The sequence below is a fragment of the Cupressus sempervirens genome, chromosome 7 (assembly GCF_028749045.1).
Source record: "Cupressus sempervirens isolate cs-2001-9-10 chromosome 7, ASM2874904v1, whole genome shotgun sequence".
Lineage (NCBI taxonomy): Eukaryota > Viridiplantae > Streptophyta > Pinopsida > Cupressales > Cupressaceae > Cupressus > Cupressus sempervirens.
The window spans coordinates 919916577-920060755 of record NC_143124.1 but is presented as its reverse complement, the minus strand read 5'-3'; the positions used below and the strand labels follow the sequence as shown (position 1 = coordinate 920060755).

The 144179-nt window shown below is 35.5% G+C and overlaps 2 protein-coding genes across 3 annotated transcripts; one reads left to right on the top strand and one right to left on the bottom strand.

The window, feature by feature from the left end:
- The first annotated feature begins 34563 nt into the window (after positions 1-34563).
- Positions 34564-129847, top strand: LOC149550537 (SCY1-like protein 2 A). 2 transcript variants are annotated; one of them, XR_016354217.1, is made up of 15 exons: positions 34564-35189; positions 59695-59799; positions 60374-60484; positions 60720-60902; positions 61341-61467; positions 78267-78328; positions 78508-78594; positions 81318-81404; positions 111817-111930; positions 112216-112344; positions 125911-125973; positions 126386-126547; positions 126765-126883; positions 126997-128275; positions 129528-129847. XR_016354217.1 is itself a non-coding variant. In XM_089793540.1 (14 exons), the coding sequence occupies exons 1-14, from the start codon at positions 34695-34697 to the stop codon at positions 127952-127954; spliced, it is 2802 nt and encodes a 933-aa protein (XP_089649666.1). In that variant the 5' UTR covers positions 34564-34694; the 3' UTR covers positions 127955-128421. The 2 variants fall into 2 exon arrangements, 1 of the variants encoding a protein (XP_089649666.1); XM_089793540.1 differs by lacking the exon at positions 129528-129847 and having other exon boundaries at positions 126997-128421.
- A 10979-nt stretch (positions 129848-140826) lies between these two features.
- LOC149550536 (pentatricopeptide repeat-containing protein At4g18520, chloroplastic-like) lies at positions 140827-141769 on the bottom strand. Its single transcript, XM_089794483.1, has 3 exons — positions 141667-141769; positions 141140-141392; positions 140827-141025 (listed from the first exon to the last, which is right to left on the bottom strand). The coding sequence occupies exons 1-3, from the start codon at positions 141767-141769 to the stop codon at positions 140827-140829; spliced, it is 555 nt and encodes a 184-aa protein (XP_089650609.1).
- Between the last annotated feature and the right edge of the window lie 2410 nt (positions 141770-144179).

Sequence of the window (144179 nt, the reverse complement as noted above, 5' to 3'; positions counted from 1 at the left end):
AGCCCAGAAGCAATGGCAGTAATCAGTCAGTTTGGTTTCTTTTTTATACAATTCTCATCCTTCTCCTATTTGCGTCTTGCAACATTTGATGGTTTTCCCTTGAAGATGCCCAGATACCCGGATGACATGATCGTGTTGATGGAGATCGTGAGACAGGCTCTCCAGGTGAACGCGTTAAGTGCCAGAATACGAAAGAAGGGATATGAATTCCCTATGAAGGTTGGAGCTTACAGTTGCGAATCCAGGTTGAATGCTAAGAACATGGTGAAAATGTTTGAAGGAAGGTTCAAATTACAAGAGTATGAAGTTTTGAGACCCATGTTTGACCCGAATGGGTATGCTCGAGATGTGCTTCAGATTGGAGGCACGATCAAACATATCACCACCATAGAAGACTACTGGGCAAATTGTAAAGATGAGCTGGAGAGTAGAGATCGCGCCTTTGCTAGATTCACGGTGGATCAAGTAAGAACTTATGGTATCAATTTGGATGTAGAAGGGCTAGAGGATGATGGCCAGAATATGTATAGCAATACATATTTAACAAGGTTGAGAAATGTCCCAGTCAGTTCAGAGCCCTACACTAATATAGATGAAGATCTCGATGTTATGGTGGCTAGGATCATCAAAAGAATAGGAAAATGGGTAGAGTGGACAGCCAAGAAGGGCCAAAGTAAGGGAAAAGCTTCTCAGCAATCTCCAGTCGCTGTCACTCCCACTTCTTCTCATAGTGCCACACCCAATGTATCAATATCAGCCACTCGAGGACCAGCTATACCCGCAGGAGGAGGAGATCAACCACCTGAGAAGAACATTCCCATATCTCCGACATGTCAAGGTGGCTCTCTGCCAGTTATTGGGACCCAGTCTACTGCTGAAGAAAAAGAGACTGATGAGGAAAAAGATAGTGGTGCTCCTCCAATCTTCATTCCTCATGTTTCCCCATCGCCATCTCCACAGAATACACCTGTCCCTTCTCCTCACACTACTCCACTTCCATCTCCTCGTCATAGTCCTATTCTATCTAAGAAGACTCCCATTTTGTAGCCATCTGGTTCTCCAATTTAGGTAGTAGAGGTTGGAGATGAAGACTCTAGTAGCAGTGAATCCATTGAATTGGACAAGGCTGAAGGAGGAACACAAGGGGAGGAAAAAGCTCCAAGCTCATCTAGACTTCTTTCAAAAGATTCAAAGAATCCTTTCTCCGCGAAAATAATGGTGAAGACTCCAATGAAGAAGAAGATGTTTAGCATCGAATCATTAGGAGCCGCTTCTAAGGTAATTGGAATAGAGTCCTGGCTTGAAGACTCACTGGAAAGAAAAAGGAAAAGGAAAGATGAACATGTTCCTGCAAAGGACATTGTATCGCAGACAGTTCGCTCTAGTTCTGCCATGGTGAAGGTCAAGAAGTAGAAAACTTTGTCAATTCTGGGGCAGGATCCAGAAATAGGACATCTAACCATGGAGATTGCCAAACCCAGTAAGGCAGGGCGAATTGAAGACCTGACTCCTGGAGATTTTACTCTGCATTCTATTGATCTTGGAGAAGCCAGGCACGATACAAAAGTGGGCCTATGGAGATCGGGTAATGAGATCATAGAAAATCAATTGGAGGATCTCAAGTTGTCAAAGATCAGAATGAAATCTGAGATAGAAGAGCTTAAGAGGTTCATCAGGCAGTTAGTTGTCCCATTGGCAACTATTACTGGTGTACCTACTACTGAAAATCCCACGGCAGAGGAAGTATAAGCCTTCATCTCCTAGCTACAAAAAGACAGACATTTTGGTCAGATCGAAAAGGAATGGATTGACAAGCTCAATTTAGATGGAGTTATGTTGATTGATCAAATTGGAAATGTTATCATTCAACTAGAGACTGAGAAAGATAACCTCATAACTAATCAACATACTCTGGCCACAGAGAGAGGAAGATGTGAAGAGTGTGTTTCCCTTCTGAAGATGATTATTCAGATGAAGGCGAAAGAAGCAGTTGAAGTGAAGATTCTGAAGAAAGGTAATGAACCCCTATTTGAATGGCTTCAAGGTATGCAATTCAAACAGGAGATGATTCAAGAAGCAGAAAAGGGGCTAAAGGAAACGAAAGATAAAGTAAAGAAGACTCAGGACAGAGCTTTCGAGTTGATGAAAGGACTGCATTCTGAACCGCAGACTAGTGGTCAAGGAAAGGCTTTGATTGGAATAGAAGTGACGAAAAATAACTTCTCTGTATATTTGAGTAACCTGTCAGGCATCGCTCCTAATAATCAAAACAGAATAACAGATTTACAGACATTGAGCGGATGCATACATGTGGCAGCTAAAGAATTAAAAAGTCAGATGAATTCTGTAAAAGAATTAGCTCGAGAGCATTCAAAATGGCTCTTAAGATTCACCAATGTACACGTATCTAGCAATGATGAGCTAATTCCTATTATAGTTGCTGCCAGGGCATATAGAGCGAAAATGGAAAAGGGGAAGAGGTCAAAATAATGTCTCTTTTGATTTTGTAAATGACAAATTAACTTCTTGTCATTTGTCTTCTGAGGAGATGAATCGATTGGTTTTCCTATTGTAACGGTCATCTCTCATCTCTATATGTATAGGGCTAAATGATTAATGAAGGGTCGGCAAAATTTTTGGTGTGAATCTTGTTGCAGAGACAACTGAGTTTTGTGCCATTTCTTTACTGTCCGCTTTCTTCTTCTATATGTTATATTTCCACAAAGGTTAAGTTGAAGTAATTAAGTGAACAAAGTTTCATTTTGTTATTTCATTTTAATGGAACTGGTAAATCAATCAGAGAGTTGAAACTAGTTGTTGGAAATATTTTCGTTAAGTGTTTCGTTTGTATGCATTCCATCCTGTTTCTTCTTATCATTGTGATATTCTGTTGTGTGTCAGAAGTCATAAGATTGTGAGGGTTCAAACACAACAAGTATCTGTTAGTTGTTTCATCTACATAGTTAAGCTTGCATTGCATTTCATATTTGCATCTATCATGATTGCTTTGTTGAGAAATTCATAAAAGTGTGAAGATCATAGCATAGCATTTTGCATCTAAATTTTTCTTAAGATTTCACTTGCCTGGGTGGAACTCGATTTTCCTCTGTTGTTCTCCGGTTAAGAACATACCCCGCAGTAGGAATTAGAGATAAAACAAATTCATTGCATATCATTTCAGAAGGGAGCTGTACCTTCCAATTCAGAAGAAATCTATCAATCTCATGATAGATTATCCAACTGTTGGCATCTAATTGTTCTTTCAGAATTGGGCATTTGGAGAATTTACTTAAAAGGACAATCTATTTGCCAACAGATTTTTGGCGACTCTGTTGGGGAAACAAACAATCGCTTGATCAGAAAAACCTATGTCATGAGGAAAAATGGTAATACCTCACGAAAACATAGTTCTAGTACTCCAACCTAACCTTGGTTTTCAAGATGACCAAGAGGATATTATTTCATCCCTGAATACTTTTTTTTGGAGACACAGAAGGAATATTGAACACTATCAGAATGCTAGCCAAGTATTAGAGGAAGAAGAAAGAAGAGCTGAAGACTTGGAACAAGCTATTCAAAGGAGAGAGATCTGGAGAGCAGAAAGACAACTCAGACAATAGGCTCAGAAATAAACTAAACCTAGCATCCTGGAAAGGTTCTTAAGAAGTACCAAGGAACAAGGTGGGCAAGACCCCATTTTTGATAAGCTTATAGAACTTGGCTTTCCCATCCTAGAAGTTCAAAAGCGGAAAGGTGAACAGAAGAGTCGAAGTAGACCACCTTCCCCTGTTCGGAATCAGAACACTAGTGCTTCTCAGTCTACCTGTCAGGTATTGGCCTTACACAGAATCACCACTCCCTCTGTGGTTAATTTTCCTCCGCTCGTTGCCAGAAAAATCATGGCTGCTCCATGGGCCGCAGTGACAGGACCATTAGCATTAAATGCTTATCACCCACTTCCATCGGGTTCAAGGAAGAATTTCTCTAAATTCTCGGGTGATGGGAAAGTTACTACAGCTGAACACATTAAAGCCTTCTTTGCAGCTACCCATATATTAGGGGTGGGACGTGAAGATGTTGCTGTGAGATTATTCGTAGAGACCCTTACGGAGGATGTAGCAGACTGGTTCTACCATTTACCTGATAATTCCATTACTGACTGGGACTCGATGAGAACCGAATTTGAGGCAAGGTTCAAAACTGCGGAAGATGAACATGCCTTACTGACACAATTGACTTCGATTAAGAAGCAACCAGCTATAAGCATGAGGGATTTTGTGGCTAAGTTTAATAAGATTAATAGTAGAATTCCCGCTGCTGATAGACCCACGGCTGGTAACCTGAAGACTTTCTTCATTAGTGTTATGCCTTCAGATATCAATTATGATCCAAGGAGAGCTCACCCCACAGATTTAGCAGATGCGCAAAGGAAGGCCATAGAATTCGAAGATGATCTTATTTCCATGGGAAAATGGAAGCGAGAAATTCAAACGAAAGGAAGCTCTAGCAATACTACTTCATCTGAGGAAATGATACAAAAATTATCAAATGAATTGACAGCCATGAAGAGACAATTGCCTGGGTTTAATCAGTCTTATCAGAGGAATTATCAGAATCCACCAGGAAGGAACAACGATGGAAAATTCCCACAGCTCCAAGGTGCACAACCTAGGTTACAAATTGAGGCTACGGCCAAAAAGGGAAATATGTGTGTTTTTCATCTGACTACAGACCATGATAGTACTAGTTGTCCAAAAACTGCGTGCATGATGCAGTTGTTATCCACTGAGGAATTGAATAGTGCAAGTCCTAGTTTAGAGCCTGATCCATACTCAAATGGCGACTCTGGAAATTTATTTTTAGAATATGAATTGGATTCTGAATCTAAGGCTAAATGTTATGCAACCATTGATGGGACTTGATACGCAGTGTTGACTCATGAGCAGAGGATGAAGAATCAGTCCTCTACTCACCCTCACAAAGATAATTCCAATCCTTCTTTGAGCAAGGCACATACTGATCAAGGGACGTCCTCCGCTTTAATGAGTAAAGACAAGACATCTTTTGATTTTATTCAATTCTGTGAAGAATCAAAGGTTCAAATTTCTACAATCGAGGGAAAAGAATCTGGTATAAGAGAGGTAAGCTCTGCCTCGAATTGAAGTACCCTGAACTCATTCACTGTACCAAACAAGCCTTCAAGCTTGGTCCACATAGCTAGAGGGGTATTGCACCCATCAAGATGAAACTATAGACTATTGGAGACCTATAAAGAAATCAATCTTATTGCCTCATCCATCTTGTTCCAGTGCTACATGACCTCAAAAGGTCTGTGTAAAACTGGTTACACTACATCTAAACAAGACCACAACCCTTTTGACTAGAGAAGTCATGTCATCAAGATCTTCCATGTGTGATAATTACGAGGGATCAAAAGTTCTAGAAAAGAAGAGGTCTTAGCCATTGCTTTTTAGAAGGTGTTGAATTGTTTTTTAATGTAGTTATGGTTTAGATAAGTAAATAACATAAACAATATGAGAAAACACCCCCCACAATGCAAAACACCGAATTCCAGTTGTTAGAAGAAATGCATAAATGATAGAAGAGCCAAAAAGCTTTAGAAATGAATCACAAATCCCTACTATAAAATACTAGTGAAATAAAATATAATCTAGAAAGTTCTCGAGAAGAGCTTTTTGACACCTTTTTCAGATCGAAAAATGGAGCTATAACGAATAAGTTATGCTTCTTGGAAGATAGAAGTCATCAACAGACTTCAAGCACACTAATAAGTATCAAACTAGATTAAAAAATCCCAAAAATACTTGATCTATCATCTCCATATCAGAACTAGCTTTATGATGCTTCTTTCAGAGCGAAAAAACACCTCTATATGCTCGAGATATCGCAAAAAGAAGACAGAGCCCCCAGAATGCAAGAAAAAAGATTTTTTTTTGAACAAAAATTTTTAAAATCACAAACAACCCCAAAGGGAGCAGCAATGGCGGCCCAACGGTTGGGTGGCGGTGCCACTGCTGGTGGTAGAGGGATGGAGACTAGTGGTGGTAGGTCAAGAAACATAAGACAACACCAAAAAAACTATCTGCGGCACCAAGAAAGCACAGACAACATCGTTAAACTTTACCGGCAGTCGGAGGTGGGGCAACGGTGTCGTGTAATGCCTACCCTTACTTGACCTTTATGTTGTAGTGTTGAATTCTTTCAGGTTAGTTTTTTTATTATGTTTTATGATTATCGGTGCTTGGTTACCAGATTTGATTAAATGTTATTTTTATACTTAGTTGATATATGTGATGAGTTACTTAGTTATTTCAGTTATTTCATGACTATTTCGATGATGATATATATGTTCAGTTAATGAATTCAATTATCTCATGATGGTTAGATAGGTGGATTAATTATATGCAGTTTCTATGGTTACTTACCTCATACTTGTATGTGTATGGTGTACATGTTTGTTTTACTTTATGATTGACGTTCCTGATGTGGTTGAGGGAGGGAATCGTAGTCACCTGCTAGTCAGGATCGACACGATGTACCACTTCCTGCCACTACCAATTTAGTTTAGAATATATGTGTTTGTACATGCATGGATTTTATGCAAATTGCAGGTACTAGGAATCAACTTCCCTGAATTGCCAAAATGAGCGTACCCTATCGCAATATTTCAATGGTATAAGTGGGGAGATAACTATTGAGTCCAAATCCTAACCTAAGCCAATCGTCCTAGAAAATAGGACAAACATCTGAGTTAGTTTCACTTTTCTAAATTCGTCAAATGACATAAATTTGTGACTTTGACCCTGGAGTTTGACTTTGTTCTTTGACTTTCAGTTGAATTGTCCTATTTGGTTTTGTGGGTCTGTTGTGATTTTCTGTTATAATCAAATCAAATTAAAAGATAATTTAATGATTTAATTTAATGGAAGGCTTTCAAAGAAAATTTAATATTTAATTATATTTAATTAATTAAGAAATTAATTAAATTTAAAAAATTTTATTAAAGTTCTAATATTGGCACATTTATATTTATTTTATTTAATAATTATTATTTAGGAGTTTTATTTAAATAATAAACTCTAAATAATGTTATTAGTTGAATTAATAAATATATTTTTAAAACATCTCATAATTAACTAGAGAGAGAAAATATACATTTAATAAAGTTTATTTAAATTAAATTGCATAAATCTTATGCATGAAATTAAAATATAATAAATTAATTAAAGAGAGAAATAAATTATTTAATAAAGATATTTTAAATAAATATCTAAAAGTTTGTGCATGAAAATGTAAAAGATAATAAAATATCAAAAGATATTGATTAGCGAGTTCCCTCGCGTGATTGTATAATCAGAGCCCCAAATTAGGGGAGAACTCTTTATCATAGATCTAGAGCCCATTTTTCATTAACTGCATTTTGGAGGAGCATTTTCGGAGAAGAAGGTTTTCAGAAAAAGGGGAATTCTTGCATGCTTTGTATGTTGTCAAATTAGCATCAGATTCATGTAGAATATTGTGGTTAATTTGCATAGTAGATTTCCATTCTTCAATGTTCTTGTCTTCTTCGTGTTTGGTTAAATATGTTTTCAAGAGTTCTAAGTTGGGTTTGAAACCTATGTTGCTAAATTTATTGTTCTTTGATTGAGAAATATACATATATGCTTTGAGAATTTGAAAACCCTCGTATCGAAAATTATCGTTCTTCATTTCAAAAACCTCTGTAAGAAATTTGATGTTTTGAAACCCTTGTCTTGTAAAGTTTAAAGATTTGTGTTTTTAATTGATTTGAATGTGAATAGGTTTGGAAAAGAAATCGATATTTAAAATGCAAAATTTGATTTGGTTATTTGAGTTTTCCCTATCAAATCTATTGCGTAATTTTATAGAAAAATAAAGCTAAAAATAGAATATGTTAATAAAAATTACCATAGTAAATATTTTACTGTGATAATTTTTATTACATTTAATATTTTATTGGAAATCGTGAATTTGCACTCTAATAGGGGGGTTCTTGTTGATTTTTAATTTTTTTAATATAAAAAAATTAGTACGGTGGGTGGGGGCTACCACCCCCCCACCCCCTTCTCCTTCTCATTGTGGCATGTGGCCTGCTACAAGCAACGACTCACGTTGTCATAGTAGCGTTGAGCGCTGCCTTGCAGTAGTTCGCACTGTTGTGTGAAGCCAAGAGGCTATAAATCTTTTTAAAAATGATCTTTATTTTTAGTATTTTTATTATTATTAAAAAAACTCTATTGTATATTAAGATTTATTAATAAAGATATTATTAAGTATTAATATTATTATTAATAAGATTAATACTATTATTATTATTATATTAATATTATTATAATTGTTAAAACAAAAATGGCAAGCAGAGCTAAAAAAGTGAAACAAGCAAAAAATGTGAATTTCTCAAACATAGGCAAGCAATTCATAAGCAGAACCACAAATGGCAAAAGATAAGGGTCTGCTCTTGCAAATCGAGCACTCTGGCATAATCTGAGGAGCCCTTTCACGTAGAAACAGATGGACGATTCAAATTATGCAGGGTAGTTTGGGGTCAAAACTTCAAACATTTTCGCCCGTTGGCAGACCCGTATGCTAGAAATTTTGAAAATCCAACAATCCGTTGCCCTAAGCAGCATCCATTTTGCTAGCCGGTGGAAACTTATAGCAATGCAGAATTTGGAATCCATACTACAACAAGCTTAAACAAGCAAATTTTTTGTTTTCAACACCACTAAGTATGCAAACCAAAATCTAAACTACTTTCAGCTAAGGCAAAAGGGTTTTGATTTTCATCCAGTCGAAGTATTTCCAGCGCATCAGATGGAGTCTGCCTCTTTGCATTCACCGACCATTTATATTCCTCCGCATCGCAAGGAGCCTTCCTTTATCCAGGAAAACCTAGTACATTATAAGGTTTCTCAGCCCCTCTTTGAAGATCATGAAGACAATGTACTCATCATCAATAATCAAGAGAGTGAGGAATGTTGGCAAGATTGTCAAGATTTTGGTCTTTTCATCTTTTGGAACAGCCCTAAAGCAGAGCTACACCATTTGATTGAATGGCTGGAAGATCTCTATGGTCGTCAAGTAAGTATCTCACATTATTATGATAGATTAATTTTTATGCTTTGCTATGATGGTGAAGTGAAAAAAGAATTTTTGAGGGTTTCTGATTGTTTGTTTAAGGGTCATATGATCAAGTTTTTTGATTGGATTCCTAACTGTAGAGAGGATAATTTAGATCTAATCATACCTAGATGGTTTGTTCTTAATTCTTTCTTGCCAGAGCTAAATCTAATAGTTATTATTAGAAGAATTGGTAGATCGGTTGGTGAACTAATTCGTTTGGATGCTACTTTTGAAAGTTGTAATAACTTAAAACTTCTTATTAAACAAAATGTGAATAACTCAAACCCTAAACAATTGAAGCTAATTACAAATAGATCTACTTACAATTTAAACTTTTAGAAGTATGATGGTAAAATCTTAGAAATTATTAGGCTTGATGATGAAAGAAGTTCTTCGTTTAGATTTCTTCCCAAAACATCCAACCTCGACTACTATCTGTCTGAGGTAAGAAAAAGGCAATTGAGCTTGAAATAGGAAAAATATGCATCAGGAAAAAAGTGGTCTACAAACATAAAAGATGAAACTGTAAGTTCAAGGGCAAACAAATTAAAGGAAAAGAAGGTAAGAAAGGATAACAAGGTAAGGAAGATCATCATCACAAAAATCATATATCGGTAGTATATAAATATGGGAATCTTTAGAATGAAATGAATAACTTGTTAGATATGAATAAGGCTAAGGGACTCCCCTTGGATCAGCCAGCACAAAAGGATAACTTAAGTCCCATGAAAGAGTCTCCTAAAGAATATAATAGATAGAGACTACAAAGCATAATTGTGGATGACATGAAGAATAGGAAAAGAGAGAGGAAATCTAAGAAAAAGAAAGCAACCAGGAAAGTAGACCATGAAGCAAAAATTCATTCATAATCTAATCTTGAGGGTTATAAGGAACCAACAGTTTCACCAAGATGTTTAGAGGGCAGGGAACAGTCATTACTATTTGAAGTTTTAGCAAAGCACGAAAGAGGATCAGAAGATAATATCTCTAAATTCCAAAGGACAAAATGATCTCTGACAAATGCTATTGATGAAAAGGAGCCTATCAAAAGGTTAACCAAATATTGGCAAACCCCATCTCCAAAGAAAGATTATTCAGAGAACAGTTAGATCACAAGTTTCAAAAGAACTTAATTCTAAAGATATTTCTATTCAATATTTCAGAATTTTTTGAATTAGAAAGTGGATAGGAAAGAAGAAATAGAAACAAAATGGCTAAAAAAGGAGGAGATTGATTATATAGAAAAACTATCAGAAGATCTAAGTAAGGTTTTTGATTTTGATAATGAAGATAAGGATAACATGGCAAAAAAAGAAGAGCTCCTGAAGAAAGTTCTACAGTTGGGAAGAGATAATTATACATTTATAGATCTTAAAAGGGACTTGCTATCATTTGAACAGGAAGACAAAACTGTCAAATACTCAAAGATTGAAAACACATTTGCAAATTATGAAGATATAGATACTGAATTACAAAAAGATTTATAAGAGCAATTACTACAAGAACTTGAATCTGAGGATAAGGAAATTGTAAAAGAAAAGGAAGAAAGTACTAAAAATGAAATTGTTAAGTGTGCTCAGGAAAATTTGGAATAGTTGGGCATTACAAAGAATGTGGAAGGAAATAAATTTCCTAATTGTGGAAAGATATCAACAAAAAGAGGTAGAAGATCACTCAAGGAGCTTAGAGAAGCAGATGGTAAAGCTCGAGAATAACAAAAAATCAATCATCTTTTTCAATAAAGGGAAGGGGAAGAGCCTTCCCACGGAGCCATGAAGATCACCGCATGGAATGTTAGGGGAGTAATGCCCCTAATAAGAAAATAATTTTAAAACAAAATCTAAATAAGTTTGAATCAGATATTATATTATTACAAGAAACTGAGCTGAATAAATTAGAAGGAATAAATTTAGGTAAAAAGTTAGGCAATTGGAGTTATAGCATGCATGAGTCTGTAGGTGCATCTAGGGGTTTAGGGTTTAAATGGAACCATAGGAAAATTTCTTTAGATATATTAACATCTAAAAATAATTGGAGTAGTGGTTTAGTTAACAGTGTCAAATCTAATATCAAGTTTATTCTGTTTAATGTTTATGGACAAGTTAGTACCTTAGAGAAAAAAATAGTTTGGAAAGAAATTAGTCTGTATATGGAAAATTTCCAAAAACATTCCAATAATTCTAGGAGGAGATTTTAACACATTTCTAAATTTGAATGAAAAAATGGGGGGAGTTTCATGAATCTCCCAATCCATGAAGGATTTTAATGAATGGTACATAGATCATAATTTGATTGATATTCCTTGTTACAACAGGATGTATACTTAGAATAACAAGCAAAAGGATTTCACATATATTGCGAAAAAACTAGATAGGTTTTTCATCAAAGGAGATCTAGAAATAAATAATCTTAACATCCAGACTTTGATATTGCCAATTGCTGGCTCTAATCATTTCCTTGTCGGATTGGAGCTGATCAAACCCCATAAACCCATTAGAAGTTTGTCTAAATGTGAAAAAAATGTGGTTTTTGGATTCTAGTTTCTTAGATAATATCAAAGTGTGGTGGTCTCAAGGCGAGTTTCTAGGATAAAAAATGTTTGTTTTTGTTTCTAAAATGAAGATGCTTAAAGAAAATATTCTCAGATGGAAAAAAGATCATTTCAAGAACATTTTCAAAGAAAAATTAGAAATTGAAGATAGATTAAAAGAATTAAACTTATAAATTATCAAACATGGCATGAATAATGATAGTTAATGTGTTAGAAAAAGAATTACTGGCTAAACAAGAAGATATCTTGACTAAGGAAGAAATTTTCTGGAGACAAAAGTCCAAAGAAAGGTGGCTTGAAGAGGGAGACTAGAATACAAAATATTTTCAGAACTCAACTCTCTATAATAGAATGAAGAGCACTGTAACTCGGATAAAAAATCAGGAAGGAATAGTAACTAATAAACCATCTAAAATTGCTAAAACTTTTGTTAATCATTTTTAGCAACTGTTAAACAACATGGAAGGGTCAAATAGAGTAGAGCAAGACAAAATGCTTGGAGTAATTCCCAAATTGGTTTCTGTAGAAGATAATAAAGCTTTAAATCAACCAATCACGCTAGAAGAAGTAAAAAGTGTAGTATTTAATATGAATCTAGAGAAATCCCTAGGACCAGATGGATTTCAGGCCTTTTTTTATCAAAAATGTTAGGATATTCTCAGTACAAACCTTTGGGAGGCATTAGAAGCCTCAAGGAAGGGTGGTTCCCTTCTATCAGAAATCAACCATTCTTTTCTCACCTTAATTCCTAAAAAATCAGATCCTGAAAGTCCAAGTGATTTTAGGCCTATAGCATTATGCAATACCATTTATAAAATTTAGTCTAAGATTTTAGCTAATAGACTGAAATTAATTTTGCCTAAGATTATCTCAAAAGAGCAAACATGCTTTGTGCCGAGCAGATCCATTTTAGATGGCATTCTTATTATTCAGGAGACCATACATTTAGCTCTTAAGAATAATGAAGCATGCATGTTTATGAAATTAGATATTCAGAAAGCATATGATATGGTAGATTGGCGTTTCCTCTACAAAACTTTAGAAGCTTTTGGCTTCTCTCGTCAATGGATCAATCTTATTTTTAAGTGTATCTCCACTCTACCAAGATTTTTGTCCTTATCAATGGGTCACCTGAAGGTTTCTTCGAAATATCAAGGGGAATAAGACAAGGGGATCCGTTATCCCTATTTCTTTTCATTATTATGGCTAAAGCTTTTGGAAGAGCTATTTCGAAAGCTTATAAGAATAAAGACATAAAAGGGGTAATTGTTACTAGGAATATGCCTAACATTACTCACCAACAATATGCAGATGATGCAATATTACCAGGAGAAAGCTCACAAAAGGAGGCAATTAATTTCAAATTAATCATTGATGGATATATGAAAGCCTCTGGGCAAAAAGTAAGTGAAGCTAAATCGAAAATATTTTTTATCAATACGGATGAAAAGATGGAAAATCAAATTTGTCAAATAATGGGGTATAGAAAAGGTCTCTTTCCATGTAAGTATCTCGGTATAGATTTAGAAAAGAGCATGAAATCTGGTAAGGTATGGCATAACACTTTGGAAAAAATGGAAACCAGGATTGGTAACTGGAAATACAAATGGCTCACGAAAGCAGGTAAGAGCATCAAGATAAGATCAGTCTCCTCCTTCGAAGGGTTGGACAAAGCTTAATTTCGACAGAGCTGCAAGAGGCAACTCAGGGGTGGCTGGTATTGGATGTATCATTAACGATGACTCAAGTAAATGGCTAGCCAAAAAGGCTATGTCCATTAACCCTACCACTAATAATCTAGCTGAGTTTGCAACCTTGGAAGAAGGTCTGAATATTTGTCTTCAAATAGGTATATCTAAGCTTATTATTGAGAGCAACTCACAGATTGTTTTAAATGCAATTAAGAAGCGATCAACTCCTAATTGGAGTCTCAATTCAAGATTACAAGAAGTTATCCTTTTGCTTAACAAATTTGAAGATATAAGGATTTGTCATATCTATAGAGAAGGTAACTCAAAGGCTAATTCATTAGCTAATGCAGGGGTTGATGGTATTAATTTTTCCAATTTTAGATCTTAGGTTCTATTTTATTATTAGACTTTCCTAATTTGAAGTTATATTATAAGTGTATAAAGGAGGGTACCAAGTAACATTTATAATCTACCCTCGAATTCGTGTATTCTTAGGTGTTATACTCTTGTTATAAGAGCTTGTGAAGAACCTCCTTATAGCAATATCGTGAGAATGCTCGAAATAAGAGAATACAAAGTGATAGCAGAACTCAGAATGAATCTACTGATCGCAGGCCACTTCGAGGGGGTAACCTCCTTTGAGCAAGCTCAATACAATAAATTCGTCCGTGCCCATCAAGGGCCTCAACCTATTCTTATATACTGGGTACGATCTAGAAAAGTAATACTACCTATGCATGTGGGATAATAAAATATACTCACGGGACGACTTACAAGGCATATGCGTCCAACAACACTACTCTAACAAAATAAACAGAAGGAACACACAGGTTCCTAACATCCCCTCTCCCTTAGAAAAAAGCTTTGTCCTCAAAGCTTAAGGTGTGGAAATTGTTGTTGAATCTGAAGAAGGGGTTCCCAGGTAGCATCCTCTGGTTGCATGCCATGCCACTGAATCAAGACCTCAGAGATGGAGCGAGAGCGAAGCTGGCGAGTGCGCTGGTCAATGATTGCCACCGGCTCCAGGATAATGGATCCTTCCGTATCCATTTCAGGGAGAGTAGTTTGTGCTCTGACAGTGGTACCCAGAACTTTCTTTAGACAAGAAACATGAAAGACTGGATGAATGCGGGAAGAAGGAGGAAGTTCCAGTTTATAAGCAACTGAACCAATCTTCTGCAGAACCTTATAAGGCCCATAAAATTTTGGGGCCAGCTTATGACGCCCTTTCAGCTTTAGGGAGGATTGTTTGTATGGTTGTAGACGAAGAAAAACCATATCCCCAACTTGAAATGAGCGCTCAGAACGGTGTTGATCTGCTTGCTGTTTCATCCGATTACGGGCCATGTGAAGATTATCCTGTAAGGTACGAAGAATCTGATCCCTGCTGCGGAGAACTATGTCAACTGCCTGGACTGGTGAGCTGTTGGGAGTGTAGGGAAGGAGCACTGGAGGTGCCTGACCATAGACTGCTTCATATGGAGTCATTTTAGAGGCAGTGTGGTAAGAGGTATTGTACCACCATTCAGCTAAAGGGAGCCACTTGGCCCACTGATGTTACTGTTCGGAAGTGAAGCAACGAAGATAAGTTTCCAAGCATTTATTGACAATTTCAGTTTGACCATCAGTTTGTGGGTGATAGCCCGAACTCATCTTCAGTTTGGTGCCAGTTTTCTGAAACAGTTCAGTCCAAAAATGACTGGTAAAAGTTGCATCACGATCAGAGACAATGGAAGAAGGGAGTCCATGAAGACGAAATATCTGGTCCATGAAGATTTGTGCAACAGAGGAGGCAGTATAGGGGTGGCTGAGGGCACAAAAATGACTATATTTCGAGAGACGATCAACCACAACCAAGATCACTGTCTTGCCACCGGATTTAGGAAGCCCTTCAATGAAATCCATAGAAATATCAGTCCAAATCCGTGTAGGGATGGGCAATGGTTCGAGCAAGCCAGGAAGGAGGGTCGTTTCACCCTTGTGGCGTTGGCAAGTATCACATTCAGCCACCATCTGTTGAATCGTCTGTTTCATCCCTTTCCAAAAGAAGTTTCTCCTTGCTCGCTCATAAGTTTTGAGGAAGCCTGAGTGCCCTGCTGAAGGAGAAGCATGGAGTTCATAAAAAATAGCCTGATGTAGAGCTGGGTTCTGAGGAAGCACTAGCCGACCCTTGTATCGAAGAGAAGCACCATCCCAAGAGTAATGTGGTATAGCAGAAGGATTATTGGCTAGCTGGTGAATGATTTGAGATAAAGAAGAGTCACTGTCATAGCCCTGCTGAACAGACGCTAACCAATTGGGAATGGGCATAGAAATAGCGGAAAGGGAAGCTTGATTATCAAATGTACGAGAAAGAGCATCTGCCACAATATTCTCCTTACCCTTCTTGTAGGTGATCTCATAATCATACCCCATGAGTTTGCTGACCCATTTCTGTTGTGTAGGAGAGGATACCCGTTGTTCCAGGAAGTATTTCAGACTTTGGTGATCGGTTCTGATGCAAAAATGACTCCCTAAGAGGTATGGCCGCCACTTCTGTACAGCATGCAAAATAGCCATCATTTCTTTTTCATAAGTAGAGAGGGCTAGATTCTTACCAGAGAGGGCTTTGCTAGTGAACGCAATAGGATGGTCATCTTGCAGGAGAACAGCACCCAATCCATTGCCGCAAGCATCACTCTCAATAGTGAAGGGTTTGGAAAAATCTGGCATCGCGAGAACAGGTGTACTGCACATAGCCTGTTTCAGTTGTTCAAATGCAGTCTCAGCAACAGGGGTCCAGGAGAAGGCATCCTTTTTTAACAGAGCTGTCAATGGTGCTGCAATTTTCCCGTAATCTTTGACAAACTTGCGGTAGTAGCCAGTCAACCCCAAAAAACCCCGAAGGCTCTTGAGAGTTTTAGGAGGCGGCCAAGTTTTCATGGCATCTATTTTTGTAGGATCCACCCGCACTCCATGGTGTGCAACAATATGCCCGAGATACTCCACTTCCTCCTGGCCAAACACACATTTAGATAGTTTTGCACAGAGTTGATGATCAGAGAGAAGTTGCAAGACAAGCTCCAGATGATGGAGATGCTCAGCCCAAGTTTTGCTATATATGAGGATATCATCAAAGAAGACCAGAATGAATTTCCGGAGGTATGGTCGAAATATGTTATTCATCACTGCCTGAAATGTTGAAGGAGCATTCGTGAGGCCAAAGGGCATGACTAAAAATTCATAGTGACCATCATGTGTGCGGAAGGCAGTTTTAGGTATATCCTCCTCATTAACCCGAATTTGATGATACCCAGAACGAAGATCTAACTTGGAGAAAAAATGAGCCCCATGAAGTTCATCAAGAAGTTCATCAACAACTGGAATGGGAAACTTGTCCTTTATAGTGAGATGATTAAGTGCTCGGAAATCAATGCAGAGTCGCCATGACCCATCTTTTTTGCGAACAAGCAGAACTGGAGAAGAAAAGGAACTGGTACTAGGGCGAATAATACCTTGCTTCAGTAAGTCACGGACAAGTATCTCGATTTCGGTCTTCTGATGAAATGGGTAGCGGTAGGGCCTGATATTGGGCGGAACACTGCCAAGAAGGAGCTGAATATGGTGGTCCTCTGGACGAGAAGGAGGTAATCCCACAGGTTCAGCAAATATACCAGAATACTTGTCCAAAATGTGTTGGAGATCGGCAGGAGTGCTAGAGACTGCTGATGGCTGCATCTGAATGGAATGGAGCTGAGCGATGACACCATGTGAATTCTTCTTAAGAAGTTTTTCCATACGGTGTGAACTGATGATGCTGAGAGACCCTGGTTGTAAGCCTTTCAAAGTGTGTTGGTGCCCCTCGGCTGAAAACTGCATCCAAAGTTCAGCAAAATCCCAGAGAATGGGGCCAAGAGTGCGTAACCATTGGGCACCCAAAACCACATCACAGCCACCTAAGGGTAAGGCAAACATGTCAGAGCGCATGTTATAATCTCCAATAGAGAGACGCACATTGCGACATTTTCCTTTACAAGGTAAAGTGCCCCCATTGGCAATCATGACTTCAAAGCTAGAGCAGGGATGGATAAAGCAATCAGCCTGTTTGGCTATTCGTGGATCAATGAAGTTATGAGTGCTACCAGAATCAATGAGTATAGTAAGAGGGATCTTCTTGAAGAAACCCTGGACCTGCATGGTTTGTGGAGTAGTGACTCCTGCCAAAGCATGGACAGATATCTCTGGTGGAGCTTCTGGTGAAGGAGGTTCAGGCTGGTGAGGCTCAACCTCATCATCCACTGTTTCCTGAGCATCTACATATTCTTCCAGTTCCGGTGGAGAATCCACATCCAAGAGATAGAGCTTTTGCTGAACACATCTATGGCCCCGAGACCATTTCTCATCACAATTATAACAAAGCCCTTTGTCTCGCCTGACTCGCATCTCTGTTTCAAACAAGTGCTTGATCGGAGTAGTTCTGGGAGCGGGTATGACTGGAGGGTTGTGAGAACCTGTATTTCTGAATGGAACAAAATTAGATCTGGAGCGTTATAGAGCACTAATCTTGTCTTCCGCTAACTTAGCCAACCCAAGGGCTTCCATCATTGTAGTAGGTCGAAACATTTTGACTTCTGAGCGAAGTGCATCCTTCAGACCACTGACAAAACAACTACAGAAGAATTCATCAGACAAGCCCTCTGTGTAATTAGCTAATTTTTCAAACTCTGTCTGGTATTCTCTTACAGTGCCTGTTTGACGCAGTTTAGTGAGTGCTCCTGTGAAATCATCAAAGGAACTAGGGCCAAAGCGCTCCAAAATGAGGGTGCACAATTCTCTCCACGTTGGGCCTACATTAGCCTTGATGTACCAACGGAACCATTGAAGAGCTTCATGTTCCAAATGAAAAGATGCAAGGGGGACTTTGTGGTTATCCAAAGTATTATGCAAGCTGAAATACTGCTCTGCCCTATAGATCCATCCAGTCGGATCAGAACCATCGAAGCGTGGAAAATCAAGCTTTGGTCCACGGAAATTGCCAGAAGAGGACCCAGTATCTCCTGAATGGTTTCGGCTCATGGCTGACTGCTGAAAGTTAAGACCCAGAATTTTGTCATCCAGATCTTGAAGTTTGGTTTTGAGGGATGCAATTTCCTCTTCCATGATTTTTGCTCCTGTACGCGTAACAACCATAAAACAAGGTTTTTTTTTTTTTTTTTTTTTTTTTTTTTTTTTTTTTTTTTTTTTTTTTTTTGGAATGGGTAGAAGATGAGAAACAAAAACTTTTTTAGTTACGGCAAACTTGGATTTGGGTAAAACTCATATAGGAAATGGGTGTTCGACGGGTGGTGGGAGACTATCTGGGGACAAGGGAAAAAGAAAAATGAGGGTTTCAAGGGTAGGGAGGCGAAATGAGGCGAACAGTCCAAGAGGGATAAGGGAGCAAAATGAGGAATTGAATCTTGTGGCTCAGTTTGGTGGCGATTGGATGAGAGGTGAAAAAGATAGGACAAACCCTAAAATTAGATAAATGAGGGATTTAGGGCTTTGATATGTAAAATTTGGGGTTGGGTCGCCAAGGAAGGAAGTATGCGAAATGATATTGCAGACGTTCTGCGGAAGTATGAGCAGAAACAGAAAGCAAACAAGGAAGCTACGACTAAAAAACAGAAAAATTTTTACTCTTTTTTTTTAAATTTTTTTTTTTTGAACAGTCGACTTAGGAAAATTCACTCACAGACAGAACAACTGAAAAGAGTTATTGCAATAACAAGAGATATTAGAAGTGAGAGGAACCTGAAGGCCACGACAGAAAAAAAAATTTGATGTAATTTCCACCCAGCGAGCCCAAGAGAGTGCTCTGATACCAGATGTGAAGAACCTCCTTATAGCAATATCGTGAGAATGCTCGAAATAACAGAATACAAAGTGATAGCAGAACTCAGAATGAATCTACTGATCGCAGGCCACTTCGAGGGGGTAACCTCCTTTGAGCAAGCTCAATACAATAAATTCGTTCGTGCCCATCAAGGGCCTCAACCTATTCTTATATACTGGGTACGATCTAGAAAAGTAATACTACCTATGCATGTGGGATAATAAAATATACTCACGGGACGACTTACAAAGCATATGCGTCCAACAACACTACTCTAACAAAATAAACAGAAGGAACACACAGGTTCCTAACAGAGCTTGTGCATTTTATTGGTATGGAATTATGGGCACTTAGGGTTTTTGATGTTGCAAGCTAATGTTCTAACATTAGGAGTTTTCGAGCACCATCATGAACTACTAAAGGTGGACATGGATCTATGAACCTAGGACAGAGTATTCATTAATATTAGTGCTCATTAATACTTAAGTAGATGATAGACTGTTGCCTCATTATGAGGTGGTAATGGGAAGTTTTATCTATTAATCTTGGCTTCTAGTTCTTTCGAGATATTTCGCTATCAAATCGTAGTCTATTTCTTCTTCTGTTGTCATTATAAGGAAGGGTCTATAGTAGTGGAATATGAATACAAACATCTATGTATTCCATATGTCCAAAGTGTGAATAATGGCTTTTATTGGGAATGTAAAGCCAGAAAGGTGGAACAATATCCTCAGAGCAGTAGATGGCATGACAAGAATTGCTGTCAATCGAGCGATTAGAGAAGGAGTATTCAAGTATGACCACTTGTGGAGGACTAATAGTGATGTTATTGGAACTTTTATAGGTTGCATGGCAAGAATTGGTTTCAAAAAGTGGGCTATGATCTGTTTGTGCCTGAATATCTTCCAATCAACCTGGTGTAAAGGCATTGAGGAAGGCATTGAGGAGGTCATTATGGGTCTTGATGAGGACTTATGTCTTTTGCTCCCTGAAATGTACATGGAGCACCCTCCGGGGAGTCTAATCATTAGTAATATTCTTAGGTGTCCAACCCTAATCATCAAAGATAGGGTTGCCTTTAACATGGCTTGGCCCAAGATGGAACCTTGCTTCCACTTTTTAATGGGATGGAGGAAGATTGCTTCTATGATAGAGCATGGGTGACTACTTAATTATCTTAATATTCATAAGGCATACGTTCACCCTAGAGTAAAGTTTGATAACCTTGACAATGTGGATTTTCAAACACTTAATATTGAGAAGACAAGCAAGGAGAAATCCACTTTTGAGTTTTCTCCTTTCTTCAAGGTAGATAATCCAAGTGATGTTGTTGAAGTGATTATGATCTATTGGAAAAAGTAAAGGTTGTTTTAGTGAGGTTGGTTTTTTGTCATTTTTTATTTTGGTCTTTACAGTGTCTTAGATGGTTCTATGGGGTGAGATGTATTTTGTTTTTTTCATATCACATAATGCCCCTACTTTTTAGGTTTTGGTTTTTCATTAAATAAGTAGTGGTCTAGTGTTTCTATTGTATAGACTATGCATCATCGACTGTGTATTTTGGTCATATATGGTTATGCATCTGACGTATAGTTAGATTTGGATGGCTATAGTGGTTCTTTTTAAGTAATTCAAGACAGAAATTCTACATACTCTGTATATCAATTTAAACATTATTAAAGATTAATATAAATAGGTTAGTATTATTATATTTTTGGTTTGTTATGAAGTTATTGCTCTCCCTTTAGTACTTTATTTTTTGGATTCACTGGTTTGGCCTTTGGGCTGTTAGCTCCAAGTTGGGTTTGGATGGATTTAACATGCCATTCATAAAGTTGTTAAGAGGTTAAAGGATTCTTCAAGTTTTCAAAGATCTGGTTTATAATGGTAATTTTCTTAAGAGATCTGTTGTCTCAATATTTTCTGGTGAATGCAAATCTCCTCAAGCTAGAGTTTCAAAAGAATTTTTATTTAGGTTAGATGTATTAGACTTTGTTTCTCATGGGTATCGATCTAGTAGTGGTAATGGATGATTTTAATTGTAGGCTTTAGTTCGTTTTCTTTATCATGGGGTGATGGCTTGAGATAAGAATCTCAGTTGGGCAATTTTTTTATGGATTTATATTTCTTTCATCCATATTGGATGCTCTAGTCAGAGTATGTAACGATTTTTTGGCCTTGACAGAGTGTGCATTTGTTCTATCTGGTTTATTACATCTAAAATCTATCTGCAAATTTTGAATTTAGAACATGGTTTACTAATTTACATGGTATTAATTTGAAGGTTTGCAGTATATGATGGAGCTCGGTGTATTATCTTAGTTTTAAAATTTATCGTGTTGCATATAATGAGGTTAAGCTACTAAGAGGAAACCGAGGTGTATTTCTCAGATTGTATTCTTTTCTAGTTTCTTTATTGTAGGATTAATTTAAGGGTTTCTTTCATCTTGGTTATTTAATATATTAGTTGTAATTTTATGATCTTTATATTGGTAAATAAATATTAATTAAGACAGGAAATCAGATCCTCTTGGAGTCCCTGGATGGTTGACTTTTTCTTTTTTAGTTTAATATGTTTTCTATCCTTGTTGATTGATAAAGCTTAGTAGGAGGAATGTGTGTTCAGTGTGGGAGGTATGCCAGCACATAGGTGGTTTTCAACTCTAGATCAGGCAGAACCTGACTAATGCATTGATAAATGTAACCAAAGCTGATGTAAACTATTAGGGGTATGCCCCTTTATATGTTGTAATTTAAAATTATGTATTGATAAGTGGTCATTTAACTAGGGTATGCCCCTTTTATGATGTAATAATATAGGACATTTGTCTCGAGCTAGACTGGAGGTTTTCTTCTCCGTTCTTTCCTACCAATGTCCGTTTGAATGGAGTAAAGCTATTGTAATTTATTTATTAAATTAATAAAATTAATCAAGGCCTTGGTCGTTTACCGATAAAAATAATAAAAATATTATTATAATTGTTAATTTAATAATAGTTAATACAATTGTAATAATAATATGTAATTATGAAGTTGTGATAATATTTTTGGAAAGTAAAATTTGGAAAAAGGTAATTGGAGAGATGATTATTCTAAATTTCGCTCAAGACGAGTCAATTTTAAATGTAAATGATTTTTATCACTAGGTTAATTTTATGATTCAAAAACCTTAGTAGTTATCATACTTTGAAAAGACAAAAACGGTAATGAGTTTGTTTTCTAAACTCTTATTTTTTCATAACAAATTGAACTATAAAACAATGTTTAAACAACTTTATATGAATTGTTGAATTGTCTGGGATTTTAGTGAACTCAAAAACTTTAGCGAATTTGTAATACCTAAGAAACGAAAATGAAAACTGAAACCTTGATTGTTTATTGAACTTGTGTGTTTTGAAAACCAAATGATCTAGGAAAATAACTGTTAAACTTCTAATGAAATGTATGATGTATCTCGTGTTGGGTTTCGGGTTTAACTTAGTATTTATGACACTTGAAAATAGGAATGAAAACTTGAAAACCTATAAGTGAAAATTGAACATTTATGTTTTCAAACCTAATGAATTATGATAATAAATTTTGTATGTGTTGTATGTGATGTGTGATTTATTGATGTTGGGTTTCGAGGTTGACTTAGCTTTGGCCAGTCAGGATGTTTACTGAAGGCTTGGGGGTTTGTGCTCTAATGTCATGATGATGTTTTGATTATGATATTTTATACCCGACCATGGTAATGTGTCATGTGTCTTCTATGAGGAATTTTTTCAAATGGTTGTTATTGCTTTCCAGTATCTCTTATGTAGAACTAAAGTGAATGGTGTGACTTTTCTGGTATAACCTTTTTAGTCTTCGATTAATTATCTGTGATTGCTCCCCAATTGCTTGTATAGGACTAAGGTGATTAAATGATTTTTTTGGTGATGTCATGTAATGACATGGATTTGGTTTATGTGTACTTGATTTGGGATTAGTCTTGTTAGGATGATCGTATTAGTGAAATCTGTGATTTTGATCAGTGATGTTTCAGTGCTTTCCAATTGCTTGTTTAAGAACAGATATGTGGTTTATTTTTATTTGAGATCTTTTATTTTTACTGAGCTCAGGGTAGGTTATATGTATGTCATGTTGGGAAGTGGCTTGCAATGGAGGTTAAGGCCCTCAAGAGGCTGATAGGTAACCCATTGTAGGTTATTTTAATAAGTGATAACATTTCATTAAATGGGTTTAAAATGAATTAATAAGATATCGATACCACAAAAACTCACTAGGGGGCCTGGAGTATTAAAAGACTACTAGGGTATCCTTAGAGCTGACTTGTTATTATGTCTTGTCTATACGAAAGAATATTGATGCCGCATAGAGTGACTAGGGGGTCTGGAGTATTAAAAGACTAGACCAAGTAACCTTAGAGTTGGCTCATGCAATGACACTTACCCACTTGCATAGTAGATTTCTTATGTGTATGTGTTGCCTTTGGGAGTAGTTGATACTCGTGTCTTGGTACCCCTAGAGATAGTTTTCTTTCAGGTGATTCCTTGAACTTAGATTGTTGGTTTTGACTTCTGAGTTTATTATCCTGTTTGGGACATGATTTTATCTCCTCAACATGGTGGGAGTGGGCCTTTTTGGGTTTCACGAGGTTAGGTGGTAGTGCATTTTCTTATACTATTGAGATCCAACTGTTGGATGTCGTTGCTGGATGTATTTGTGCAGATGTTCCTTTTTATCTGATCTTGTATTATATGATGGATGGTTATACTCTAAGTGTATTGTATTTGATTTCTTGGATATTAAGAGATGATATAATTCATTTTATGATGTATATTCTTTCAGCCTTTCATACCCTGTGACTTGAACATTGGATGATTGTGCATTTTGTTTATTGTCAAGTGGCATTCAAGATAATTGTATATTGTTTAAATGGAATTTGTACTTGTAATTATTCTTTAATGTGGATGTGTTATATATTGGTTTTAGTATTAATTAAACTTAAATGTGATTCAACATCATGGGACCCTTAAAAATTGTAATCTTTTTTTATGGTATATGTTTATGTGAATGTTAATGCTTCTGTTATATTATATCTGTTGTTGTTAAGTTATTATCTTTATAAAAAAAAATGTTTGGAAAACTTAGTGAAACTTTAGGTTAATTTTTGTTGGGTCACCTGGTGAAGCATTACATGTCAAGACTTTTAAACAGTGCCTGGAAAAAAGTATCATTGCCAGAAAATGGCTTTGTCGCTAATTTTCTTTATTTTTTTCTAAATTGCATTCTAATGCATGTAGGAGGTTATATGGCCCTGGTGGTATAAAAAATTGTCGCCCATACCAACGTTGTCCAAAATGGACAACCTTTATATGAAAATGGGGGTTTTGATGCCTTTTGAATCCAACCATGAAGTCTATGTGACATCAAAGTGCTCAAAAAATTAGAGAACCCCCTATTTTCATAAAAAAAAAATTGAAAAATACCATATCTGATCTGTCAAACCATTGTTCTCCTTTTTCTCCAAATATCAAACAAGCTACAACAGATCTGGCTCTGATACCATGAAGGATTTGAGCAATACGCAATACAAATCCATGAAGCTCGACGAATACCTGCATGTAAAAACCTATCACAAAGAAGATAAATACAAGAAGAGGCAAGGGTTTTATCTAAAAATATACAAATTGTATTCACATAAATGAAAAAAGATGTAAGATAATTACAAATGACCTATCCTTATAGAAGGAGATCAAAACCTGAAAAGGGTAACCTAAAAGGTAAGAGGGTAACTTAAAAGCTAAATGTTATTTAATAATTACTAATTAATTATTAAAAGATAATGCAAAGGGTGAATAAAGTGAAATCTTAAGAAGGGAGAAAATTTAATTTAATAAATGAAATGAAATTAGCCTTTTTATCTAATAGGTGCTACATTACTTTCTTTTTTACCGTATTTGGATGGAGTAGTAAAATCTCTCTGAGTGAATCAAACCAAGGAATGGTAGCATAGGTCCTATGTATAATACCACTCAATGATTTGCATGCAATGGAACCTTCCTCTTAAATGTGGAATTGGGGAAGTCATATTTAGTTAGCTTGCTTTCATCCACTCGGTCATTAATGTATTATGCCATGTTTTGTCTTTATCTATGGTAAGCTTACTCTTTGATTGATAGTTGCTACAATTTGCAAATTCAATATTCTCTCGTTGAATTCATGTGATTCACTTACTTTAATTTTGTGTAATGTTGTGTCTTAATAAAATATAAACATAAAAGAATTACCTTTATAATAATAAAAATTATCCCTTCATATATGATTTTTAAATTATCAATATATATATATACATAATAAAATGATCAACATAAGTTATTTTTCATCTCTATAATTTTTATTTAAAACTATTTATAAAATTAATAAACTATATTAAGTGTTAAACATTTAACTTTATTAATGAAATATACAACTTTTATTATTGACAAACTTTTTTTAAAATGCCAAATTTTTTTCCAAAATTTAGTGGAATATATGCTATCTCAATATCATACAACTAACATGTTTTAATGTGCATGAAAATCTTCTTTAACTTTTATCTACGACATTCTCATGCTCATGGTTACATGTTAAATGTTCAACTTTATGTAATATTGGATGTGTGACCTCATGGGAAGTTTTGGCTTTGTTAGCATCATCTAGACATGTAATACTTGCTTAAGTGTTCCATTCATTTTCATGATATACAAGTTCTCGTGAGCCACTAGTCATGAAACATGGGTCTATGAGTTTGATTCAAAACCTACATAGTTGAATCATGATAAAAATATCACAATTTGACTTGCTATGGAAAAAATATCCTACTTATTAGTTGATGAGCTCAAGGAGCTTTCTATTGAATGATTCACAAGGAAGAAAATTTGTTGAAGACCTCCCCTCTTATACACTTCCTTATGTAATATAAAGCGTCATTTATGATTTCCAATCAAACATCTATTGATGTATCCCTTGCACCTTTTTTGGGGTGCAAGTGTTAGTATCACTTTTATTGTCTAGCATTATATCTTTCCTTTCTCTCAACTCAAGATATTAATGTTCATCATATTGAAGAGGATTCTAACAATAGTCAACTATAAAATGACCCACCAAACATCATTGATTTAGAGGAAATCAATTATTTGGTTTGTTTTAGATGCAACAAGTAGGAAGCAGAGAAAGATTTAGTGACTGAGTGCCCCTCTTAGTTTCTATTAGCATAAGCCAGTTTTTTTATTTTCCATTTCGACCCATTCTTGTATCACATTCACCAATCATAGCCTAGCGCTCTTTATTTAGAAAGGTGGGCACCAACCAACTATGCCCCTATCTCATAATGGAGAGTCGAAGCTGGTTGTGTCTTTTTTTTTTAAAGGAGAGATTTCATGAAAAAGAAAGTATATTTACATTCGGGAACTATATTGCCAGCTCCATTTAAAAATACTTTTAACTTTTAATAGTGTTGTGGGTTAGATGGCCTCTATGCTTTAAAGACATCATAAATTATTTTTGTAAATGTTCTAACCATTTTAATCTCATTTTTTAGGAATTTACACCTATTATTTTTCTATTAATATCCATCACATGTTCATCTGGAAAATGTTAGAGCAAATAAGGTTGATTTATAAATCATTCCTCGATTATTAAAAGTATAGAAAGTTGCTCCAATTTTATGTGAGACTGATTGTCTAGTGAACCCTTGCTTGTCTATTGTGGCAAATTTATGGCCGGGAAATACATAACTAACTCTAATCTTGACTGTAACACCATTTAGGAGAGACTTTCCAATGAGCAACGTGGGAGAAGATGTGTGGAATTCCAACTACCATCTGCCTTGGTTTTGTAGCGTAAGACATCCCTTTCGGCATCAAATGTTTGCAACATTGTTTTCTATATTTAATGATGTAAGACCATCAGATTGTCCAAACAATTCGGCCAAAGTCTTCACAAGAGAAAAGCCTATCGGCTTGAATATAGTGATATAGTCTCTATATATAGTAACTAGAACATATATACTTGTTATAGAGTTTATGTCCAAGTTATAGTACTTTATTCTTTCTCGTGCCAAAATTATTCAAAGCGCATGATATTCAGCTAGAGAGATTATGAATTTGTTCAAGGGTGTTTTCAATTCATGTTAAAGGCCTATAACAAATTAAGATGTCGTGTAACCAGTCTAGTTTTTTAAAATAGCAACAACAAGAGGGTGTTGGCTTATGGTACAATAATAGTACACTGGAAACACATTAATGACATCTAGAGCACAAAGAAGATTGAACTACAAAATAATAGAGCTTCCTCTATCAAAAAGAAACTTTAGTAAAGCAGAGTACTACCACTTATGATCAAAACAAAAGTTCATTAAACTAAGCATCAAAATATAACACTTAAACTAAAAATAGAGTTTAAACAACACATCGACCCAAGGAGGACTATAACCAAAGTTCACCATATTAATCTTAGTAAAGACATTAAAACCAAAAGTGTGATAATGACCCCTAAGGATAGAATAATTAACATGATAGCAACACATAAGAGGGAGCATTAATTTCCTTTTCCCAACTATTCGGATAGAAGGATCTCCACCCATTCTTCATTCAGGAACTTGAAGATTCCCAAGCATCATCCTCCTCGCCTAGCCTGCCTTTACAATCCTTACCCTTCAATAAACAAAGAGTAGTGGGGGAGGCATGCATAGCCTTGAGCATAAACTTTCTCACATCATTTAGGTGATTGCTCATAATAGTGATTTTCTCCTTTAGCTACTTGACAAACACTTCCAGACTCGTAATTTGATGCTTGATAGAATCCACTGACATCAAAGTTACCTTCATTGAGCCCATCCACCCCGCATTACTCAGTTTCAATAAGGGGGACATGGTGGGGTGGGGTTGTACGTGTTCAATGAGGGTCGAGGGAAGGAGAACTATTATGGGGTGTCGGGAAGGGTTCCTCATGTGATGCATAGCTCCCTTACAAGAGGAGTCACGATTCGACTCACTCCCTTGTAGCCTTCTTACTATCGATATTTATTAAGGTCTCCTCATTTTTTGCTAAATCTTTAATGCTTTTATTTCCCCACTCCATAATTAGTCTATAAGAGAGATAACTTTTTCTTTATTGGGTGTCCTTATCACTTTCATAATCAAGTTTAAGGGTGTTCTTTCAAGCTTTTTTTACAAGGGCAAATTTCTTGAGTCTCACACCTGAGGCTTTTGGGATAGGGGAGTCTCTAGAAGAGATAGGGTTCGTAGAGGGGATAATAGTAGAATTTTTAATTTTTATTTAGAAGGGTTGGACATAGAGGGTGAGGGGTTAGCCAATTGATGGGTGATGGTTAACATAGTGATGATTAGAGGGGGGCATAAGGCACAATGGAATTCATAGAGCTTGAACATGAGCCCTTGATGGAGAATCATAGGTTTTTTTCCCTTCACCTTGGCTTTGGCAACATCGATAACACTGCTTTCCAAATAGTGGAGTAAGTAAAAAAGAATTGGAATTAAGTTCTTATGCTTAAGATGATTAAAAAGTAGAAAGTGGTAGAAGTAAAAGACCTTGTACCTAACCTCCAACGTAAAGTGTTTTATGATAATCTTGCACATCTTAGGCCAAAACTCTGGGAGTCTCCACATTGTACCCACCTTGCTTGTGAATAGGCTTCTCTTCGTGTCCTCTAAAAAAATGTTCCAAACCTGCCAAGTCAAGAGTTTTGTTAGCTTTCTTCCACTTGCAGCCACTAATAGGTAGCCTAATAGCTTTCTCTATGACCTCCTTGTTGATTTTTAAAGGTGACACCTTTCACCATGACATGTTTATCATTCTAGGAAGACACAAATTGACAAGAAATGGTCTTTTTGAAATCATTTATGCTCTCCATAAAGGGGAGAGTTTCACCTTCCTTATAAAAATGCGTCACCATAGGGTCAATTCTAAACTCATCTTTAATCTTGTCCAGTTTAATTTTGTGTCTATCACCCCCAATTTTCAAACCAATAGTGATTGACCCAAGATCAAAAAGGAAATAGAGAAACTTATGAGGAAAAAAACCCTGTTGTGGGTTAAAAATAGATTGTCATGTCTTGGAATAAATGTAATATCCTCATTAGTGGTGTGATAAATAATGACAAAGTAGTAATAAATGTCGAGGTGAACTTTCTAGATACATAAGTCAGAAGGCATGTTCAATATTTGTAGCAAAATTAAGTAATTATTTCGAGAATAGGCCTCAAGTCCAAAACAATCACTAACTTTAGGTGTATTCCCCCAAATTGCCTTTATGAAATGACAGAAGCTCAGATAAAAAAAAAACCTCTCATACTATGGGATTGCCACATATACCTCATGACATCTTTACTTTCCAAAAGTTATGAAGGATGAAAGGATTACTATTGCAATTCTAGCTCATCCAAAAAATGGGCTCAAAGACCTTGCCACTCTCTAACTTGTAAGGCCAAAAGTTTTTGATAGTTAAAGATGGGAAACTAGCAACAAAGAAAAGGAGGGTAGTGAGCCCAATCATCCAAAACTTATCATGACCATGCACCATAAGGTATATCCATATGCACCCTGTGAGTCCACTTAGTATCAATATTATTAGAAATGATGGTAACAATTTCATTAATGTAGATCCAACTCAACATTTTTGGGAAATCAAGATTAATGCTAGCGGCCAATTATTTAGGGTTGCACATTTCATCATTTAAATTCAAAATCTTGTCAATGAGGAAGCAAGGAATGGAGGGCCCCACCATGCCAAAATGAAGGAAACTAAAACCCTATTTCAAAGACATCAATTTTCCACAATCCATCATGTACTGAGTAACAATTTCTGGAAGTGATTCTGTTGGAGTTTTTGCATCAACATTTCAGATCACACTATGTGATCCATCATTAGGACATAAGAGAACTGAAGGATAAATTCGTACACAGATTATAGACTAGGGTAGGGGTGAATTCAAAACCCTTAATCTGGTCTACAATCTGTGTACTAATTTATCCTTCAACTCTCTTATGTCTTGATGATGGATCATAGAGTGTGATCTGAAACGTTGATGCAAAAACTCCAATATTAAAACCCTAGTTTTAAAACATCATTAAGATTAGTATTAACAACACCCTCTTACTAGTGAGTGAGGCTTTAGTTAGACTTAGGGAGCAGATTGAAAGCTTTGCAACAACGTAAGCTCGTAAACAACAGATCAACAACAACCATGGAATCTGCCACTGAATTTCTCTCCCTGCTGGTGTGGTTTAACTTAACTTCATTAAAACTATTGAGTAGGATGAGGATGTTTCTTAGGATAGTATCCACTTCCACCCCATCTTGGAAGAACTTTTAATCGCATTAATAATGATTTTAAAGTCCCCCTCAATTTATAGTTTCTTACTTCTAGAATCAAGGGTAAATTTCAGTCCCCACAAAAGATAAAAATACAAACCATCAAAGTCTTAAGAGACCTAGCGTACAATATGGTACTTAAGATGCATGAAATACATAGCTATAAGAAGGCCCATATCATTGCGAATAATGGCCCCCACTAGCCTCCATCCCTCTACTGGCAGCTCCACCAAAGTTGAGTTTGTCTTACAAATGCTCAGTGGGGATCCATTTACTGACCTTTCTAATGCTTAGTATTGCCAAATTTGTCAAAGCCTTTATCAATTCTCTAGTTTTTTGGCATTGTGAAGGTGGTCCACATAAAACATCTTACTATCTCTTTCTCAATGCATCCAAGACTATAAAGTTTAAAAAACCATGTCCCTCGAGGTTCATATGTAGGTTGAGTTGGTTGAGTGTTGACCCCTATGTGGACATTTAAATATAAATTAATGTGATGATTGGGCCATTTTATTTGTCATAAGTTAGAAAATCTTTCAACACATAATATCATAAGAGGGCTTGTGTTTATGAAATACACATACTTAAATTAAGAGGGGAGTAAATCAATATAAAGTGTTTTTATACTAATTACAATTTAATAAGATCACAATGAAGTGATCGCAACAATCCATGTTCATAAGAGCCACACAATATTCTTGAAAAACCTTATGAGAGAAGACCATGACAAATTATTATTTATTTTCAACCTTCTTACAAAGTTTTTAGGTCGACATACTCACAAGAGATGTCAAATCACACAACAAAGCACTTAGTAAGAGACACCAATCTTTTTGTTGAGAGTTGCGAACCTCTAACAACATGTGTAAGTCTTTTTGTAAGAAAATGCTCCTTTAAATCTATATATTTACCTTAAATTATAATTGTACATTTGTCACAAATCTACTACTTCTAGGTGACCTTATGTAATGAAATAACTTGCATAAGAAGAATGTAGTCAATTACATGCTGCAAATATTTGATAATAATATGCCACTTGAGGGGGCATCTTGCTAATCCACATCAAAGGGGATACCCCCAATAGTCTTCAATAACAACTCAATAATCAATATGACAACAATAATTAATTTATACTTATTATATAACATAATTATGCTTTAGATATAATCTAGACCAAATTAGATAATAAAAATGTAACTTTGAGGGCGACCTAAATACATGCATACATATATATGATTCAAATAGTTATTATGTGGCTTATTTAATAGTTAAGCTCTACACAAATTGACTTCGTAATGCAATTAACACTTTTAGGTTAGGGACATAACACCATTTGAGGGTGCAACTTAGTTGACTAGTGGTACTATTGGTTAGTCAACTCTCAATATTTCAGTTCCATCAATCAAGGCTTTGTGATTTCTTCTACCCACATTGAAGACAAGGACAAAAATAAAGATGTTGGGAATGCTATATTTATGACATCACCATGAACCTTGTTGATGTATGGGGTGAATCCAATGACTAAGATATTTTGCCTCATACAACTAGTGTTGCCCTAAATGCTTAATCAACTTTGTTTTATGTTATTATGAGCTTTTTGAGATTCACCCTCTTGATCTTTGAAATTAAATCTTATACCCACCCAATCTTGTTTGAGTATATGTATTCTATTAATTCTTATTTTATAAATTTTACTACGCTTATTCTTAAAAAGCATAATTAGGGTAGATCTCCATTTAGCTTCTTAGCTTATTTTGGGTAGTAGCCACTGTTCCATTTTTCACTTGCAATTTGTGGAGTTGTGGCTTGTGATGATAAAATTTTGTGCTTATTTTTTAGCAACTATCATAGATAATATGTTTAAATAAGACCATTAATAATAAACTTTGTAGGTAAAACTTAGACAAAGACAAGAGTTGTGGGACAACTAGAGTCCCTGCTTTTGTGCTAAAATATAAGACTATGTTCATTGCTCAATGTTTAATAAACGCTTTGCTAACCTACTCTTGCTCTCATGTATTGATGATGTCTCACCAATACTCTTAGCTCTCTCAGCTCTCTTGTATTTTACAATGTAAAAATTCATATTACAATTAATGCTTTATTATTATTTTAATATAATTGACACATTTATTGAAAAACTTAGAGCATTCAATTTTTCATAACAACTATTACAACTTCTTTCCCATATTTTGTAGATATGTGTTTTGATTTATTATTTTAGTTAAATTTTTTTTAACATTTTAATTGTCATTTAAGATATTATTTGATCTACCATAATCTTGTATTCCCAAAATAATTGACATTTTCATGATAAAAAGACCTATACATTTGAAGGGATTTCTTAACAACTTTTGAAAACCCCATATACACTTCCACATTTGCAAGCATGTCTACAACAACATTGCTACAAAGACACCCAACAATGTTAGCCATGGTTGCGGTACTTGAGATTGTGCTTATCAATTCAATTTGTACAAAATAACTAAAGTCATGTCAATCATCTATTCATGTTGATTTGTCATTGACTGTGCTTATAAAACCTCTCAATGTTTTGATGAATGCCCTTAACTTTTCTAAAAATCTACAATACGAGGAAAGATGCTCACAACGATGGTGACTTTTGGTTTCACATCTGCACCCTACACTTGCTTGAACATAATTTCATCTTTTGCAAACATCTTCATAGAAATTAGGATTTTTTAATTCCTCATTAAGGATATATGATACTTTAGGGGGAGTCTTCTACAATCTATTACATGATGGAAGTCTTGTTGATTATAAGAGACAATAAGAATCAAAGAGAAATTTTATATGTTCCGTTGACGGATTTTGAGCCTTGTTAGCAACTTCATTTTATAGTATATCCTTTCATTCCCATTGAAAAACATCTCGTCGACAAAAGGTGAACAAGAATTTCAAGGGTTTCAACCACTTCGATGGCAAAATTGTTATCTAATTCAACACGAGGGTTTTGTACAATGCACTATGAAGATAAGGATGCCGAGGAGATGGATTGGGAGGAGGCGAAAGGGGCTTTCATGATTGAAAGTAGAAAGCGAAAGTGCAGTGATGAGGAAATTTTAGGGGAAAGTAAAGATTGTGAAGCAAAGGAAACAATTGGGGCGTGAAGGCCCTGTCAAATTGGACAATTGATATACTCATTTTTATTTTCAGACTCTACTTTCTTGGTTGAAATACACATAAAATGCTATAACTTTGACAGAAAGATTCCAAAATGAAGTTGAGTTGTATTTTTTGATTTAAAAAATATTTAAACCCCAACAAAATTGGTTCTAACTAATAAAAAATTAGAAATTAATGTGTAAAAATATATTTTAAAAATAAAATACAACAAACATAAAATGTTCCATTCCTTTCATTCTAAAAATTAATAGACAAGAACTAATGAAAACATCAGTTCAAACTAATAAAAGTAAAATAGAAATAAGGAAATCAATTTGTAAAATCATGAATGTTTTTTTTGTTTTGTTTTGAAAGTAAAGAGCTACTCCTTATTTCAACCAACCCTTTTAAAAAGCTTATTTTTATTTTTCAGTAATGATTAATCTACTAATTTTTTTCTCAATTAAAAATATTAATAAAAATACTCCACATTCCTAAATTTATTATTTAAAATTAAATTATATTTATATAATAAATTACAACAATTACATCAAATAATTAATCAAATCACATGCTAAAATCATACATCAAATACATTGATCCAATAAAAAACAAAGATCAAAATGGTGGCTTCGAAGCTAAGATACAGCTCAGTGAAAAATCCAAATAATAATTTTAAAAACCTCGGACTGCCACACTACGAGAAGCCCTAGTTTTGTGCTGATGTCATGAGCGAAAGAAGGGTCTTCCGACGACTGATGCCCAAGAGGGCTCCTTGCCGGGCTATATATACCTAATATTGCCCATGAATAATAATAATAAAAAATAAAAACTCTACAGAAGTGAATCGACTCGTTGAAAACAATTTTTTTTCCTAGGTGGATTCTGCTTCAAAACCAGATCAATTATGTAATTGCAGATCTGCAGGTAACGCGATCGAATCCCATGGCGCTCAATATGAAAACCCTGACGCAGGCCCTGGCGAAAACTGCCGCGGAAATACAGAAAACAGTGCAAACCACAGTACAGGACGTGACAGGACCCAAGGCCCTTCAAGATTACGAGCTTCACGATCAAGTCGGATCAGGCGGGCCTGGATTAGCATGGAGACTTTTCATGGCTCGGCCGAGGAATAAAGGAACAGCGCAGGCTCAGTATCCTCAAGTCTGCGTGTGGCTTCTGGACAAGAAGGCCCTTTCGGAGGCGCGGCAGAGGGTGGGCCTTTCAAAGGCCGTGGAAGACTCATTTCTGGACATAATTAGAGCAGATGCGGTCAAGCTTGTTAGGTTACGGCACCCTGGCGTGGTTCATGTCATTCAAGGTTTGGACGAGAGCAAAGGTGCCATGGCCATGGTTACCGAGCCCATTTTTGCGTCCGTGGCTAATACGCTTGGGAGGTTTGATAATGTCGTAAAGGTGCCCAAGGAGCTCAAGGGATTGGTAAGGATTGACGATTTTACGTTGGATTAGTTTTTCTAGAGCTCACAGATTTGATAATTTGGTAAAATGTGTTGAAGTGGTGATAATTGGAACGATCTGAACTGGCAGGGTTAAATGAAACTACCCTTTACGAGGTGTTGATGGCTGTACCTGAACAATTTAGCTATTACTTTATTATGTTTTTCGAGTGATTGTTCGCTGACTTTTATTTGTTTTGAGTGATTGTTCGCACAGCTTTTTCTTCATTGTTTCTAAGTGATTACGTGCTCTGGGGTGTACATTGCTTTTGTGGTGGTTGGCAGTGCGTTATTCCGTGAGAATCTTGTGTAATGAACTGCACGGCTTTTGTTTTGTTTTTTTGTTTGTAGGTTGTATTTCATTCGAAGAAGCCGGGCATAATTGTGTGCAAGTCCTGTATAAGATATATTGTATAGATGTCCCTCGATTGTAGTAGGTAAACCTTATGGAATGCAGTTGATTCTGAGCAATTATTACATAATTTAGGGATAGCTTGCAGGACATTATGCTATTTCTGTTTGTTTTCTGATGAACGGACGGACCCTGTTAACGTATGGCAGGGGCTTGGATTCTGTGATGTAGAATTTATACTGTACAACCTAGCTGGTTCTTGCACGCAATATTGCACTTGCCTTGTCCGTTGAAGTAAACCACATGGATACATCGTATTTCTCAGCATTTTAATATATCACTGTCTGTGAGAGATTTGAGCCTAGTGCCGTGCTTATGAAAATCCCACTGAAGGTTTTGTTTGATTGTTGTTACAAGCCAGGTATATCTATTACGTCAAATATCACAATTAATAGAACTGAGTGTAGTATGTCCTCTATTTACAATTCCGTTTGCAGAATGGGGTGCATTATTTCACTAAATATTCCATACCATAGCTAGGGATATAAAAGTAGATCAATTTATGCAGCTACTGCAGGCAATTTTGCTTGGCCTTGTTAACTGAAAATTGAGATACATCACATCTAGAGTTAGACGCAGTTGTCAGATCTGCAATCAAGTTTTGGCAGTTTTTTCCACTTTTCGCCTTGACAGATCTGAATTTCTGCAAGACATGGGAACAAAGATTATGTGGCAAGTGGAAGATTACACTCTCTTCTGCCCCTTGTTTTGATGGAGAAGCTTGCAAAGCAAACAAATATTTTCAAACGATTTTGGGCTGCTACTAAGGCATCTTCATCTTTCACATTTGTGTGCTTTGCTTTAGCCAAATTAGTCACGGATCATATCGCATCTGGAGTATGTAAGAGGAATATGAAGTTAGAATGCTTTTTAATAAACATGCTAAACTGTATTAACTCCGGCATTAGTACATTATTGAGCAGTCATAATCACCTCTGGATCTTGAGTACTTCCAGCCACAGATTGCAGTTTTAAACTTGACAAAATAAATTTAGATGAGCTGTTGAAATTCCCCCATCAACGCGCCATTGCATATAAACTAAAAACAACAGAAAATTATTTTAATAGAGATATTGGGCTTAATATCAAAACTAACCTTCAAACGATCTCACTAAGGAACTAAATTAGGCTGGTGAATTCTACATGTGCAACTATATATTGGGCTTAATATCAAAACTAACCTTCAAATGATCTCACTAAGGAACTAAATTATGCTGGTGAATTCTACATGTGCAACTATGAAGATTTTTTGAAAAAGAAAAACAAGGATCCTTTAATCTGCAACATGAACCTACAAAAGACAACCAGCATTACATTAAGTTCATCCTATCTGTATATAAGATCTTGATGTATGATTGGAAGATCACTTGTAGTCACTTTCAGTCTAATTGATACTAGAAGACTCCGAAGACACATAAGTCCTCGCTAGCAATAGTTTTAAAGCTAATCATGTATTCCTCAATGGCGAAGATTACTTTGATTTTATTTGGAGTATTTTTGGGAAGTTGCAGATTCAGGGGGATTGTTGACAAGTCATAGATTTTTAGTGCTGGTGATGAAATTGCCAGTTTTCGCAGGGAGCAGTTTCCAGTCATTTTGGTGGTTAGAATCCCAGCAGTCTGATAACAACAGCAGTTTTACACATTTTCTCCATAAGGTTAGAGCAATGCTTGCAAATTGAAGATTGAAAGCATATACAAACTATTGAGTAGTCTTCTGCAAAGGTTGATGTAGATCTCTTACTTGTTCTTTAAGTTTTATGAACTAGACTGCTTTAATCAGGCTTTTTGATTAGTTTTATTGGCCTGGAGAAGTCTCTTCTATAAGCTAGTAATTTACATCTGTGGCTGAAGAATAGACATGAAATTTCCACACCTGTTTACAGATCATCCCCCATCACTCAAACTATGATAGCAAGTCAGCTTCCACCAAGTCTCTCTGCAATATTAAGACCTAACCACATTAGTCAGGTGGATGTTGTAAGAGCTGAGTAGTTTTAATTATCATTCACAGATCTTCTTATTGCCACCTCTTTAGTTTTTAACTATTTGGTTAATATTATCAAAACTATCAGGGATTGTTTATCCAGCCTATATCTATGGAAGCTGAAGTTTGTCTTTAGCAGAGTGCAGTGGTTTGCTACCAGAAAAATCTGTTTTAAGCCAACATTTTAGTTTTCTCGTTAGTATTAATTGAATCACCCAAATTATACAATATTTTCTATCGGCATTTGTGGCTTCCAAGCTGTTCCTGACCTGGGCCTTAAGATGGTAAAAGACATCAATTATGGCTTGGATTTTTGAGTTGCCTTAAAACAGTATCCCCAACTTCAAATTTTTGAAGCCAGATAATTGCTGTTTAATATTAAAGCTCTATGCTATTTTAGTATTTCCAGTGCAGAAGTTCTACCATATTCACAAATTCACATAAACCACTGAGCACCTAAAAACTATTTTGAGATAAGGGAGTAGAGTTGGAAGATATCACTTTTAGAAGGCAGACTTCTTGAATGGAATTAACTGGCCAATTCCTCTCTAACATATTCTGAGTAGAAGCCAGGTATGTGGAAATGTGCAAATTTGAGAAGAGAAACACTCATAAAACATAAACAAAAGCACACAAGAACACATGTATGTTGGGGAAACTCCTTCATGAGAACCCCACACTTGAAAGCAGTCCAATATGTTATCAAGTTGTCTAAACACAATTATAATACACTTGCAATGTAGCCTTTACAAGAGTATCACCGACTGTATATTTGGAGTAATTCTGATAGCATAACAGTACCTACACATTTACCCCACACTTGAAAGCAGCCCAATTTATTATTAGTATGTTGAACACAATTGCAATATATTTGCTGAGAGTATCACCAATATTAGAACAGGCATTCTACACAGTGAACATTAGTGAACGGATTGGAGTCTTCTTTAACTGTTTCCCATTTCGTTTTCTGAAATTACATGGTGACTATTATTAAGAGCTAAAAGAGAATACATGCAGCCAACATAATACATTCAACAATTTATACAGTCAGCGATCGCATATGCAGGTAAAAAGAAAATCCATCAACGAGTACACATGATGATAAATAACATCAGCCATGACATTTTGAAGTTATCGTCACATGATTGAGATGACGAATTCAGAGAAAAGAAAGTAGTTGTATCTTAGTGAAATCGGTGGTCAAAACCCTCCAAGTGTATGAGTAAATGCAACCTGTGATTTAAGCTATACATCAGGATTTGTTTTAGAATGGACAATAATAATATTCAAGGAATTAGATCCACAGACCAACGATGAGCTTGGACAATGGAAACCCAAGCTTGAGATGCACAAACAGTGACACAGACGATTCGAAGCTAGAACAGATACATGCTTGAAAAGCCTGGACAGCACTAGAAAGATGAAAGCAAGTCGAGGAGGGAGCCACAACGACAGAACAAAGGAAAACACGTGAGCTAGATAGTAGGGAGTTGTCGAGCTCAAATACGGGAGGAGACTCATATGAGCAAGGATGGAGAGCTAAATAGCAATATGTGGGCTTTTCGTCTTGTACCAGATCTACGCATCTGACATTGACTTTGACAGGTTGCAATTCATGTTCAAAACAATGATAACACATACAAGAATTTAATCTTGAATATCGGGTTTGATCACCATCATATGAATACAAAAGTTATTGGCACGGGGAATCGTTGACTAGTCTAGTGACTAGGATGTCATTCAAAAAACATGGCAGATATATGGTGTTGAGATGATTGCCAACAAACACACACGTGTCGGTTACCAGACTTATTTATGGAAGATTCATTAATACATGAATTTACGAAATAGAAAAACATATTAGGGCTGCTTGTATATTTACCGAAGCAACAAGTATGGAGCTTTAGTGAAATTCATTGATTTGGATATAAATTAGCTTTTAACAAAGGCAAAGTGGTTTCATAAAGACTAATCTTATATCAAAAGGAAAAGGCATCTAAGATATGCCTCTTCAAAAGTGGAAAGTGCCAAGCAATTACATTAGATATAAATTATAAAAAAAGGTGGGAAGTAAATCAAAATGAAATTAAGAGTACAAAAGGAAGAGATTATTTTGATAAAGAGGTTATGATGTTGTGCATTGAGAAGTAAGATGATATTAGCTATAATACAATGTAACATAACAACCAAGTTAAAATGATTTATAAAAGAATGATATTGGAGTGGAAGTGGAAGATTAATGTCTTGACAAAGATTTTGCAAGAATTCAAAGATTGTGTGTATACAAGCACTTGATGTTCAGAGGGAGTATTGATATTAGCATCAAGAGGATGAACCAAAATATAAAAGATTGCATCATAGATGTTGAATTGCAGATAAGTATTTGCCTTGAGTATTATGTTTATCTATTCATTTTAATCTCTCTCTCTCATTTATGTTTACACACTATAAGAGCTATGTGCCTTGATCTTTTCCTTTGAGAATGTTATTGCAGGAAGAGGGCGATTGAGATTCAAAGGGAGCTTGACATTTCATTGGAGGCAACCTTGAAAGAGAGGGAGCAAATAGAGGATATGATTCAGTCAACCTCCGTTGATCTCGTTCATATTGATTCAGAGGGAGTAAACCACGTTGAGATAGATTCTCTAGTGATCAATGAATTATAGCAGTCAAGAGGACTGTGATTGATGTATATACCTCATGACTATGTGATTTTAGTGGGCCTACCTCCTGTGTACATCATGAGGAAGTGACGACTTCCAAATGATGTCACTTGTATTTGCAGAAGTTATTGAAAGGTGACAATCTTACAATAACTTAATTTTATATTATGATGGATATCTTACAATGTCTATGCAGATCATGATAGATTATACTTTGCATGGTGGATGTTTATATGATACATTATGAGAATGCGTGTGCACATACTTTATAAACATTTTTTGAGCACATTGTGAATGTTATGCAAATTGATGTTCTGGAGGGCCATTACACAGAGTACTTGGTGAATATCATGCGACTTGATGTTCTAGAAGGCCATTACTCAGTACTTTGTGAATATTGCATCTCAACATTCTAGAAGGCCATTACTCAAAAAGTATTTGGTGAATGTTGTGCAAATTGATGTTGTGGAGGGCCATTGCACAAAGTTCTTGGTGAATATGTTGAAGTTGATGAAAGATCAACCCCACAACTACCAAGAATCACCTGCATGCAAACACCTATCATAGAAGAGAGAAGCAAAAAGCTATGGAGGCTAGAATTCTCAGATCCATAGATGAGACATTCTTGATAAGCAAAAAGAGAGATTACTATTATCAAAAGTGAATGAATGCAAATTACAAAGAGATCAATCCTTATAAAAGGAGATCAAAACCTTAATAGATAAAACCTAGGTTGCATGATAATAATTAATAAAAGAATTAATTATTATATGCCTAAAGTTTAGCTTAAGCAAACTAGAGATAATAAGTAACTTAATAATTAAATCAATATGATTTAATTAATAAGAAAATACTTTATTACTCTAACACCCCTCTTAAGATAAACTTAGGAATTAGCTAAAAACCTAGATACTACTACTGAATGTAAATTTAGGTCCCAACAACAAGGTTTGATGAGGTAACCAAGCACAACCAAATCTTTGAAAAAAGGAGAAATAGAGAAAACCACATGGGAAAAACCCTACTCCAAAAAGAGATATAAAAAAATGCTGAAAAGAACTAGTGAAGGACTGAAGAAGCTTCCAAACTATGGAATGTCCCAGAAGATAGGAACAAAAGATGATCATGAATAACACCACTGAAGCATAAAGCTGCAAACACTGCCAAACTGCTGATATGAAGAACCTCCACTGTATAGAACACGACCAAGTAGAGAAGACTCAGTTTGAAGAGTTGATCAATCAAAGATGAAAGGTATCTTCATGGCCTCCAAAAATAGGAATGAAAGAATGTCTATATTGTAAATGATCCATCTCACCGAAATGCATAGGTATCCAGCTACTGCAATCGCCTAATACATAGGATCAAATACTGAATACATAGCTCACTCCATCGAACCAAGAAAGCAATAGAACCAACATAACCCCCTCTAATGCTGAGAGGTAAGACATGAACATTGAAATTGAATGCAATATCTCCTGCAGAAAGAACCAGGAACATCGAGAGTGCAAAAGATGTACAAACACCTATAATGACATGTGTCATCGACACATCATGAGGCTAATGTCGTGGAAGGAACATTCATTTGACAAAAGAAGATAGCGAATATGGCCAACATGAACCCCCCCAAGGCACTTTATAATGTAGTGCGAGTACAACAAAACACAAAGATATGCAAGATCCCAAAATGCAATAAAGTGGCACTTTATCTCAATGCGTTTGCAAAAATACTACAAAAGGATGTCAACAAAGATCAAAAGAGATAGAAGGTTGATACAAGAGATAGTACAACTTATGAAAAATTATTTGAAGCAAAAAAATTGATCTCTGGGCTTGAAACAACCAAGATATCCACTAGAATGCAAAAAAACAAAAAACTAAATGGGATGTGCCTAGAGCAGAATCTGGAAAATAGAATACCTCAATATATGTCTCCCAGAGTGCAAAATAGAACCTCTGACTTTGACTGCATAAACTGGCAACCAAACATCATCAAAAGTTCAAATAAATTGCACTATCATGACAGGCTCTGAAACAACTTTTTGGTGATATCTCGTTTGCGAAAAATGAAGTCCAGATGAGCAAGTTACGGCCAAAAAGCCACATGTAGTTCAAAGCAGAGTCGGAAGGGCCAATTTTTTTTACTGCCTCAAGATCCGTGCCAAATGCATTTTAAAACGCACCCACTAGTACTAGAAATCACCTCGGGAAGTGTGCCAAGTTTGTACCCAAAATGTTTCGATTTGCTTGCCGAAATATCTCGATTTCCATGCAAAAAAGCATAAAAGCGTTGCCTTGGGAAAAGTGCACAATCTGGGAGCAATATTTTTTGCCTCAAATTCCAACTATGTCCAAATTAGACAAATTTTATATGAAAGTAGTGTTTTTTGGGTGTTTAAAGCTCAACGGTGATGTCCATTTGTGCTCAAAGGGCATCGAAAATCAGTGACCCCCATATTCAATACAAAAATCCTCTTAAAAATGAAACCCTTTGAAAGAAAAAGCATAGATTTGAAAGCTAAGCCAAATCTCTCATAAACAGAACAGGGGCATGAAGATCTGATACCATGTTGAAGTTGATGAATTATCAACCCCACAACTACTAAGTTTATGGATCTCTGATAGATAAAACAATTACAATAAATATAAGAACAATATGTACTCTTACTTGTACTGTAGAAGTGCAAAGTATGTCTTCAAATAATGGTGACCTTTAACTGATCGGGTTTAGTATCTGCCTTTTGTGATTTGCTGATAATATAAACTGTATGCTGAATATGATCTGTATGCTGAATATGAACTGTATGCTGTATGCTGTATGCTTCTGCAAGTTAGACTTTAGAGGAAGATACATGAAAATAATAATAATGTATTATTTGCAGATCGCTGGGTCTGAGATGCTGTATATTGATGTGATTCCATAGCGATCTACCTTGCCTTATGTAGGGAGAAGGAGAGTCATGACCATTGTAGAGTCATGCCTCTTTGGTGGCATGGCTAATAAACTACTAGTTAATGTAATCCCGATGTGAGCAGTGCTGCCGATACATTTATTAGTAATATGCCGATACAAATAGCGACTGCCTTACTGCTTTAATATGAAGTTGATCATATTGTCGATAGCCATTGTTTATCTGTTGATAACTGTGTTGCAAGTATATATTAATCCAAACACACACATATATGTGTGTGTGTGTGTGTGTATGTTTAATAAGCAACAATAACAGTTTATTTGAAAACATAAACATTGATTAGTATATCAAATAAGCATCATTTACTTCTACTAATGCTAAAACATTAACACTCCCTCTTTAGCAAGAGAAAAGTAAAACACCATTTGGATTTCAGTGGAGGATACCTGATTGCTTTATTTGATCTTAACATAATGAAACAATTATAAGTCAGATAAAAAAAATCACCAAGTTATGAACATTATCATCTTTAATTGTGTGAAACAATATATAAAGCAAACATAATGGAAATGTTATCTATGATCTCTAATTGTCCGAAGCAATGTCTGGAGATGTCCATAGTAGTAACATGAAATTTGTTATTCATGATCTCTAATTGCCCGAAGCAATGTCTAGAGATGTCCATGAAAGTTTGTTACTCATGATCTCTAATTGCTCGAAGCAATGTCTAGAGATGTCAATGAAAGTTTGTTACTCATGATCTCTAATTCCTCGAAGCAATGTCTAGAGATGTCCATGATAGTAACATGAGTTCATTATCTATGATCTCTAATTGCTTGAAGCAATGTTTAGAGATGTCCATGATAACAGGCCTTTTATTTACAAGATCGTCACCTTGTAAATAATTACCTTTTGAATAAATATGTTCATGAAAGATCGTCACCTTTCATCATATATGTGATGCTATTAACCAACAATAGAAGCGTAAACTCATATCAATTATAATTTAATTTAATATTCAATATTACAAATTAATCATACCAAGTTTTTCTTTGAAATATTTCAACTTCACTTTAGCAAAAGGCTTGGTAAAGACATTAGCTGTTTGCTCATTAGTATAGATGTACTTCAGTTGAATGATCCCTTGATTCACCATGTCTCGAATGTAGTGAAAAGGAATTTCAATATGTTTGGAGCGATTGTGGAATACCAGATTGGTTGAAAGCTTGATGCAACTTTGATTATCACAATGAATCACAGTAGGCTTTAAAGGTCTTTTAAACAATTCTGCTAACAACTTCCGTAGCCATACTGCTTCTATAGTACACAAAGAAGATGCAATGTATTTTGCTTCGGTGGAACTTAATGCAATTGAAGTCTGTTTTCTACTAGACCAAGAAACCATACTAGATCCTAGACTAAAGCAATATTCAGAAGTACTCTTACATTCAATAGGTCTGCCTGCCCAATTAGAATCTGAATATCCATGAAGTTTGATGTTGACTTTATCATATTTGATTCCCATTCCAGTAGTTCCCTTTAGATATCTCAAAATGTACTTAGCTGCATCTAGATGTATCTTCTTTGGTGCACACATAAACTGACTTAAGGTGTTAGTAGCATAGCATATGTCAGGATGAGTATTAACCAAATGCATTAAAGAACCAATAATTTTCTTGTAGTAAGTAGAATCTGTAAGTTTTGATTTGATCATATCATCCTTCAACTTGTGTAGGTTTAGTTCCATAGGAGTAGCTGTTGGTTTACATTCCATCATTTCGAATTTTGTTAAGATGTCAACTGTATATTTTCCTTGATTTAGAAGAATGTAGTTATGCTGTTGCCAAACTTCTAATCCAAGAAAGTAGTGAAGTAGACCTAAGTCTTTCATTTCAAACTCTGCTATGAGTTCTTGTTTGCATTTCTTTATGAGATGTTCCTCACCTGTTATCAACAAACCATCAACATATAACACAAGGATAATCATATCATCACCATCTGTTTTAAAATATAAGTTGGGATCAGCTTCATTTTTGGAATATCCTAACTTCATAGGTAGTTGTCTATCCTTTTATACCAAGCTTTGGGAGCCTGTTTGAGACCATAAAGTGCTTTCTTTAATTTACAAACATGAGTTTTGCTGTCATGAGTACTGAATCTTTCTGGTTGCTCGATATAGACTTCTTCTTCAATCTTGCCATTAAGGAATGTTGTTTTGACATCCATTTGATGTACCTTCCATCCCTTGGATGCTGCAATAACCAAGATTTTTCTGACTGAAGTATATCTAGCAACTGGAGCAAATGTTTCTTCATAATCGATGCCTTGTTCCTGTGAGAACCCTCGTGCTACAAACATGGCTTTGTAGTTTTCAATGCTGCCATTAGATGCATGTTTAATTTTAAACAGCCATTTGGAAGAAACAACTGATTTGTTCTTAGGTCTTGGTACAACATCCCATACATCATTTTTTAATATGGAGTTATATTCTTCAATCATTGCTTCTTTCCAAGACTGATTTGAAAGTGCTTCTTTAACACTAGAAGGTTCTGTTTTTATAAGTTTAGTTAACAATGCAACATAATACGATTGATTTCTTGTTCTTTTGCTCTCTCGCACTACTTCATTAGGTTCAACATGATTTTTTCTATCATTTTCCTAGCCCAGAGTGACCTCTTTTTATTATTGATATTATCAGAATCTTCATGATTAGACATGGTGGAAGAGGAAGGTTCAGAACCATTCTCCCTCTCAATTTCTGTTTGTTGATTTTCATCTACTTTAGGAATAGATTCAGTAATAGATTCATCACTGTTTTTGAAAATTTTAAAGGCAACATCTTTTTCAAATTTCACATCTTTGCTAATCTCAATTGTTCTTTGACCTAGAATGAAGATCGTGTATCCTTTTGTTGTTTCACTATATCCAATAAATATTCCCTTCTTCCCGGAAGGTTCTAGTTTTGTTCTTTTCTCTTTAGGTATGTGAATATAAACTGGACATCCAAATATTCTTTGATGACTTAGATTAGGTTTAATGCCAGTGAATACTTCTTCTAGAGTGGTGTTCTCTAAAATTGAGTTGTACATCTATTTTGAATGTAGACTGCAGTGTTAGATGCTTCGGCCCAAAAGGAAGTATGAAGGTTTTGATCGTGCATCATTGCTTTGGCTGATTCAACAATTGATTTGTTTTTACGTTTCGCAATTCCATTATGTTGAGGATTATAAGGTACAGAAAACTCCCTCTTAATCCAAACAACAATACAGAAATTTTAAAAAATATCAGAGATATATTCACCTCCATTATCTGATCTTAGAGTTTTTATTTTATGTCCTGACTGATTTTCAATTAAGGCTTTGAACTCTTTGAATTTCGCTAAGACTTCAGTTGATTCCTTTTGTTTCAAAAAATAGATCCAGGTTCTTCTAGAGTAATCATCAATAAAATTTTTATAGAAGAAGCATCCATTAAGAGAAGGTACAGAGATAGGACCGCAAAGATCAGTGTGGATCAGTTCAAGGATTTAGATTTGTGAACACTTTTAGGAAATGATTGTTTAGAATTTTCACCTAAAGCACATCCTTTACAAATACTTAAATGATCAATTTTTAGGCTAGGTAAACCTTTTACAATTTTTCCTATGGATGATAATGCCTGGTAGTGAAGGTGGCCTAGCCTCTTATGTCAAATTTCGGTGCAATTCGAAGTTTCATGACTAAGAGCCAAGTTTAAGTTTTGATTATTACAAAGTTTATAAAGACTTCCATCTCAAAATCCGATGGAAATGGCTTTCTTAATATTAGAGTTCTTGGGCCAAGATAGAACTTTGTCCTCTAGAAATGTGATTCTGAAACCTTGATCAGCAAGACCAGAAATAGATACTAGATTTCTCTTTATTCTTGGTACATATAAAACATTTTTGAGTTGTAGTGTAATTCCTGAGTTTAGTTGAACTGAACAAGAACCAATTCCTTCAATAGGATGAGTAGAGTTATCTCCAATGGTAACTTCTTCTGAGGCTTGTTCAGATAAGGTTTCAAATTTGTCTTTAAAACCAGTGATGTGTTGAGACGCTCCACTGTCGATGATCCAAGTAATTGGGATTAGAGTTTAATTCACTAGAAAGGGCTAAGTAGAAAGCGTAGTTTTCTTTTTCTTCTTTCTCTTCACCCTCTTCTTTGATTTCTGCTAAGGCTGCTTGAATTCTCTTCTTTTCAGGACAAAATTTTATGGGGGTGACCAATTTTGTCACATTTAAAACATCTAACTTTTGACCAATCACGTTGCTTGTAAGATTTGTTAGATTCCTTTTTGCTGTATTTGAATTCTCTTTTTATTTGATTTTACATAAAGTGCTTGAATTTCTCCCTCTTGATTTGTGCTTAGTCCTCTTGAGACTAATCTAGATTCTTCTTGAGTGCGTTCATTTTTTAATACATCAAATTTTGGAAGTTTGGGTTGAGAGCTTAAACCTCGAATAAATGTTTCCCATGATAGAGGAAGACCTCTTAGTGCTATCATACTGAGCTCTTTGTCATTAACTCGATTTTCCATTGTTGCAAGTTGATCTTTTAGTTCAGAAATTCTTAGAAAGTAAGAGGTAATAGATTCTCCATTTCTCATTTTTATGTATAGTAGATCTTGTTTTAGAGTTAATAATCTATTTGTATTGTTGATTTCAAATGTATCTCGAATTGGGGAGAACATCTCAAATGCAGTCTTGAGTCTAGATATGGATGTGAAAATATGATCTTTTACAAAATCTATAATGATCTTCATTGCTTTGTTATTATGCCTTTTCCATGTTACATTCTTTGGCCCATTTTCAGGCATAGACATGTTTGTTTCAATATATTCTTCTAATTCCATTTCCCTTAATATTATCATTACTCTAATTTCCCATGAAGAGAAATTAGATGCACCCTCAAGCCTGTCTTCTAGTCTCACATGATTCACCATTTTAATGATTTAAAGTTTAGCCCCGTTTTCTTCTAAAAAATCTGAGATTTTAGATTTTATTTTTGTGTAATGGTTTTTCTTATCAGAATGGCTCCGATACCATGTTAAGTTTATGGATCTCTAATAGATAAAACAATTACAATAAATATAAGAGCAATATGTATTCGTATTGTAGAAATGTATGTCTTCAAATAATGGTGACCTTTAACTGATCGGGTTCAGTATCTCCCTTTTGTGATTCGCTGATAATATAAACTGTATGCTGAATATGAACTGTATGGTGTATGCTTCTGCAAGTTAGACTTTAGAGGAAGATATATGAAAATAATAATAATGTATTATTTGCAGATTGCTGGGTCTGAGATGCCGTATATTGATGTCATTCCATAGTGATCTGCCGTGCCTTATGTAGGGATAAGGAGAGTCACGACCACTATAGAGTCTTTGGCCACGTAGAGTCATGCCTCTTCGATGGCATTGCTAACAAACTACCAGTTAATGTAATCCCGATGTAAGTAGTGCTGCCGATACATTTATTAGTAATATGCCGATACAAATAGCGATTGCCTTACTGCTTTAATATGAAGTTGATCATGCTGCCGATAGGCATTGTTTATCTATTGATAACTGTGTTGCAAGTATATATTAATCCAAACACACACACACACACTCACACACATATATGTATATGTATATGTATATCTATATGTGTGTGTGTGTGTGTGTTTAATAAGCAACAATAATAGTTTATTTTAAAACATAAACATTGATTAGTATATCAAATAAGCATCATTTACTTCTACTGATGCTAAAACATTAACAACAACTCCCAAAAATCACTTACATGCAAACACTTGTCACAGAAGAGAGAAGCAAAAAACTATGGAGGTTGGAATTCCCAGATCCATAGATGAGACATTCTTGATAAGCAAAAAAACAGATTGCTATTCTCAATAGTGAATGAATGTAAATTACAAAGAGATCAATCCTTATAAAAAGAGATCAAAACCCTAACAGATAAAACTTAGGTTGCATGATAATAATTAATAAAAGAATTAATTATTATATGCCTAAAATTTAGCTTGAGTAAACTAGAGATAATAAGTAACTTAATAATTAAATAAATATGATTTAATTAATAAGAATATTCTTTATTACTCTAACAAAATATAATATGACTTGATGTTCTAGAAAGGCATTACTCACAATACTTGGTGAATATTGCATCTCAACATTCTAGAAGGCCATTACTCAAAGAATATTTGGTGAATATTCTGAATATGCTATGGAGGTTGGATTTCCCAGATCCATAGATGAGACATTCGTGATAAGCAAAAAGACAGATTGCTATTCTCAAAAGTGAATGAATGTAAATTACAAAGAGATCAATAGAGAAGGAAAAAGCTATGGAGGTTGGAATTCCCAGATCCATAGATGAGACATTCTTGATAAGCAAAAAGACAGATTGCTATTCTCAAAAGTGAATGAATGTAAATTACAAAGAGATCAATTCTTATAAAAAGAGATCAAAACCCTAACAGATGAAACTTAAGTTGCATGATAATAATTAATAAAAGAATTAATTATTATATGCTTAAAATTTAGCTTGAGTAAACTAGAGATAATAAGTAACTTAATAATTAAATAAATATGATTTAATTAATAAGAATATTCTTTATTACCCTAACAGAATATAATGTGACTTGATGTTCTAGAAAGGCATTACTCATTATACTTGGTGAATATTGCATCCCAACATTCTAGAAGGCCATTACTCAAAGAATATTTGGTGAATATTCTGAGAGACCAGTACTCATGATATCAGATGTGATATCAAGCAGTTTTGAGTAATTGGTGAACATCATGTATTTTGGGAGACCAATACTCATAGTATCAAATGTGATATCAAAATTTTTTGAGTACTTGGTGAATATCGAATGTCGATATTGGTGAATATCACGATATCAAAACTTTTCAACATCCTTTACCTGTGTGTGTTCAAAAACTTGTTTGCAGGGATATTTTGTAAAACTCGTCTTGGTTTTTTTATATATATTTTTCCTCTGGGCGTCTTTTCTCTTGCAACTTGTGCATCATCAATTTTGCCCCTGGCCACAAAACGAACTTCCTTTGAAAAACAACAGGCTTTTTGGTGTTTTTGGGGCCAACATTTGACCTTTTTTTGAGTTTATTTTTTTTGCAATTTCGTGGCCTAATTTTTAGGCATTTTCAACCTCTTTTTCTGCACATATTCTGCAAAGGTCATTGTTTAAGATGTTTTAAACCCTCTGTCTTTGATTTTCGTCCAACAAAGTTTGTTTTTTCCACTATTTTACAGTCAAATCTGTCATTTTTTTGGTTTTTTCAAAAATGGCGAGGGTTTCTTTCAAAACTCTCTTTTACTGTGTCATTTTAGAAGTTTTTTTGCAAATTGTTGGTGGGATTGTGTAGATCTCAACTAGGTCGGTCTTTGGTTTTTGGGTGCATTATTTGACTGCGCCTCAATTTTTGAGTCAGCATATTGAGAATCTAATTTCAAGTTGTTTTTGGGTTTTTCGAGCTCTCTTCTGGGTCTTTTGTCAATCTACCTCAAAGTTTGTGCCTTTTTAGATATTCATTTTTTTTGCATTAAAAATGTGTCATGGCATCTCTCACCAATCTTCTCGTAGAAGGCAGTCAACAATTCAATGGAAAAAACTACTCTCGGAAGCAAAGAATGATGACGATCTTTGAGTATCATTGCCTTGAGGTGCTGACAATCATCCTAGCACAAGCTATGCCACCAAAAACCATTATTGCAGAACATACAAAGCATATTCCCCTGCAAATTTTTGTTTTGAAGTAAGATTGACCATTAATGGAAGGTGTTAGAGTTAAATCTCTCTGATTTTGTCTCTCTTTCGTACATTTACTTCTATTTCTAATGGTCACTCTTCTTCTATGGTTCCATATTCTCTCTCTGTTCATTATGAAAACTTTCTCTCTATCTCATCAGAATGTTTCTATATCTCTCTCTTTGTTTGTTATAGAAACATTCTTGTATACTTGTATATATAGATCATTTATGATCTCTATTTAATTACACATCCATTATTTTACCATAAGAAAGATGTGATGTGGTATGATTGTTGGCTAATGAAGATGAGATAAGAAAACACATTAAATGATTACATGATTCAAGGACATGCATAATCATTTGTTGTTTGTGTTGAATCATTATATTGCCTATACAACATTGCTATCATAATGATTATTATAGATAGTATTGATGTGAGTTTTGTTCCACTACAACATGTAGAATCAAATACTTAATGTTTCGAGGAGAAACACCAAACACTCAATCCTTTGTTGATATAACGTCATCTCTCATGCTAAGCTTGCAAAGTAAGATCATAAAATGACATCAAAATTCTTTCTTAATCGTGGGCTTCACTTAGTTTTATGATATGATATGCTAGTTATCACAAAGGGACTTACACTATTCATTCAATGTATATAAACTTTTGCACCTCTAAAGGTTTGGCTCTATATTGTAATGAAAATATAGTAATTGATCTTCTAACCTTTCCACTTCAACTTCTACTTAAATCTCTATTGCTTTTTTTACCTCTAACTAGGAATGCAAAGAATCATGGATGACTTGTACTCTACTAGGTGTAATCTCACTAGCGGCTCCACCCACCTAGTACAAGCTTCTAAGAAACACACAAATGATTTTCACATCAATATGCCCTCTCTAATCCCATCATTTGGATGCTAACCAAAGATTGAACATGAATTTTAAGTTAAGTGTTTTGATCGGCTTACCAATGCAAGGCACCCAGGCTAGTGGCTTGGATTTGTTCAAGTCAAACAAGTAAACATCCACAATGACTTCCATCCAACTATAAAATGAAAACCAACTATACAAAATGAAAATAAATCTACTCTAAGTGAAAGATTGAGGAAACCATGCAACGCTCCAAAGCAATAACAAGTAATCCATTATGAAGAACCAACAATGAATTATCACTTACTTTGACAATCATTATAACAACAACTTCATCAAGTCTCTCCCTTAGCTATCCTACTCTACTCTCCTAGCTCTCTAATCTTTCCTCCTAGCTCTAATCCAATCTCCTTTCCTCTAATATCTAAAACTAATGAATTGCAAATGAGAACGCCCTGGCCTTTTAGAGTAGTTTCATTACAACAAAGGGCCAAGATCGATTCATGATCAAGGGCCGAGATTTCTTCCCACAAACCCTAATAAGGGTTGCCAAATTTGCAACCAATTGCATGAAGGCACCAATTTATGGGCCAAGAAGAAAATTACAATGATTTTTCCAACAGATGAGAAAAATTGGACACTTGGCATGTTGTGATTCACTGTGCTTGAAATTGAAAGCTTTAGAGGGGAGGAGACAACCAATTGCCATCAATCCTTAACTTGTGCGTAGAGTCTTGGCCTTTAGAGCATCCCTAACATTTGTGATTTTCTCCATCCTTTGAAATTTCCTCATGGAATCGACTTGAATCACTTGCATCTTTGTGAACCCATGAACTTGATCTTTCTTGATTCTCCTTGGACATGTCCTTATGTAGGTGGTTCCTCTGTACTTTCCTGAGTTTCCTCTTGATTTTGTCTTGAGTTTGCGAGTTGATAGCTTGACCATGAATCCTTCCTTCTCACTTGAGTCCTTGGGTATAGCCATCTCCTTTTATTTTGTCTTGAGTTTGCGAGTTGATAGCTTGACAACAAATCCTTTCTTCTCACTTGAGTCCTTCGGTTCAGCTATCTCCTTGTAGTATCCACTTGAAGTTTTGTGGCCTTGATCATCACCCTGCCCTCTAGCTTCTCCTTGTAGTGTCAATTTGTTTTGGTGTGGATGGAGGGTATGTGCACCAACAACGCTTTGATTTTCCAAGATTTCCTAAGAAAGAATTTCAATTCAGTCTTTCTCTTTCTAGAATTCACCTTGCAAAACAAAGGAGAAAAGTGTTAAGTTTGTGGAGAAAAATCCAAAAATAAAATCACATTAATAATAAACAAAATTCATCCCAATTAAAAACCAACCAATTTGCAAAGTGGAGGCGAATTTTAATGTTATCTCAATCCAAAAGCATTTATTATTATTATTAATATTTTTCATTTCAAAATTTTTTCGTTCTCTTTTCAATCTTTTTTTATAATTTTAGAAATCTTGAGAGGAGAGGTATGGTGGTTTTGGTGATTAACAAAGAATGATAGTTGGCTGGGAAAATTTTAGAAGATGCAAAATTTCATCGAGTGGAAAATCCCGAAGTTGCAAAATTTCCACCGGAGTGAGAAATTTCTAAGTTGTGAAATTTCCACCGGACATGGTGTTCCAAAAATTCCTCATTTTGACATTAGCCTATGCTTGATCATGATGTTGGCCTCATGCCATAAATCAATTGTTTAACGCCTTAGAGGATGGTAAATCTTGGGAGACTCAATATGGGAAAATTTTGGAAGATGTGAAATTTCCACCGAAGTGGAAAATCTTTGAAATTCGTTTTATCAACTACTTCTCATCATTATAAAATTGCAATGCTTGAGTTGCTACCAAATAAAATGTCTGAGTCTTGAGATTTTTAGGAGAAATGAGGAAGGGAGAGATTTTGGAAGATCCAAAATTTTTACAAAAAGGGAGATTTGGGAAGATTCAAAATTTCCACCACAGGGGAGATTTTGGAAAATCCAAAAAAGTTTCACCAAAACTTGGTTCTCTCACAAATTTCATCCCCTTCTCTAACATTGAAACCCATCTCTCTTGAATCAAAAAAATTTCACTTTCCACTCGGATTTAGACCATGAAATTTCCCCTAAGTGGCATCAAAATGCTTGTACAAACCCGAGACAAAAATTGCTTCCCGATGATGCCAAAATTGCTCAAACTCACCCCGGACTTGGAGACTTGAAATTTTTTTGCCAACCATAATTGCCTAAGACAACTATTCCCACTAGCCAAAGCAAAAAGTGGGGGTACCCATTTGCAATGGGGCCATGGTGTAAAAACTACACAACAAATAGCAGGCCAATAGTAAGTCTTAATTATTTGAGAGGGCTGATATTAAGTGGGAGTGAGATAGCAAGGCCATCGTGGATTGAATAGCAAGGCCATCTTGGAAATGGAACATGAATTTTTTTTGGTTTGTGTTAAACACTATTTATGATGTTAACATGGTAATACAAACTATTAATTAAAATCCAAAGATAAATCTTGTAGTGTTTCAAGGTGAAGATGATGAAAAGGAATAAAAGAATCAATATATGATGAGACAAATTAAAGTGTTTGCCTTACCTTCTATGTTTCCAGTCATTGTGATTGGATTGGAGTGATGCACCCTAATTTGCTTGATTTGCACTTTTACGTAGTTGATATGTGGATTCTCTTGAACACAACACAACCTTGATAATATGGGGGTTGTGATAGGAATTCAACAACATAAGTTTACTAAATGATTTTTGAGAAGGAATTAGAAAGGCTCCAATTTATAGAATTTTGGGAACTTCAATGGAAGATATGTTAGACAATGGTTATGATTGATGTGAGAGGTGCTGGTCATTTCTTTGATTAATGTCAAGGTTTCTAGAAGAGACCAGACATCTTGTAAGAGCGGAGACGTCTAGGTTATGTTGATGAGATTTGTTGGAGAATGCTATTGTGGTTTGTCTCTCAATCAACGTTTACACTAGCCATTGTTTTGCTTTGCACTTTGCATTTGTTGTGAATTATGGTCTATGGTTAAGTAAATTAATGTGAAGTAACAAAGTTTCGCGTTCTAGAGTTTCAATGGTTAAACTTCAACAGGTAGGAAGTTAGATGTGACTTGGTGGTCATTAGGTTGATGTTCCCAAATGTATCAGAGTATACATACACCAGTTAAAGATAGTGCATAGATTTCATGTGGGGCTAATGGAATGTTGGTTGGGGATGGGTATCTCTAGTAGGTCTGTTACGATATTTTATTGTTAATAAAAGAGTTCCTACATAATGGAGAGGTCTCCTTGTAAAGGAAGCAACTAAGAACAAGACAAATGCTCTATAAAAGGCTAACAAGAAAGTTTCTATGTTCTTTAAAAATTACCTAATAAAATAACTAATAAATTAAATATGCGTAAATGACCATTAAAATAATATTAGATACTATATTATCCTCCCTTAATGGTCATTTTACGAACTACCCTGACATGAAAACAAAACTTTCAAATCATTTGGCCATGAAAGCATAGAAGGATGACTCTTGAGACTACTTTATTACATGAGCCTGCCATTGACACTCTCCACAGTTGGCTTTTTGATTAGCCAACCACTATTTGTAGAACTTCTAGGTATGACCAAGCTTCCCACAATGGTGATAGGTAATCTTCTTCTTGGAGCTTTCCGTAGATTCGTGTCGTCCTTTCCAGAGTGGAGTTGCCTTTGCCTTTATATGTGGGAGTAAATGCCTATTCTACATTGATCATGTCACTAGTGCTGCCAAACTTATGTCTCCACCTAGGTTGCCTATTCTACATTGATCATGTCACTAGTGCTACCAAACTTATGTCTCCACCTAGGTTGCTACAATAGCTTATTTCACAACTCATCAAATTTCAAGTCAACATTAGTGAGGTCATGTTGATCATCTCAGTAAAATGTTCATAGAACCATGGGAGACTCTTCAGTGCTATTACCACCATGTTCTCTTCCATCTTGTTACCAGTGGCCTCTAGTTGATTTCACATTTCCGTGATCTTCGTAGGATGCTCCTATAGAGACATCTTCATCCATCATGAGGTAAAACAACATATTCTTTAGTAAGAAAGCTTGATTTTTATTTGACATTTAATTGAGACTTTTCAAGTGTGCTAAAATCTCCCTAGCAGACTTCCTAGATGGCACTTTTGGAAGCATCTTATTGGTGAGGGGTAACTTTAGCAACATAATCCCTCCTCAGTTACATTCATCAAGCTTGTCCTAATCTTTGCTTGCTATTGTAGGGTGAGTAGAGTTGCATGAAACAAGTTGGTTCAAGCACCAATACTCAAATTAGGAGCATCCTTGCTTCTAGGTATTATAGTTCCTGCCATTGAACTATTGATTGCCCTCAAACATGATTTAGGTCAACAATGCCATCCCTCGTGTTTTCCTTTGCACAAAAAAAGGCAAGCTCAAGTTTCAAATATTTTTGGTTTTTTGTCTAAAAACTTCTATGAAGAGCTAGCACAGAGTTTGAAAAAATCTGATTTTCAGGTCCATACTAGTCAAATATGGCACAAATCCTAGTAGAAAGCTTGCTTTGTAGGAAAAAATAGTAAAACCCTTTGTTTTACAAACATATTATTTGATTATTTTTAAGTTAAAAAATTTATAGAAAATGCTCCACAAAAGCTAGGAGTGGGAAAAAAATCATACAGAAATCACTCGGCATAAAAAAAGCTTCTACAGAAACCCTACACTTTTGTGAGCAGAAAAATGCACCAAAAACCCATTTTTTTTCAACATAGAGCAAAAAAGGAAGTCTCTATGTGCAAAGACCCTTAGATGCATGACTCAAAAGATTGGAAGAACACAATGATGTTTGATGCGACCGTCTACAAACTTAGAAAGCATGAGCCATAGAAACTCGTGTATAAATACATGCAAAGGGAGGCCAAAAAATTCCAAGCTCCCTTTGCAAACAAAATGACCCATAAATCCACAAAAACCCTTGAAAAACGTGCAAAGAAGAACTCTTGACACAACCTTGAAGGATATCCAAATTCTACGAAAACACGGGCTCACCTAGCGTCGCCCTAAAACACCTTCAAAATGATAGTAAAATGACACACATGGGCCCTCTAAAAATATACAAACCAGAAATGAAAAACATAGAGCTCACACACGGGACGAAACTAGAGAAAACACGAGCATTATGCCAAAAACATTATCCACAATGATTGTTCATTAAAATTGAAAATGACTTTTGGGAAAATAAATATTGTGGGTAATGAATTTATTATCCATGGTACCATAATTAATTAACCATGTTCCGATAATCTTATCATACCACGATACCATGTTATGATATTTTATTACTGATAAAGGAGTTTGACTTATTACAAAATGGAGACAAAGTCTCCTAACAAAGGAAACAATTGAGAACAAAATAGAAACTTTCTTAAAGGCTATCAAGAAAGTTTTATTTTAACCAATATTCACCTAAATGACCATTAATATAATATTAAATACCTTATTAAGGTCGATCTCTACATCATATTACAAGATTTCCATTATTTTATGAGATTGGATTTGGGCAATAGATCCAAGCATATATTCTCATCACGGTTTTCCCCTTCTAGGTTTCCACATACATTTGGTGTTCTTAGGTGTTGATGTGTGATTGTGTTTATCACTTGCTTAAACACATTACTGATTAAGATCTAGTATTTGTTCCAACGATTTGTGATGCATGCAAAAGTTATTATTAAGAATTCATGGTGAATGATTTTGAAACTAGCACATTCAATTCAATCCCTCTCTTAGTTGGTCGATGTGTTTGACAAGGTCAAGATGCTTTGTGAGATTGAGGGCTGAGATTGAATGAGAGGATGGAAACTTAAACACTTGTGTCACAAGGTGGGACCTTGAAAAAAATGATGTTTCATAGGCAAGAAATCTAGGTGTGCTGACATGTGTGAATGCATTGGAAAGAACAAGGACCTAACAAGTGGTAGGATGAGTGACAAATGTAGGAGAGAGAAATATGGGAGGAAGGGGGAACTGTAGGGTGGCAAGAATGATCTCACACGTGTGCGAGAAACCAACAAAGGGATTGGTCAAAGAATGAGGCGGAGGGTGCTGGTGACCCCTAAATGTAAATATGCAAGAGTGCAGGACACTTGTCCTAGAATTTTAGTTTGGAGACTTGGTTAACTGTGAATAATGTTAATAAGGATCCCAACAAGCTTAGTTAATTAATTGATTACACCCAATTAGGTTTAGAAGATTCTGTGAGTTGGGGTCGAGGTTTATATAAATTAGATTCATTACATTTTAGAAGAAAGGATGGGACATAATAAATTAAAGAAAATTTAATTGATTATTGGTAGAAGCAATGAATAATATGGGAATTTATGAGATTACGAATTATGGTAAATAAATAACTAACTTTTAGAAGAAAGGAGGGACATAATAAATTAAATAAGGTTTGATTAATTATGGGAATAAGCAATAAATAGTTATGGGACTTCATGAGATGACGAATTATGGGAAATAATTGAATTTTATTATCTATGTGCTTTTGTGAAATTCGGGGTGTCTACATGGGGTGTACACTCATAACTCTTTCAGTATATCCTACCTTAGATTATGTGTGTTTTTATAAGGTATGGTAGTCCAAATCATGTTAAGATTTACAAACCTTTATTCTCTTCCCAACATATCTTAAATTTGTTTAGCGCTAAAAATAGACACAGAATTCAGGTTTCCATTTGATTATGTTTTTCTGCTGATTTGTAATCTTTCTCATGGATTTGGGGGTCAAGCATTTTACTGTGAGGTGATCTGCCTACCCTTTCGATTTGTGGTGCATGTTCCCCTTGTTGATTTTATACCATCCTCCCACTGGTATTAAATCTCGAGCAGTTTTAGTGTCCTTCCTTGTGGGCCTTCTGCCTAGTGGTTATTAGATATGCAATTCATGTCAATTACTTTACAAACAATTCAAGAACTCCACCTTCATAATCCGTATCATTGTGTGTGTGTTTGTTGTTTTGGTGTTAATAATCCCACACGGATAATAATAAGCAGTTTATGCAGGGTATTTGCACCAAAAGCTTATCGTAATTTGCACCAAAAGCTTATTCTATTCCAGAAGTAGGCTTTGGGATGCAAGTATCTTGATTTAGATGCTAACATCCTTGCTTTTTGAAGTATCGAGACTACACGCAGTTCTTCCATGCCTTTTGGGACCTCTCTTGTTTGTGCTTCTGGTCTCTGTGATCTGTCTGATTTTACAAGCTGTTTAATACAGTTGCAGTGTCCATTGGTTGCATCTCATTTCACATTAATCATATGAATATTACTGTAGAGTACTAAAGACATATCTTTGTCATGTTCTTTGGGGTTTCTATGCAGATACTAAATGTTGTTTCCACTATAGTAATTTTCAGCGTGAAATTTCAAATTTCTTGGAATCCTGTGCTTCATTACTATGCTTGGAGTCTGGACTTCTATTTTTTTTTGTTGATGAATAATATGAATAACAATGGACTTTGCCTCTAATAACTTTGTGGTTAAAGTATTCTAGTGCTGCAATAATGATATTAAGTGATAAAATATCAATAATTTTAAATGATGGTTTACTGCTCATATTTCTCACATATATTGTTATTACTTACATTTGCCCTCATATATGGTGACGATGTTCTTCTCAGAACCTCATTAAAATACATGCATTTTTTGGTATTTTCAGGTGTACTGTTCTACTTTTGGGTGATGTTACTTAACTTTGGAGGAAGTTTACTTTTTTGTTCCTGGACTGTTTGAACTTGCAATTAAATTTCTTGTTAGTGAGCCTATGCAGGAGATGGGACAGTTGGAAATAAAGCATGGTTTACTACAACTAACAGAATCACTGGGATTTCTTCACAATAATGCACGGATGATTCATCGAGCCATATCACCAGAGGTAGGTTAACATTTAAACAAATAATATATGTATGTATGTGTATCTGCCATCTATTTCCCAATCATAATTTACTTTGTTGTTTACAGCAGGTAGTAGTGAATTTGCTTTTCTTTAAATTCCAAAAGTTTTAAGTTGTCATTCTTGTCTTGTAATGTAATACTGAGCAAAATGGCATTAAAGTCACAAGAATATCCTATCTTGATACTGTATCTTTTGTTAAGATACATGCTACTAAACTTTCCCATAGGCTATTTAATGTTTAGCCTCGTGGACGTTAGACGTTGTTCTACTTCTTTGATGATGTATCGCATAAAGTAGCTCATTATTAGTTGTGAAAATTCTGTGGTATGTTTGCATTGACTTCAAGAATATGAAAACATGTGATTATGCCTGCTGTTAATCTCTCTCTGGGGAGATATTTCTTACAGTAACGTGCTTGAGACATCATTAGATTTTAAGTTGCGTGCAAACAGCTGGATTTGTTATTTTGCTTTATCATGCATCATTGAGACTGTTAGACAAATATTGTTTTCTTTGCACGAAACTTATTGCTATTTTTGACACCCAAATGCAGACAGTTTTTATCACTTATAGTGGAGCCTGGAAGTTGGGTGGCTTTGGCTTTGCTGTTGCCGCAGATCAGGTTTCAGGAGATCCAAATGTAGCTCAGCCTTTTCATTACCCAGTAAGTATACACATTCTCTGGTTTGTCTAAATTGATATTGCAGGTATGACTAACGATTTTGCCATTGTAATGTTTGATGTGAATGACTCATTGCTATATATTCATTGTATGAAAGTGACATATTCAATCAAAGAAACTGTGAATCACGTCTCTCTGTCAGATTTTATATTTTGTCATTCTTTTCATTGAGTTGATCATTATATCTTTTCAATCATGTGGACCATTTCATATGCAGGAATATGATGTTGAGGATGCTGTGGTACCACTCGTGCCTTCCTTAAACTACACTGCTCCTGAGCTGGTCCGCAGTAAGATGTCAAATGTTAGCTGTTCTTCAGATGTATTTAGTCTTGGATGTCTTGCATACCATTTGATTGTGCGAAGACCTCTTCTGGATTGTAACAACAATGCTCGAACGGTCTGTCTTCTTAACTTAACATAGGATTTTGCATCCTGGATAAAGATTAATGCTATTCGTTTTGGAATCAGCAGTTTCAATGCATCAATTTAAATTTTTTTTTCTATCCTTGTCCCCATTAGTAGTTAACAAATGTGTAGAGATCAGGGAGTTGGTTTGCTGGTTTCGGGAAATGCTATGATACTTTGTTTATCACACTGGATTTTTTCATTATAAATAAATTGTCACTGATAGCTAAGAACAATTCATCCTGAAAATGCCTGCATAAAATCTAGAGATATTTGGTCCATTGAGAAATGCATGTGTAGAATGTGCTTTCCACATATCTCTGGTCTATAGTTTTTTTTTCTGTAGTACTTTTAGCATCTTATTTGCTGTTTACGATAGCTATAGCTGTTGAACTTTGTCACAGAAACTAAAATTTGTGCATCTCTGCAGTATGCAAGCAAGATAACTTACTTGTCGCATGAGAGCTTTTCGAACATTCCTCCGGAACTCTTACATGATATACGAAGAATGCTTAGTACAGACGAACTATCAAGACCAAGTGCTTTGGATTTCACAGGTATCATTTGTTCTTGATAACGTATGGTTTTGTGAGCCTTGATACACAACGAAAATGTGTTATCATATAATAACTATTTTGTCTTCTTAATTATAATCTCTCAATGACAATAGCCTTAAAATTACAAAAATGAACATTTCCAGAAAGTATATTGTAGCTTACCTGATGGAAGTTGTCACTAACAGAAAATAATAGCAGAAGACAACAGAAAATGTAACATTTAACACAGAGATGGGTCGGACCTGCATATTTTTAGCAGTTGGATGGTAGAAGATAATTGAGGAATTTGTTATCACCTTCATTGTTTGTAGATAATACGGTGCGCTGATTCCTAGATTGCAGTTATCACTTATCTCTTATTTATAGCATGGCTATATCTGCCATTGAAGCCCAAAATAATCTAGTATTAGCCTATAGGAAATACAGCCACAATATTGACAATCTCAAATTTATATGAAATATCCAACCTAAGGGACCCAGGATTAGAGGAAATATCAAAATAGAGGCTTCATCTAGAGGCTATTAATTGTTAGGGGAGTTAGGCTTGCAGGGAAGCTGTTGGATGACAGAGTCTCTAATTTCAGATAGAAAAGTTTTTTCATTAGGGTCTCAAATTAAATTTGCTATTCACTATAAGCTATTTTTGTTTAGTCCTTTCGACATGTATGAAATGCATTGTTGAGAATAAAATTTAAATAGAATTAAGCATGATTATTGTATGAAAGAATTGCTCAATTGTCTTAGTACTTGAGCGTTCAGTTGATACATCTTATAATTATTTTTACCAAATTAGAAATGTGTTTGACAATTAAATGTGTATGAGTAGTATATTTTCATTTTTATATAATTCAGGTTTAGCTTTTTGTATTTTTACTTGTGATGATTTAGTTAACATGAAGAAGTGGAGTAGACCGTAACTAACTTGAAATGACAAAATATCATGATTTAAAGAGAACAGGGTTCCTAGGAGGAACTTTATTGCTCCTTCTAGAAGCTTTTTCAATATCCATTTCTTATGAACCTTTAGCGGGAGGGAAAAAACGGTAATGCATGGCTTCACTCTGGAAAATAAACTACTCACAAGGGGAATACTCTTTGAAATTGATATGAAGTGAATGTACTTAACTCTAATGTGATGTTGGAATACTGTACTAGCAATATACAAAGAGGAACATTATCTTATTGATCTTGAGTGTGAATTGGATGTGTCCAGGTGGTGTTTATCATCTCCATGCTTGAAATCGTCAAAAGGAGGATGAAATTGTTGTGATAATACTAGGGGTCACTTGTGTGCTTATACATCTAAGAATGACAACCTTCCAAAGGACCAGAGCTGAGTACCGGTGATCTCAATCTAGGAAAATTTGAATAAATAACTGCTTGATTCTTCATACAAATATTGGCATTGTCCTTGAGCCTTAAAATAGATAGGTCATCTAAAACTCAATGGTATTTAGCCTTTATCTTTTGGAGTGTGCAGAGATAATAGAGCTTTTGCCTTGCAGGTGGTTACTCTTAACTTGTTATTGGTTAGAGCATACCCTCATTTTGCGATGGAGAATCCTGAAGCTGCGTGACAAGGGATTTTACTTTTTAGAGACATTAAACTTTTCCTCTGCCTATTGACAGTATGGCTGGGACTGCACTGATGGTAACAAAACTCAAAAAGTTTCTTGATGCCAGTCATTATATCAGCTGCTGGGTCAATAAGGGTAGGTATTGATAGCAGTTCTCTATGTTGCAGATTGTGGTTACAGGACATGTAAATACACAATCAAGTAGTGTAACCACCATCGCAACCAAGAAAGATTAATGCTCATAACTATTTAAAAATGTGCTTACTTAGGGATGTGGTGAGCATCTCTTACTAATTCCTCTGTAATCTAAATTCCAAGTATACTTAGGATTAGATATGATATATGTGAATAATGCCAATCTGAAGTCCAAAACAAGCCTTAAAGGTTGAATCTCTGCAACAGATCCATCTCACCAATGTTATGTACCAAACAGAGCATAAAATCTTTATAGTGCTCGTACATATCCTACTGAGTCGGGAAGCAAATGTTGCACACAATTGTTAACCCATACATTTCACAACCATTTAGAGTCTTATTACCAAAAACTCTTGAACTTCTAAAGGGACTCGTTGACACAGGAATTTTCGAGTTCATCCACAAATATATAATGACTCAGCTTCTTGGCATGACCAGCAATTGACAACTGTAAACATAGGTGAAACACCATTCGATCTTGTCACTCCAAATGTGACGACCTTTTAACTATGTGCAGGTTATTTGCCAAAATTGTGAATCTACACTCAGAATTACTGGTGCATTCACTCTCCAATTTATCAATTAGGAACACATCATCCCTTTCCTTCATTTATGTAACCATAATAAGAAATCATCCATCCATCCATAACAATCTTGCATCCATTTATCCCTCTATCCACAATGAAAGTCCTATCATGGTTTGAATCAATCATTCCATTATTTCATTCAATCCTTCCATCTCCCCTAATTGCCCTTCATGTCTCCTCATCCCCTTATCCACATTTTACCACTTGTTGGATACAAAAGCTACACCTAAGTTCAACCATTCAACTAGGTCTTATGCATTTCCTCCCAATCTTCCACTTCACATCCTTCCATAATAAGTCAGCAGTTTTCCGTTTATCAGTAATTAGCTTTTTCACTCTTCAGACTTGAATTTAAACCAATTCAAACATTGCATGCATGTTAGAAATAGGCAATATTGGGAGGTGGCGGGGGATTGAATCTGTATTGCAGCATTTTTACATCAATTCAATATTTCAAAACTTAACTATATGCATCCACAAATAATAATACTGAAAAGTAAAGCACATAAAAATGAGAAACCCATAACACCATGATTTGTTTTTCGAGGCAACCCTTGTCATGGGAAAATTTCGGTGGGGATGGTACCTATAACTATGTACTAATATGAAAATACTCTATTAGGAGTTTTGACCATACTAGGAGTCATCACATACATTTAGTACATTAGTTCTTGTTAGAGGTTTCAACCCTATTAGGAGTTGTTTTACAATGGGAGCTCACTAATCAATAATGATTTACAATCAATACAATAGGTAATAGATACAATAACAAAATGACTATATTGATATCCCAATATCTGGTTAGTTCTTTGCATAGCTTGCATCTGATTACCATACATCAAATCTCGCATCCGATCATCAATACAGCATAATAGAATCATCATAGCATCATATACAAAGTTCACATATCATCATCATACCTCACATACAGAAACATTGTCCTTACTATATATCCTTTCAAACTATTTATCTAGTCGGCTGTCTTCACAAAATGTGTGGTGCAATAACCAAAATTAATCATTAAGATTTGCTAATAAAGTGTTAACATCTAGGATGCTTTATATTATGCGATATCAACCAGACAACTTTTTTTTTTTATTTAAAACATGTGCCAATGACTATCTTAGCTCAAGGAAACTTACATCATAATTAGACTTATACTAACTATATCCAAAATAGTGGCCAATGGTGATTAATATCCTGTGTTTGTTGATCAAAACAATCTGACTGTATGCTGTCTTATTGTATTATACGTAGGCATTTTCTTGATTATCCATAATCAAAACTGATCATTTAGTCAGGTGACCTTACCACATGATTATGTTGCCATCAATGACAAAATTTATGCCTCCCATTACTGATCACTTGCGAACAACACAAACATATTCCTTTTCACCAAATCAAACCTAAGCCTAGCTGGTCAAACATTAATTAATCATTATATCCTTTCCCAACCTCTTTGTTATTCATAGCATCACAAATCCTTGCTTAGGATTGACTAATCTAGACAAGCCAATTAACATCCTTATCCAATCATTTCCCATCCAACCTTGCTATTCGGATTATCCAACCCATAGCAAGCCTATCATTATCCATAATCCTATTTTTGGCAAGAGATATGTGGCTGCATAATATTTATGTTTGTGAGTCTTTGTTTGATTTATCTTTTTGATCCATGCCTACACCTACTCGAGGCCACCTAGATCTTTTCATATTGGGCCATGTTTTGATTGGTATATAATGGGGCATCATCTTTATCTTGTTTGTTGTGTTTGTGGGATGTTCTTTTACCCCTACTATGCAACTGGTTACCTTGTTTGTGTTAGAATAGGTTTTAGGATATCATTCATCCTTTGTATACTAGGCGCTTAATCTTTTCTGTACTTTATTTCATCATCTTGCATTTCATTTGCTTCTAGTAGGATCCCCCATCTTTGTATTTTGATAGCACACTTGTGTCCTAACCCACATTCTTGAGGAGGCATGTACTAACTTTTCATCTCTTTGTCATCTTTCGTGTGATTGAGGCATTGTTCTTTTAGTCTTTTCCCTTTTTTTACCCAGTATATTTTAATCATCATTGAAATGACGTTTTTCAACAAGGGGCAAAATGTAGACACCTAAAATTGCCTCTTACCTAGCCACAACTAATTTTAGCCCTACCCTAACCCATTAATGAGATAATTTTTTATTATTGATTTGATTAATGCCATTCATATCCTACAATCCTTAATTATGCTGAAGGCATTTCCATTTTTGAAAGTGAGAAGCTAAAAACTACATTCAACGGGGGGAAATCATGTAGGCAGAATGACTACCATTGAAGTCATCTGGAGTGTTCATTGATTCTCACCATTTTTCAATAAACAAACTCATTCAGTTTGACTAATGAATGTGATTACATTGGGAAAGAAGACGTTGACGTGGAGAACTGTCTCCCAGAGATTCATGGAGAGGGAGATAACTAATAGTCTCCATTTTAATTTTTTATAATAATCCCAATGCAAAGGTGAAGACGACAAGGCCAAGTGTCATATACGTGTGTGACTGTAATACTCAAACATGTAATAATTATTTTGTTGATGGTGTCAAATCAGACTGTAATACTCCGTTTGATCACTTTTATGATTGAATGTTGATCACTTCTATGTTTGAATGTTTATCAGATTATATCATTATTTTAAATCAGACAAAAGTTGTATCAATTCAAACTGGTGGAGACCTGATATGTCTTGTTGTTTGGATCTCGGCAAGTAAATTGGTCGATTTGCAGACCTTGATTGTAATCTAAACAGATCAATTGAACACTTTTTAGCAGAAATTCGCAGGCAACTGATTGAATATGCACACAGACATATCTATTATTGATCAGTGCTGGTATTTATAATCACTGTTCAAACTTTAGAATGACTTGTTTCGGAATGTATGTGTTACTTCAAATCGAATAATCAGAATATTTGCAGAAGATTTTTGAATGAATTTCAAAACATACATATTGTTTCAAAAAGTATCGTTTTCTTATTTTTATCAAGGAACATCGTTTATGGAACTGGCTGTCTCTATCATTGATTTGTAATCAGAAATTTGGCTATTTATGAATAGGAAGATAGTTGTGTAAATTATACGTTATTAATATGGGGTTGAATGTCTTCTTCAGTAGGAGCTATAAGGATGGAAGAATAAGAAGATTTTAGGAGATATAAGGAGGCTCGGTGTAAGGAGGCTTTAGAGGGATAAGAGTTGGTTGATTGAGAGATAAGGGAATAGAAACGGAGGAAATATAAAGGGAGTTGTAATGGAGTGATAAGGGATACTAGAAGTGATGAGAAAAAGGAGGGGAAATATAAGGGAGAAGGGATAAGGGGAGCTATTTGGACGTATAAGAAATCGTTGGGGCAATATGGGAGTCCAAGGAGAGATAAAGGAAGTTTCTTGGAGATATAAGGTGTGAGGAGTGTTGAGAGAAGTTGTTCAGTGAAATAAGGAGTTGATGGAATGATAAAGATTGTATGGAGGGAATCGTTTAGAGAGATAAGGTGTAAGGAGAGGTAAGGGGAGATATCTGGAGAAATAAGGAGTTGTTGTATGATAAGGGTCATATGGAGTAATAAGGAGCGTTGGAAAGATTAGAGGTAATGATAGATGGTGGGAAATATAAGGAGACTTGAAGTGATAAAGTGCTTGAGTGATAAGGGCAGTATGGAGCAATAAGAAGTGGTGTGTTTGTGTGTGTGTGTGTGTGAGAGAGAGAGAGAGAGAGAGAGAGAGAGAGAGAGAGAGAGAGAGAGAGGGAGAGAGAGAGGGGTTGATGGTAGTAGATGGATGATAGATGAGGGGGATGGAGTAATAAGGAGACATAGATAAGGAGATGGAGTTCGAGCTCGATAAGAAGATACAATTAATAAGAAGTCTTTGGAGCTAAAAGGATCCCAACACACTATGAGACAACTACATGAGTCACATCTATTTGAGGTTTTATATTCATCAAGCTAAGACACCACCGGATGCAATTCCTCATTGTGCCCACGTACCTTATGTATATCTTGTTTTATATATATTAATGTAATATTTGACGTTGACCTTTTATCACTTTAATTGATCAAATAATACATAATATAAGATAATGTAATATATAACTTATTAGAATATTAAGTCTAACATTAAATGCGAAAAGTATAGTTTTAATTTAACAATTTTAATATAACTTTATTAATGTGTTTTATAAATAAGATATTAAACATGCAAATAATGTTATAATTATTAGTGTATAATTGCTATTTAAATTACTATTCTTTATAATTAATAATGATGTGGTGAGTGTTTATTTAATTTTAGAAAAATATACTAAATTGTCAATTAGAGTTAAAATTAAATTTAGTATTAGAATTTAAATTATATAGATAATTTTACTAGATTTTAAGGTATCGAAATATATTAAATATTACTCTAGCTATCAAATGTTATTTCATCGACAAGAATGAAACATTCAATATTAATATTTCCATTCGATCACATCTGTATCTACAACATAAATGATGTTAAAGTTTTAGGTCTCTGTATCCATATCTATTTCCTCTTTATCTCCATATTTGCTTCTTCCCCCTCTCCCTATTTATCTATCTTGTTATGTGTCCATCTCTCTTTACCCCTATATCTCTATCTTTTCCTCCTTATGTGTGTGTGTGTGTTGCCTCTCATCATCTTTTTCACTACTTCTCTCCATATCCCTCTTCATATTTATATCTATATATTTTTCATTATTCATATCCCTTATCTTAATCTTTTGACTCTCCCCCTCTCTTTCTCTTCCCCACTTGTTTCTCCCTCATTCGATCCCTATCTCTCCCGTTTAAAACAAAATATGACCCTACTGGTAATGCAGTCTTATTTTGTTCCAAATTCAAACATTTTATTCTCCTCATGCCTACCTAAAAAATATGTATATCCATATTAAGCCCAACTATCATTCTCATACATAATCACTCTTCTCATAAATAATTAATTTAGTTACCCTCAAAATATAAGTTTAGAATGAATGATAAGTATTCATGAAGTGTAATGCCACTATTTTCTATCTATTCATTTCCTCTTTATATATTCTCTCATACTTCAACTTCAATATATCTTCGGCATACCCATTGCACACCAAGGTGAGATTGCTAGTTACATAATTATCTGTTAATTTATTTTATTATTCTACCCTCACCTATTACGAAGTAATTGGTAAAATACTTGCTTGTTATTAACAAAGACAAAGAGTTCAATCAATACAAAAGAATGAAACGATGTTTCCTTAGGAAACAATCGAAAAGAATAGAAACTTTCTATTCTAGCTGGAAGAAAACAAACAATTATCTACAAGCTAATTAAATATTAGAAACTTTCTAATATTTACAATAAATTACAAATAGATAACCATTAACTAATAATAGACGCTATCTATTATCATAATACCCTCCCTTAATGGTTAATCTATCCACAACACCAAGTTGTCCTCTGAATTTTACAGACTTATCAGGACCGAGAGGCTTGGTGAGAATGTTTGCAGTCTGATCCGTTGTAGGAACATACTGCAAGTCTATTGTCCCTTCTTTAACTAGCTGTCGTATGTAGTGATAGTGAACATCCACATGCTTGGTTCTTTCATGGAAGACTGGAATTTGATAACGCCTTCGTTATCAACAAAGTGTCGGTCCTGCTGGTGGCATCTGCATATCCCCAAGCATCTAACAGAGCCAAACTGCTTCACATCTTGCATTAATAGTCCCTCTGTATTCAACCTTTGTGGAGGAGAGAGAAACTGCCTACTGCTTCTTACTGGTCCATGTGACGGCACTGGATCCTAAATTGAACACAAATCTTGAAGCAAATTTTTTATCGTCAACAAAGCTCGCCCAATCTTAATATGTGAACCCAGTGAGTCTAGGATTAGAACTCTGAGAGTAAAGAAATCCATAATCTGAAGTGCCCTTCACATTATGAAGCACACGTTTTGCTGCCATTTAATGATCAGCCTTGGGAGCTGTCATAAAGCGTGAGATGTAGCTGATTACAAAGATGATATCAGGCCTAGTAGGAGGCCGCCTATTAGTTGCCTGTATGTAGTATCATCAACGGGAGGAGAATCAGACTTGGTGGATAACTTGAAACCTTTCTCCATGGGTGTAGATGCAGGCTTGCAATCATGCATACTCAATTTGTCTAACAGAGCCTTGGCATGTTTGGACCGAGATGAATATATTAGAAGACTGTTGCGAAACCTCAACACCTAGGCAATAGTTCATGAGCCCAAGTTCAGTCATATTAAAAGACTGACATAAATTCTGTTTGATTTCCTGAATAAAAGATGCCAAATTGCCAATGATGATCAAATTATCCGGAAGGATGATGTCATTGTCAGTAGTCTTGATGTACAAATTTGAGTATGAAGAAGTCCTCTGGAAGCCTTGATCATTGAGGTACTTATAAATTTTCATGTAGCATGCCTGAGAGGCTTGCTTCAAGCCATTGAGAGCTTTCACTAATCTGAGAACCTGATGTTCTTTGCCAACAACCTTGAAACTAGGAGGTTGCATCAGATATACCTTTTCTTGGAGATCATCATTCAGGAAAGCACTTTTGACATCTATCTAATGAACCTTTCAGCCAAACTGTGCTGCCATGGCTAGGACTAATCTGATTGCACTTATCTTTGTAGTAGGAGCAAAGATCTCCTCATAATCAATGCCCCAATGCCCTAACGCTGAGAATAGCCCTTTGCAACTAAACGAGCTTTGTACTTATCCAAAGTAAATCAGATTTATATTTGATTTTGTAAACTCATCTGCAACCAATGGGTTTCTTCCCCAGTGGAAGATTAGAAAGGACCCATGTGTTATTCTTCAGCAAACTCTGGTGTTCAGATGTCATGGCTTGTTCCCACTTTGGAATTCCTTTAGCCTCGGAATATGTTTGAGATTCAAGCACACAATGTATATTGGCCATGAGAGCAAAGTTAATAGACTCTATAGGTTTGCTCTTTTTCCGAGTAGTTCTCCCATTAATGAGCTCATCATCATGAAGGTCAACAAGTTTCTTAGCCCACCACTTAGGCCGGAGAGGAGAAATCAACTCAGGTGAAGCATCTACAAATTTGGGTGACCTTGCAAGAGAAGTTGGAGATATATGTACAGGGATCACTGGTAGAACTGGAGTTGGAGGAGCTACTGGAGCCCTCCCATCAGTTGGACCTAATGGATGTCTAACTCCCAAATCATACCTTCAGAGGCTGATCTTCTAGATTAGGAACAGGAGAAATAGGTATGAATGGCTCTCATTGCTCATCAAGGACTACATCACAACTGTACAGGAGATGAGATGTCTTAATGTTGATCAAGCGGTAGGCTTTGTGAAGACTATTGTATCTAGCAAGCATGAGTTTCTGGCTCTTGGCATCCAACTTGGTGCGTGGCACATCGGGGATCCAAACAATAGCAAGGGAGCCGAAGACTTTCAAGTGATTGATTTTGGCCTTGCAACTTGACTAGGCCTCTTCCAGAGTCTTACTATTGACCACCACTTTGGGTGACCGGTTTAAAAGATAAATTGTAGTGTTAACTACTTTTGCCCATAACTTCTTCGGAACATGTCTATGTTTGAGCATGGAGCGAGCCATCTCGGTGATTGTTCTGTTCCAATGTTCAACTACACTCTTTTGTTGTGGTGTGTGGAGTGTGGCTAACTAGCGTTTGATGCCACGAGTATTGAAGAAGCTAGAGAATGCATTAGAACAAAATTCACCCCCATTGTCTGATTTAAGAGTAATAATAGATTTCCTAGACTCTTTTTCAACTAAAGATTTAAACTTCTGAAATACAGGAAAGGCATTTGATTTCTTTATAAGAAAATATACCCACATTTTTCTACTGAAATCATCAACAAACAACAGATATACCTAGACCCAAGACTAGGAGTGGCCATAGGGCTGCATATATTGGCATGAACAAGCTGAAGTACTTGAGAAGCTCACCATAAATCACCACTAGTGAAAGGTGTGCGATGTTGCTTCCCTGCCTGACATGCATCACAAACTCCAAGTTGCTGAGTTTGAATCTCTAGCAAACCGAGGACAAGCTCTTCCTGAGCAAGATGAGAGAGAAAATGCACATTTAAGTGCCCATACCGTTGATGCCAAAGTGTGCTAATAGAAGGCCGTTGAGCAGCCATAGCTAAGTCTTGAGAATCACCAAAATCAGTTCGTCGGAAAAGACCATGATCCTCAAGACCCACTGCAACAATAGATTGCGTATCAGTGATGGTGCACTGATGTGAATTGAAGGCGACATCTAACTGTCGAGAATCTCGCAGCAACTGATTCACCTAGAGTAGATTTAGTTCCTTCCCTAGAATGTAGTACACATCGAGGAAAATGAGATTTCTTCTAGCAGAGTGAATCTGAATGTTGCCTTTGTCGACAATGGTGTAGTCTTCTTCGCCACCAAATATAACACAATTCTAATAAGGTTGGTAGTTAGTGAACCAGTCTCCAAGGTGGGTGAAATGACGAGAGGCACTTGAATCAATGTACCAAGTAGATGACATCACATGAATTGCAGGTCTTTTAGCCATGAAAATGTAAAAGGTAGATTCTGTTTGCTCAGTGTGCTCTGCACTGTTCGCTTTGGGCTGCGAACTTGATTGCTTAGATTTGGCAGTTAAGCGTTTTCGATATTATACCTTCATGTGACCAAACTTGTGGCAGTAGTTGCATTGAATGTTCTTCTTTTGAGAGCCTTCTGAAGTTGGAGTAGAAGACTTCTACTAAGAAGACTACTGAGACTTGCCTTTATCCTTTTGAAAGGATTTAGCAGCAAAGGCTTGCTATGTGGAGGTGGAGCTGGAACTGCTACCAAACTGTTGTTTCCATCAATCTTGTTGAAGCAGGTGTGTGCAGAGATCTGTGAATTTTAGATCAACACCAAAAGAAGTGATGTTGAGAGTCTTGATAAAATGCTCGTAGGACTTGGGTAAACTACTAAGAGTGATAGTTGCAATGTCCTCTTCCTCCATCTTGCGACCAATGACAAGCAATTAATTGATCACAAATTTCTTGAACCCTATTTAGGTGAGCCTGGAGCAATGTTTGCTCATCCTTGATAATAGAAAATAGAGTGTTCTTCAAAAGAAAGCTACCCTTTCGTCAGAAGTCTTATGAAGATTCTTGAGATGTGCCCATATCTTGACAGCTGTTTTGTCGGATGGAATCTGAGAGAGCTAATCATTAGCTATGGACAATTTGAGAAGCATCATTGCCTCCTGATTATTTAGATCCCATGTATCCTGATCAGTACCAGGGGCAGTTGAACGCTATGTAACACCTAGGACAATCTGATCACTATTTCGATATTAAAAAATTGCTATTATCCACTACTTCCAAGTGCCATAATTCTGACCATTGAATTTTGAATTGCCCTTGAGCATAATATTTGTCAGAGATGCCATAGCACCCTTTTCAATGATAAAGCATGAAAATATGTGAAGCCATGTTCTTTGAGGCAAAATACGGAAGACCCAAAAAAATTGAAGGGGTACCTAGAAGGGGGTTTGAAATATGCCAACTAAGATAGAGCCCCCCAAATTTGTGGAATGTATTTTAGTACTTTCCAGGATGGAGTTTCATTCCAACAGATGGCATCAATCAATGAATCTCCTTCTACATGGATTTTTTAAGATTTATATCTCGTAACGGTCCATTAAGCACCTATCGGATATGTCATAATAAATTTGAACATCTGCCTCAAATCGACTTTTGTATCATAGTCGCCCCAGTTCTAAACTAGGAAATAAAGAGAGGGACGAGTTTAGAATATATAGTCATTTTTATTTTTTATTTTTTAATTCAGTAAGTTTTTTCTCATGTAGAACTTGCCTGATTGTTGGTGCTCCTTGGCAACTTGCTAGTTCCAACCATCAAAATCCAACCTTCTTGATCTTTTAAGACACATCTTTCATCTAAAGGTTCTTAAATGCCTTGTGTGGCCCTTCAAAGTTCAGTTTTACATCATTTGTGTTTTGAAGGAACCCATTGAATATCAACTTTTAGATTCATGGTGGGATCAACTTGCAAAACCCTAGAAATGGGGTGATATTAATAATAATATTATATAATATATAATTGTGTAGTTAATTTATATAAATTTTATATGAAAGAATTAAAATTGCAATCACCGTATTTTTTACTTCTTGTTTTTAGGCTGCAAATATATATATATATATATATATATATATATATATATATATATATATATATATATATATATATATATATATATATATATATATATATATGATTTTTTTTTGTACAAATGTATTAGAACGTACCCATCCTCTTTTTTTTGGGTGATACCAACATACAAGACTCAACTACCTATGCCCATACGTATTAAAATTGATGGTTTCTACTCAAATTGGCACATAGTACTTCCTTAGTTCATGCAAGGATGTTATAGGGTTGAAGATTTTCAATTTCATTGTTTGGGCTATGGTATTTTTTGGAAATGGAAATCCTGTTATATAAATATTCCAGCAACCTATGCGCAAAAAACTAGGGAAATAGAAACTGAAATGATATGGCCATTTTTGAAGACCCCCAATATGGATACAACATTAATAAGCTATGCATACCTATATATTTAACACAATTTTCTAAATTATTAAAGAAGATTTTCATTACTTCAACAGCGATATAGACACAAATGCTACATAAATAATTATAATTTGATTTAACAGTATATTATGCAAAGATAACAGAGTTGCGTTGGAAGATAACCCAAAAAATGGGTTGCTGAAATAGGAATACATTCCATTTCTCGTTCTCATTTGATGTAGATTTTTGAATGAATGGTCTTTTTTTTTAGAGTTTAAATTTGAGACGATTAATGTCAAATTTTAATTTGAGACGATTTATGTCAAATTTCTATTTGGGAAGGATTTATTTCAAATTTTAAATAATCAAATCACACACTATTCTGCATGGTTGGAAACTCAAGGTTTTTGTGCACATATGGATGCAGTATTTGACGTGTATCCTGGCTGTATTGAATATCTATCCAAAGTGGATATGGGGATACGTGTGCCCAAGGAGGGACAGGAGTTTCCGGGGACTGTGCTACAGATGCTAGTAATGTATTGGAATGACAAAGTAGAGATGATAAATCTAAAGCTACTATTGGTGTTAACTTCTTAACCTTTTTATTGTGAGTTGCATCATATAGATCTGGTGAAATTATCTATTCAAAGAAGTTTGGGAGAGTTTGGATATATTATTGGAGTGGAAGTGGCTACTGTAATTTTTTTATACAGCTTCAGCCTTTCAAGTTCAAGATGATTGACAAAGTTGTTTTGTCAAGCCATGTTAACAATTTAAAATATGTTGTTGACAACTAGTAGATGTCTGATGTAGTGGATGATGAGGATGTGCTATAGCCATTTTAATAAACAGTTTGCCTTCAAAACTTCAACAATTAGATCTTTACTCTTAGTCAACTTTCTTTTAAAAGTCCAGAAGATATGATTTCAGTTCTCCTAGTTGAAGAAAAGAGAACTATTGCAAGAGATACATGAGATAAATCTCAAAGTAAGTTAGCATTATACTCAAAGTATAGGAGGTCTGATAAGGAGAAAATGGGAACAAAATGCTATTATTGCAAGAAAATGGGTCACACAATTTGGAACTGTAGAAATTGGGCAAATGATGTTCTCAAGGCAAAGATCAGGGTAACTAATGTAGCCACTGTTGAAGATCCTTCAAATGTGGACAGTGCTGAAGAAGATACCTTTTACGCCTAATTATTTGAAGACGGAAAGGAATCCACTATAGATGAAGATGAATATTGATTGTTGCTGAGTTAGCTTGGGAGTTTGTTGTTTTTGGGAGTCATATCCTTATGAGGGCCATGAGACAAATGGATGGGGCACTGTGAGTGTAGCTCAATACAGATTGTTGTCCGGTGGTTCTGGAGATCAGTGATTTGGAAATTAGGGAAAGTGATAATTCACAAACTTGTGTATTTATCTCAGGACCTACATCTTTATGAGGGTTTGAGGCAGCTTGATGGAGTTCTACATTGTGTATGGTTTGTTTTCAAAGTAAAGCTTATGAAGTATGGCAAATTCAGGGTTCATGGTGTTTTTAGCTTGATATGCTTTATAGTTTGTTTTGTTTTAGTGCAGTAAGCCTTAAGAGGGGTGTATGGAGATAATATTAAGTGATTATTAGAAGATGTCTTACTTTTGTAATAAGATGACCTTAGTGACATAAGTGAGTTGCCATTTTTAGTTTGTTATTTTCAGCATTAAGGGTGAGTTCGTGTCAGGTTTATTTGGTTTCATTCTTCAAACTCTATATAAAGAGATGGATCTCAATCTAATTGGCATCCTACTATCTAAGAGAATAATAATATCTTGTGTTCTATTGGTTTGTACAACAATCACAACGTTGTGGACTCCATATAGTAAGATGTAAGGCATATAACTGGGTAGACTGTAATCTGTAATATTTTCTTGCAGCTAGCTGATGAAAGGCCAGAGGTTTTAAACGTCAAGAAGGGTTTGGTAGTATACAGCTCACACCTAACACAAACTATCCAAATGAAAGATTGGCACAGAAGAAAAGTTGGAGTATTATAAGTTTTGAAGGATACACAGAACTAAAGAAGAAAATAAGTAAACCTTGCAGATAACTGATTATTCTAAATATTGAACGAGTCTTGAAATATGTTATCACACTCATAATTGGCAGACTCGAATTCGGAGAGTACTTGGCAATCCCAAAGTTTCCAACTCCACAAATACTCAAAAATTAGAAAGCATTAAAAATTTAAATTCCACAATTTTTTTTGATAGTGAAATTCAATCACCATATGTATTTTAAATAAAAAGTTGATATTTTGAAAGTGAAAACACATGGTTTTATAGAAAAAGGAACATCTGAAAAATGCATTTTAACCGTTACCTGTGTCAACATTTTCGCCCAGCAAGAAAATCAAGAACTATCGTATTTCTCTTCATCAAGAGCTTCCAAATCAACATTTGATTCATTAGAAGCAGATGTAGTGTGACCAACAGCTGTATAGTTTTTTGTGTCCTGTCTGTTTTTAACTTTTTCTATATTTATGTTTTTATTGTGACTCCCATACCTGGACCATCACATATTTTATTTGTTTTGTACTATGACTGTCAGCAATCCAAGATTATAAAAATCTGTTGTAGTACCTGGAGTAGTAGCCATACTAGAACCATATCAGTACTTTTATTGAGGTCATAGTGGTATCTCATTTACTATTCAATCTGGGTTTAAAACGAGAATGGCTTGGCAACAACTCTGGAATAAAAGAACACTCATTCAATTTTTATATTAGATAAAATTTTGATTTTTTTATTTAATCCCAAATGAGGTGGACAAAGATTAGCAATACAAGGCCTTAAAAAATAATCAATTATAAAATAATACTTTTATCTTGGAGAGTTTATTTAAAAATAATATGGTTGGTCTAATATAGAAGAAAGTCCGACTCATCTTTTAGGGCTCATGATAGAGGAATAAACAATCCAACTGAGGTTTCTGATTGAGATTCTATGTTATAAATGTTTAGGAGAGAGTGTTTGTGACTGCAAAACTTTTTGAGGCCATAGAAGCAGCTAATGTCTTTAGAACTTCGATTTAAGTTCCAGTTTATCTGGATCTTATGGATTAGCTTCCACACGCTACATTGAAATCTAGAATCCTCTAAACAGCCTTCACACATACAGTCATCAAGGTGAAAATTAGTAGTTATAGCATGCAAGGCAATTGATAATCCCGCATTCAGCTTACAGTAATACTAAATATTCATCTTGGAAATTGATTTTGCAAAGAGTGGAATTTTGCTGTGTCAAGAACAGCACAGTCAGGATAGATATATCTGAAGAGTTATGTTTCGAGGTCTTTTTCTAGAAGCCGTTGCTACATTGAATTGGATAAGATGAGAAACTCCTCTGTGAGCTTGACCTCTATGCTTGAAGGACCCCTTCTCAAAAACAATTTGCAGAACCCAAAGAAACCATCATGTGTAATGTGGCTCACATTCTATGACAACAGAGTTGTCAAAGCAAAGTGCAGTCAAACATTCTATTACAAGATGCTGAGAAGATTCCTCTCTTTAACATATAGTCTGTTTAGAAGGGCAGAAAAAGAAATGTTTTTTGCAGCTGAATGTATTTAAATTATTATACCAAGGTAAGTTCAATTTCTATTTCCCAATCAAATATATTTTCCTGTTAGTAATGAATAAACAACTCTTTTGTAGGCAATGAAAGTAAATTTTAAATAAAAGCCAATAAATTGAAATCAAATTTGAGCTCCTTTTGGGTAGGAAGTAGTTACTTATGTGATGTCTTCTTACAGAGTTTGTTATATTTGCAGGTTCTTCCTTTTTCCGGGATGATACAAGATTACGTGCTCTCCGCTTCCTTGATCATATGCTTGTATGTATTTTGTCATTCCATTTATCTGATTGTTTGGTATTGTCTTAGTGCAGATTAGAACTATGTTCAACAGATTGTTTTATTCAGAGTGAACATGACATAACATTGAGAGGCTCACTCTAAAACTTTTGTGAGAAGAGCTTCTGTGGTAACATCTGAGATTCAATGTTGCACTGCAGGAAAGAGATAACATGCAGAAGTCTGAGTTTTTAAGGGCATTGTCCGGGATGTGGAAGGACTTTGATTCTCGTGTGCTTAGATATAAGGTGTGTGGGATTCTTTAACTTTACTGATTCAGACATGCTAGCCATATACATGCACGTGCTTACAAACATTAAAAAAAAAGAAATATTTTACAGAAAAGGAATATTATGTAAACAACAATGTAAGGAACAATATCATTAGACTTTTAAATGCACTATCCTTCACCTCTTTCAAAATCCACTGCTCTCAAAAACAGTGCCCCTTTAGGCGACATTGCAAGAACATATATCATTGGGCGTTTTTTTGCATCTTTCCATCCATAAGAAATGATGGATGCCTTTGTTTCGACCTACAAATCATTTATGTGCTTCAAGGAGTTCTCCACAAGTTTCACATTATATCCAATAAGATGCTACACATTGTCTCAAAACTCCACCCTTGTACTCTTTTGGAGGCCCATTAATTGATTTCACCATTTTTGCCAATATGTGAGTCAAAATCATTAGATGCGCATAGACACATTTCACTATGTCTGGATCAGCAATCTCTCTAGACTCATTCTGAAATACCATTTTGAGATTCTTTCTTAAAAAGGATGATTTGATTTATGATCTACTGCATGGTCTACTGTTTCTTGCACTTCAATAGATGCCAACACGTGTGTTTTAGGAATGCCATTTCCATCTTTTTGTGGACAAAATTTGATGCCTAGTTGAATGATCTTGCAGAAATGGCTTTCCAATAAACTCTTGAAATATCTAACTATTTAATGACCACATATCATGCACCACTTGGAATTTGTTGTACCATTTCAGCATATGCTCAAAAGATAAAATTTGGGTCCATATCGAAATGGTATTGGGTCACATAGCCAGAAATGGTTACCATCGTAATACCCACCAGAACAAGTTCAATTAACAGAATGTTAAAAAATTGTAACAAATGAAGTTTGAAAACAAAAATATATAAATACAACTTAATAGTTTATTCTTTAAAAAAAACATCTGCTGTAGATACTTAAAATGAATGAAAACAAATCAAAAACTTCAAAGCAAACAATAGAGTAAATTTGTGAAAAAAGTGAAGAAAAAATAAAAACAGAAAAAAAGGTACCTTTTTCAAAAAAATCTTTCTCAAAGATCTCCTTCGCAGGAACAAACTCTTGCAAATATGTAGGAATAATACAAAAACCAGCTTGGAGAATGTAATGTCCCTCTTGGGAATATTGCTATATATTGCACTAAAATCACAATTCCAATTAAAATTAGAATTATAGTACAATAAAGAATACACATTTAAATATTGAAATGCCCTTCGTAACAGAAATCCTCGTCTAGGTTGTGAACAATATTAGTCACTGGAAATTGTGATCAAGTCAAAAGTTTGTGGTAAAAATATGTCTCACTAATTATTAGTAATAATTATGATATCCATAAACAAAATTCATATTGAAATCCATATAAGTCATTGCCTTTTCAAAGTAGGCTCCTATAATAGTCTCATTAGGTTTTTGTTGAAACATTTGCTAATTGCTGTCAAGGCTGGGCACCCTTCCTATTTACATTCCGTTTTTCTAAATTCAGAAGGAACTTCATATGATCTTACATTGCAATATCTTTTTTTCCATAGTGGAGCCACTGACATTAATCCCACATCTAGAAATGAAGCATAGTTTATCGTGGATAAGTGCATGTCAGACTTAGTTATGGAGTCCACTAATGAAGTGATGCAAGGGCAGATATCAGACCATATGATTGATGAGTATACTCAAAACTAATGGTGAGACATATATTAGTAACTGTGGCGCATGCATTGATGCTAACATTCATTGTGCTGTTGATAACATTTATTATGTAATTAAGGACAATCTGGATGTGGGAAGTTGATGATATGATGGAGATTTCACATGGTTTACTGATTAAGTGTAAGTGTGTCTAACAGTTCAGTACCATAAACATAGGCTTAGACAATCTTCTAAACATGTTTAATGTCCAGTCTGTAGGAACATAATGTGCTTCTTTACCTGTTTCAAGAGGCTGCCCACATTTTACACACTTTTTTCCACCATTTTTTACTTCGAAAAAGACAGAAAGAGAAGGAAAAAAATTTCTATCAAGGTCCTTTTCAAAAAGCATTTGAACAACACTTGAGAGTTCAAGATGAATAAAAAGAAAGCCGGAGTTCTAGAATGACCCCAAGAGGTAAAAATTGATCAACTCTAACAAAATGAAAAGCTACAGTTAGAGGGCTGGACCCAAAACAGAAACCTAGACAAGTTGGAAAAACTAAATTCTTGTTTTTTGTTTATATAACGGTGTGAATAGAAGTTCTCTCCATGATCGCAAGAATGAGAGTTTATACAAAGTAAAGCTGGAGATCAAAGTTGGCACTAGTTAGTAGGGGATTTGTATGGGAAGGGGGAGCTAAAAGGTGGCTTAAGCTTTGATGGGATAGGCTATTTTGTTTTAGCCATGCCTTATCAAATCTAGTATTGAAATTAGGAGATTTTAATCTACATTGCCTAACTGAGGTTAAATTGGTTTTGTTAGATCCTGCACAACTAAATTATTTCTTGATAATATATGTTTATTGCATGTGAATAACGTAAGGTGTGGTTAGGCATTTGATATGTTCTGGCATCCATATCTCTCCTTGGGATATCTATAAGTTGCCTGCTTATATTTCTTCTCTACCTTAGCAAAAATGTTATACCAAATAATTGTAGCATTGCATTAGACAATTGAACCTCACATAACCGTAATACAAAGTCTGGCTACATGTGCAGGTTCTTCCACCCCTCTGCGCAGAACTTCGAAATGTGGTCATGCAACCAATGATTCTTCCCATGGTGCTCACTATTGCTGAATCACAGGTACATATTTAGTGCTTGACTTCTTTCTATAAGTGTAGAAAAAAAATGTCAATGGAATTGAAATTCAAATATTTCTCTAGGAAAAATGTTTTGTTGGACATCCAAAAATATAGGAAAAAACCATTTTGTTTTGTATCCATTATTTTGGGTCTGCAAAGGATACAACTACCATACAGGAATGGAATCAGATCCCTGAGGGAAACAACAAAATTACATTGTTTGCAGGGACTTAGAATGGAGCAAAATAAACTTCAAGAACCCCCAAGTTTTAGTTTAGGAATGTATAGCTTAGGTTAAAATTGTTTTCTGCCTCTTGTGATTCCTTTTGTCCCTTTGTGCTTTCATATTTGTTGCTGCTTAGAAAAATTAACAGTTATGTGGTTTTCTAGAAACATGTCATTTTAGGTGCTCTGTATTTCAGAGTTGCATGACTGGAGCATGTAAAACATGTAAAGGGGCAGAGGGCTGGGTTTGTTCGATTCATGATCCAAATCCTTATCCTAGAACCCTGCATATGTTTTGTTTGGTCAAATATGTTGAAAACAAATACTATTTTTTAGGAGGGGCAGTAAAAATCTTCACATTCCAGATCACACTGAATGCTTTTCTTTTTTCCCAAGAGCTTTGTCCACGCAGCATCTTGACTGGAGTCCTCTGTGAATTTCTTGAAGGTGATCTTGAGGAAAGTGCCAGGAAGTCTCTCAATAGATTCAGGGTCTAGAAACTTCAAGAAAGAATGCCCTATCAAACTTACGGGCAATGATATATTCTTGGAGATTGTTATTTGTCGTCTTTTCAATATTCATTGTCTAATGAAGAAAAGTTGACTGTGTGTGTTTCTAAGCTGAATTTATCCCCTTTCTATTATCAGTTGTTTTTCTAGAAAGCCGAAAGACTTATGTTTCCACTGAAAGTATTGATTTTCTATAAGCATAAATTCTGAACATTACAGGAAAATATTGTATTTAGATGCAGTAAATCAGTTGATGAAATTTATTTATTTCATTCCATTTAATCAGTTGCTTAATGTCAAATCAATTAGTCGTATTGCATTCTATTTGTATTAGAGATAGTTTATAAGAAGGATACATCATATAACAAGTTTCTCAGGGACAGACCACTGAGGGTCAGAATATCATGCTACAAGACCTGAAGATAATCCACTAAAAACGTCTTAAACTGTACATTATATAGTGTGTAATGTCTCCGAATTATAACCACCCAAATTTTGCCCTAAGTTACAATTTTTTTCTTTACCTGAACAGGTAGGGTTTGGAGATACTTTTCCCTTTGATTGAGATCCTGCAAGCATGTTAGGAATTATTTATGAATTCTAATCATAACTCATAAATAGATTTCTTTAGTTAGAACTTAGAAATAAGCATATGTTGGAAATGTAAATCGAATTACTTGATTGGTTAAATCAATTTTAAGATGACTCAAACGTAGAAGAGATAAGATAGGACGACTTGATAGGGTGCCCTAGAGACCATCTATCTTAGCCCAAGAGTGGATTTACCATCCCTCTTGGCCTCATGTGGTCCATGCCATCCATATGGAGCTCGGGGGAGGTTATCTACTGACATTTCCTATCACCATCTTTTTCAACCTTGCCACTTTTATCATATGTCCAATGATTGAACATCCTTATGCATCTGTTTGGCAAGGCAGAGGTCATGAGTATCCATGACGAGTTACCCAGAAAGTCCATCCTTCCTAATCCCAAAGGCTGACCCCTTTTGGCCCCATGGGACTCTCTAGCCATATACCATGAGGTGGCATGCTTAGAAGCTGACCCTATCACTGTTCTTCTGTTTGTAATCCCTCATTTCCGCAACCACAATAGGGTTCCCTGAATCCCATCTTTTCTAAGCCTAAATGCAATATCCTTTGTACCCCTTTTGTTTCATAGGACTCCTTGGTCATATGCCATGAGGTGCTGTGCCTAGAAGATATTCCTTGAGAATCAATCAGTACATATAAAGAGTTCAATATGTTGCACATATACTGTAAATGTGATAATCAGTTATCGACAGCATATCCTAATCAGTAATAAGCATATATAGACAATATTTATTATGCTATTCTAAACAGACATAATAACTATGCATCATCAATCAGTCTTGTCCAGATATAAATGGTACTTATCTGCTGTGTATTGTTAATTTTAAATGCCAGGTGCACTTAATTCCCTTGTGATATGATATTCTTCTCGTCCATTTCCCATTAATATTGTTCGATATAATGGATCAAGATTAGATCTGTTACAGGTCTGACCCAGTATAAATTTGCTGCTCAAAATAATCCATTATTATTATTTTTGTATCAGTTCTGAAACTCTCTGCTGTGTGCATGAGTCTTGTCACCTCTGCAGATTATTACTTGATTATTGTTTTGAATCTGAGAACAAACTATTTAATCTGTGAATTCTGAGTTGGAGCGCATTAGCAGAAATTTATTAAAGTTGGGATTACAAGTTTCCTTGGTTATGTCTCTTACAACTATAGTCCTTATTTAATTGACTTTATCGTCTGTTGTCTAGCTGTACGAATCATTGGGGGTCAATTAACGCATATGAAATTTGGGAAGTTTGGTATTGGGCAATTACATCTGGGCTGTCCTAAATTAAAATTCTAAGAATGATATTTTTCTTTTCTGCTGTCACTGTACTCATCGGTCCCATTTTGATCCAACGGTGGGATGATCTCAAAGGCCTCATCGCTTGACCTCACCACCTCCATAGTAAAATCCTTACCCTGATTAACTTGGAAGTTTGCTTGGCTCTATGTTCCCAGGTCTTTCCTCAGCATCTCTACTGGAATTTGATCGTTGTACTTAAGTTGGAAGTTTAGTTAACCCTGTAGGACAGGAGTATTCTCTGCTTTATCGAATGGCCACATTTATCCACAAATAGCTTTTTATTCTTTTAAGCTCCATTGTGTGTTCCCTTAGCAGCCAGCTTTAAGGACTTGACTTTAGCCACCTCTATTGTTAAAGTAACCTGCATAGATACATTGAAAAACCATGAGTCTTTTTGTAGACCGCATGTCATTTTTAGGCCTTTAAACTTTTCCTCATTTCTTGCTTTCCATATAATCCATAAAACTTCAGTAGAGCAAAGTCAAAATAAATTATATAATTTATCCAAATTATTCACAGTTCCAGTGAGTAATTCTTTCCAATTAATTACCCCGTCATCCCCCAGTTATTCAAAACAGCATACAGAATTTCCCAGATTTCCTTAGCAGAAAACATTAAGATGTCTTACTGGGGGTTCCTGTATAGTTTTTAAACTTACAAATCACAGCATCAGAGGAATTCACTTTATATGGCTATCTCTGCAGCAAGGCTTGGCTTTACACAAGCCTTTTTGAGCTTAAGAATGCTATACCTAAAAAATATTGTGCCATTATTTATCATCTAACTCTTAAATCCAGCATTTATTAATGCAGTCAGTAGTGGAATCATCACTAAAAAGAGTCTTATAAAGTCAGTAATAGAATCAGCACTAGAAAGTGTATTTTTTTCCCATTTTAGCAATTCAAAGCATCTTCATCCTAGGGATTGCATTATGTGTCTGGATCTTTGAGTTAAAACACTTTAGGGGTTCGACTGCTTGTGAGGAAATTCAAGTTATTTTCTCTATCCTACAACAGGCATCTCTGTGCTTGTCAGCAGAAGCCTTTGCTAGGTATGGAAGACACTAGCACATTGCTCAGGTGGTCTCATTGACAAAAGGCTAGCCTGTGACATCATGAGGGAACTCTATGGCAAAATCTTTTCCTGGACCACAATGTGTGACACCATTCTATCTGCATTAGAAAAGTTTATGACAGTTTTTTTATAGGTTCCAAATTATATACCTCAGACTATATTCCAGATTCTGATCATCTATTGTAGCATATTGGCAACTCAACTTTAAAAGCTCAACACTTACATTATTTTGGAAAAGTTAAACACATCTTTTCTTATTTTCTAAATCTGGTTATATACATTTTTTTGTTGTTGTATTAGAAAGTCATAGGGTAGACAATCCCAAACAGAAACTTGATTTCCTTGGGACATGTAATCAAGATCTTTTTCAAAACTAATTAGAATTAGTAATTAATGAGCGATCAATTTTTTTGACTTGATGTTCTGATTAAAGACTACTAGCAGAGTGATGTGAGACACTTCTCATTGATGCTTCTAATTGTAGTCTAGAAGATTATAGACTACTAGCAGCCAATCCCCAAAGGACAGATCTGATACCCTTCTTGCATGTCTTGTTGTGGAGTGGCAGAAGCTGAGGTTCCGGTCTACATCACTGAAGGCTAGTGGAGGGTGGCAAGGTATGGATTAGCTGCTGGGAGATTGGAGATCACACTTGTGAACTTGGTTGTGGGGTGGCAGAAGATTGCATCTGACCTACAAGTGTAGGAGTTGGACAAGGAGGGTGGGTTGGTTGGCAAAGTTGATAGTTTCTTGATTAACAGACAGACCTATTTGCTTGAGGCAGATTGCCGGAGCAGATTAGGGAAATTGACACTCATAATCAGATCGTCGAACCTGAGAAATTGAAGATTGGCATCTTGGTAAACATGCCACGGAGAAGAATGAATCCTAGAAGACTAGAGCAAATGATGGAGGATTTCAGAAATGGGATAAGAACTAAGATTTATAATGCTTTGGCTGGGGCTAGGAGAAACAATTGAGATTGAAGATGAATTTGAGGAAACTGCTGAGGATCTTGGGACAGTTGAAGTTTATATTCATGCCAAGGAGGAAAGATTGTTGATGGCACAAACGGGTAAGAGTCATATTCTTGATGTTACATGCTTTTCTAATCCATTATATCCAAAGGAATAGATAGATTGGATTAATGAACTAGAGGATTACTTTGAGCTTGAAAATGTTAAAGATCCACAAACTAAGTCAAAGGGTCATGCTGCCTTATGGTGGAAAGAATGGAGAATTATGGTTTCTAGATTTAAGACCAAGTTCATATTGGAGGATTATGAACTGGAAGTGTTTAAGAGATTACAAAATCTGAAGCAGAAAGATCTGATAGTTAAAGAGTATACCGAGGAGTTCAACAAGATGACAGTCAGATCCAGACATTGAGAATCATCCAAGGAAGAGGTGGCTAGCTATTTCAATGGTTTGAGAGCTTAACATTCAAGATGAGTATGTTGAGGATTAATACAGTTGCGGATGCTTATCAATATGCTCTGAAGGCAAAAAATAACTTGAAGATAAGATAAGCTACCCCTAGGGCTAGGGATAAACCAGTCATTGATGAAGGCAGAGATAAACCTATGATTGAAGAAGAACCTGATTACCAAATTCATGGAAGGAATAGAAACAATGGAGATTGCAAAGGCACTTGTTTCAAATGTGGGAATGTTGGACATAGAGAATTCTAATATTCACTAGATACTAGCAAAGGAAAACAAAACCTAGTGACACATGAGAAACAAATAGAGAAAGATGAACTTATTGAAAGAGAAGCTGCATGTGAGATGGCAGAATCTCTAATGTTCATAAGAGTCATGTTAAGTAAGAAGGAACCAGAGCCTATGCAAAGAAGAGAGTTGTTCCAAACTATTTGGAAGTCTGGTGGCAAATGTTGCAAAGTGATAATGGATGGTGGAAATGCATATAATCTTGTATCCAAAGAAATTGTATGGAAGTTGGGATTGAGAAGACTCATAGATCCTTGTCTTTATGTGATAAGTTGGATTTGGGATAATCATATGGTAGAAGCAAAATAAAGCATTGGGTTAGTTTCAACATGGGGCCACACTGGGATGAAATATTATATGATGTGGATAATAAGAAATATTATTGGCAAAAATGAGTGTTGTTTCTCTGATCAAAGAATTATTGAAGATCTACTTTACTTTCTTTGAAGGAGGATGGAATGAAAGCTAAAAACTCAACTACGAAGAAAGCTTACACCTTAGGAGATCAGACCATTTTGGATAAGAAGGTGATGGATTTGTAACAAGTAGCTGAAAAGGATTTTGAGGTTGTACAGTTGATGAAGGATTTGATGGATGAACATGAACTAGTGAACTTGAAGACTGGTGACAATTGGATGGTGTTATAATAGGTTACCAGAGGAATAGTGGTATTCGGTGAGCAACAGAGCCTTGTGAATGGATTGATGTTTGATGTGTTCGATGTCAAAGGTGGAGTCAAACAACATACATTGTTTCTAACAATAGCAATTGGTATAGGTTGGAAAATCATGGTAAAGGTTATTGAAGCAGTAGCAATAAGATACCTGCTGATGGATGTTATCTTGTAAGAGTTTTGGTGAACACTTGCATCAACAATAGTATGATGGGTTGTGTGCAGAGTTAGAGCAGCCATTGTTCTTTTGATGGGGAAGACATGTGGGCAAAGAATGAGCACGGGATTTATATTCCGATTCCGTAAGATATGTTAAGAATATTAACCAAGATAAACCTACAGGTCTAACAGTACAGACCGTACTTCCTCTTAATAATAATATATCTCTAATGTTGGCATTTAATGATATATATATCTCTCCTACAGGTGCCAAGTGAGGAAGGGTTATGTCCCTTGAGGGACATACCCTTTAGAAAGGATATACAAGTAGGTTGTAAATGCAGATTATAGGACACAGTTACAGCAGTATGCTCCTATAGGCATTTTATATCCTGCAATTTATATCTGAGATTCTCTATCACAATAAAAGGTTAAATATTCAGTATTGTATTTACATTATAATAAGCACTAATTTCATCAATATTCATACTACTTAGAAGATCATTCTCAGCATATAAGACTGGATTAAAAGTCTGATTAAGAGATAAGGATTTAGCAGAAACTTTACATGGTATCAGAGCTCTCGTAATTGAACCTAGGCTTTGCTAAATTTCAGTAATCAGACTTTGTACACATCAAGCAACAATCTTCTATTTTCCATGGCTTACACAATCAGACCCGAGGACAGGTTTGATGGGAAAGAGCACTTTGAAGCCTGGAAGTTCAGAATCATGATGATTCTTGAAGAGAACAATGTAAAACAATTCATTAATGGAGCATCCAAACAACCCCCAGTTGAACCTCACAAATCTATCGAGCGCAGAGGAAATAGAAAAGCTATTCAAATCATCTTGGATGGAGTTAAAAATGATATTGTACCTACGCTTACAAAACATCAAACTGCCTTTGATATGATGAATGCATTACGAAATGCCTATGAAGTAAACAATGCAACTAGGGTTCTTGCACTAAAAAGGCAACTGAATCACATTTAGATAAAGAAAGGAGAATCGATAAGTTCTTACTTCTTAAGAGTTGCCGACATTAGAGATGAACTATCAAGCATAGGAACCATCATTAGTGACACAGAATTAACACTTATGGCTATAGATAGATTGCTAGATTCATGGGAGACATTGGCATAAGGAATAAGTGCCAGAGATCAGCTCCCGGACTTTAATAGACTCAAGAATGATCGTCTTCAAGAGGAATCTAGAAAACTAAAGAAAGGAGGGAAACCAAAAGTAGAAGATGAAGAACTTCACATTCTTAATACAAACTCCTATAAAGGCAAGAAGAAGCATTTCAAGAAGAAAAAGGGAAATCAAAAGAATGGAAAGTCGGAGAAAGATCTATCTAAAATAAAGAGTTTCAAATGTGAAAAATTTGGACACTATAGATCTAATTGTCCTGAAAATTCCAAACAATAGGCAAATTGTACAAATGTCATCAGAGAAGAAGATACTTATGATCCTGAGAACCGTATTTTGTATTCCTCTCTATCAAATAAAATTTCAAATAAAGCATGGGTAATTGATAGTGGATCTTCTAGACATATAATGGGATACAAAGAAACTCTAAATTCTTTATCAGAGAAGGTTAACGGTGAAGTTACCATTGGTGATAACTTAGCATACTCCGTTGAAGGAATTGGAAATTGTACTTTGAAACTAAAATCAGGAAATACTCTTCTTCTTAAAGGTGTACTCTATGTACCAGGGATTAAAAGAAACCTAATCTCAGTTACAACACTTGAAGATGATGGACACAATGTTGCATTTGTGGATGGCAAAGTAACTTGGGCTAAGAACTCTTCCATCAAGAAAGTAAAGTTAATTGGTCAAAGAAAGGGACATTTGTATGAATTGAATACAGAATCTAGTCGATCCATTCAAGCCCTAGTGCACGAAGCTGAAGATTCAAATGAAATATGACACATAGGATTAGGGCATCTAAATTTTAAAACTTTATCAACTATGGAAAAGATGGTTTATTGGATTACCCACATTAAATAAAGACCACCCTAGTATTTGCAAAGGGTGTGCTTTGCATAAAAGCACCAGAAGTCCCTTTCATGATAGTACTAGGAAAACAAATAATGTACTAGAATTAATTCATTAAGATTTATGTGGACCTATGTTTGTTCCTTCTCTTGGAGGATTCTGGTATTATATCTTGTTCATAGATGACTTCTCTAGGAAAACATGGATTTACTTTTTAAAATGCAAGGAATTAGAAGAAATCCTACAAAGATTTAAAGAATTCAAAGCATTAACTGAAATTTTTTTAGGACATAAAATTAAAGCCCTTAGAACTGATAACGGAGGAGAATATACTTCAGACTTGTTCAAAAGGTTTTGTAAAGAGTTAGGGATTAAGAGAGAGTACATTGTTCCTTATAACCCAGAGCAAAACAAAAAGAAAGAATAGGACAATTATAGAAGCTGCTAGGGCTATGATTTTTGACCAAAACCTAGAATATTATCTTTGTGCAGAAGCCTCTTGTATTGCTGTATATATTCAAAACAAAAGTCCTCACTCTTATCTTAAAGATAAAACACCTGAAGAAGTATTTAATAAAGTAAAACCCAATAAAAGTCATCTTAGAATTTTTGGATGTCCTCTATATATCCATGTTCCAAAAGAAAAGAGAACCAAGTTAGAACCCTCTGGGAGGAAAGGTATTTTTGTAGGGTATAGTGAAACTTCTAAAGCATATAGGATCTTCATACCTAGATAGAAAACTATTGAACTTAGCAGAGATTTAATCTTTGAAGAAGATCTTGCATTCAAAAGAGCCATAAGTTCTGATGAACCTTCTCCTTTATCTAGTTCTGAAAGAAATAGTGAATCTGGGTCCCAGAGGTAGAACTTTGAAGAAATTGAAGATGAAATTCAAAATATGAACCTTGAAGAAAATTCAAAGAAAAGACCACTTTGGGCCATTAAAAACAGTTGAAGCAACTCAAGACTTTGATGCACCTTCCGGAACAGTCAGAGAAAGCAAAAGACCTAAAACATTCTCTGGTTATATAGCTAACATAAGTGATTTATCCAAAACAGAGCCAACCAATCCCTCTGATGCTATTAAACATACAGCTTGGAAAGAAGCTATGACAAAATAATACCAATCTATCATGAAAAATGATGTTTGTGAAATTGTTCCAAGACCTAAAGGAAAATCTGTTGTTTCTTCCAAGTGGATATTTAAAATAAAGCATGCTACTGACAGTAGTATTGAGAAGTATAAAGCCAGATTTGTAGCCAGAGGATTTTCTCAGAAAGAAGGGATTGATTATGAAGAAACCTTTGCTTCTGTTGCTAGATATACCTTTGTAAGAGCAGTGTTCACAATTGCCGCATCAAAGGGATGGAAAGTACATCAGATGGATGTGAAAACAACATTCCTAAATGGAAAGATTTTAGAAGAAGTATATTTGGAGCAACCTGAAGGATTTGAAACTCATGATCCTAACGCTTTTGTTTGCAGGCTCAAGAAAGCTCTCTATGGGCTTAAACAAGCTCCCAGGGTCTGGTACGAAAGAGTTGATAAGTATCTCGCCAGTTTAGGATTCTCCAAGATTGAAGATGATCCAAATTTATATTATAAAAGAGATAAAGATCATATGGTAATTCTGATACTGTATGTTGATGATCTACAAATAACAGGTGATGATCATCTCATAGATCAGTGCAAGAAAGATCTAACTAGAGAATTGAGATGAAAGATTTGGGATTCCTTCATTACTTCCTAGGACTGGAAGTACGGCAGAATTCCGACAGTACCATACTAAATCAAGGGAAGTATACATCAGATATTTTAAAGAAATTTGGAATGTGGAATTGCAAACCTATGTCTTCTCCAATGGAGACTAATCTACATAAACTTAAGGAAGCAGCTGCAGAATCACCTTCCATAGATTCTACTCTACAGACAGATGATTGGGTCTCTTATGTACTTAGTAAATACAAGACCAAATATTTGCTATGCAGTTAATGCCTTAAGTCAGTTTATGTATGAACTGAAGGAGATTCACCTAGTCACAGTTAAACACATTATGGGATACTTACAAGGCACTCTTAATCTCGGACTCAAATATGAGAAAGTTGCTTTAGAATTACATGGATTCACTGATTCAGATTGGGGTGGAAGTGTTAAAGATAGGAAAAGTACTTCAGGATGCTGTTTCAGTTTGGTATCAACAATGATATCTTGGATATGTAGAAAGCAATCTTCAGTAGCACAAAGTTCCATAGAAGACAAATACATTGCAGCAGTGATGGCCTCCTGAGAAGCAGTATGGCTGAGGAAGTTACTTGTGGGATTATTTGGGCAAGCTATGAATCCCACAATTATTAATTGTGATAATCAGAGTTCCATCAAGCTCTCAGTGAATTCAGTTTTCCATGATAGGTCCAAGCATATTGAAATTCCTTACCATTATGTAAGAGATATGGTAGACAGGAATTCTGTAAAATTGGAATACATTTGCACTGCAGATCAGACAACAGACATACTCACCAAACCTCTATCTAGAGTGAAGCTAGAACACTTCAAGAGGAGACTTGGTATGGTTGAGTTGTAATCCATTTGTACTCCCTTGATTATTAATAAAATAATTTTATTTTGTCAGGCTATTGATTGTTATGGGCTCCACCATTTGTATTCATTATTGTAAGAGGTGACGATCTTTGAAAATAATGAACACTTGTATAAAGCATTATGAGAGGTGACGATCTCTTAGATAATGTGCTAAATAGTAGAGTTCTACTATAAGATCTAGATGAGTTCAAGATCATATTGTGATGTTGACATTGCTATGTTCATGGGTCACAAATTGGATAAAGGAAGAATCTTAGTATTCTCCGAGTTTATCCTGCATTCTGGTAGATCTTAAAACTTAGGATCATGTTGTGATATGGAAATACCAGTTTCTATGAAATCATAACTTGGATAAATGAAGAGATTACTCTTCAGATTTATCTCTTGTATGATATCACTAGTGGCAGTGATTTGTCATATCACAGGTTTAGTAATATGACTTTGTATCATGTGTTCTATGATACCACATACTAAGAAGAGATAGGCAGATATAGAGTATTAATTCTTGCTTATTCATTTGTATTGGTGTTGCTAGATATAATCTCTCTGTAGGATTATCAAGTTAAGAGGGAGTGTTAAGAATATTAACCAAGATAAACCTACAGGTCTGACAGTATAGACCGTACTTCCTCTTAATAATAATACTTCTCTAATGTTGGTATTTAATGATATATATATATATATCCTATAGGTGCCAAGTTAGGAAGGGTTATGTCCCTTGAGGGACATACCCTTTAGAAAGGATATATAAGTAGGTTGTAAATGCAAATTATAGGACACATAGTTACAACAGTCTGCTCCTATAAGAATTTTATATCTTGCAATTTATATCTGAGATTCTCTATCACAATAAAAGGTTAAATATTCAGTATTGTATCTGCATTATAATAAGCGCTAATTTCATCAATATTCATACTACTTAGAAGATCATTCTCAGTATATAAGATTGAATTAAACTTTGCAGAAAGTCTGATTAAGAGATAAGGATTTAGTAGAAACTTTGCAAGATATTCATAGATTCCTTTTATGGAACATCTTCTATTCACTAGGAGTGTCTGATGCAAGAGCATCATTGGGTCGTTGGCAATCTTGCATTACCCAAAAATATTTTCCTTTTGGTTTGTCTATTTGTTCATTTGGATAGTTTTCTTGTTTTAACACGTGATCGATCCAATTGTTTCATTTTCTTATGCGATCCTTATGGCATGGTCTATGCATCATGGAGATCTTATGTCTAGCTTCATATCTCTTTCTGATGTTTCCAAATGAAGTTATCTTAAGATTGGCTTGGTCATTTGTTGGATTTCCTATTCTAATGGTTAGAGTGGCAAGTTGGAACTTGCAATGAAGATTCATGACATGCAATGTGTAATGGCGCACTATTCAATGTTGTAATAAGTTTGAGCGACCCTCTTGCGTGTTCGCATGGTGCAATGTATTCATTTGGGGTTTTTCTTATAATTTGGGTCCTAACCTATATGTTTGCAATACCTTTCCTTTGTCTTGGAAACTAATTATCGGATAAGCCGACTTGAGGCTAGCGATCTTGTATATATATAGGGTAGTAGTTTTTGTTTAGGCAATGTGAAGTGTGGCAAGAATGCTAGATGATTAGGAGGGTAGAATAGATTCAGAGAAGTAACTAGAATAACTCAGGTCTGTTTGAGGTTTCATAGTTTGAGGGATAATTAATTGCGAATTTGTTAATGAGGAGAGTGAATGTATCTAACTTGTTTCTAGTTGTTTATTGACAACGGTGATGTAATATCTAAATTAGCAGGTCAACTTGATGATAATTTAGTAATGATAATACAAGATCTCCACTCCACAACTAGGTTCACAAATGTGATCTCAAGTCTCCCAGTGGCCAATTTGTCTCTTACCACCTTGTACTAACCTTCGGTTGATTTAGATAAGAATTATAGCTTCTGGCACTCTGCTCCAACAAGACATGCAAGAAAGGTATGAGATGTGTGCTTCGGAGATTTACTGCTAGTAGTCTATAATCAGTCCAATCATGCAACTAGAGTGAACACAACGGAAACAATAAGTATTTGGAGAGATCCAAGTGAGATTACCATTCATTCACATAAAATTAGATGTAGAAAGGTTCACAATTGGCCGTCTTACATGTCATGCTCATACATGCCTACTTGCTTGCAATCTTTTGGTAGAGACCTTAGATCAACTTCTAGAGAACTAAATTCCTTATCGAGGAACTCATACCCCTTAAGATACACTATATTACAATATATACGCATTGCAACACTTAGGTCGGCCTCAAGATTCAAAACAGTCTCTAGGAAACGGAAACATATTACAACAAAACAGGTCTGGTCCCAAATCATAAGGTATGAGTGACATAACACATTTGAAAGCTTGTGATTCCAGATTTATGACCTCACATGATCCAAGCACATTGTTGAATGTGCCACTGAAGATCTATGATCATATATTTCCATTGTAGAATTGCAATCCAACAACAGTCATAAAAATTGGCAAGAACATGCTACCTGAGAAGGAACGAATCACAACTCGAGCAACAAAGAACAAAACAAGCTGTGAACCTAGGAATAAGAACTAGAGTAGGTCTAGATCATGCTCCGAACATTGCAAGTGCTAACTTGAAAAAAAAAGGATCGCTGAAATGATCAACAAACTGGAAAAATCAGGCAAAACTGAACACAAAATATTTTTGGTAAGTCTAGATTATACTTCAAACATTGCAAGTGCTAACTCAAACAAAACAAGGGCTGCATAAATGATCAATAAATTGGAAAAGACAGGCAAAACTAGAAAACTAAACACAAAATAATTTAATGACTGCTCTGAGCCCAAAATGCTCCTGCATTAGACACTTAAGGGTTGATAAGGAAGTAGGTCTCTCTCCTTAAATGTCTGAGAAGAATCCAAAAGTTCCAACTAATCCTAAGAAATCAATGAAGAATTCTCCATTATTTTGTCCTTCCACTTGATCAGACACTCTTTATATTCCTTACCTCTTGTACTCCTTCCAACTTTGGTCTTCAATACCTTCTCTATACTATCCAATGCTTCTTAGGGTACTGCTGCTTGACATTTGCTTCATCATCCGAGCTTCCTTTAGCCTCATGATACTCTTATAAATTTGAAATATTGAATATAGGTGAAATATTCATATCCTTAGGTTACACAACTTCATAAGCATTTCTGAAATCAATTCTCTTTCAGAATCCTATAAGGTCCAAACTTCCTCATCTACTAGAAATCCTTATGCCTGTTAGTTCTATCAACCTTTCTATACTTCTAATTCATACTTTACAAATGATTCTTAACCTCTTTATGCAATGTCCGCGTTTATTTCACAAATTTATCTGCTTCAACACTACTTTTATTCTTTAGCTTAAGATCCTTTAACTCTAGTTTTCCCTTAGGACTCATGCTAGTAACTGCTTCAATTGGTGTTTTCCCTGTGCTCTTATTCACTGAATTGTTATATGAGAACTTTGCCTGTGCCAAAATCAAATCCCAATTACCAGACTATCTCCAATCAAACTCCTCAACAAATTACCTAAACTCCTATTCACCACCTTTGTTTGTCCATTAGTTTGTGAATAAAAAGTAGAACTAAACTTCAAATTAGTATTCAACTTCCTCCAATTTGTCCTCCAAAAATAACCTATAAATTTACTCTATTGAAACCATACTCCTTGGTAATCCATGCAATCTTACAATCTTGTTAAAGAAAAAATCTTCTACATGTACTGCATCAAATGTCTTCTTACAAGGAATAAAATGTGACATTTTAGAGAATATCCACTGCCACAAATATAGAATCATTACCTCTTTGTGTCTTTAATAATCCCAAAACAAAATCCATGCTAATATATTCCCGAGGTTTACCCATTACAGACAATGGTGTATATAATCACATATTTTGGTTACTTTCTATAGCAACTTGACAAATTCTTCAATTTTGAACAAATTTCTTGACATTCTTGTAAATCTGTGGCCGATAATACCAATATAGTTTTCCTTGATCAGATTATCCCTCATTGATCCTCTAGGTATACATACTTGAACTCCTTTGAACAACATGCCATCTTGAATAAAATAATCCTACCATTTGCTTTGGTCAAGTGTCACCGATTCCTTACAAGCTTTCCATGCATCTACAAAATTAGGATTTGTTTCATACAACGTTTTCAATTCATCAAACCCTAGCACTTCTATCCTCATTTTTGTTAGCAAATTCCTTCTACTCAATGCATCAACTACTCTATTGACTATCCGCTTTGTTGTTTCAACACAAAAGTATAACTGTAAAAGAACTCAACCCCTTTTCACGTGTTTTTGATTTAACTTTCTTGAATACTCAAATATTGTAATGCTTTATGATTAATAGCTAAGTTACCGATTCAGATGCGGATTTCGAAGTGGATTCCGGAAGCGGATACGAGATGTAGGAGGAAATATATATATATAAATAAATTATATAATATAAATAATATATGCAAAGAAATGCAAGAAAAATACAAAAACAAATCATTTGATAGTATGACTATGAATCTATGATATTTGACCCTTTATCAAAATTCAAGATATTTCATAATTCATATGATATGTCAATATGTGCTTGTCCAACATTAGAGTTTAGTCTTAGACAATAAGTTCAAATAGGTCATGTTCAAGATTCCAACAAAATAAAAATAGTTAAATTTTAATGATTGAATCATTGGAGATTCAATCAACTTGCATTAGAGTCTGACTCTGAATCATAGGGATTCACAAGAAAATCCACATTCTAATCATCATCTCCAACTACTGAAAGATCATTTGAACCAAACATGTTTCCACTTATGCTTGATGCACCACGTGCTATGCTATCATCATCACTGTCTTTGACTGTAATAAGATCATGAAGTGTTGCATCCAAATCTGCACACTCTGGGGCTACATCCCAAAGCTTTGTTTTTGATTAAGATAAACAGATTTTGAAGGGTGCCTGAAACCTAGTACAAGTCTAAAGATTTTCAATAAGTTCAGAAGCAAAGATACAACAAACAAAGGCAGAACTAGTCACCCCCGAACATAGGGTAACCAAGGTGACAAAAAGCCTATCACCAACCAAAAGTAAAGATCCAGCATGGGGGTAGAGCCAGATATATCATGATTTTCCCTTTGATTTAGAGCCTCCCTTGCACGATCGGAGGTTCATTTCTAAAGGAGGAGTAGATGGTCTAGTGTTCTTTCTTTTTACCGCAGTCCAACCATCCTCCACCTTAGTTGCCTCAGCAATCCAATCCCTTGAAGAAACTGAACAATGAAGCCCAGGGGAATCCGAAACACCAACACTCATCCTAGAAGAGCCCGTTGCCAACTGGCCCCCCACAGAACCGGGAGGAAGGACACGGGTAGGGGCAGGAGAGGGTAAAGGGTCCTGACCCCCAACAGGACTAGGAGGAACATCCAGTACTGGGGCAGGAGAAGGAACAAGAACCCCTTCTAACACCAGCTCCGAAAGATCATCAGCGGAGGAGACATCCGCAGATACAACCGCTGAATCCAGAGGCACATCACTGGACTTAACCATCATATAGTGTTCAGAAGAGGCCACTGACCACCAGGAAGGTGGTCGCTTGGATTAGTCTTCGCAGCAGCACAGCGTGCAACAATGTGACCAGTCTTATGACATTTTCTACAGCAAAAAGGGATACCTTCATAATCCAAAATTAGGGTCCAAGCTTTGTTGCTCCTTCCTTTTAATGATCATTCTTACATGACAAAAGACACAAGTTGTGTGGACAAAGACCAAGTCCTCAGCTTTCTTGGAGCCCAACCGGTTGCGTTTCACTAAATGGATAAAGGAGTATGTACTCCAATTCCTTTCAGCAACAAAAGAACTAGCAACCTAGATAGTAGTCACAAAACATACAAATGAAAAGCAAATTAATTTTAAAGAATGTGTCAAACACTAAATTCTAGAATGCAAGTGTAAACATAAAAGTTTAAAACAAATTTACAAAACAAAATAAAAAACTTACTTGTGATAGGACCTTGATTGCAAGAGGTTGAAGATGCTTGAAAGGTTGACCATACATGTACCACCATGTGATAGCTCCCATTCTATTTTGGTCCTTTAGTGCAAATGGAGAATGCCTTAACCCTGAAGCAAACAGCCCAAACTCTTCAGCTCCCATTCTATTTTGGTCCTTAAGTGCAAATGGAGAATGCCTTAACCTCGAAGCAAACAGCCCAAATTCTTCCCTCACCTTTTCATGCATTTCTTCTAGTGGGAAGAGTTTTGTAAGAGCTTTATGGTACCCCTCAACAACCTCCTCATCCACAAATGGTGCAACTCTACTCGACATACCAACTACCTCCTCAGTATAGTACCTAGGAGATAAGGCATATGCAAGGAGGTGCAATGGGGTAGTCATCTTATTCCAGCAATGGTGGATAATTGCTTGCATTTGTTTGCATAAGGCTTTGCATTGTGTGGGGTCACTCTCATGTGCTTGTATAGAATGTTTTACCTTCTCAACCATGGTGCCCATGCCATCATACACATCCCCCAAGCAAGGTGTATCTGTATCAGTAAAATGAAGCATAGTCATGATGGGCTATGTGAAATCTAATACATATGCCACATGAGCTCACCAACTCTCATTGAAGATCAAATCCCTGATCCTTTGTGCTCTTTCTGAATTTGAGATCTTCTATATGCCCCATTGATTGCTGATGACCATTTGGTGCAATGCAACTTTTACCTCGAGGAGTCGTCTCATAACAATTGTATGAGATGCAAAATGGGTCTAAGCAAGTTAACAATATGTCAATTGACAATATAATTATAAATTTTAATTTTTAACTAAATTACAATTCATGAAACTTAGTAATTTTAAAAAATCAATTTACCTTCATCAACTCCAATTTGGGCTATGTTTTAAAAATGGATTGTGACATGTGGTGGTTGGTCACAAACATCTGTATGCCCTCCCCCTCTTGGTATATTTTTTTCACCCAATCTATTTGAGTGCCAATCCTCTGCATGATCAAGTTAAGGGAGTGAACAGTGCATGGGATCCAAAAATTATGTTCATACCAACTCTCAACTAAAGCACCCGCACCCTTGCAATTTTTGGCATTGTCTGTGACCACCTGTACCACATTCTCACTATCCACCATCTCGATGGCCTCGATGAGAATTCTAGAAATGAATTTGGAATCTTTCACTCGCCCCTCACAATCAATAGCCTTAAAAAACATTGCCCCTTTGGGGAAAACTGCAATCACATTAATCAGTGGCCGGTTTCTTGTATCCTTCCAACCATTTGACACAATAGTTAGACTCGAAGTTTTTCAAGTTTTTTGATTGGTTGAAGGTCTTTCTCTATATGTGTCTTCTCTTGTTGTAGTAGAGTCGTATGCACCTTTTCATACCCTGGGCTTGTGTAGTCAGCTGGTGATTCTTTGATTCCTGCCAACATTTCCTTCCAATATGGCGATCTCACCAAGTTGAAAGGAAGCTCATTCGCATAGAGGCAATGTGCAATAGCTTCATCAGTGCGGTTTCTTGCCTCCATTTTAAATGCGGTGTGCAATGGGCCTCTTTTGCGGGTTGAAATTCCCACTTCTTCCTCATCCTCTCCTAGCACATGTACTTGCAAGAATGGGTGTTGGGAGGATGCAATTGGTTAAGTGGGTGCATGCAGCTTGCTCTTTGAGGATGGACCTTAATAGTAGCTTTTTTTTGATTTATTGATCCATGCATTAGCAGCTTCTTGTTCTCTTACAAATGAAAGTATTTCTACACTAGTCATCCCAGTACCATTTTTCCCTTTGCACATTCCAAATCTTTTGCCAGCAGGAAGCTTCACTTGGGAATATGAGCTATTGAAAGGTTTTCTTTTGTTACTTTGACAATAATTGTACTTCCAATAGTATGAGCCACCTCTTGCAACTTGTGATATCCGTGTTGTATGTCTCCACAAAGGAAAACCTATATTAGCTTTGAAATTATCCGTCCCTTCCCCTCCTTGGCCCCCCATTGAACTTTGACTAGCACTACCATCTGTATCCATTCTTGCCTAGTTTTTTGCAACCTATTCTATAAGAAAATAAATAAATTTTAATTAGGTCCTAACAATTATGAACATCATGCATACAAGTGGAAAGAAGTGAGAATAAACTACTAAAATAGATACCCAAACTTGCTTCTACATATCTTTCAAATATTTCTTTTGAAAAAAAACTTCTAAAAAATCTTCAAGAACTCTAAAAAATTCATCAAAACACTCAGGAATGGGATTGATCACTTACCTTGATTGATTTAAACTCTTTTGAGAAAGTTATCTCTCCCTCTTTGATCGATCCTCTTCGAAAATGCTAAACTTGGCTTCACAATGACAATGCAAACTAGAGACCAAATGAGAAGTGGTTGCAGGTGCAAACAAAGTTCCAAAATGAGTTGTGAATGCTTCTCTATTCACCTTTGGGTCGTTTTAGGGTTTCATAGCAAAAGAAAACCTAAAAAATGCAATTACAACATGTGTTGAATGGGAAACTTAAGTGTTTGTTTAGTTTGTTATTTTTATTTTTGCATTTTTGGTCGCTGGGCCCGTGAATGCTCCCAAATGCGTCCAGAAGCCCTGTGGAAGCTGGCTGGGAGCCAACTGCAGGCTCTCGAATGTGTTTGGAAGCCAGAGAGCTTGGGGTTGGCTTCTGGCCAGCTTTCGCAAGGCTACTAGACGCATCCAGAATTCGTCTGCATCGGATGCAGAAGCCTAGCCCATTCAAAATGAATCAGTATCTTAGATTAATATACAACATGAATTCCTCTTGGCATCATTTAACTTCTATAAAAAGCAACAGGTCTACCTTATTGACTTAGCACAACTCCAACTGCATTCCCACTTGCATCACAATCCATTTGAAATACCTTATTGAAATCTAGTAAAGCCAAAATTGGTTGCTCAACCACTTTCTCCTTCAATAACTCAAAACTTTGATCAGCACTGATCTCCTCTCATAGTCTATATCATACGGTTACAAACTGAACTCAAATTCCTGATAAACTTTTGGTAAAAACTAGCTAATCCATGAAATGATCTAACTTCTCCAACATTCTCTGGTGTAGGACAATCCAAAATTACCTTAACCTTTTCAGGATCCATCTTAAGACCTTCAGCTAAATCCCAGATATACTACCTCTTCCTTCATAAAATAACATTTCTTGATTTTGGTCAACAACTTTTCTTCCTTCAATCTCTGTAACACTTGTCTCAGGTACGACAAATATTCTTCTTTCCTCTTATTGAAAATCATAATATCATCGCGGTATACAATCACAAATATACCCAAGGATTTCTTTAATATCTCATTCATCAACCTCATAGAAGTACTAGGGGTGTTAGTCAAATTAAAAGGCATAACCAACCATTCATACAAACCTACATTAGTCTTAAATACAATCTTCCACTCATCTCCTCTAGTTTTGATTTGATGATAACCACTCTTCAAATTAATCTTGATAAAATACTTTCCTCCACTCAAACAATCTTGTCAAAGTTAGATTTATGAATAAGGAAGGCAGAGATTGAATTTCGAAGGTCAGAGCATTAATTGATTTTGATACTCTTCTTGCCTGATCGGTTTAGATGTAAATATTAAATTAAGAGTCATGTCATGAGGAGACATGTCTCCACAAACAAAGTGGAGCCATGTCCACTCATGACATGCCTCTTTAAATATAAACAAATTTGTAAAGTTTCTTACCAGATTTCAAATTCGTGGCTTGTTGATGCACAATTTTATTATAGGTATTAACACTGTTGACAAAGGATAGATTTGCTCTAGAATCTGTAGAAGTTAGTATAGAGATAATAGAGATAATATAATATTTTTTGAATTTGAAATGTCCTTCGATCCTTTGATGTGCTAGCATTAATTGATTTTGATGCCTTGTTTATTTGGGTGGATCAAGTGTACATATCTCGTGGAAGGGTGTGGGGGTGAATGGTCATGTCTTCAAATGGAGACATGATTCAGAGACCTGGACATTCATCCTCACACCTGTTCGGTGTTAACTAATCATGCCCGATTTGTTGCAAACTTAACACAAGTCTAACAATGTATTACTAAACACTTTGATCTGCAGCCTGATGTAAAGTAAAGATCAATAGTGATCTAAATATCAAAGGAATCAGAATAAGTTTCGATCATGCCTTAAATGACCTCATATATATATATATATATATATATATATATATATATATATATGATCATTGGTTTCAACTATGCATTGATTCACTTACAACAATAAAATATATATATATATATATATATATATATATATATATATATATATATATATATATATATATATATATATATATATATATATATATATATATATATATAATAGTATGTGCATCATACATTTGTACATATATACATATGTATATATGCTGATCACAATTAATGTCAGACCGAAGCTACATGCTTTATCACTCCCTCTTAGCTAGGGAAGACAAAGTGCATGTATGTAAGTTCTGCTAATTTAAAATGATATCATCTAGATATATTTAAGAAAATCAAGTCTCATGATATTCTTTCCAGTTATGGTGTGTACACAGATATCAAGTCTCATGATATCTACCATAAAAGTTCATGGTATATCTATAGATATTATGTCACATAATATTCACCATGAGTTTCAACATATTGATCTTCAACAATTATCAAGTCACATGATATTCATCATGATAGTAATCTAATAACTAGAAAGTAGTCACCTTATATTATTAGAATCAACATTTCATTACGAAGATTGTCACATTTTAATAATGTACATAGGGTAGGCCCATAAGTCATAGAGTCACACACATGACAAAAGAGTTTACACTTTAAACATCTTTATTAAAATAATACAAATTTACAAAGTTGAGACTCAATCTCTTAAACTTACATTTCAACCATATTAAGTTTCTTTCTGAAATGATCAACCTTCACTTTAGGAAGAGCCTTGGTGAGAATGTCAGTTGTTTGATCACCTGTATTAATATATTCCAATTGAATAACTCTTCTTTCCACCATGTCTCTTACGTAGTGGTAATGAATTTCTATATGCTTGGATATATTAGGAAATATCCAGTTCATAGATAACTTGATACAACTTTGGTTATCACAGTGAATAGTGGTAGGTTTCATAAGCTCACAGAATAAGTTAGAAAGCAACTTCCGAAGCCACACTACTTCTCTAGCTCCCATTGCTGCTGCAATATACTCTGCCTCAGTAGAAATCTGAGCAATTGAAGCTTGCTTTTTGCAGATCCAAGAGATCATGATTGATCTTAAGCTGAAACAACATCCTAATGTGCTCTTGCGATCTTTTACACTTTTGGCCCAATCAAAATCATTATATCCTTGTAACTCCAAGCTTCTATTCTCATATTTAAGTTCATACCCAATAGTGCCTTGGAGATACCTTAATATATGCTTCAAAGCAACAAGATGAATTTCACGAGGTTCACACTTGAACTGATTTAATGAATTCACAGCATAGTAGATATCTAGTCGAGTATTTACGAGATACGTCAGAGACCCAATTATCTGTCTGTATAAAGTGGGATCAACTAGTTTGGATTCAACACTTGCTTCCTTTAGCTTGTGTAAGTTGGTTTCCATAGGTGTCGACATAGGTCGACAGTCCCACATTCCAAATCTTTTCAAAATATCAACAATATACTTCTTTTGATGCAAGAAGATATTCTCGGACTTATGACGAACTTTCAAACCAAGGAAGTAATGAAGAATTCTTAAGTTCTTCATTTCAAATTCAAAAGCCAAATCTTTCTTACACTGATTATTGAGACGTTCTTCCCTTATTTTCAGAAGGTCGTCAACATAAAGAATTAGAATCAACATATCACCTTTAGATACCTTAAAGTAAAGATTTGGATCAGCAACATTCTTGGTGAATCCAAGACTTGAAAGGTATTTATCAATCCTTTCATACCAGGCTCGAGGAGCCTATTTGAGTCCATAGAGCCCTCTTCGATTTACATACATAAGAGGTAGCATCATGAATCACAAATCCTTTTGGTTGTTCCAAGTATACTTCTTCCTCAATTGTTCCATTTAGAAAATGATTTTTTACATCCATTTGAAGGATTTTCCAACCTCTGGCTACTGCAATGGCTAGTACAGCTCTAATTGAGGTATACTTGGCCACTGGTGCAAAAGTTTCTTCAAAGTCGATTCCTTCCTTTTGAGAAAATCCTCTAGCCACAAAACGAGCTATATGTTTTTCAATGCTACCATCTGCAGCATACTTAACTTTGAAGAGCCATTTGGAAGAAACAACAGATTTTCCTTTAGGTCTTGGAACTATATCCCAAACATCATTTTTTAATATTGACTAATATTCTTCTAACATTGCATCTTTCCAAGCTTGATGTTTAAGTGCTTCTGAAGCATTTGAAGGTTCAGGATTTGGACTCTCACACATGAATGCATTGTATGTTAATTCTCAAGGTCTTTTGCTTTCTCTGAAAGTCCCTAAAGGTGCTGCAAATTGATCTCCTCTTGCCCAAAGTGGCCTTCTAGAATTACTAGGACTCTCTTCTTGAGTTCCAGGAAAAATCTCAGTTTATTTGACGTCTCCTCAGGGTACTCCCTTTGAATCTCAGGAGCAGGAGTCTCTTATCGGGAACAAGATAAATCATCTGAATCTAGTTCATTTGAAGTTTTGGCTCTTTTAAAAACAATATCTTCTTCATAGATGACATCTCTGCTGAGTTCTAATTGTTTCTGTCCAGGCAATATCTTCTTCAAAGATGACATCTCTGCTGAGTTCTAATTGTTTTTGTCCAGGTATATAGATTCTGTGTCCTTTTACTCTTTCACTAAAACCAATAAGAATTCCTTTTCTTCCAATAGGTTCTAACTTTGTCCTTTTCTCTTTAGGTACATGAACATACACAGGACATCCAAATATCCTTAGATGACTAATGTTAGGTTTCTTTCCCGAAAATGCTTCTTCAGTAGTTTTGTTGTTCAAATATGAGTGAGGACATCTATTCTGAATATAGATTTCTGTATTAGATGCTTCAGCCCAAAATGACATGCTCAAGTTTTGATCGAAAATCATAGCGCTAGCAGCTTCTACAATAGTTTTGTTTTTCCTTTCAGTAACAAAATTTTAATCCCAGCAAGTTTGCAGAATTCTTTAAATATTTCAGAAGTGTATTCTTTCCCATTGTCTGTTCTTAGAATATTAATTTTCTTTTTTGAGGACTTTTTAGTGATAGTTTTGAATTCTTTAAACTTAGAAAGAATCTTTACAGATTTCTTTGCACTTAAGGAAGTATATTCATGTCTTCCTTGAAAAATCATCAACAAATATCACATAGTACAAGAACCCTCCTATGGATGGTGTAGATATGGGTCCACATAAGTCAGACTGCACTAGTTCTAACTTCTAACACATCTTTAATTTTGCTCAAACTATGAGGAAATGACTTTTTAGTGTTTTTCTCTATGGCACAACCTTTGCAGGTTTCATTGTGAATATGACTTAGTTTAGGCATTCCAGTTATCAACTTCTCTATAGATGTTAGAGCATAGAAGTTGATATGACCTAATCTTCTATGCCATATTTCATTTGAATCTGAAGACTCATGAACAAGTGCAAGATTTTTCTTAGTGCAAAGCTCATATAGTAGTCCTTGTCGTACTCCTATTGTTAGGGCCTTCTTTATAGTTGAATTCTTAGGCCATGCTAGTAACTTACCTTCCATGAATGCAATTCTATAACCATCATCTTCAAGTGTAGATATAGATATTAAATTCCTTTTAATACCTGGTACATAAAGAACTCCAGAAAGCTGAATAGAATTTCCGGATTTCAATTTGATGGTGCAAGTCCCAATTCCTTTACGAAATGTGCAGAATCATCACCAATTGTAACTTCTTCATTCTTTTCAATTTGCACGCTTTCTAGGTTATCCTGTTATCCAGTGATGTGTCTTGAAGATCCACTATCAATTATCCAAGTGTTGGCTTTGGTTGATATGTGACTAGAGAAGGCATCCTTCTCAGATTCACAATCTTCATTTGATTTATCAATTTTGGCAAATGACGCTTGAAGTTTAGATTGTTCAGGACAATTTAGTGCATAATGCCCATATTGATCACATTTGAAACATTGAGTTTTGGACAAGTCTTTCATCTGTTTTGACTGTCCTTTTCCATGAAAGTTTCTTTTCCTTTTGTTGTTCTTCTTTCCCTTCTTATGAGAGTTGGTGTTAAGAACTTGAATGTCTTTATCTAAGGTTTTATGTTTTCCTTTAATCATTAATCTCAATTCTTCTTGAAGGCAATCAGATCTCAATCGATGTAGTTTAGGGATTTTAGATCTTGCACTTATACCTTGTACAAAAGACCTCAAAAATTTGGTAGTCCTCCTAACGCTATTAGCAATAACTCTTGTTTGTCAATCTCATAATTAACAAAAGATAATTGATCTCCCAATTTTGTGATTCTCATGAAGAAGGCATTCACTATTTCTCCTTTATTCATAATGATATTATTCATTTGTCTTTTAAGGGCAAGTTTTTTGCCAGTGTTATTTACTCTGAATGCATTTTCAAGAGCTTTAAACATGCGATATACTATAGCATGGTTTGCCACAATTGGCACTATGTGATCTCGAACTGCATCCACGATTATCTTCATGGCTTTCTTATTATTTTCTATCATTTCAGTTTTCTTTGGATCATCTTTAGGTTCTCCTTTTTCTTCTCTTACAAAATATTCCGATTTGTTTTCTTTTAATAACATTGTTATACAAAGTTTTCAGGATTCCAAGTTATTAGCGCTTGTAAGGTGGTGTTTGAATCTTAACATATTTATCATCTTGCAGAGAAATGAGAGACTGCAATTTAATGTGAAATCTGATCTCTTAAACTTAATGAGATCTCTCTTTAACAAGACTCTAATACCATGTAAAGTTTCTTACTAGATTTCAAATTCATGGCTTGCTGATGCACAATTTTATTGCAAGAATGAACACTGTTGACAAAGGATAGATTTGCTCCAGAATTTGTAGAAGTTAGTATAGAGATAATAGAGATAATATAATATTCTTGAACTTGAAATGTCCTTCGATCCTTTGATGTGCTAGCATTAATTGATTTCGATGCCTTGTTTATTCGGGCAGATCAAGTATACATATCCCGTGGAAGGGTGTGGGGGTGAATGGTCATGTCTTCAAATGGAGACATGATTCAGAGACCTGGACATTCATCCTCACACTTGTTCGGTGTTAACTAATCATGCCCGATTTGTTGCAGACTTAACACAAGTCTAACAATGTATTACCAAACATTATGATCTGCAGCCCGATATAAATTAAAGATCGGTAGTGATATAAATATCAAAGGAATCAGAATAAGTTTCGATCATGCCTTAAATGATCTCAGTAAATATATATATGATCATTGGTTTCAACTGTGCATTGATTCACATGCATCAATAATATATATATATATATGCTGATCACAGTTAATTTCAGACCGAAGCTACATGCTTTAACAAAATTTTTATCCAGGTAACTTGGATCCTAATCGGGAATAGATATGGTAATTACTTGACCAATATGTTTGATAAGTCACCAATCTGCAATAAGGGATTAATCATTCTTTGATCATTACTCGATCTATATCATGACTTGATCAATATTAATGCATTTGATCATTACATGATCTTGGAAAGGGAAGAGCCAATAATGAAGAGTAGAATCTGCTAATGCAGATTACGATATACTTGGATCTGTTTCGATCTGATATAGATGCTAATCTATCTTCAAAATGATCATGCATATATAGAGTTCAGTTTGATACAAGAATGATATTGATTTCCAAAACATATGAAATAGTGATTCTAGTGAATACAAGAAATATGAATGTATGTATGTCAATGCATACATTGAACTGTCATACACACCCACACGCATATATATACAGAATCAAATCAATCATCATTCTTATATTTGATCGAAGCTACTATTTATTCAACAAATCCATTATGTCATCCATTCCAGGCAAAATACATCTATACCTCATTGTGATCTTGAATCAGTACACATTCACTATTCTCCATTCTTCTTACGTGTTAATGCTACAGGTTCTACACAAGGATTTAAACTTTCTCAGATCAGACCTTTCCTCAACAATTCTCACACTTGCCTATTCAATTCCTCATTCTTTGTTGGCGTCATCTGGTGTGGTGCTTTGTTTGGTAAACATTTTTTTGGAACTAGATTCATACAATGATTGATACCTTTAATAGAAGGTAATCCATTTGGCACATTATCTATGATGATGTCTTGAAATTTTGCTAGTAACTCTGTTATTTCCTCAGGATGTCCCTTTGTCACACCCAATCAAGTTTCTTTGGAATCAATGCATAACATGCACTTTCCTTGTACCATCCAAACCAAACAAATCCTCACTATGGTACAATTTTCATTCTTAGGATCTCCAATCAAATGTAACTATACTTGTTTTTATCCCATTAGCTACTATAGTATATCTATACAATCTACCATCATGGATAGCTTTTCTATCACACTGTCAAGGTCTATCCAACAAGGTATGACAACAATCCATCATTATAATATCACAAAGAACTACAGCATGATAGTATCCAATCTTAAATTGCACAACACATTGCTCACTTACCAGTGCCTTATGATCATCCCTTGTCCATGCAATTTGATATGGCTTTGGATTTTTCATCCTTGTTAACTGCAACTTGGTAACCAATTCCTCTAATGCTAGATTATCTGAACTCCCACTGTCATTGATGATCTTGTAACATTTTCCTGTAACTTTACATCTGGCTTTTTACAAACTTTTCCTCATGAGGTTCTTTACAAACTTTCCTCATCAGGTTCTTTTACAAACTTTACATCTGGCTTTTTACAAACTTTTCCTGCAACTTCTTGATCAAGTTTCTCATTGCATAATGTTCTTCTAATCATCAGGGCTTCTCCATCTTGTAGTTGATTATCAGATTCAGGTGATTCTTTCTCCATAAATGCATTTTTGTTGTAGCTGCAAGTCTTTTTGCTTGAATCATCATGTGTGCACTCAAATGCTCTACACTCATCTCCACATTTGATATAGGTGTCTTTGAACAAATTCCTATCTACTACCTCTAGGGTAACCTCCTCTTGTCCAAATTTGATCTCCAACTTATAGAGTATTTCGGTATACTCCTTCACAAAAGACTCATTTTTCTTTAAAGTTTGCATCTTCCTCAACTAACTAACTTGATAACCACCAAGCAAGAATTTACCCTTCAACTTATTCACCATCTTATCCTAAGACTTGATCTTCTATCGATTTGCAAATATTCCGACAATAATGATGCATGCCCTTTTAATTTGGTACTAGCAATTTTCACCTTCTTATCCACATTTGTACTCTCATACTCTCATACATCTTTGTAGTAATCCAATCATTCAATTCATTTGAATCTAGCATACCATCATAATTTCGTAATTGAAATGTGGTCTTGCATTAACTCTAGTCAGGGTTCTTAGACATCTTTCATCTCCTTGGTCAAGTACAGGTGCAGCATTTCCTGCAACAACTTCCTCAGTTTCCTCACCACTCACATCTTCAATAGGTCTTCCTCTTCTTTGGGCAGTTTCTATTGCTTCAAGTCTAGCTGTAATTTGCCTTACCATATCCATTAATGCTGGATCTGCATTTCTCTTTCCTCAAACCATCCCTTCAACCCTCTACAATTGTAGGTCAGATCTCAACTCTGCCACCCTACAACCAACCTCAATTAGGGCTTCACAACTTCAAATTCGCAACACAAGTTCATGCCGAACACAACTTTGCTCTAAGACCAGTTGATGCAGTCCCCTATTGGAGAGACCTCAAAGAGATCAGTCCAATTGTGCAGCTAAACACAACAAAAAACAAAAATTATTTAGAGAGAACCAAGTGATATCAACATTCATTCACAAAAAAATCAGAGGTATAAAGGTTTGACAATTGGCCTTCTTACATGTTAGGCTCATGCATGCTTGCTTGCCTACAATATTTGGTCAGAGACTTCAGATCCGCTTCTAAAGAACTAAATTCCTTATTGAGGAACCGATACCCCTTAAGATACATTACATTACAATATGAATATATAGACATCGTGACATGCGGGTTGGCCTTAAGATTCAAAACATTTCCCAAGAACAGGAACATACTACAACAAAGTAGGTCCGGCCCCAAATCATAAGAAACGAGTGACACAACATGTTTGAAAGCTTGCAGTTCCAGATTAGGCCCTCACATGATGTAAGAACTTAGCTGAATGTGCTGGCGAAGATCCATGATTGTAGATTTCCATCACAAGATCGCAATCCACCAACAGTCATGAAAAATGGTAAGAACATGTTACCCAAGAGGGGACAATCACAACTCGAGCAACAAAAACCCAAGCAAGATGTGAACCTAGGTATAAGAACCGGACTAAGTCTCGATCATACTGCGGACATTGCAAGTTCTGACTCATACAAATCAAAAATCGTGAAAATGATCAATAGACTAGAAGAGACATGCAAAAATGGAAACTAAACACATCATATTTTTTATTTGATGCAAATTAAGCTCTAAAAATATTTGAGGTTTAGCACCAGGACAATAATTTTGTTGCTGATTTTAAACCATCATATTTTTTTCTGGCAGCACTGTATTTAGCTCAAAAAACTACCTTTTTCACAGGTGACTTGTAATCATTGAAGATGTACAAGTTTCTTTTTGATCAAATGAACCGCAAGGTAATGACAGAAAGGCTGCAAATATTTCTGTTTTAAAAAGGTAGCTTAAACCAATTGGTAGTTGCTTAACTGTCTGTAAAATTGTCCTCATGTAGAAGCCAACAACAAGTGATGCTGCCAAATTTGGCTTCTATTGTTCAAAGGACCTTCTAGAAACAGTTGTATGGATGTTTCCCCTTACTTTTGTAAAGTGAACTTTGTTTAGGGCCAAGTCCTGATCTATCCTGAAGATATGTTTTTGAGGACACTTCATGCCACATAAATTCTGCGACCTTACCTTTGCTATGTCTGCCCTTTCCTTATCAAAATCATAGGTCCTTTACTTACGTGTAACTGTCTCTGTCCTGTCCTTATCAAAATCATAGGTCCTTTATGTACGCGTAACAAGTGTCATGTCCCCAGTCTGAGTAAAGTTCATGCAATGATGTGCAATCTAATACTTACTGTAGAGGCAATATTTAGTAAGGAATGAAATCAATTCAGTTCTAGTGGAAAATTTAGAGACCAGTAAGGCCAATGTGTGAGGATTTGTTGTCAACAATCACATCAACTTTACATTAAAGACATTGGGAGTACTGATTTTGAGGCCTCAGATGGTGTGTGGTATATTTTAGTTTGTTTAGCATTCAGGCACTAGACAAATGAATTAATTAAGGGATTTGATATTTACGAAACTGACAATCATTGTTTTTTGTTTGTAGGACAAAAATGACTTTGAACTTTCAACATTGCCAGCTTTGGTTCCCGTGTTGTCCTCAGCAGCAGGTGAAACACTGTTGCTCCTGGTGAAACATGCTGAACTAATTATCAATAAGGTACATGGACAGTGCCAATTATTGATTACTGGTTTTATCTTTCTATACATAGTTATGATTAATCCTTGTGGCTTTGTTTGATTGATTTCTTTGACATTTCAATTAATGTTTACTTTCGTTAGTTTCATTGATTTTTTTGACATTTCAGTTAATCTTTACTTTGCCTTTGTTTTTTAGCCATGTTTATGTTTGACTTTTAAATAGGACGTCTCATATGGACCTCATATATTGTTAAATGTCATATATCCAATGGATTCAATTTTACCAACAATTATGTTATTGCAGGCCAGTCAAGAGCACTTGATAGCACATGTACTTCCATTGCTAGTTCGAGCTTATGATGACCCCGATGTTCGAATACAAGAAGAAGTTCTACGACGGACAATCCCCTTGGCTAAACAGCTCGATTTTCAGGTTACTGGTTTGGCATACCACTGGCTCTTTCTAGTCACAGTTTGGGGCTGTTTAATTGTTAGAGAGCATGCCTTTTTATATTATATAGTGAGTCAGTTACATTTACTGATATGATTGCTTGCATTCCATCTATTAAGGAACTTAGCAAATTAATCTGATAACATGTAATTTTGAGCACCAACATGCAGAGAATCAACATTTATTCTAAAAACATCCATTCTGGTAATATCACGAGCAACCAATACATATCTCAGCATTTAAATTTCTCCAAAGAAAGGAGATTCTAACATGCCTAGTAGAATCACAGATGTCTTCCTTACAGTGCCAAATGATCAACGCAGTTATCTGTTGAGGGTTTCCAACAAAAGTTGTCATTTATTAGGTGTAATCTAAATTTGGAATGGACTTGACAATATGACACCCTAATTTGCAAACAAAATAAAAAAAAAATACAATGCAGCGAGTCAGATTTTATTTGGTTATTTTGTAGCAAGTAATTGTTTAAAGCTAACTTACCTGGTATGCCTTGTTAAATATTAACATGATATTCATACTGGTCTGAGAAGTGCAGACCACACCGTAATCTTCTCCCATTATATCATAGAAAGCATATATATACACTAGACTTGGCATTAGAATGGGTGGCGATCCTCGGGAGAAATTATATTTTGTACTAACTATAACAAATTGTTATGTTAGTTAAACATTGTATTATTTCCTTCTAGGCACTGATTTCTACAAGTGGTGTTTGGGCCGACCCCTTTGGTCTTGATATAAAGGGTAGGTTTTATTGTAGTTTGAGGACTCATAATAAACACAAGTCTGCTCCCTCAAGCAATCATACCTATACGAATATATTGCAGATATAAATCAAATTCAGATCAGAGTTGAAGGTGATAACTTGTACTGACCCGAACCAACACTATTATGTTTGAACCAGATTTTTCTGTTTTCCCTTAATGCTAATCCCAGAATATAAACCTTCTAATCAAATAACCAGCAAAGGTGAACAACAGATGATAACCCGGAAAGATATTTCTGCAACTCTTAAATATAATATTCAAAAATACATACACATGAAGAAGAAACACGAACAACAAATAAGGGCCAGAACTCACTCCAATCACTCTGTCTTCTTCAAAATGGCATTAAAAGTGCGAGCATATGAAAATGCAATACAAATGAAAGTACCAAAATAGTAACTTTCCCACAATTCGGAAGGCGTGGTTGCATTAGATATCATCAATACCATAACCAACAACTTCTAGATAACTCCTAAAACATTATTGTATTATACAACAACAATACAATAACCAGCAAACTATAAATCCAATCTTAAACACAATTTTACGATTAGATTGGAAACTTAAGAGAAGAACCTGTACGCACAATCGAGACACGTGAATTGATATCTCCACTGGCAATGGGTTTGCGTCCACTGCTTGCCTGCACGAGGGCCTACGTCCTCACACGGCTGAAAACTGAAGCTTTCTGAATGACTCTCACAAGAGAGAACTGAAAATCTGAATAGTAAATCAAGCATACCCAAAAGAATGAGCCTCATCCCCTTTTATCTTCACAACGGTGACTCTTCAACTTCTCCCTGATAAGTCGTCTTATTCCTCCTCGTCCTCTTGTGACCACATGGGATATTAATTTGACCTTTAATACTAAATCTCCAGGTAACATAGTCAAATTTAATATTGAGAATTCGTTCTTCCTTAATAATTCTAATGTCCCCAAAGAAGGGACATTACAAATCTCCCCTCCTTGAGATTGCTTGCCTTCAAGCAATATGTACTTGGATCCCATATAAATATGTAGTTAATCCAATAGCCCAAACTGACAACAAACTTGGTCAAACTATGAAGCACGGTTCCACTCTGCAAAATACTTGTCAACCGAATTCCTGGATCCCATATTAATCTTTGAAGAAATGTTGTGCCTATAAACTGATCAACGCTGATCATCATCATAATCAACCTCAAACTGAATAGGATCACAATAAAATCCTCATCCAACCAAAAATACAACCTGCCAACACTTGGATCCCAAACTCTGTTATGCTGCCTCGATGTTATGATGATATAGAAATATATCCAGGGTCCATGTATAATCCAGAAGAATGTGAAGACCTGACTTAGATGGATGATGTAAGAAATGAACTGCTCAAAAATTGAAAACACCATCCCATGGACATCAGAATTCATATTGTCAGCATAAACTTGGAGAATTCCCCAGCATATAGGAGCTAAGAATATGAAGAATGGTAAGAATCTACCCACAAATCTCACATAAATATTTCACCGACAACTGTTCGAAGGCTGATGAAGAAAATTCACCCAACTTCTGAATGGGGTGAAATTGGAAAATGTGTTGGGGCTGACCCAAAGATAAACCATAGAAGTTGATTCATCATTTCCTTGCTGAGAATCGGATTCACTGCTAGAATTTGAGCCAAGGTCCCAAAGTCTGAAATCAAACTCTTCCTCTTCATGGTGAACAAGAGATAATTCCTCATTTAACATAAACAAAGGATTGTCGGATGTCCAATCAGCACCAATTTCAAACAAAGGGTTGACAATAAGCTGAAAGTCTTTTGAAGTTTTGCTACTTAACCGTTTGGGACAGCTATCCAAGTCATACATCTGCTGAATGCTCTCAAGTTCGTCAGTGACGTCTTGGAAGAACTCTTGCCTCACTTTCTTCTCCTACTCTTGAGAGTGATTCATGATCCAAATCTGATTTTCTACCTCCTGAAGAGAAAATCATGCATCATCTAATGCCTCATGAGTATCTTTGAGCTCCCTTTTGAGCTCCATAATCTTTTCTTTATCTAGCTGACCAACATGAATTTCAGCAACCTTAAGAATGTTATCCCTGTCGGAAAGCAAATGCAAATAATCTGATTTCATAGTCTCAAGAGCTGTTATGATCACCTGTAAATCAACAACAAACCAATCTCCTTCCACTCCCTTTTGAACCTTTTTGTATAGATCTTTCACCAATTTATGAGTGTTGTCGTAACGTACCAGAGAAATCACAACACTATTTTCATTGACCTTCAATTGACTCCTTAAGGCAAGCATTTCATGTTTGTTATTTCGAAGCGGTTCATTGTTTTGTAGGGTCTTCTCGATATGATCTTCTAATTTAATGTCATGGGCAACAGAATTAAAAGATTGATCATGCAAGGATTCCAACCAGCAATAATCTCGAGTACAACTGTCCTCATTTGCTTGTTTGTCAACACGCACCTCCATTTCACCAACATAAAAACTTGTGCCTCATGTAACATCTTTTACGTGGTTACTGGAAAGCTGTAAAACAATGGTAGTTGACTGCTCTTCTTCTTCAAAAAGCTCAATGGATGACCTTGATCTGTTGGACAATCATCATACATAGTTTTGCACTAGTCTTTTGCTAGAAAGTCCTGTGCTAATTCAAAATACTTCCTTTTTGCCGTGTGAGTCCTATTTTGGTGCTCTAAATGAAATTCCATGTAATCATTGAATGATAACTCATTCTGAATTCTGGTAGGAAGTTCTTTATACTCTCCATAAATGTCAAGGATTTCTGCTCTCATGTCGGCTTTAGACTTCTGGGCTAACTGTTCTTGTAGTTCCATAGTATCTCTTAAGATTTTACCCCCAAAATTCCTTTATTTGTATCAAAATGGATGCCCCTTGGAATTGAGAGAAATCGGTGTACAGAGATTTTTAACAATGCTGCTGTAGCATATTGGAGAATACCTTACCCAAACAATGTCCTGTGTGTTTGGCCCAAGTTTGCCTGCTACTTTGAAAAACTGTTACCACTTTTCCAAAGCTGGTTTTCCTGAATATTATCCAACCCATTCCATTGGTCCGACAATTTTTTATTTATTTATTTTCTCTTTCAGTTTGTATTCTGTGGTTTGTTCCTTGAGCTATATTCCTTCCACAATTTTAGCTACTTAGCTTGTTGTATTGAAGCTAATATCTCAATGCAAGGGATATTATTCATGTAACTTTCAGAATGCACAAACAATCTCCAGCATTCAAACAGTGCCGGTTGTTTGATAGTAACATCGAATTAGGAAAATAGTACAACACCTGGCTTCAGCGAACAACCACCATTTCCAACACTCTTGTTACTGACCGCTACCTTCCTAACTTCTCGACTTCATTCTTCCCTGGGATTGTCAAGGCAATGGTACTGCCCAGACTTTTCAAACTTTATTAAGAGCCTAGTACTAAGTTTATCAGAAACCTTGAATTCACTACTTATCTTCTCAGCTGCTCGATGATTGCCTAGTACAATACATGTCCGGATTGTGTCATTAACACTTGAGTCAACAAATATAGATTGTTTGGTGGTTGCTTCTAGCTCACGTTGTTGCTTGAGCAATTTAGCATGTTCTTCTGCCACCTTTGATTCAATGGCTTGCTCCTTGGTCTCTGAGAAAAGTTTGTGCACTTGCTCAATAAGCGCAATGCGAGGACCTTGAGGAGAACCCTTTTGTGCCAAGGACTCTTAGTATATTCCCATGATTTCTTCCATAGCAAGGAGGCTTACTCCTATATCAAAGGTTTGAATAGCTTACTGCAGCCGCACTTTCTAATGTCAAAACTACTGCTCCCAGTATTGGCGTCTTCCTTCAATTCTTATTCCCGTTTTCTTTTCACATGCTATGCATTGTATTCTGCAAGCCTTCCAATCCTTTGTCGTTATAACACTGAACAACTCTCCTCCAGTCATGAAATTCCGAATAAGTTGTTAAGCCGCTTGTAACTCCACAATTATTCAAAATTTGTCTTCACTCGATTCTGTTTCGCTGGGACACTTGTCGATAATATTCAAAGGCGTTAATACACGTTATAACAGAAATTTTTGTCGTCTGATAGCTAAACAGGTGTTCACAAGATGATTAATATTTTGCTCAAACCGCAGATTACTCCGCGTCTTCCCTGGAATTACAGATTCCAACAATTTGCTCCAATGGATTCATTATCAAGAACTATTCCTACCATCAACGCTGGCTTCAGGAGATGGAGTTGTAACATTTAAAGAACCTTGTCCCGAAATGAACGGTCGCCATCATTCCCCAACAACTGAACCGACCAATTATCTTTGCACGCAAATCTCATCGAGATAGAAAGGATCGTCTTAGGCTGAACTAGTAATGCGCTGGGAACAACTCTCTCCTTGACTTGGAATGAAAGACCTCTGCTGTCGAATACTCCTGAGTGCCATGGTGACACTTATTGTTCTTTGTTACTCCACTCTGTCATCCTACCACCAAAACACGAGACAAAATACTCCAGAACAAGCAAATCACCGCCAAAGGCACAACAACATCTGACTCCAGCTTTTTGCGGCTCTATTGATGGAATTCAGCTTCATTCCATGCTCACGACTAGTCACCATATACCATTGTTAGTTGCGTTGGAGGATACCATAGTGCAAGTTGATTCTGTGTTGCTGTGTTTTAATTTGATAGACTTGATGTATAGATGAGCTGTAACGGTTGCTACCAAATGGTGAAGTAATGATCCACCTCACAGACGTGACGGTTCCTCTGAACCTATTTGTTCGAGTTTAACGGCAGTTGAGTGTAAGAGCACCTTCTAGCTGCCCGCCAATTTTGCACTTGAAGACAAAAGATTTTGAGTATAAATCTTTATCTTGGCCAACGTTTCTAATAACGCAACCCAAGCTGATATAACCTTTTCATGGTATTAACTAAGTTTCCTCCAGTTGTCGTAATCTTTATTCACCACACCCTCTCCTACTCCAATTTCGGCACCTGTCCTCTACGCATTCTAAAACGGAAAAAGCGTTACAAAATGGCGTCCCATATGATTTCTCCAGAATCTCTGCTGTGTAGAACACGGGCTTGCCCACGTAGACGGCTCTAATAGCAACTGGAATGGTGACCCTTCTGTCTGCTGGTTCATGTTCTTTTACTGTAATGTGTGGGTGCCTTCCACGTTATTCACTCTGGAACATTTGCATCCAATACTAGCTCCTTTAACAAGTAAATGCAGATGCAGGTTCAGCAAGGTCAAGATCCAACTGAAGACACAGCTCGCACGATTCTAGCAATAGCCTGTAGTAGATGTACATATTATACTTAATCACTCCCCTACATATTGTTGGCACTTCCATCTTGAACCATAATAGTGTTGTCCTTGTCTAATATTCAGTTCAAACGAAAGTCAGATAATCCTCCAGTAGATAGATTACATCAACAAATGACCATTCCACTAAAAACATAGACAGCAGATACAGTGTATTCAACTAAGATCAATTTACTTTCTCCACCAACTGCACAACACAATGTATAGTTCAGGAACATAAAAACTTTTGTATTCTCAGCTCGCCCTTAGCTCTTGTTTTATGCTCACCCAATGTTCATGTATTTGGTTTTCAGTCGAGCTATTTTTACTGCTACAGACTTCAAGGCCTCTTTCCACATTGCTCCTATTACCAACGTTTTGAATTTCAAATTGTGCCCTGTTATCTTCGGCTGCTACAACTTATGTATCTCCTTTCACGAGTGTCCCATGAGGAACTGTGCTTTTCAGGGATGATGCATCCAATTTGAATTCAGCAAGAAGCCTCCTTACTGATGGACCAAATCTATGAGTCTGCCATTGTGGTACTCTATCAAGTGCTATCTTTTGTCCAGTTGCATCTTTCTTTACTTTTTGAAAAGAAGACTGGTTGGCTAAACCATTTGCAAATTTGGGAATGTCATATGGATTTTCAACAATTATGGCAAGAGGTCTCCCAACTGATACATCTGTGAACCAGCGGGTATTAGTATTTTAGCCAAGTACCAGCGTTATTGAACCTTACAGGCTGGCAAGATCTTTGGCTCTGATACCACTGTACTGACCCGAACCAGCACTATTATGTTTGAACCAGATTTTTTCTGTTTTCCCTTAATGCTAACCCCAGAATATAAACCTTATAATCAAATAACCAGCAAAGGTGAACAACAGATGATAACCCCGAAAGATATTTCTGCAACTCTTAAATATTATATTCAAAAATACATACGCATGAAGAAGAAACACGAACAACAAATAAGGGCCAGAACTCACTCCAATCACTCTGTCTTCTTCAAAATGGCATTAAAAGTGTGAGCATATGAAAATGCAGTACAAATGAAAGTAACAAAATAGTAACTTTCCCACAATTCGGAAGGCATGGTTGCATTAGATATCATCAATACCATAACCAGCAACTTCTAGATAACTCCTAAAACGTTATTTTATTATACAACAGCAATACAATAACCAACAAACTATAAATCCAATCTTAAACACAGCTTTACAGTCAGATTGGAAACTTAAGAGAAGAATCTTTAAGCACAACCGAGACACCTGAATTGATATCTCCACTGGCAATCGATTTGCGTCCGCTGCTTGCCTGCACGAGGGGCTACGTCTTCACATGGCTAAAAGCTGAAGCTTTATGAATGACTCTCACAAGAGAGAACTGAAAATCTGAATAGTAAATCAACCATACCCAAAAGAATGAGCCTCATCCCCTTTTATCTTCACAACAGTGACTCTTCAACTTCTCCCTGATAAGTCGTCTTATTCCTCGTCGTCCTCTTGTAACCACATGGGATATTGATTTTGACCTTTAATAACAAATCTCCAGGTAACATAGTCAAATTTAATATTGAGAATTCATTCTTTCTTAATAATTCTAATGTCCCCAAAGAAGGGACATTACATAACTCCTACCTTCAGAACATTAAGATGATCATCTTCAGCAATTCAAAGGATATTATAGAAGTCTGACTTTTAGTACAAAATTTGCAAAATTTTTACATGGTATCAGAGCTCTGGTAGTCGAACCTAGGCTCTGCAAATTAAGTAATCAGACCTTATATATATCTAGCATTATTCTCCTATCTTTAATGTCATACACAATCAGACCCGAGGACAGGTTTGATAGGAAATAACACTTTGATACTTGAAAATTCAGAATCATGATGATTCTTGAAAAAAATGATGTAAAACAATTTGTTGAATCAGCATCTAGACAACCTACAGTTGAACCTCATAAATCCTTTTGGATTAAAGGAACTAGAAAAGCTATCCAGATCATATTAGATGGAGTGAAAAATGATATTGTACCTATGCTAACAAAACATCAAACAACATTTGTTATGATAAATGCACTGCTAAATGCATATGAGGTTAACAATGCAACTAGAGTTCTCGCACTAAAAAGGCAACTAAATCACATACAAATAAAGAAGAGAGAATCAATGAATTCTTACTAAGGCTTGCCAGCCTAAGAGATGAACTTGCAAGTATAGGAACCATCATTAGTGACACAAAACTAAAACTGATGGCTATAGGTGGATTACCAGATTCATGGGAAACTTCTGCACAAGGAGTAAGTGCCAGAGATAAACTTCCTGACTTCAATAGACTTAAGGGAGATTGTCTTCAGGAAGAATCCAGAAAACTAAAGAAAGGAGGGAAATTGAAAACAAAAGATGAAAAACTTCATGTTCTTAATACAAACTCCTATAAAGGCAAGAAGAAACATTTCAAGAAGAAAAGGGGAAATCAAAAGAATGACAAATCTAAGAAAGATTTTTCCAAAATAAGGTGCTTCAAATGTGAAAAGTTTGGACAATACAGATTTAATTGCCCTGAGAATTTTAAACAAGTGAACTATACAAATGTTACTAGGGAAGAAGATTACTGCGATCCTAGGAATCGTGTATTGTATTTGTCACTATCAAATGAAGTCTCAAGTAAAGCATGGGTGATTGATAGTGGATCATTTAGACATATTACAAGATACAAAGAAGCAATAGACTCTATATCAGAAAAATTTAATGGCGAAGTCATCATCGGTGATAATTCAACACATTCCGTCAAAGGAATTGGAAATTGCACCGTGAAACTAAAATCAGGAAAGTCTCTTCTTGTCAAAGGAGTACTCTATGTACCAGGAATAAAAAGAAATCTAATCTCGGTCACAACACTTGAAGATGATGGACATAATGTTGTATTCATAGATGTTAAAGTAATAACCTGGGCTAAGAACTCCTCAATTAAGAAAGCAAAATTGATTGGTTAGAGAAAAGGGTATTTGTGTGAATTAAATTCAGAACCTAGTCGACCTATTCAAGCCTTAATTTATGAAGTTGCAGACATAAATGAAATATGACATAGAAGGTTAGGACATCTAAATTTCAAAACCTTATCAACTATGGAGAAGATGGTTACTACTTTGCCTAAACTAATTAAAGACCACTCAAGCAAATGCAAAGGGTGCGCTCTGGGTAAGAACATCAAAAGTCCATTTCACGATAGCACTAGAAAAACCAACAATGTTTTGGAATGAATCCATTTAGATTTATGTGGACCTATGCTTGTTCCTTCGGAGGATTCTGGTACTATATTTTGTTCATAGATGACTTCTCTAGGAAAACTTGGATTTACTTCTTAAAATGCAAAGAATCAGAAGAAATCCTAAAGAGATTTAAAGAATTTAAAACATTAACTGAGAACTTATCAGGACATAAAATTAAAATTCTTAGAACTGATAATGGAGGTGAATACACCACATATTTGTTTAAAAGGTTTTGTAAAGAAATAGGAATTAAGAGGGAGTATACCGTTCTTTATAACCCAGAACAAAATGGGGTAGCAAAAAGAAAGAATAGAACAATTATAGAAGCTGCTAGAGCTATGATATTTGATCAAAATCTAGAATATAACCTTTGGGCAGAAGCCTCTTGTACTGCTGTCTATATTTAAAACAGAAGTCCTCACTCTTATTTTAGAGATAAAACTCCTGAAGAAGTTTTTATTAAGGTTAAAACCAATATTAGTCATCTTAGGATTTTTGGGTGTCCTGTATATATCCATGTTCCAAAAGAAAATAGAACCAAGTTAGAACCCTTTGGGAGTAAAGGCATTTTTGTAGGGTATAGTGAAACATCTAAAGCATATAAGATTTTCATACTTGGATAGAAAAATATTGAACATGGAAGAAATTGAAGATGAAATTCAAAACCTTAATCTTGGAAAAACTCAAAATTCAAAGAAAAAACCACTTTGGGCCATTAAAACAGTCGAGGAAGCACAAGACTTTGCTGCACCTTCTGGAACAATTAGAGAAAGCAAAAGACCCATAAGATTTTTTAGTTATACATCAAACATTAATGATTTGTCTAAATCAAAACCAACCACTACTTCAGATGCTATTAAACATACAGCTTGGAAGGAAGCTATGACAGAAGAATACCAATCTATTATGAAGAATGATGTTTGGGAAATCGTTCCTAGACTTAAAGGAAAATCTGTTGTTTCTTCCAAGTAGATATTTAAAATAAAGCATGTTGTTGACGGTAGCATTGAAAAATATAAAGCCAGATTTGTAGCTAGAGGATTCTCTCAAAAAGAAGGGATTGATTATGAAGAAACTTTTGCTCCTGTTGCTAGATACACCTTTGTAAGAGCAGTCCTAGCCATTGCAACATCGAAGGGATGGAAAGTACATCAGATGGATGTAAAAACAACATTCCTAGATGGAAAGATTACAAAAGAAGTATATTTGGAGCAACCTGAAGGATTTGAAACTCATGATCCTAATGTTTTTGTTTGCAGGCTCAAGAAAGCTCTCTATGGGCTTAAGCAGGCTCCAAAGGCTTGGTATGAAAGAATTGATAAGTATCTCACCAGCTTAGGATTCTCCAAAAATGAAGCCGATCCAAATTTATATTATAAAAGGTTAAAGATGATATACTAATAACAGGTGATGATTATCTCATAGATCAATGCAAGAAAGATCTAATTAGAGAATTCAAGATGAAAGACCTGGGAATCCTTCATTACTTCCTAAGATTGGAAGTATGGCAGAATTCTGACCGCATTATACTTAATCAAGGGAAGTATAAATCAGATATTTTGAAGAGATTTGGAATGCGGAATTGCAAGTCTATGTCTTCTCCAATGGAGACTAATCTACATAAACTTAAAGAAGCAACAACAAAATCACCTTCCATAGATTCTACTCTCTACAGACAGATGATTGGGTCCCTTATGTACTTGGTAAATACAAGACATGATATTTGCTATGCTATTAATGCCTTAACTCAGTTTATGTGTGAGCCAAAGGAGATTCATCTAGTTGCAGTAAAACACATTATGATATACTTACAAGGCACTCTTAATCTTGGGCTCAAATATGAGAATGTTGACTTAGATTTACATGGATTCACCGACTCAAATTGGGGTGGAAGTGTTAAAGACGTAAAAAGTATTTCAGGATGTTGTTTCAATTTAGGATCAACAATGATATCTTGGATATGCACAAAACAGTCTTCAATAGCACAAAGCTCCACAAAATCCGAATACATTGCAGTGGTGATGGCCCCTCGAGAAGCAATTTGTCTGAGGAAGTTACTTGTGGGATTATTTGGTCAAGCCATGAATCCTATGATTATTCATTGTGACAATCAAAGTTCCATCAAGTTTTCGGTGAATCCAGTTTTTCATGATAGGGCCAAGCCTATTGGAATTCCCTACCATTATGTAAGAGATATGGTAGAGAGGAATACTGTAAAATTAGAATACATTTGCACTGTAGATTAGACAACAGACATTCTCACCAAACCTCTCTCTAGAGTGAAGATAGATCACTTTAGGAAAAGACTTGTAATGGTTGAATTATAATTCATTTGTACTCTTTAAATTATTTATAAAATAATTTTATTTGTCAGGCTATTGACTGTTATAGACTCCACTATCTGTATTCATTATTTAAGAGGTGACGATCTCTGAGGTAATGAATACTTGTATTGAAGACATTATGAGAGATGACGATCCCTCAGATAATATATTGAACAGTATAGAACTATTGTTAGATCTAGGTGAGTTCAAGAGTATTTGTGACATAAGCATTTCCATGTCTATGAATCACAACTTGGATAAAGAAAGAATTTATTCTTCAGACTTTATCCTGTGTTTTGGTAGATCTTAACTCAAGACCAAGTTGTGATATAGGATTGCCAGTTCCTATGAATCACAACTTGGATAAATGAAGAACTTAATTGTTCTTCAGATTTTATCCTGTGTATTGCATTACATGCAATACTAACATCACTAGTTTAAAGTGATCAAGTCATATCACAAGATGTTTATATGACTCGGTATCATATGTTACATGATACCATTTTCTCAGAAGATTCAGATAGATATAGAGTATCAATCTATGCTTATTCATTGTAATTGATGATGCTAGATATGTTATCTCTCAATATGATTATCAAGTTAAGAGGGAGTGTTAAATATTAACATGATATTCATACTGGTCTAAGAAGTGCAGACCACACCTTAATCTTCTCTCATTATATTATAGAAAGCATTTATATACACTAGACTTCGCATTAGAATGGGCAGCGATCCTTGGGAGAAACTATATCTTGTGCTAACTATAACAAATTGTTATGTTAGTTAAACAGTGTATTATTTCCTTCTAGGCGCCGATTTCTACAAGTGGTGTTTGGGCCGACCTAGAGAGGGTCATGTCCCTTTAAGGGACACGCCCTTTGGTCTTGATATAAAGGGTAAGTTTTATTGTAGTTTGAGTACACACAATAAACACAAGTCTACTCCCTCAAGCAATAATACCTATACGAATATATTGCAGATATAAATCAAATTCAGATCAGAGTTAAAGGTGATAACTCCTCCTACCTTCAGAGCATTAAGAAGATCATCTTCAGCAATTCAAAGGATATTATAGAAGTCTGAGTTTTAGTACAGAATTTGCAGAAACTTTACATACTTTGAACCCACCTCACACCCTTACAAGGTATACGTCCCAGACATGCCCAGGCTTACCTAAGTGTGTTGAGTGCCAGTAGTAATAAAAAGAAACAATTTTGACCTTTTTTTGCATCCATAAACCAGTAAATGCTCGAAAACTTTAATATAAGAAAATCAAAATTATTTTGACACTTTCAATACAAAAAACTGAACATGAAACAGATGACCTATGTTATCGTTCTGGTTGTATTCAGCCATTCTCTTTAAAGGTAGATTTGGCTAGGCAGTAATCTATCTCTTCTTTTCATGTTTCATTTATCAAGCATCAGTCCTGTTGAAATCAATCTGTATTCACTATGTTCATTTCTCAAAGATGAGGTTTTTCAGAAATATGTGACATGACACGACGACTTTCATCAAGACTAGTGTACGCTACCCTATTTTAGTTGTAATGAAGATTATGCTGCACAGAGTATCATTGTATATTAAAATTTGCAAAAATTAAGGTTTTACCAAGAGGATTAAAGTGAAGAACATGTTGAGCTTTGTATCTTCAAAAAAGATGAGATTATTCAGAAATATATAACATGGCATGATGACCTTGATCAAGACTAGTGTATGCTAACCCTTTTTTGGACACATTATACTTGTGATAGTGCATTGCCATATGGCAATTCCAATTGCTTTTAGATACGCTTTAAAATGCTAACATATACTATTTTGGATCATTGTGCTACTTTTTCAATGACCTCATGTCTGCTTCTTGTAGGTTATGAAGCAATCAGTTCTTCCTCGTGTTCATGGTTTGGCGCTCAAAACTACAGTTGCTGCAGTAAGATTCTTGCAAATCTACTTCAAATTTCTAAGGACATCTTACTAATAGACAATAAAACTGAATAAACACGCACATAAGACAAAAAGCTTAGGCTTACCCTTGAAGAACTTCAAATAGATATCCTTAGTTTTAATCTCTGGCCAAATTCATTTGTACATATCTGTTTCCCGTTTCTAAGATTCAATATACCTCTTTTTTTCACTTCTCAATTCCCAGTACAATTTTCATCCAGTATCTGTTTTGTCTACTTGACTTGTTGATGATGGATATCGATCTACCATTTCTGTCCATGAATTGGTAGGTCTTACCTTGTTAAAGAATATTTTCAGAGTTGTTGCAAGCTGGATGAACATTACAATTGCCATTTTTTTCCAATTTTTTTAATTGTTCATGTAAAACTTTTAAACAGGTACGAGTGAATGCATTGCAATGCCTGGGAGAGCTAGTACAGTGGTTGGATAAGCGATCAGTTTTAGAGATATTGCAGACATTACAAAGGTGCACTGCTGTCGACCACTCTGCACCTACACTAATGTGTACTCTTGGGGTCACAAACGCAATATACAAGCAGGTACTTTCAGTTAAATGTTTATTCAATGTTATTGTGTGTTTTATTGGTAGCTACTTCAATATTCTGTTTGACTATTGTTTAAATATCTGATGTGAAAGTGAAAACTGAGAAATGAATTTGGAACAAGAATGTTTTAAAGGTTCTGCCATTGCAATAGTCGAGCTTGAAATATCTTAAGATTCTAATCTTTTACTTCTTGGCGTTTTGTGATTTTCAGTATGACTTAGAATTTGCTGCAGAGCATTTGCTTCCTCTACTTGTACCATTGCTGGTTGTACAGCAGTTGAATCTTCAACAATTTGCCAAGTACATGCTCTTTGTAAAAGAAATCCTTAGGTATGGAATTAATTTGCATGTTTTAATGGCGGCTTATCTTAGAAGGGCTTGTTTTTAGCATTTTGAACAAGCAAAGCAAAGTAGGATATACTGATGAATCCTTGATTCCACAGGAAAATTGAAGAGAAGCGTGGCGTAACTCTTAATGAATTGAATCCTTCAACTCTAGATACAAGTTCAACATCTTCAGTGGGAATGAATGGGGTTCATATTGACTCCCTTAAGACAGAGGGTGTGGTCTCAGTTACAGGGGGGAAATCTAGCAGCTCCTGGGATTCAGAAGATTGGGGTTCAATTAATAAAGGACCCCAAAGTTTTAGTAGTTCTAATATATCTACTATTAATGGAAATTCACCAGCTAATGTCTCAAAGTCTGGTTCTGTCCAAAATATCACTCCAATGAATGGAATGCGATATGATAGTTCTATTCATTCTATACCCACACCATCTGCCAGTTCATGTACACCAGTAGATGTTCAGTGGCCCCCACCAGCTCCTGCAACTACAGAAGTTCCAAAAATAAATAGTAGTCAACTTGTTTCTGCAACATTTACAGAATTTGGAAGTTGGCCCTCAGGACCTAGCTATGATCTTCAGGACCTTGCAAGCAAAAAATCAGTATCAAATGGCATGACTAATTTTCATCTTGAACCAGACACTGCCATTGATGACTTTGATCCCTTTGCGGATTGGCCTCCACGTGCAAGTAACAATATTAACAATAATTCAAAACAACAAATTAGTAATTCAGGGCCAATGAGTAGCTCCATTAACATGCAAGCTCAAAATCCTTCTAGTTCATTGAGCTGGTCTACATTAAGTCCCCATATGCCATCCGCTTCCTTGGCCCTTTCAGCAAATCAACAAAAAGCAGATATTGGGTCGATATTTTCGTCTGCTAAGAATGAACCTGCAGTTTTAAAGATTGCTCCACCTCCACCTTCTGGAGTGGGCAGAGGAAGAGGAAGAGGAAGAGTGAAAGTAAAAAGTCAAGTGCATTCTATCCATTCTTCAGAGGGAAGTAATTCAAAGCCACCTGTGGATCAACCTCCGCTTCTGGATTTGCTTTAGCTTACATGAACTGCTGTACCTGTCAACCATTTTTAAGAGCTGCGATAGTGCACGAGCATATATTCTACAGTAGAGCTTGTTTTTGTGAGAGTTGTTTTATTTGCAATTCTGCTTCAGTATGTTGCGAGAGAAATAAGAGGAAAAATTGCCTTTATACAACTGGCAATTCTTTAAGTGGTCTCTTATTCCAGCCTTTTCAGCTATAAGGCATTGTGTATTCTTATACCATTGTTCTAGAGCATGCAGTTACTATCTCTTGCGATTGTATTTTATCGTCTTATTCTTTGGGCTCATAACGCACAAGATGTGCTCCCAAGTAAGGTATGTAAATAATGCCTTCTTTGTTAATGTTATCAATTGTTGGTAAAGTTTTACCATGTTCTGCCAAAATAATTTCATGCCTGGGGAGTCTTGTAACAATAATATTAAACCATATGGATATTATAACAGCATCAACTTTATTCTTCTTTCTAGCTTATTTTTTCTTGTAACTAGGATGAACTGTGTTTCATCCTTCAGTTCTCTGGTAAATAATCTTCTTTGTATAAAATCACTCCTCACAATTTTATAAGCCTACAATGGCAGACAGGTTTTTGTGCCACGTATAATATAGAAGAGTGCGCCAATATTTGAAGCTCTAGTTTTTCGCAATGCCTTATTGTTTTCCTGATAAAGATACACAAACCTTCACAAAAGTATGAAGTAATTGGGACATGAGATCCTCTGAGCTCTAAGGATGCTTTCCTTGCCAGTTAAAAATGAGGCAGGCTTTAGGGTCTAAAAGCTTGTAATTTATTATGCAATAAAATTGCCATAAACATTAAAAGCTATGTATTAATCAAATTGTCATATACATTTCATATCGAGCATGATTTCCTGTAACAAACTCTGACAATGTTTGGAAAGTAATATAAGGGTCCACCTATTAAATAAAGAAACAGAGATGTTGGCATCTGTGGTTTTATTCAGGGTACATAAATTTGGTTTTATTCAGGTGGATTGGCAAGGTTGGGTTGACTTTCGAGCTTGGACACAAGGTCAAATGTAGGGTACATAAATTTGGCTATGTAAGGTAAATGGAAAATTGAAACCCTAAACCCCTTGTAGGCAACCAGATGGACATCAACACTTCATTTACTGTTAAGAAATAGAATAAAATGAATTGCCTGAGAACAAAGACTGTATCTTACTCCATTTACACATCTATGCATGCTTTCCTTTCCCTGCCCGGTCTTGACATCTTGGATGGACTTTTACATTGCTTATGCATAAGTTCATTTCCACAGTAAATGTGCACAATCCAGTTTTACAGTAAGTGCGGGCTTTTTGATAGTGTAATAATTTTTTGGAATTTCAAGGATTTCACATTGGATAGAGAATGCTGAATTCTTGCATCTTGGATGAGCTTTTACATTGCCCGTGTTTAAATCCATTACCACAATTTGCTTCCTTTTTTATTTTATAATATTGAGCAATTCTTAAAATTTCATAGTTGATAGGGAAATTGAATTTTATTGAGCAAATTGTCTCATCTCTACCCAGCAATGATCCTTTATTACACTTTTTGTTACAGAGGATATCGAATTGAACTAGGGTGTGGTTTGGAATGGGCAGCCATTGTCTCTTAATTCTGGTTTGAGATCGAATGTGTATGGAAGCGGGGAGCGAACTAGCATTCCTACATGCAATAAGCATCCATGTGGATTTTTGTGTATTCAAAATATATTTTTAGTCAAGAAAAAATGGTACAGATATCATTCTAGTCTATTTGCAAAGAGAATGGGCATATAAAAGATTGAATGTCTGAGCAAAATATTGAATTGTATAGGTAAACAATTGCACATCATATGATAGTCTTATAATGAAGAGTCAATTATAGTCTCCTGGAATAAATTGTTTCTAGATAGCAATAAATGACATGGCTTTTTGCATTGTGCTGATTTGAAAACTTCATCACCATCTTAAAGCAGAAAGAATAGTAAAGTAGCCTCGGAGACGGCGGCAAAGTCCAGGGTAAGTTTAATGCCAGGAGTTGAAAATATTTGTTGTTTACAATTACATAGTGACAGTGAGAAAATGTATCCAACAAGGCACACGTTTCTATTTCCTTGAAATATGTAGTATTCTTTTGTTGGAGTCTGTAGAGAAATGTGTACCTGGAACATGGCAATGATAAATGGAGCTATGGTGATAAAAGTGATGTTGACACAAGAATATGAACTCTATGTTATATTGCTAAATCTGTAGAACTCCCGGAATTGATGAGTGTGTCTACCATATGTAGTTAGCAACTAATATTTGTTTAAATGAAGTGTTAGTTATGAATTCTAGAGTTATTTATTCATAAGTAGTTAGAAAAAATCGATACAAGTCTTTATATAACACTTTAATCTTGCTGTGGAAAACCTTGATAGCACTATCACAATTTGACTTGTGGAAAATATCTCCTACTTATCAATTGATGAGCTTAAGGGGCTTTCTAATTAATGGTTTATTAAGCACAGCACTTGGTGAAGGTTTTGCAAATGGGGTTGCAAGCAGAGTGGGTTTAACTGTGGAGAACACTACATAGTTAAGCACGCTAAAGCTGGAGTAGTATTGGCATGGGTGACCTCTCGGAAAGTCCCGGTGTTTCACCTCTGTGAGCATCACCTAGATCCAATGAGTGGTAAGTGTTCCATTTATTCTCACGAGAGATGGATTTGTGTGTGAATGTTCCATTGATTCTCATGAGATATGGATTTGTGTGTGAATGTTCCATTGATTCTCATGAGATATGGATTTGTGTGTGAATGTTCCATTTATTATCATGAGGGATGGATTCATTTGTGAATCATTACTCATGAAACATGGGTCAATGAGTTTGATCCAAAAACTACACGGTAAAATCTTGATAGCAATATTACAATTTGACTTGATGTGGAAAATATCTCCTATTATCAATGTTAATCTTGTTATAGGACATTAACTTTTCTCAACCGTTAATAGTATGCTTGTCCTGAAATGTTCAATTGACAACAAATTGACTCGGATGTTTAGTGAAATCAAATAATCCATGCTTTCCATAATTGATCTTGAAAAAACATTATATTGTATTTTCCCAAGAAATTTAAATCACGCAATGTGCACACTTTAATTAAAATAGAGAGGTAGTATTTAAAATCAATTTGTTCTTGAATTTATATTTGGCACTAGAGTTTTGAAAATTGTTTGTGTGGAGAAAGGGAAAATTCACTAAACTTGAGGCTGGTTAAATTATAAGTGTCGAACCAACTATTTTGTCACCGCACTTCTAACAACACTCTAGTGAGGTAGTGTGATCAAGATAACTCATATGATAAAGGAGAGTTCAAAGGTTTAAATGATGTGAAATATGGAATAAAAATGATGATATGATCCGTAGAGGCCACGAGTACAAATGATTCAATATGGTTGAATGTCCATCATAATGCAGTCATCCTACTGTGATAACATCATAGTCTATATGAATCAAGGAGATGATTATGTTCTCACAATACACCATTATCGTGAGTCATTATATTGTCACTGTTTCATGTTGTAGATTAAGTGTAAATGAAATAGTACGCGTCGATTATGATCGAGCTCCTCAAATGCATTATCATCGGGTGTAATTAGCAATGGTGAAACATAATTAATGATGATCACGAGTTGTGTCTTGTGTAGAGACATGACACTACGGGTCCAAAGGGAACGTAGAGTCACACCTCTACACAAGACACAACTGTCTATATTCATATATAATTAGAATCTAATTAGAATGTCATGATCGCCTGGAAACACGTTCAACAACTCATGTTATTACCTTTGGTCTGCTATATCTGCACTCACCTACGACAAAGAATAACAATCCGTATTAGTAACTTGAAATTTCAGAACAATACTATTTGGTTGAAAACTTCAGAATCAAAGCCAACTTTGAGGTGAGGAATATATATATATATATATATATATATATATATATATATATATATATATATATATATACACACATATATACATACATACATATATACACGTGTGTATATATATATATATATATATTTGATAATAAAAGAGGATTTCATTGCTCTTACCACATATCCAAGTTCCTTTAACATGGTATTAGAGCCTCGTAGGTAGAACAAACCTTTGAATCATTTTGCTTCAAAATCATTGAAATACTTCTTTACTCAATTAATCACGGTGAAGAATATCAGAGTTGAGGATAGACTAGAAGGTGCCTCCAACTTTGTTTTATGGAAAATTCGAATCACATCAATACTCCAAGAACTTGAATTGGAGTCATTCATAGAGGAAAACAAGGAAATACCCAAAGATGAAACACAATCAATAACTTGAAAAAGATGAATTAATAAGGCCAAGAAAATTATCATTAATGGAGTTAAAGATCATATTTTTCCATCAATAGCAAAACTTACAAACGCTTATGATGTGTTCAAAGCTATTCATGACACATTTGAGATAAACAATGCAAGCAAATCGTTTACATTAAAACAACTTCTAAACATCAAGATGAGCAAAAGAGATGCTATTACCTCCTACTTCAAAATCTATGAATTAAGAGATCAACTCTCTACCATTGGAAACAATGTTGAAGATGTCGAATTATCTCTAATAGCTCAGAGGATTACCAGTATCATGGGAATCATTTACTTAGTGCATTAGTTGTCCATCTATACCCAAATTTGATATACCAAAAAATGAATGTACCCAAGAAGAGGCTCGAATAATCTCAAGAGGTATAATCTCTAACAAAGAGGAAGAGGTTCAAGCATTGCATATAAACTCAAGCAATAAAAAGAAAAAAATCAAAAGAAAAGAGGGGGGAAAAAACCTATAAGAAAAGAGACTTGTCAAAAATCTAATGTTATAAATGTGACAAATTTGGACACTCACATGTATTGTCCAGAAAGGAAGAAAAGCCCTTTCAACATGACCGAAGTCAAAAAAGTAGAAGACAAGAATGAAAACTACTCATTATTCTACCTTGCCCTATCTAGTGAGATAAACTCCAACAAAAACACTTGGATAGTTGACAGTGGAGCTTCCAGACATATAACCAGATTTAGAGATAAATTTGAGACTCTTGAAGAATATTCAATTGAAGAAGTGACAATAGGCGAAAACACCAGTTACCCTGTGAAAGGAATTGGGATTTGTTTAGTACATCTAAGCACCAGAGTTAACTTACATCGAAAATATGTCCTATTTGTTCTTGGAATCAAAAGAAACCTTATCACTACATCTGGTCTAGCAGATTAAGGATATCAAATTGCTTTTCAAGATAATAAAGTATAGTGTTGGATGAAGAATTCAAACATTAAAAATGCCATTTCTATTGGCATTAGAGAGGAAGTTTATACAAATTTTGTAATTCCACAAACCTAGCACTAAATCATGAAAGTGGAAAGACAAATATAATTTGGCATAGGAGATTAGGACATTTAAGATTTAGAGCATTACCTTTTGTAGAGAAAATTGTAAAAGGTCCACCCAACTTTAAATCTGAACATGAAAGGATATGTGAAGGATGTGCATTAGGAAAGAATCCTAAAACTCTGTTTCATTTCAGTGAACATAAATTTAAGAGCATTCTTGAACTCATTCATATTAACTTGTGTGGACCCATGCCAATACCTTCATTAGGAGGATTTTCATACTACATCATCTTTGTAGATGACTAGTCTAGGAAAACCTCGATATATTTTCTTAAATTAAAATATTCAAATGAAGTCCTACTCAAATTTAAAGAATTCAAAGCTTTAGTTGAAAACCAAACTAGGAAGAAGATAAAAATTTAAGACTTGATAATGGAGGAGTATATATCTCTGAGAACTTCAAAGATTTATGTATATCTGTTGGGATTAAGAGGGAGTATATTGTACGATATAACCCTCAATAGAATGGAGTAGAGGAAAGAAAAATAGAATTATCATTGAAGCAACTAAAGCAATGATGCACGATCAAAATCTACATACATCATTTTGGGTTGTAGCATCTAATATTGTTGTATATATTCAAAATAAATGTTCTCATGCAATTCTAGAAAGCATAACTCCTAAAGAAGATTTCTTGGGAAACAAACCTAACCTAAGTCATCTTCAAATTTTTGGTTGTCCAGTACATATCCACATTCCTAAGGAGAAAAGAACCAAACTAGAGCCATCAGGGAAGAAAGGCATATTCATTGGCTATAGTAATTCTTCTAAAGCCTATAGGGTATATGTGCTAGCATCAAGAACAATTGAAATCAATAGAGACGTCAAGTTTGATGAAGATGATGCACTCAAAACTTCTAAAGATATAGAAGAACCTAATGATGATTCGATTCCATACTTACCTAAAATTATAGGGCTAGGGCTAGGGCCTAAAAAAGATAAAGTTCTATTATTGAGAGGGAGAGTGGCATAGAAGATAATAGACCCACTGCATCAAATCTTGAAGAAAATTCAAATCCATTCAACAAGAAAAGACCCTTATGGGCAAGGAAAATGATGAAGTGCTTAGAGAAACCAAGAGGACAAGGAATGATTCATGTTATGTTACTCACATAAATGAATTCACTAAGTCTGAACCTTCTAATGTTGAAGAAGCTCTAAAATTTGAAGCTTGGAGAGATGCCATGATTGAGCAATATCAATCAATAATAAAAAACAATGTTTGGGATGTTGTGCCAAGACCCAAAGATAATTTTTTTGTCTCCTCAAGATGGTTATTCAAAATCAAGCAGGCACCTAATGGAAGAATTGGGAAATACAATGTCAAATTTGTGGCCAGAGGATTCTCACAAAAGAAGGGATTGATTATGATGAAACTTTTGCTCTAGTTTCCCAGTACACATCTGTCAGAACTATACTTACAATAGTTGCATCCAAAGGTTGGAAGGTACATTAGATGGATGTATAACTAACATTTCTAAATGGAGTAATCAATGAAGAAGTATACTTGGAACAATTAGAAGGGTTTATTATCCATAAGAAAGAGTCACATGTATGCAAATTGAAGAAAGCTCTTTACGGTCTTAAACAATCCACTAGGGCATGGTATGAAAGAATAGATAGCTACCTTACCAAATTAGGATACTCAAGAAATGAAGTAGATCCTAACATATACTTAAAGAAATCAGAGGGAGATATGTTAATACTAGTTCTCTATGTTGATGATCTTCTAATTACATGTGAAGACCGTCTTATTATTAAATGTAAGAAAGACCTCATATCTGAATTTCAAATGAAAGATTTAGGGCTTCAACACTACTTCTTGGGATTAGAAGTAAGACAAAAAGGAGAAATCATTTTCCTAAATCAAGGAAAATTTGCCATTGACATATTGAATAGATTTGGCACGATGGACTACAAACCACTATTTGTACCCATGGAGACAAATCTCCATAAACTCAAATTTGAGGCAGATGTGTCTGAGGACATTGATCCTACATATTATAGATAGATAATTGAATCATTAATATACTTAGTGAACACTCGTCCTAATATTTGTTATGCCACATATGCACTAAGTCAGTCTATGTGTGAACCCAAGAAGATTCACCTCATGACAACAAAAGACGTTTTGAGGTACTTATGAGGCACTATTGGACTTGGGTTGAATTGTGAAAAATTTGAGTTAGAGCTTCATGGATATTCTAATTTTGATTGGGCCGGATGTACTACTAATCCAAAAAGTACTACAGGATGATGTTTCAGTCTTGGATCTACGATGATATCCTGGCTTAGTAAGAAGCAATCTTTTGTTGCTCTAAGTTCCATCGAAGAATAATACATAGTTGCATCCATGAGAGCACGAGAATCAGTATGATCAAGGAAGTTATTGGTTGGGCTATTTGGGAACCTCTAAAACCTGTAGTTATTCATTGTGATAATCGGAGTTGTATCAAACTCTATGTGAATCCAGTCTTCCATAACAAGCCAAAGCATATAGAGATACATGTTCACTACATCAAAGTTATGGTAGATAGATGTGTCATCAAGTTAGAATACATCAGCATTGAAGAGCAGTTCACTGACATATTCACCAAACCTCTTGCAAAGATGAAAGTTGAATACTTTAGAGGAAAACTTGATATGACAAACCTATAATTGTAACTCCTAAGACAAACTCTTAGTTTTCTATTATATATATATATATATATATATATATATATATATATATATATATATATATATAGTTACTTTCGTGCACATGTTTTTTATGAAAGATGATGACCTTTCACTTTATGAGATGTTAGATCTCTATTGTGAGGTGATGATCTCAGCAATAGATTGACCTGTTATCATAGAATACATTAAATTGTTGTCCCGGGATGTGCTAGATAGTATGATAACAAAATTATCATTATTGACTTCTGCTATTGTCCCAGAATGAGCTGAAAGTCATGATACTACTTATGTTGATTTTTGAGTTTCTTGATCCATTGTCATGATAAAGACTATGAGAACTTGTTGCCTTGCCCTGTGCCAGATTTCTTGACAATGAAATGAATTATGATAGACAACCTTAGTCCCAGAATGAGACGAAGATCACAATTCTATGTTATCTTAAGACAAAATGGGCATCTGATAAACTCTACCCATAAATTGTCTCAAGATGTGTCAGAGATCAGATATTTAATATCCTTCTAGGATATGTATGTTGATGAGCATTTTAATCTAAGATTGATAAACCTAGATCATCATTTTGTGAGATAGTCATATCCTCCCTCACTAAGAGGGAGTGTTGAATTTGTAGCATCTATCGGATATGTAATATCAAATTGTTGCTCAGAAAGATTCACATGTGTGTGTGTGTGTGTGTTAAAATCTCATAGTTGACTGTAAAAATGATTCGATCTAGTTGAATCTCCACTATAATTCAATGATCCTATTGTGATAACATCACAATTTATGTGAATCAAGGAGATGATTTTGTTCTCACAATTCTCCATTATTGTGAGTCATTATATTGTCATTGTTTCATATTGCAGATTAAGTTTAAATGAAATAGCAAGTGCCAATTATGATCGAGTTCCTCAAATGCATTATCACCGGGTGTAATTAGCAATGGTGAAACATAACTAATGATGGTCATGGGTTGTGTCTTGTGTAGAGACATGACCCTACGGGTCCAAAGGGAATGTAGGGTCACACCTCTACACAAGACACAACCGTCTATATTCATATATAATTAGCATGTCATGATCGCTTGGAAACACATTCAAGAACTCAAGTTATTACCTTTGGTTTGATATATTCGCATTCACCTGCTACAAAGAATAACAACTAGTATTAGTTACTTGAAGTTTTAGAACAATATTATGTGGTTGAAAACTTGGAATCATAACCAACTTTGAGATCAAGAAAACACACACACACGCACGTGCGCGTATTTATGTATATCTGCATTTGATAATAAAAGAAGATTTCATTGCTCTACCATGGATCCAAGTTCCTTTAACAGATAAAGACAATGAATTCACAACATTCTGAAAGCTAAATGTCTACTAAGAAATCTGTCTAAGTTCTATTGAACTCAAGAATATGGTGAATACGCTATAGAATGAACCCCAAACATGATAGTGAAAGATAATGTCTACAAGAACAAATGAAGATGAAACATTAAAGTTTTAAGCTATTGGATGGTGGTAAAAGGCATTACACTGCACGGGTGGCGAGCTAAAATAGAGAATATTTATCAGAGTTATCTATGGGTCTTCTGTTCACTCTAAGTTGGCTTTGAAGGAAAAGGTTTGAATTATTCTGAGGCCCACCCAACATGCAAATTGTAGACAAGCACAATACATGATGAAGCTAATGATCAATGATGACATGTTGGCATGAGTAGCAAATTGTGTTATTCTAGATAGTCATACAATAGGGTGACTTTGAGTGCATTTATGCAAGTAGCAAAAGCTAATCCTTGAGTGATAGGGAAACTTTAGACATGCATAGGTGGGAGTAAAAAAACTAGATAATTGTGTGATAAGGCAACTTTAGACATGCGTCAACATAAATCACACTAGTACTAGTAGAAAAGATTTGATATGTGGATTGGTTCTCATGAAGGAAGATGTAAATTAAAAAAACATTGAATTTTCAAAAAGTACCTATGATGTATAGACAATCAGATAATAAGATATGACAACCCCGCTTTAGAATGGATTATGTTGCTTAGACAAAGACAAAGAAAAGTAAAACAGAAGGGTCAACATGGAAGGGAAACATAAATGCCCTCAACACCATGCACCATCCCCAAATATCTCAAGTCAATGTATAATAGATAGAAGAATTAGTTGGCAAATAGAAGGGTGCAATATAGATAACCCTTTGTTTCGAAGTACCAACAAAGGACAAGGATTGTCAAGAGGGGAACGACATTAATAAACAAGTAGGACATACACAAATAGCCAAACACTAATCTCAAGGTGTAGAAGTGGGTACTTTCTCATAGAGTATCCACCAATAGGTCCACATCCTTCTAATCTTGTTCATATGGGGAGGTTGAGATGTAATGGCATATCTACTATAGAAAGCTCGGGTGCCCCACAAACAACCAAAGTTGAGAATGAGGTCGGTTTAATGACCCGATTCAAGAACTCAACCCAGGTGAGAGTGAGGGATCTTGAAAAGATAATTATCAACACCAACATTTTCTCAGGAGAGTCGAGAGTACACATCTTGTGAGATGCAGACAACTTGACTTGAGGTCTTGATGAAGAAGGCAATGACATCCCGAGGAGAAATTAAAGCTTGTTCCATTGCAAGAACAAAATCAAAAGAAAATATACTAGAGCATACTTGCAATGAAAAATTTTGAGGGCAAGGCCCTGCTTAATATTTTGGCTAAAGGATGCAAGAGATACCCTCTAATCTGATGTAGCCAACTATAACACCTTGGGAAAGAAAGGATGTTGGTCAAGAGATGGTCTAGGTGCAAGTTAATTGGACATAACTACATGGGGCACAAACTATGTGTGTAGAACTCTCACATGAGTTGGAAAAATGTAAGATATATGAAAGATAAGTGATCATAAGGAGCTCCTATGAGGGGTAAATTAAAAATTTAACCTTCTTGGTGTAGGGCTTGATAGGCACTCCCAAAGTGATGGAAAAAAATACATAAGATGTGGTTGGTTGAGGGATGACAATAGGGAAATTTGAAGTAGGAGCAACAAACATGAGACCCAAAGACTCATTTTTTGTCTTTGCAATGACCTCATGTGCAAAGGCCCTCTTCCACCAATGATTCTTACACTCTTATGTAAGTTGGTCTTGACGTAAGTTTTGTCTAGGCAGAGGCCTGGTGGTATCCTTCTCCATAGGTGTCATTCTCAATGTTGTGATTAAAAAGAAGAGGGCCACCTCATAGATGCAATAGGACATGGCACTAGAGCTGCAATTGCAAGCTCGTCAATGGGTTCCTTTCCCCTTTTCTCCTTGCAAGTGACATGAGGAATATAGGACACCATTGAAGAATAAAGGGAAAGTACCTAAGAAATATCTTACCCTTAGCATAAATGGTAAGGTGAGCTATGTCTACAAGGATGCATATTGAAAAGGAGGACAAACTTTTGACTTAGGCAACAAGGGCACCTTTCCTTTGATCATGGTAGGTGTAGATGCGGGAATAGAGGGCGCCATTGGAGGTTGGAAAGTTTGTGGTGGACAAGGAGACTTCCCTCGAGGCACACATTTTCTTTGTGCCCTCAACAAAGAAGAGACATAAGAAAAATCTCGTTGAGTTTTTGGAAAGGGTTGGATGGAAGGAATAAACCAAGGATAGGAGATTGGCACTATTGACTTGAAATATAATTCCCCAGCCTTGCATTTCGAATAAGAAAGAAAAGGGGAAGAAGCATTCTATTAGGGACATAGGGCCCCTCTCAAAGTAGGCCCAAATAGTCTATAATAAAAAAATGTCATGGGATACTAAGCTTGTGTTGGTAAATAGATTTGTCATAGTAGAATTTTCCCAACGGAGTGTGTGGCAAACCGTTCACAACAGTTGGAGAGGCCCTTGGTATGCGGCTTTCCTCTGCGTTTAGAGGGGTAGCTCCTTCGTATGATATAATTTTGAAGTTTTTCAAATAAAAGATGGAATCAAACTTTTAAAGATGAGAAAGCTCATGATGACGAATGCACCACACGACTTCAAAGCTTTCCCGAACTACTAACTTAAAACCACTAATGATAATGATCAAGATCTACGCTTGAAAACTATTACTAGCACAACGCTGATCCACAGATTCATAAACATCTACACCATACCATGAGAATGCTCACTACAAAGAGAATCAACATTTGTAACAATTTATATTCGAAAAGAGGGAACTCAAACTACACATTCCATTATTTTCTTGCACCAAGAACTTAAGAGGAATTTCTGATTATAAAAACAAAATCTGTACATACTTTCCAAATATCATCTTTTAATCAAAATTTCAGCATAGTGTTCCCTTATTCTCAAACCCAAAAAGTCCCTTTACAAAGCTCAAAAGAGCCCTTATATAGACACAGAGGTTAATAACTACCTCTTCGTGGTTAATAACCATGCCCCAAATACGTGATTTGGGTGAGGTTAATTAACCTCGAGAAAATTAACCAAGAATGACTTGATACTTAGGCCTCACACCTTCCTTTGCTCTACATTAAAGATGCTAAATTAGCGCAAGCACAAACAATGCTAACCAAGGTAAACTCATCAGGCTTTATCCCATCCTGCAACATGCTGTGAAATAATTTCAAGGCTTCCTCATTGTGCCCATTTTGTGCTCGCATCGCAATCACAGAGTTCCAGGAAACTAGATCTCGATGTCGCATTTCCTAGAATAGTTTCAAAGCCTGCTCAAATTGCCCATGCTAAGCATATCCTACAATCATTGAATTCCATGATACAACATCTAGTTTAGGCATTTTATCAAAACAAAAGCGGGCATCTTCAACCTTCTCACATTTAGCATACATGCCAACAAGAGTGTTTCCAACAAAGATATTATCTCCAACGCCATGTTTTAAAATTAGAGAATGCGCCTGCTTTCCCTGTGCGAGAGCTTTTGCTCTTGAGCAAGCATTGAGGATGCTGGCCTATGTAAACTCTGTAGGAACCATACCCGTCCCTAGGAATTCCCAAAACAAGTCCATGACATCTTCAATATTCCCATCTTGGGCATACCCCCCAATCATTGCACTCCATGAAACCACATTTCGTTCAGGCATTTGGTCGAACATTTGGCACGCAACATTTAAATCTCCACATTTAATATACATGTTAATAAGATTGTTGAATAAGAAAATGTCTGGGTTCATTCCTGATTTGATTATATCAGCATGGATGGACCGACCATCTTCCAGAGCTTTTGTGTTAACACATTCGTGCAAAAGATGAACATGAAATGCAGATTTTTTAACGAAATCCTCCTCAAGTACTGGTTCAAGGGTAAAAGATAGAGTTTTTTTTGTTTTTGTTTTTATGGACAATGAAAAACTTTTGAAATGCTAATGTCGAGGAGGGAAACCACAGTTTGAAAACTTATCTACAATAATGTTTTACATATCTTGGCATTTGACACCATGTATAAGGCAATTTTGAATTTAACAAAATGAGTTGTATGATATTCACGTTTTATCAACAGCGATCAAATTTTAACATCACCTTCTCTGAATTTCAATGCCGCTCACTTCCTCATCTCCATGAGGGACCAATTCTCTGTAAAGAAGAAACCCGCCAACTGCCAAGAGACAGATATTGATGATACACATTATAATGCTTAGCAACGGTAATATCTACCTTTGCAAGAACCATTTCAATTAAGTCAATCGTGGGTTGGAAAAATGACCATTCTCCATACATGACTTGTAGTTCTTCTTTATATCCTTTTGTATATGTAGCTTCAAGGCCTGCTCCTATACCAAGCCATGCGGGCAATACAAATCTAGTTTGAGTCCATGCAAATATCCATGGAATTGCCCGAAGATTCCCAATGGCTGAAGATTGTTTGCAACTTGTTGGTTAGCTTCCAATCTTTAAATTGCCCAACTCTGCTTCCAGAGTGGCTTCATGGAAATACTGTAAAAACTGCTCATTTTCATAGACAATGCTTCGATATTGTTTGCTACTTATTTCTGATATCTCTTCCATTACCTTCTGCCAATCTGAACAACAAGGTGAATCAGGGGGGTGTAGAGTTGCTATCAAAACAATCGTTGTGTAGATTTCTAGTTGGTGTACTGTCATTTCTCTAATGAAGCCGAGCTGAAGAAGCTGCTGTATGAAGTGTTAAGACCACGACAGTCTCTCTGATCTTTCATATGCAGAAGAATTTTGCAGACTTCTTTGTGTCCCTTCAAAGCTACCTCATGGAGGTTAAGAAATACGTGTTTTTGGGAGCTATCATTAACCTTTTAAGAGGTTAAGAAATACGTGTTTTTGGATGTTTTCATTAACCTTTTGAGAGGTTAATGGTTAATGATAGACTTGAAAACACGTATTTTGAGTCTCTCCATTAACCTGTGATAAGTTGGAGCTCAGAAGCCGGATTTTAAAAATTCCAAGTGCTGTGTGGAGCTGAGAACGAGCCGGGGACATGGAAGCTTAGAGACTCACAAAAAATCAGAGATAAAATGGCCAATTTAAAGCTTAAAATCGAGCAATTTTCAAAAATTAACCAAGGCTTATAAAATTGAAAGAATTTTATAACCGGGCAATAGGTTGATAATAGGATCGTGTAAATGACACCCTCATGTGGAGAATTGAGACATTTGTGTAAGAAAAAAACTCTAATGGAGGCTAGCTAGTAATCCAAGCTTAACCTTGAAGAGGCATGCTTTTGGAATAACAATAATTGTGAAGACCACCTCGAGTCGCACTTGGATCGTCAAGGTAGTTGACCTTGAGGGGGAATGACAATTTTTCATAGGTCTTGATGGTTATCAAACACTCATCAAATCATCCATAGCTAAGTCCATTGACAAAAAATACCTCTTTGATTATGTTGTGCACACAACATGTAGGGTCAACCATAACACATCTAATAGAGGCTTTGTTGATTAGAGTCAGGATATAGTGAGGAGATGGATTTCCACTATAAGGGTCATTGAGAGGGGTGAACATTATGTTGATATCACATGTCCTTTAATTAGGTGACAATATGAGAGAGGTCACCATGTTAACAAAGGGATTGCCATTCATTTAAGGAGATGATGATGATAATGCAACAATTAAGTTGTAGAATGAGGTTGGAAATTATTAGTGGATATTAAACTCACTACTCACTATGTCCACTAACCTGCTTGTCTTTGGTTTCCAATCGTAACCCAAACAACATCAGTGTCTATGTGGCCCTAGACTAAGTGTCAAAGACACACAATATTCAATGTCATGGTAGGACACAAGATGACGTTGACAAAAAGTTTATCTATTAGACCAACAAGGTTATGGGTGATTATTAGGTAGAGGTCAAGTCTTAGGGAGTGTGCTAGGTTGCTCTTTAACAACCTTTGTAGAATAGTAAAAAAAAATTAGCCAATATAGTTAACATTCAAATTTTCTATAGTTCTTTTAGTAAATAGTTCCTCTCCAGGGGCTATGGGAGTTCCACAAAGCTAGCCACATCCTTAGTCTTTTCGGGCCAACTAGAGGAAGTTGTTCCTCCATAAGGACTCAAGGGACAATCCCCAAATTAAGCCATGGTATGTTGATAATTTGTCAAAAAACTACAAAGGCATGTAAAATTAGGATACTAATATTTCAAAGAAAGTTTCCCCCTTAGTCGTAAATTCCTACTAAACATCCTTTGTAAGTCACCATCTGGTAGGGTGTAGAGGACTTTCTTAGAGATATATTAATCTTGCAAGATAAAGTAAATTTATCTTTTCATTCTACTTTTTCTTGCAATGAACAAGGTCAACAACAGTGACCTTGTTGCTAAAGTAGTTGGGAACCAAGTAAGATATTTCTTAATAGATCAAAATTGTTAAATAAATAATCAAGAAACGAACTAGACAATTCCACGATAGTTACTTTTAGAGACTATGAGAATAGTTGAGCAACATATAATCTAGAGTATGGTAATCATTGCACAAAGTAAGAAAATAATTGATGTGAAGAAGTGATTCTCTATCACCATTGTATCTTTTAAACTTTAGGGATTCAATTGCCCATTATGGCAATCCAATTATTACTACTCGCATGGTCAATGGACTACGATGATAAT

Excerpts from the sequence above, each read along its gene's own strand:
- LOC149550537 (XM_089793540.1), top strand. The coding sequence starts at position 34,695 with ATGGCGCTCAATATGAAAACCCTGACGCAGGCCCTGGCGAAAACTGCC. Across the intron at positions 35,190-59,694 it reads CCAAGGAGCTCAAGGGATTG|GAGATGGGACAGTTGGAAAT; the intron begins GTAAGGATTGAC and ends GAGCCTATGCAG. Across the intron at positions 78,595-81,317 it reads CTCGTGTGCTTAGATATAAG|GTTCTTCCACCCCTCTGCGC; the intron begins GTGTGTGGGATT and ends CTACATGTGCAG.
- LOC149550536 (XM_089794483.1), bottom strand. The coding sequence starts at position 141,769 with ATGGTTCTTGCAAAGGTAGATATTACCGTTGCTAAGCATTATAATGTG. Across the intron at positions 141,393-141,666 it reads TTCTTCTTTACAGAGAATTG|TACTTGAGGAGGATTTCGTT; the intron begins GTCCCTCATGGA and ends CCCTTGAACCAG. Across the intron at positions 141,026-141,139 it reads TGGAGTGCAATGATTGGGGG|AGCAAAAGCTCTCGCACAGG; the intron begins GTATGCCCAAGA and ends TGCTTGCTCAAG.